The sequence below is a fragment of the Falco peregrinus genome, chromosome 7 (assembly GCF_023634155.1).
Source record: "Falco peregrinus isolate bFalPer1 chromosome 7, bFalPer1.pri, whole genome shotgun sequence".
Taxonomy (NCBI): domain Eukaryota; kingdom Metazoa; phylum Chordata; class Aves; order Falconiformes; family Falconidae; genus Falco; species Falco peregrinus.
The window spans coordinates 11,874,937-11,998,594 of record NC_073727.1 but is presented as its reverse complement, the minus strand read 5'-3'; the positions used below and the strand labels follow the sequence as shown (position 1 = coordinate 11,998,594).

The 123,658-nt window shown below is 40.3% G+C and overlaps 1 protein-coding gene across 1 annotated transcript; it reads right to left on the bottom strand.

Annotated features, from left to right (window-relative positions):
* Positions 1 to 7,191: 7,191 nt before the first annotated feature.
* On the bottom strand, positions 7,192 to 105,971 carry GALNT2 (polypeptide N-acetylgalactosaminyltransferase 2). Its single transcript, XM_055810479.1, has 16 exons — positions 105,773 to 105,971; positions 53,228 to 53,318; positions 47,292 to 47,445; positions 42,062 to 42,160; positions 41,429 to 41,496; positions 40,457 to 40,522; positions 37,907 to 38,028; positions 31,041 to 31,128; positions 27,192 to 27,279; positions 26,528 to 26,631; positions 21,527 to 21,653; positions 17,443 to 17,535; positions 17,165 to 17,248; positions 15,271 to 15,397; positions 11,385 to 11,504; positions 7,192 to 10,103 (listed from the first exon to the last, which is right to left on the bottom strand). Exons 1-16 carry the CDS (start codon positions 105,884 to 105,886, stop codon positions 9,948 to 9,950), a joined length of 1,701 nt encoding a protein of 566 aa, XP_055666454.1. The 5' UTR covers positions 105,887 to 105,971; the 3' UTR covers positions 7,192 to 9,947.
* Between the last annotated feature and the right edge of the window lie 17,687 nt (positions 105,972 to 123,658).

Genomic DNA, 123,658 nt, shown 5'->3' with positions numbered 1-123,658 from the left:
TCACTCCCAGATCCTTGCTTCAAGAGCATCGCTCACTCCTGCCAGGTTCCATTCTGCTCCACACGGGCTGGACGTGTCTTCAGCCTCATTGCCAGAAGTTGTTTTCATCCATATGAAATGGATCTCAAAAGTATCGTACTGGTGCTAAGAAAAACAGGGGGGCTGGTTCCCACCAATGGATCCCACAGCACGGGAGTTCCCAGCTGCAAAAGCCACTTGGCCTTTTTGTCATCATTTCTCAAGCAACTATGCCCAGGGTGCCCCGTCTTGGACCAGGACCCCCATCGTGCCAACTGAGGATATTCAGAAGCTCACACAAGCCCTTCTCCAAGCACTGCTAATAAAGGTCCAAATTCAGATGCAGCACCAAGGACCTTGCATCCAGGCTAACTGAAAATCCTATGGCGCGTTTTCAGGAGTCTGTAAAAACTTCTTTTCTTCAGAAGCTTTCAAAGGCTGTCCTTGGGGACTGCGATAGAGAGAATATCAGAGATGCCATCTTCTACCTAAGAGGCTATTGATAATGCTGATTCTTATGGGTTTATATCTGTAGCAGATTTGGATTTAAAGGAAATTCTTAAAAATGGCACGTAGACTTTGATCCCTGAAGGTGCTAGACTTCTGCTATTCACAATAAAGTAAAAAAAATAATTTCCCGATCTCTTCTCATTTTTTCATAAGTGAAAGTCTGAAATTTAAAACTTTGTGCAGCCGTTTGCCATTGTAATATCAAAATCAACCAAAAACCTTTTTGCATGTTATGCAAGAGGTTAAGGAGGCCACTTTGTAAGTAAGCTGTAGCAAAAAGAACAGGTAATTTGAAATGACAGCTGGAGATGGGATTCTCCACCTAGCATATTAAATATCAGCTGCCTGGTCATTGCTCCTGGGTGTGCTCAGTCGGCAGCGCCGCCTCGCGCACTCCTGGCGATGCCGGGGTGCTCACCCAGCCTGCTGCTCTCCGAGATGCTCTGTGCATCGCACGCTTGTCCGGCCTCAGGTATCAGCTACCAGGGGCACTTCAGCTGGAAACTGTTAGCCAACATGGACCAAGGGACAAGATAACCCGGTAGCCAAGTGCCTAAGAGACGATCAAAGGAATGAGATTAACACCGAGTAATATTTCCTCCACCTGCCCTCCAAGCTCCCCTCAATCTCTGACTTAGAGACTTCCTACATTTCACATGTTTTCACGTTTTACAGCCCTTTTTTTCACTAAAAGGGATTTCACATCCATGGAGTATTTTTTAACAGTGTTAAGTACTTTTGTCTTAAACTTGGTACCTGAAAACCTCCTTTTTTGCCTTCTCACTCGTTGTTTGTGAAGAACAACCAAGAGTTAACTCCCTATCCATATTCTCCTTACTGTTCATGATTTAACCTCTTCTTGTACCGTCACTGTGCCTTTCCAGCTCAAAGCAGATGGAGCAAGACAATTCCTACTCCTTGCTGATAAAGGACTTCAAATTACAGGGGAAGAAAGTGGGCCACAGCATCTGCTCCATGCTGCTCAGCTTGTAGTTGAGTTATGTCTGCTTCCCTTACTCCACTTTCCCTGTGTGTCTCAAGACTTTCCAGCATGCTGCGTGAACACTCTGATCTATTCCAGCATATAACCCTGTCCTGAGAAATCAGAACCACAGCAGGTCAGGGATCCCATGTGGACAACCAATTTTTGGGGTGTTCCCTGAGCAAATCAACAGACCGTCAAGCGTATCAGTTCAGATCAGCAGCCTGCACCGCCCGTGGACGTGTGGCAACGTTTTGTTTATTGTTTTCATAAAAAAAAACCAAATCCTGTCTTATAACCTGCAAGTGACATATCAAATAATCAAACCCATTGATTTATCTCGGTATGCTGGGTTTGCTGGGTGCCAGGGAGGATGCACCGCCCCTCGGAGCACTGCCTAAGAGCTGGCTGGCTGTATTACTGTCCTGGTTTAACCCCGGCCGGGGGCCCAGCCCCACGCAGCCACTCGCTCACTCCCCCTCACCCAGAGGGATGGGGAGAAGAATCAGAAAAGAATGTGAAACTCAAGGGGGAGATCAGAACAATTTAATAGGTAAAGCAAAAGCCGTGCATGCAAGCAAAGCAAAGCAAGGGATTCATTCACTACTTCCCATGGGCAGGCAGGTGCTCGGCCATCCCCGGGGAAGCCGGGCTCCATCACGCATAACGCTTACTCATAAAGACGAACACCATAATGCCAAATGTCCCCCCTTTGTTCTTCTTCCCCCAGCTTATATACTCAGCATGACGTCCCATGGTATGGAATACCTCTTTGGCTAGCTTGGGTCACCTGTCCTGGCTGTGTCCCTTCCCCATTTCAAGTGCCCCTCCAGCCCTCTCCCTGGCAGGGCCCAGGAAACCCAGAAGTCCTTGATTTAGCATCAACATCACCCAGCAACAGCTAAAAACATCAGCATCCTGTCAACATTGTTCTCACATCAGAGCCAAAACACAGCACTGCACCAACTGCTAAGAAGAAAATTAACTCCATCCCAGCTGAAACCAGGACAAATACAAAGCCCAAAGTACGACGTGAACGGTAAGCGCCGGTGGGAATCTTACACCAGGAACAGCCCTAAGGGCCCCATCCATTGTTTCACTGGAGTTGGGAAGAGGACCTTCACCCCTCACCATCCCTCTGCCTGGAGAGCTGCTCACAGAGCGGCTGGAGCAAAGGGTGGTCTGAGAAAAAATCCTGCTTCTCAGCCAGGTTAAGAGGCACAGTCCGTAAGGGCAAAAGTTGAGACGGCAGAATCTCTGTATCGGCAGCTCTGATATGAAGAAGCATGTTTTGAGGAACGAAACTTAACAGAGCCAACGGCTGGGAGTCGGAGCTGGACGTTCAGCCTGGAACCACTTAATAAAACAAAAGCTTACATTGGAATAGCTGACACGAAGAGGATTAGATCAGCTGAAGATTTCCAAATTCTCAAACTCATACGTTTCCCGAGATGTTTAACTGCCTAAATTTTACTTTTAAAAACACTGTCCTAAACGCTTCTGCACATTGTATCCAGTCTGAACGCTCTCATCAGAGGTCACATCCAGACAGAAGCTGAGGGCTTGGCCCAGGCAGCGCTGGTGAAGATGTTGCAGCTTGTGCTGTGAGCACAGGACAGCCAGATCCTGTTTTACCTGAAACTATGAATTTACTGACTTCAACGCACATTCTAAGCTGCAGCTCTGCAGCTGCTTCTCCACTGTCCTCTCACTCGGTGCCTCTTTCTCTTCGATTTCACTTTTTTTCCCCCCCCCTTCCATCTTTTCTACCTAGACATCAAGATATGAGTAAGTGTACCATCTTCTTTTGTAGCTCCTACCATGACAGAAGCCCTGACCCTCACCAGCGACCTGAAGATGCCACCCTCTCTCAAATAACTTGTTCAACAAGGAAAGTAAAAGCAAAGGCTTCGTATGTGCCTGGAACCAGCCGGCAGAGCCCAACATCAGCACCGTCTGCACCGCACCAAGCACAGCCTGCGCGCGAGCTGGAGCGCTTTCCTTCCCAAGGTTGTCTAAACCGAAGCGTTACGTCCCTTCCAAGTAGGAAGGTCCCCATCAAACATTAGCTTGATATTGAAACCAAGATCTTGATGCAGCTTCAAAATTTTTTCTGTCTCACTCCTCCTTCCTCCTCTTTTGCTACTACAGGTGTTGCTGGCTTGAGACTCAGATAGCAGGAAGGCTGTTTTGGTATAAGTATTTATAATAATAATTACTTTTATTTTTACTACAGGAAACTGGAAAAGCAGAACAGAACACCCCTCAGCTCAGGCTCTCTCATGAAAACAAGGTTTGATTTTACAGTCTAGTTAAGCCAAGCTTGAACGGCTTTTGGCTACCGAAAACAACTTTTTCCATATTTTTTTTTTTTTTTCTCCCAGCCTTCCTTACGCCCCACACTGGCTCACCCCCAGGCATTCCTAATGCTCCTTTCAACGGCTGCTAGCTCACAGATCAGCCCAAGGCAGTGACAACACTACCCAAAGTCTCACGCCGAGGAGCAGAACACAGCAATACCTTACGCAGGTGCTGGGTCCCACCGCTCCCCAGGCGGGGCAAGCTGCTTTTGTGTTTCGCTGATGCTGGAAGGGTGGGGAAGTTCCACATCTTCCCCCCTCCCTTGCCCCTGGTTATGACCCCTTCGTGCCAACTCCAGCTCTCTAGAGCCTTCTGGAGGCCAACTCAACTCTCCCAAGATAGACAGAAAAAACTAAGAAAAACCAAGTTAACCTTGTTTTATTCACTTACTTGTCCCATGGAAGGGCACCACGGCTAGCACACAGGAGGGGAGGCAGGACCAGCATCCCTCTCCCCCTCAGCAGCAACCGGCTGGCTCAGCTGAGCATGGAGCTGCCACCTGGGAATCCACCTCACGCTCACTTCAAAACCAACTTGCTGGACAGGAGGAAAGGTGGCACCAAAGCCAAGAGAAAAGTGTTCTGCAGAAGCGGCGCTCACCACGCAACCAGCAGACAACTAACTTGGTGGTAATTTTCTAACCCTCTTTTTACCACGATGGCCAGGTCACCAGAAGGCGAGGGTTATTTGACACAAGTATGGCAGAAAACGTATCTATTTGCTACTTCCAGACCCTTTTTAATTAAAAAAAAAAAACAACACACCAAAAAAACCCCACAAAAAAAATCTTCGATTAAAAACATCTGCTGCGTAGAAATAGAGACTTGAAATCCAACAGGTCATTCTTCCTGCACACAGAGCAACAACACGCTGCTGTGCTGCAAGAAATCAAGTCAAATCAAAAGGGTATTTTGCACCCATTCAGACAGCCTCTTGGAGGGCTGTACAGAGAGAACATCTGTGGACCAACGTTATTCCCAGTTTTTAAGCCTGATTACTAGCAAATCTTAATATAGCTACTGGATGTGAAGTTGTAAATAAAGTGTGTGGTCTAACAAAAGATGGAACCCTGACATTTGTGCTCATTCTGCAATCACAGCTTATTATACTAGACTTTTTTCAGCGGTTTCTGTTAATTTGAAATCATTCTGTACAGGAACAAGCCTCTTGCTAGAGTGTTCTATAACAAGTTACTGCTATGAAATCATTCATTGTATGTCAGGTGGAAGGAGGACCCAGGTGCTGGATGCATGCCTGCAACTGAGGACCACACAAATTTTATAGACCATCTATGTTTAATATGCATCTAAGTAAGGCAAAGTAGACACTGGTATTTGTATACAAAAATATAACATTTTGAAATAATTAAGGTTGTGCAGTAACACCCCAGACAGAAACTGGACAATGCTCCATAGGACCCATGTTAAACAAGACCCCAGCCCTTACCTCAAGCGGATCACAGCCTTTTAATCTCTCCTAATATTCACCCTCCTTTCCAAACGCACGCAGGCATCTTCTTGAAAATTCAAGATTTAAAATATGTTTTTGTTAGTCCACAAAGAGGAAAGACTAACTATTCCCTTACAAAGAGGTTAAAATATATCTGGTTTTATGCAGTGACAGGCAAGCAGAGTAAAACCAGGCACAGAAACTGGCTAAAAAGCATGGCCTGAAAATTAATGACTCTGAATAAGAACATTTTTTTCCATATATATACACTTGGGTATAAGGCAATGGAAACAATGGAGTTCTGGTCAGAAGTAGCGCAAAATTTGCTGGATGGTTCATTCCAGCAGAACACACTTAGACTAAGGAGTTTACTGAGAACAGTTACGCGCAGAAGACGTAAGAGACTAGACATAGGAGAGAATTCTACATTTAGCATTAGATTACATTAAAGGCCACTGCCAGAAGCCTGTTGCAATTGTCTTTTAGTATCTCCGAGCAGCTCACAGGTGTCAAAGGGCATTTAAGGCAGAGAATCCTCACCTGAGTTCTCAGACATAATCTGCAAATGCAAGGCTGTTTCTTTTGCTCATTGCAGTTTGACAGGGCCTTTTGATTTTCAGCAACCATAAATATTAAATTTAGATCTATTTCCTTCATTCAACTTAAGACTTTTTTGAAAGGTGCCAACTAGTCGCTGATTTCTGGCACGGAGGGCAAGTAAGTCTGTACCCAAAAACTCTCCTTTCCTGCAGCCTGACAGGTAAAAACCTTCCTGTCAGTACAATTAAAAGAGTGGAATTGTTTAAACCTTTCCTATAAATGCTTCTGCAGGCTGTGCCAGCTGATCGAGTCCTTGGGGCTAACTAGCACAGCTGAGTTTCTCAGACCAGGACCAGAGATCCTAGTCCTGGATGCAACAAAGTTAAGAAAGAACGATGTGCCCAGAGAACTGACTTGAAGCTGGACAAAGCATCACAGATGAGATTTTTTTTTTTATTTATTTCATTCTCCAGCTTCCCATTTACCCTCCCAGAGCAAATCATACAGTCCCCTAACCCACGTGGCTTGCAGCCCAGCTCTGCCAAGGTGATGCTGTGATGGAGCACCATGCCCTGACTGCAGCCCCACGTTAACTCTGACAGCAGTAGGAGAACCTCACACTTCCACAGCTGTCCATCACCTACCAGAGGGTTTGTTCCCTCCCCAGCTGTGCTAGTGCAAGTTCATTTGCGAGCTCTGTAAACTACACTTGTGACACGTTTGTGTCCCCCCGCTAAAAAGCCTTTCATTTAAAAAGTGTCCTTTTTTGTTTTAAACATGAAGTATCCAATCATTGATGAATCTGATCTACCTTCAGGTGCACCACAAATATCTGAGTTACTACCCTACACAACAGAGAGCAAGCAGAAAGACCACAGGAGCAGATGAGGACAGGTACCCCAACCCGCTGTGAGAGCTGCTGCTGCGGCCACCCTGCAGGCTGCAGGAGGTCCTGCCATGCCTGGCACGGAGACGTCCCTGGCAGCAAAGAGAGGGACCAGTGGAAGTCTTGAGAAGATAAGGCCAAAGGGGGCAGGACGGCCAGTGCCTTAACAATATATTTTCAGGCGACTACAGTCACTCCTCAGTGTGAAGCACCCTGAACTCCCCGCTCAATGTAAAGCGGCTTCTGTGATAAGACAATTTCCTCAACGCTATCATATTGGTTTAAATACAAACACATTCTCTTTTCATAAATGCAAATATAAACCCACATATACACACTTTAAGAACAGGAATGACCAAGTGAACCAAAGCATTTGGAAACTACTTCAATCTACAAGCTCCAGGCAGACTTCCTGGGTTTACTCAGTTATATTAACCATCACACATTTATCTATAAAGCATTCTTCTTTATTTAAGTTAAACAATTTTTCAAGGATGGTTTCCATCTATAAAATGAACAAAGTACAAGCTCTGTACAGCAGACTTTTCAAACCAACTGAAAAAACAGTTTCCAAACTATGTTTTGAAAATCTGCAAAACAAACATTATCACCATTCTTGCTCTGAAGACAGTAAGAAGAGTTCTCAGGAGACTCCATCGCAATTTGCTTCAAGGGCTCTTAACTTACCTTTCAAATGGGCAAATTTCTTCAACATTAAAAACCCCTAAAATCACAGTAAGTAACTTTGGCACACTGTCATGTAAACATAACGAAAGGATACCACTTCTTGTCCGTTCTCTCAAAGAAAAGTGACATACAGCTCCTATATTAAAACCCCTATGCACAGCATCCATGGGGAATTAGTGAAAATATTCCTATTTTATGATAGCAGTTGAGATTAGATTTAAGAGGTGGAATACAGATTTTTTTACTAGCAATTCTGATTTAGATATAAGTGGCAGGTCAATATTCAGAGTTGCAACTGCTGATTTCAGTTAGTACTACCCTTGCTATGATTGAAGTTGCAAATGGAAACACCTCCACGGTAGAAGCTAAGTGGTTGGGGTTGCTGTTTTTTTTTCTTTTCAAGTCTGTTTTTCAAAACCTCAAACAATTTATTTGCTACTGAGCCCATGTTTCAGCATTTATTTTTCCAGAACATGAAGAAAACTACTGCTATGTTTATGAATCATGTTCTTCAAGTTCTCAGCTAGGTTAAAAGGCTACAGATAGGGAGAAACTAAAAGCTGAAAAACAGTTTATCCACCGTATAGCCTCTAAAACAGGCAAGTTCTGGAGAAAGTGGATTGTGAAGAAGCAAGAAGTATTATTCATTAAACAAAAAGATGATGGATGGAAGAAGCTGGATTTAACGTCCCCATCCAAAAAGGTACACAGGTACTTGCAAGTCAACTTCAGACACACAAGGTATTTATGGGCACAGACTAGCACAGTTAAAGCCACCTTGCCCAGGAAAGTACCACCCCTGCACCTCCTGTATAGGTGCAGCCAAAGAAAATGGGGGGTGGGGTCGGGAATAAGTTGGGAACTACTCTACTTCCAGGAACAAAGAAAGAGGGGAACTGTACCAGCATACTACAGTACAGCAGATGTTTTTTATCTCCTTATATCAACCATTATATTTCTCTGAGATCCATCACCTTACTAAAACCACTTCCTGGCACCACGTCTTCATGAATTTTTGTCAGTGCTGACTTGCTTACTAGTACTTATTTACCTTTGCTTCTCAGTTTAAAAGCTCATTGAAGCATTTGCTTTTAATAAAAAAAAGGATATAGTCTATGCAAACATAAGAAAGGACAGGTCAAAGTTGGGGTTAACTTTGACATTATTTTAATATAAAAATGACATCAGCTGGACTGAAGCTGCAAAAAACGCACAGGTTCTATGGTTAAAAACACATAGGATCTGCTGGTATCCAGGCTGATTCCCAGAGCCAAGCCTGAATCCATTCAAAAGCTCCATTTACAGAAACAAAACAGAAGAAAATTCCCCAGTAGTAGGTCTATAAATTAAGCAAGTGCAATTCAGAGATATTACATAGCTGCTCATCATTGCAAATTAAAATTCAGATCTTGTGCTGTCAACAGTGACGTTACTATTCTATCTTATTTCTACAACTCAAAAGGGGAGCTTGAGAGAAAGAAATTTCTCGTTAGGGCCCAGAATAAAACTGTGCTGAACCCACATGGCTGCATGATAGATCTGCACTGTTTATATATTTTTTTTTTAACAAAGGAAGAAGTATTGTAAAGACAAAGTACTACAGAAATGATCAACACAAATATCAAGTACAAGTTTAACGTTATCCAGAGCACATGTAATGAATTTCCAAGTAGGAATAAACAATCCGAGCAATCATCTGTGCCGATGCATTGGCTTATTTTGCTATTTTCTTTCTCCTCCTGAGTTTCGTGATCTCCAGTGAGGGCGAAGTGTTAAGAAGTAGATCCAGTTTGCAAAGCAAAAGCATCCAGTGTTAGCACGGACATCACACTCAGCAGCACAAAATCTGCACCTTCATAAAGTTTCACTCTCATAGCATTCCAATCTGATTTCTGGTTATACGTATGTCAATCACTTTGTTGATAATTATAGGATGATGAAAACTGATATAAATCATTGGGAACTGACAATATATATACTTTTTTATATTTATATTTAGAGTCCATCATAGAAAAGTTCATATTCAAATTACCAAGTACACACAGGAGAAAAAAAAACCCTTCAAAATGACACTTCTGTTTCTGGAAACGACAAACCATGATTTCTATGCAAATGGAGTTTTAAAATGACCTTTTCCTAGTAATTTTCCCCACCCTCCCTCCCACACCCTGTTCCCCACAGGTGTTTCTTCAGATCCTTTTTTAAAATCATACATCAGTTGTTCCTAGAGTTAATTATCTGCTGTGCACGTACATAACTGAAGACAGAAAGGAATCATTGAAGTCTTCACACCAAGAAGGAATTCTGCTGCAGTCATATCCAGTGACATCTTTGCAGTGCTCCAAGTCCCCTGGATCCCTGGTGTCTGCTTCAGCACTCTCCTACTTTCAGATAAAGGTGGAATACTGAGGTATATAAGTTCCGTGGAAAGTTTTAAGAAATACATCAGTAATTCAATCAAAACTTTGCCCAACGTCTATGAATCAAAACAGCGTTTTGCTCGTAAGTCCTTCTCTACTGCTGCAGATTAAGTGTGAATTTCCACTGTTGTGACAAAGAAGGACTGCAGATCTCAACGGTGAGACCACCATTTTTGGCATTTCGGCTGTCTAGACAGAGGTTGCTGCCAACGTGCCTCAGTTTAGAATTGCTTTCAATTTGTTCCCATTTCTGGAAGAGAAAATACAGTTATTGAGTTATTGAGTGGAAAAAGCAGGAAAAAGATGAGTCCTACATCCTGTCCTTTGAAGTCTTCATAAGCTTCCCTGGCTCGTGCTCGGGAAAGCTGTGAAAACTGCAACAACAGTATGTAGTTTAGATGAACCTTGGAAAAGGGTAAGTTATGGCAAGCCTTGCCAAAACAACTGTTCACTCAGCTAATACACTGCAATAGATGCAGAAAACACCAAATCATTTTCCTGTACTTTCACATGTCTCAAATATAGTCAACACCACATTCCCTGTGTGAAACCTTTGGCCTGAAGGGAAAAATAAAAATCAGAGCCACATAACACTGCGGCTCTGAACATAGAGAAGTAAGAAGCACAATCACCAAAGACAACTTTACAGAAATCTGTTAAGACACCCTTCAGTTTTACAGAAGAAAACCAATCTGTGCTGCCAAAAGTTCTTTGCCCAAGGGGATGCCAAGGATAGAGTAAACCCCAAATACAGGCTGTTAAAAAAAAAAAGTTTTCTGTTGCATTTCTAACGTACTGTGCTTTTAAACCTTATTAAGAAAATCTTGCTTCCTTAGTTTTCTTTTCTGAAAAGTGGCAAGAATATTCTTCCTTTATCAAGTAATAGCATTTCAGTTTTCTGACTGCAAAAACTGAGATACAGAAGCAAAGCAGGCAGACAATCAGAACTGATGACTTAGCAGAAAGAGATGAATTGTTACACAACCAGATCAAAAAGATGGTATGACTCTGCAAATGTGATTTTCCTCAGGCATGGGAAATAGATGAAGTTACAATGCCGCATTAATAAAAATAAAGGAGTCTAGTGCTGTTATAAACAGCTCATAGCTGAAAAGAAGAAAGGAAAGCCAAACCACACAGACACAGACTACATACCCTTCAAACTTCACTGAACGATAGCTTTCAAAAATACACTGTAGAATATATATTCTATTTCAGAAAATGGACATGGCAGTTTGAAGACTGTTACCCATCAGTGCTGTTGGGTGAAACCTTTATATAAGGCCACCGTTGGGATAAAACCTCTACGTGTCCATAAAAAGATTGTCACTGGCCTACGAAAAGCACAGTACACAAGCTTATTCTGGCTGCTCTGCCAAGGTGTCAACTCATCCCAACTTCACACACACAGCAGTGAGACAGAGAGGAGTAGAATGGACAGAAGATATGATTACCAGTGCGTGTTCTTGCATTCTCATTCACAACCCTTGTTTTCTCCACTGTCTGCAGAGTGCCTTCACGACATACTAACCTGTCTGCTGTCATTTTCCCTACAGCCCTGAAGTTTTATTAGTGAACCAGGTGCTCTGTCCACAACAGTAAGGCACAAATCCATATGTTTCACTGACTTGTCCTTTGTTAAGGCCCATTCCTAGAAAAAGAAAGAAAGAAAAAAAAAAGTGTACCAAATTGTCTATACTAACATTTACACATAAGGTGCTTGTGCTATCTCTGCATATATAGCACAGGTTAAAATCCTGTAAATAGCATGAGCGTTAAATAGTATGAGCATTAGAACGATGTATTGCTTCCCATAGAGCAGGAGAGGGAAAAAAGGTGGGTTTCAAGCACAGTAATTCCAGTTGCTTCACTGTCCCCAGGTCTGCTCAGGGCTGGCCTGGTGGTTTGCTCCCTCTCCTGGGTTTACAGCAGTACAACAGCCAAGCACACACCACGGATTTAAAATACTTGCCCAAATATTTGTCCAGCTATATTTGTATCCATATCTCTCTCTGCATAACACCACCACCCCCCCCCCCCCCCATCATCTTTGTAGGGGAGATTTGTATATACATAATTATATATATATATATATGAAACCCCTACCAGCTTGGTCTGCAGCATCACCGGCCATCCTACCCACACACCAGAAGCATGTGTACCACACTGAGCAAACAGTTCTTAATCGGATAGAGACCACCAGAAGGCAATACACAAGAGGGCCACACCAAAGGGCAGAGGGAGAACGTCACTTCCTATCCAAGGCACGACGTACAACAGAATTTCTCTCAAATGCATTTAAATACGCAACTCGGAGCAAAGAAAAGCTATTCTGTATGTACTGTTGCCCAGCTTGGTTGATCACAGCATCCTCCTGTGCAGGGCCTGCTGATCAGACTCTCTCCATGCCTTTCTCCCCAGTGTTTGGTCTCGGGGTTCCAGACTGGTCTTCACATGTCGAATTATCCTTTGAGGAAAGAAGCTGATCTATCAACAGAAGACATGCTAATTACCCAAATCATGCTCACTGCTACTTAAAAGTGGCACGATTAGCTTTTCTCCAGCAACTAAAGAGGATTCAGTGTTGTATAATACAAAACCCTAGATACACAGGGCCAAGCCTGGCTACATTTAAATGTTATTTTGCAAGCAATCAGCATTTCAGCAAAGAATTAAATGACTAGTCCCATTCCATATTTTTTACTAATTTTCTGATACCATAACTGATTTTTTGGCTTGCGTAATCACTTTTAAACTCAGCAGATTTAACAACGATTAAATTCCTTTGAGAACAGATGCTCAGGAAACAATCAGAACCTCTAACCAATGTCACAAGTAACTGCCACTGTACAGGTAGCAAGCAGTTAGAAGGGTACCCCATTATGCAAGCACCAAAATAATGACAACTATGCAAAATAAAGCAAAGCTAGCAGAACTCTGTGTGTCCCTTTTTCTTCCAAACCCGGAAGCTAAAAACTTTTCCTTTTGTTCTCAACATGTTAATCTCGGATGACGGCAAAATTACTTGTCTTCTCAGTTCTGTTAAATTCATAAGATATCAACAAGAATCATTAACAGCCACTTTTAACTTAAGGAATTAAGCAAATTATTTTTCAGAGCTTATCAGGAATCACAAATGCCCCTGAAATAGATGGCTCCCTTATAAGATGTATACTGATTAATGACAGTTGAAAATACTATCAGGAAGTGGTAGAACTTATGTTTGAGAACCCTGCAAGAAAAGAAAATCAGAGCCTCAAAAATACTGTTTTATACATCTTCACTCTTCCATCAAAAGGCTGAAAGTGCCCCAGACACGACAGAAATCATGCAAGAAACTAAAACATTTAAAAGCCAAAGATACTGCTCTGCAAAAGCTCCAAGCTCTGCTCCTGGAGACATCTACGTGATGGTCCTTCATGGTACAAAACACAGCGTAGAGAAGCCTTCCTCCAGCAATCAGGAGCTATGATTAGCTATAATGGAGATTAGATTCAGCAAATTCCACTACATCAGAAAAGAAAAATTGCAAGAAGCGTATGTGCTCAGGGCACAGGCTGGAAACAGGATAGCTCTAGGTAACAATTTGAAAGTCAGGACATTTGGAAAAACCTGTGTCATAAATCACAAATATAAAATTAGTAGACCACCACTAACCTGAGAACTTCCCCTTGTGCCTAAGCGCATTCAGCTTTACATTTAGTTCTTTACCATAACCCTACATATTTGTACATAATGGTCAAACATCACAGTTTCTTCAGCCCTTTAGGAGGCATGCATCTACCTTTTTAATCACCAAATTCTACCAACCTGTTGGGGGAGGGCAATTCCCATTTTCACTTACATCTTGCATTTTAAGTTGTGTTGAGCATAAGCCAGAGCAGCCTCTTCAAATTACAGGAGGAGGTCTCCACAGTCTTTAATATCTGAGTGCTCTTAATCCCAGCCCTGCTCCCCAAACGCTCTCGACAAGAACAGGTACAACACCGCATAGTACAGATCTAAAGGCTGGTTTATTCCCTATCCTCTTCTCCCATGCTGTTCATTCCCTCCAATCCAGTACGAATTCTCTTTTAACATACAACCTGGTTTTGACCCATTCTGTCCCTTAACCTGTCTGAACGTCCTCTCACAGGGACGTGTTCAGAGCAAGTGTATATTGGTTTGTCAAGGTCAACTTCAGAGAAGAAACTGTACATAAAGGGGGGTCAGGTTCAGGGGAGGGGAGTCTGAAAGAAGAAAACAACTGTGTTTCTACAGAGAACACACAACATCACCAGAAACTCGAAGAGTTCTGCACCAGTTCTGATACATTCATCCTTTCTCCTAAAAAAACCCCAAACCACTGTGGTGTTCTGAAAAGATGAGTGTACTTTCATAAAGGTAAAAGAAAAAGCTTCCCCAGATATATCCTCTTTAATGATGGGGAAGAGGCATATCTCAGATATATGATGGCAATGCGTTCAAATCAACACAACGTATCTTCCAGGAAATAACTTCTTTCAGGATTCATCTGATTTTAGGGGTTTCCCCTTTAATTTAAATCATTTAATTTAAATACTGATATTCACTCCATAGTAAATTACAAAAAAATTGTAATTGGTCAGCCTTCTATTTTAACAGATGTACTTGAAGTATTAATCTTACCTTTTACTTATGATCAGCTTGATTACAAAAAGAATTAACGACAAAAGCAGCACACAAAACAGTGAGCACAAATGTATTTCATGAACGGTAACCAAGTCACAACTGCATAAATAGTCTTTGAAATAATTAGTACTCTCATTTACAAATTTGACACATTTGCAATTAGTTTAAGAGTAGGATTAGAAAGGATTTGTTGAAACACTCCCTTTTACTGTGGGTGAACGAGATATGACATTTAGGCACCTCTGTTTTCTAGAAGAGCCAAATGGGGATCTAAGACAGATTTCTTTTTTATGCCCTGCTACAGCAAATTGGAAATGACTAATAGGGCACCACAGTAAAGCATTCTTCTATTTTGCTGACCTTAGGCCATATGCTTAACACAACCCAAATCTTCTCTTAAGCAAAAATCCCCCCTAAAAAAAGCAAACACCAATACGCTGAAAAAAGCTTTATATAAAGCATAAAACTCCTGGGAAAGAAATTATTGGCCTCTAGTGTAAAAGCAAGTATTTATAAAGGCAAAGGAAAGGGATAATCTGATGCACACTTAATGAATCTCTGGGCTCAGGTTCTAATCCTGAAAATGCAAAATTATATTTTAAGAAGAAGTTATTTAGCTAATCTGTTATAACAAGTGATCTGCTGATTTGGGTTCATCTTCCTATCACCAGCACATAGTACCTGCTTGAGTTGAAAAGTTTCATTTTCTTTTTTTTTTTTTTAAAGATCGCATATTGTGAGGGAAAAAAAATGAATGGCATACAGACCTGGTTTCCCCCGGCGTTATGACATTCATAAACTCCAACAACACCATCTGCAAAATGGCCCAAAGTGTCAAGGCAATTGGTACCCTGCTGCAAAGCCCCAAAAGCTATATCTTGATGATCAGGTACCCTAAAATAAAACCAGAAATATCTGCTTAATTCAGTTTCTTTAATTATTTTTTCAACTCCTTGTCTTCACTCAGAATATTTTTAAGATGACAGGTTAAAGATGAGTGATTATTACTATCTGGAAATCTCAATCATCTTCTGAGGAGGGAAGGCAACTACCTGATCATGAACTGATCAAACATGAATAAAGTTGCAAGCTTAGGACAGAATACAAAGAGACTTATACCAGAGAATGAGGATGAACATAGAAACTCAGCACAAAAAGCAAGCTGAAGATGACTTAACATCATCATGTAAGGTCACTCAAGCTATCAGTTAAGGTCATCAAGCCCTCTTTTTTTTTTTTTTCCCCCCAGCCAAGCTAGTTTGTGGCAAAAATATGACATTCTATATTCTTCCCAGACTATTTTTACTGAAGTGTTAGAAAAGGGGTTAAGAATTAAAGAAGCAACCAAACCAATCAATGTTTTGCTAATATCTGTTTTCTAATGGTTGCACATGAAGTGCACTCATTTAGGATGGAAATATCTAGGCAAAGCCATTCAACAAAGTTCAGTTGTGGAGTAGAGTCTGTGAGTTCATGTCAAGCAGTAAAGCAAGGGCGTATTTGCTCCTTTTAAGATTTCAGATGTACTATACTATGTAGTTTATATACTATATACATATATATGTGTGTGTGTGTATATACACTATATACAAATATACTATACTATGAGTATAGCTATTCAGGCCAGCAGAATGAGCACAAGAGATGACACAGAGTAAGACAACGTTACACTTAAGGAATGCTTATGGCAGCACATTTTCCAGGACAGCTCGCAAGACACTTTTCCTAACAAATTAAACAAAAGTAACTTACTTCCTCAGCATCATCCTGGTTTATGAGACACTTCAGTAAGCGTGGCTGTGTACATGGTTCACTAGGGCTGTAATGGCTGGTGCTTTTGCATTCCAAGCCTGTATGCCACTAGCAGTTACCTGACTCCACTGACATGAAGTGCCCCCAGGAAAAAACAACAAGTATTCTTATAAACCACACACAGCATCTTGCCGTTACACTACCAGCGTTAGGCTGACAGCAGACAAAATAGTTTATAGACTCAGATCTGACTGATGCACTTACTAATGGGTTACTGAACATGAAACATTTTATTCTTTCAAAAGTGCTCCTCCTCAAGGATTTTTCATGAGTTAGGATTAATTCATGTTACAGAAATTGTTAGCAGCGTGACCCCTCATTCCCCTCTTCTCATCTCCCCCCTGCTCTGCTGAGTTAATGGTTATGCAGTGACAGAGAACACGCGGCAGGAAGAGCAGAAAACAGCTAGAGTCTGCCAAGCATCCCCGGCCCTCTTGCCTGCTGACTCCCATTACTGAGAACGTCTCCTCGCTCAGCTGGGTCTGCGCTTAGGCAAAGGCAAAAGCTTTAAAGGGATGACAACAGGATACAGAACAGTGCACTCCTGAGCAAACGGCTCCTGTAGGAGACTAACTTCAGGCACTGCTCTCTAACACACCTGTTAGTGCAACCGTAGTTGCAGTAAGTAGAAAAAGCACCTTACTAGGGAAAAACGGCTCTTTAGGAATGGAACTAAGAAAAATCAAAAGCAAAAAAGCCCACGTGAGGCATTACTTTCACAAATAAATTAAAAACCAACCACCCTCGACAACCAAGGAAGGAGAAACTGATGATTTCTGGGGAAAGGGGCGGGGGGAGCAGGGGGAAGAGAGAGCATTCCATACTATCTCTGATTCAGCCAAAACTCACCGTAACTCAGGATAAACATTTTCAAGATACCACTTGAAGGGTTTGCAGCTAAGTCTCTTTCTGAGTTCCGTTCGGCTTTGAATACTAGAGGGGGAAAAAAGGAGCAGTTTTCAAAGTCAGGCTGCTGTCTTTATGTACATTAAAGAATAGAGAACACTCAAGAACAGTAGAACTGTATCTTAAAGAGATAATACATGACAGCTAGCACTGCTTTCACCTCAGAAGGTGCTGTCTCCTGAAGAGTAAATGAACAGGGCACAGAAGTACTTGTGACTTACTTGCCATAAGGTACATTCCTGGCTGAAGGCACTGCTGCATAATAGAAATTTTTATACTCATCCATCCAGACTTCTGCTGCCCTGCGTGTATTTCTAGGGACAATCATATGAAACACATAGGTTATATTTTCTTCAGCTGTAATTAAATCATGTCATTTATCTTTGGGTTCATTTTAATTCTTCCTAGTACTACATATTCAGCTGCCTCAAGCCAGGCAGAAGATTCCCTATTAAAAGACCCAAGTAATAGAAAAACCATTAGAGTGTAACATAACTGAAATCAATGCATTCAGAATTAAATTTATGTCTTTTCCACACTCATCACTGCTTCAGGTTTTCATGCAGAATATACATCTTGGAGTTCTTTCTGCAAACTTAATGGAAGAAGTTGGTAAGTGGTGGTTTGGTTTTTGGTTTTTTCCTTTTTATAAGAATAACTTGACAGAAAGCAAATTCAGTGAGTGTTCACCTGGATAAGCAAGCTAATTGAAAACTTAAACTCAACAACTGGCAATATTTAGTAATTTCTAAAACCAGATGTGCTAACACGGGCAAGACATTTTCAGTCTTCATCCTATTCCTACCACCAGAGCACTCAAAGTTCCAAAAAGATATAATCTGTCATGACCAAGCAAGTCTGCTGTAGCCGAGGTAACAGAGGAGAACCAGTAATTAGAAAATATTTTTAATGCTTTAAAATTCAAGAGAGATTAATTACTGCAATAAATGTGAAAAACAGTAATCCAAGTTCTTTACTTCTAATCAAACACATCTCTAACTAAAATTCCTGTATTTATGTAACTAGTGTCTTTAAATCTCCTTTTGGGTTGCAAAGGGTAATGCCTTTTTCCATTCCCTGGCTTCCATATAAAACTCATTTACTTCCATTGTTCATAATTTTATGCTTAGAAAATTAAGCATTATTTCACTTGCAACTGCCATGCTCTGAAGCTTATTTTACATTTGGCAGTAAGTTCATCTAAAGCAACTGGAGTAAACTCAGTCAGCCAATAACTTCTTTAATATGATTTTCCAATCCAAAAGACAAAAAATAGTCAGTGAGCTCTTCTTGCGGGTTGCTAAGAAGGAAGGACGTGGGGAAGAAAAGAAAGGTCACACAAAAGACTTCAATCAATTTTTTGAGGACTGTTTTTTTCCTTGCAAAGCTTCCTTTAATTTTTTTGTGAGCAAAATCCTATTCAATCCAGATTAGAGAGCTATTTCAGTTTACCTTCACTCGCAGTCTCTCAGGCCTGTGTGAGCATCACCCAGTCACTCAGCACCTGCCCCTGTTGCTTGCTCAGCAATCGGCTTGGCTGCCCACAGGCCAAACGGATTTTGGTGGTGGGAGAGGAATTGTTCAGTTTGCCAGGGTTTAACAACTCCAAAGACACATTCAAAGCCAGAACACATGCCTGTGTCACACGTCCCCATACCTGGGGACAAACAGCTCAGGCTTAGTGTGCCACGAATACAGGAACTGCGTAGATCCTGAGAAGTGCCTAAACTACTAAGAGCCCAAAGGCGGCAGGGTACCAAGGAACACAGCACAGGGAGCACCCAGCACTGCTGGGTTAGGTTAATAAGTGGTAGGTTAATACAACCTAGCACCGAGCAATCAGAGGTAGCTTTGTATGGAGCAGACTGGGGTCTGCAAGGTTTATGAGCTCATCTGAAGTGGTGCAGAAGTGTCCACTGGCCTAAATCCTGCCAGACGCAAGCTGTATCTGCCCACACCACAAAGCCAGGATGTGGGCTTCCTCCTTGTGAAACAGGACTCCCAGCCTCTCGTCCAGAATCACCAGTTTTGGCCACCAAAAGGCAGCGCATACTGACTAGTCCACTAAAAACAGGATGCTTACTAAACGCATCCAGAATAAACTGACCACAGTCAAGGGACAGATGATGGTTTAAGCTAACAAGTCCTAACTGCAGGACCAACACAGACTCCATGCGCCGAGTTCCTTGGCACCATGGTCCTACACATACCTGATAATACCTGTATTACAAGGGTATCCCATTACCTTAGGTTTCTCATTCTCTCATCACTAAAATTGATTTTAAGGCATTCTGTTGCATTGGTTTGACACCCAAGAAAGCTGAAAGGAAACCTTCAAATATGGAGCAAACTGTCAACCCTGCTTTTAAGTGATATACAACTTTTCTACGTCAATTCAAAAATAATCCCACTAAAACAAGGAATTTTAACAGCATTTCAGAATTTGAAACAGCTGGACAGCTAAGGACACAGGTAATAAAACACCTGCAGAGAAATACAGATCTGAAAAGGGGTGTAAGCTTCCAAGACACTGATTTGCAAGCTTCAGCTGTCCTCACCATTCAGGTACATGTGGGAGCTCTTTTCAAACTCATTTGGAACACAACAACTGGAAAACACAATGAGACTTCAGAAAACCCCGTCATAGTAATTGTCAGGACATTCAAGTGATCAAATCACAATGATTTGACTCCATAACAAAATCTAAAAGCTTTAATCCCAGTATGAATGCAGAGTCTTCAACCCTTGCTAACATGATGCATTTCTGCCGTCTGCTGTATCCTTGCACGCATACAGCCACACCTTCTTCCTACTTTTCATGAGGTATCTTTAAATACCTCCTCATATCACAAGGAAAGCAGCATCTTGGCAACAGCCCAAAGATGGAAAAGCTACAGAGGAGCAGGAATACTGCACAATTTATGTGCTACTAACTATGCTCCTTGTTACGACACTGTCATTTTAAAACCTACTGTGAAACTTGAACATTTACATCCTAAGCCTATGTAACACAGTTTAATTGGTAGATATTTCTACCCTCTGGATGCACACTATAAATCCTGGAATAGAGATGTGATGTATTAAGCGAGGATAATTCATTGCTAGATTTTGTTTTCCCCTAGGTATATTATTCATTTTTCACTGCGGCATAAAATACAGATCTCAAAGAACAGGGGGCCAGAAAAATCCCTGCTATAACTACTGGAAGAAATAGGACAGTGACTTTATTGTAGCAGACTTTTAAATTCATTAGAATCATCTTGGTGGCATAACCAGCATGGAAGTGAAGAATTACACCCTAAGGAGGTTCCTCAGTTTAGGTGAAAAATGAGTCCAAATACACCAGCAGCTTAGAACGTTCTTATGAATTTAAATGTGTCCATGATTACTGTGTTTCTTCACATTAAACAGTTTGGGCTCCGTACCCCTTCAAGGATAAACAAAATTTTAATTTCTAGCTTTTAACCGACAGAATCTTCAGCTGAGACTTGTACTTCCTCAGTCCTCTGTGCATCAGTCCAATTCTCTAAACCAGAACCTACAGTGATTTTTCAGCTACAACTGAGCGCGCCTTGGTCAAAACAGCCAACATATGCTCACACAATACGTTTCATCCACATTAAACACTGTGAACCTGAATCAGAATTGCTATTCTCATTCTATAGAGGAGAAACTGAGGAAATAGCTCGGTATTTCAGCTACTACTGTACACTATCAATTACAATCAAAGCAAAATTAACAGGCATATTAATCTAAACCCTTAATACTGAATTTTCTTGGCTCTGTAGAAAAATAATTTTTAAACACTAGAAAGGAAAATATGGCATAGAATGAAGCTGCCAACAGACTGGCACCAATGCCAGGATCAGTCTACATGATCATTTGCATATCACATACTGATCATTTATTGACAAAAAGCAAGGAAAACATACCCGTAACAGTGTATTCTGGCTTTTAGTGAATGATGAAACTGTTTCTATAAAATGAAGATTTACGAGACAGTTCTGAATCTTCTTTAAAGCCAAATAAACAAAGTTCTCATAACTGATAGAATACCAAGCTAAGCATTTCCTTCTTTTCCAGCTCAGGCTGTGCCTAATAGAAGTTTTCCCTTTTTTAACTCTCAGGCTCTTCTCTCGTTTGTGTAGTTGCCTTAAAGTCTTTAACTTCCTTTTAATTAGTATTTTCCCAAGCTAGGTAATATTGCAAGTATTTCTAAAGATCCTTAAAATGAAATTGCTGCCATCTGCTGATCATCTGAAGAAATTCAAAACATTGCTATTTAGCCGAAGACTGAACAGCTACCTTGCAAACACAGTACCACTCCCACCGGGAAACGTGTAAGGATGCTGTTTGCGGAATACGTGACCCACTCTGCTGCAAGGGATGATTTCTAGGCTCCCACCACATTGCCAAACTCTGAATGAGATCTCTGAAAAACATGAAAGACCAACATCACAAAGTACTGTAATTTCGTAGTATACTATTTACAGAGAAGGCTTTCAGTGATTAATGCCGAGGAGATCAATAAGATAGTTTTCTGAGAAATTCTAAGATAAACAAAGGCATATCTGAGCATTTCTTATTCTCCAAGCTCAGGAGAAATAATCATATTAACCCGGAAGCAAACCTGTATGTCTTCTCTTACCTGAGGTTACCAGCATTCCCCAAATTCATAAACCACGCTGTGATTTGTCAAAGTTAGGTCTATATGTGCTATTACTGTGCTTTATCTAAAGGGTAAGCAACAGCAGATACACTTAACAGATAAATTAATGATCTAGGTTATAATACATTTTTTTTCAGCTAAAGATGGAATAACACTGTGGACAAAAATCAAGGCATGATAAAACAATAGATGCAAGCTGCTGATTTATTATAGCAGACAACAAAACACTCCCAAATACTGGCCATGGAAGAAGCCGTATCAAGTCAATCTTGATTTGAAGACAGACTGAATAAAGATGCAACTTCTGTAAACTGAAGTTTGTGGACAGTACACTTTAAGCCAATCTAGTGAGCTAACCCAACTAGGGGGGACAAGAAGGTCTAGAAATATTTACACACCTTTCTCAGCTTAGACCTTTCATAGCAGAAGTCACCTAGTGCTGACTGAGAATTTTCCCTCATTCATTTCAAATAAGCACAGTAAGACAGGTGCTGCCAGGAGTGCTCTTCCCGTTTTGATGATGACCCCTTTAGTCCAGCACCTGCAATGAGTTACTGAGCGCCACCCTTACTTTCAAGCCTCCTCATAATCATTCAGTATCTTTCCACAGATTAAAAAGAAAATAAATAAGCTGCTCCAAGGTTAGCATCTACCTTTTATGACGTGCAGTAAGTGCCACTCCTTCCCCCAGAAGGCTTCTTCCCACACACAAAAATAAGTCATAAAAATAGCATTACTTAAAAAATTAAATTGGGGTGGGGTGAGGGGGTGTGTGTGATGGACCCCAACCAAAACCAAACTAAACAACCCCAAATAAACAAGAAACCATACCAAAAGAACACCAAACAAAAAACCCCAAAGGTTAGAGAGCATGTCATTTTGATGGTCTATCCAGGAGGAAGAGAAAAGAAATGCTGTGATTTCAGCTTTGACAGTGCAAGTTAACCGTGTTTCTGCTGAGTGCTCTTTGCTTTTACAAGGTTATTTTCCTATTTGTTCTCCTTCAGTGATAAATTCCATTGCATCAGGGCCAATTAGGCATATTCATGAATCCTAGACAGTCAACAGCCCAATCTATAGGCAGATCATCCTCCAAAAATATTAATGGCAATATTGTCTTTGCCAGTAACTTAGGTCTTGACTTTCCAGTCGACTTAACATGGGACAACAAACAAAAGTGATTTAAGTCAACTGAACATGACATTCTCCCTGTACATTTTTCATGGCACTGACTTCAGTCTTACACCTCTTATTTTGAGCTTATAATGAAAAAAAAATTGAGAATCACAGTAAATGACTGGTCACTGCTATTAAACAGGTTAGTAACAAAAGCACTTCTGTGTTTCTACCACAGTAAATTACACACAGATGACTTCAGGCTTTCCCATATATAGCTCAAATCTGGTCCCATACTGCTCAAATTGTTGAAGCACAAGAGCAATAATCTTCTTGTACCACTCTGAAACATTATTTATGTAGCTTTACTATGAAGATCATACAGATACTAGCCCAGCATGAGGGGATGCTGCACTCAGTACGGACAGCCTGGTGAAAGACAACTGGGAGATCTGATCGAAGATAAAGGCTCTTGCATTAGGCAGGCAAATGCAAACCAAATGCTTGAAAACTCGTATTAGATTTATTTAAGTGTTAGGATATACATGCCTCATGAGGTAAAGTGAGATTCTGGTTAAAAATAAAGGCCAATGTAGTATGGCTAAAGCTCTTTTTTTAAAAAAAATAATTCATTTGAAGGTTTAATCCATCTATTGAATGTATGTAGGCATTGAAAAAGTATTTTTGTTTTAGAAGTAATTTAGAAATATTGTGTCAACTTTTTTCATTATTCACAGCTGCCTTAGTGTGTACATCAACTTAATTCTCCCTCCATAAATTCCCAGAAATGTAAAACTACATGTATACTTCCCAGCACCTTAGATTCTGAAGAATCTAAAAAAAAAAAAAAAAAGTGGAAATGATGAAAAATAGCTCTATGGGAAAGAACATAGGACTACTGAATAGGAAGAAGCAAACTAATACTTATTTGCACCAACATGGCTTCTAAAGCCTGCACGGAATTTTAAAGAAAAAGGAATGTACAGCAACAAAAACAAACAAAAAACCTCCCTCCAAGAACATCCTTAAGGCATCTTTTTTGTTATACCTGAACAGTGTGAGACATAATGTTACTATTTTTTTACAATTTCAATGGACACAGTTCTTCATTAAAAAGGCATGAACAGCATGTTGAACTTTCTTGCATGAGATTATTTTACACCTCTCGATAACAGATTTGCCCTTTTTATCGTAGTGTGCCATCAATATAGAAGACGGGGAATGTCTTACTCCCTGATTTTAGCAAAATTAAGACAAATCTAGGTTTTCAAATTTGACCCAAACCTTCCAACGGCCTATCCAGTTCTTCAGCACACTCCAATCCTCCCATGCTTATCAAAAAGCATGGTAAAGATTCTAAGAATTAGAGTTTATGAATTCAAGACAAGACTGAGCAAACCTTGTTCCATGTTTTGTACAGCAAGCTCATGTTATCCGTGACATTTAGCCACAATCTGAAAATGCACTGCATCTTCACGGTAAGAGCTGCCTCTTTGCATATGTAGGCAAAACACTGCAGGCCCATCTTGAAATTTGTAAAGTTGAGTCTATACTAATATGTGAACAAAATCTCACGTAACAGCTGCTCTGTACATGCTTGAAGCAAAAATGCTAGGTTTCATAAAGGATAAATATAATGCATACAACTATTTTGCAAGTCCATCTAACAGGTTATCTGCATGTAACATCATCCACTGATCCAGAGAAATGCTCGAGAGCAAAGAGGCCTGACGAGCGTGCATGTTGAATTTTAAACTGCACATCACAGATTTCTGATATCTGGTGCACGTGCCATTTACTGCCCATTAAATCATATGCCATATGACTTCTACTTGTCTGCAGGTAGTCTGGCAGCTATGAACAAATCATGAACTGTTGGATGTACTGACAGACCTTGCCTGTTCAGGGAGCAGAGAAAAGGCACCCCAAAGTCTCCACCTCCTCCTTCCCATGGAGGAGGGGGAACAGAATGCAGCAGGAGCAACATAAACAGCTTTTCGTCTGCAGTCTTCTCACCTTGAGTGAGGAGCTGTTTCTTGTGCCCTTTCTTGCTATCAAGACCTCAATTATCAAAGCATAAAAGCAGCTGCTAAGTTTTCAGAAAAAAATTGGTCGCTCAAGTACATGCTTGCAGCTAATCAAATACTTAAGTGCTCTAGTGGCAAAAGAGGTTTTCAGAGCAAATGCAAGTATTGCTATAGTAAATCTATACAACGAATTTCCAGGACATTAAAAAATGAAAAATTACGATATTTATATGAATACAATTCAGCAATTTACAGCCAAAATAGTGAGAAAGCAGAAACACAGAAAGGAATTGTTCAAAATACCAAAGAGGTTTCTTTGAGTATTGCATGGGAAGGTCAGAGACTGGACTGTAAGAATGCCTCTTCAAGCCTTCAAGTTTCTTACAGGACTGGTAAATACTTGGTTACCATGTCTCCATCCTTAGTGCGCTGTATACAGCAGACATTTCCTTGTAGGCCAAGCATATGCTCAAATGCATATTTCAATAACTCAAAATACTTATGGGTTTTCACAAGTCCAAGGTATTTTAGGATTTTCAGCTAGCATGTGCAGTAGTAGAGAAGTTTCTATCCCTAGAGCTGGTCCCAAAACACACTACTTAGGGTAGAGATGCATCTCAGATATTCTAAAAAACTAAATAAATGACAGACTGCAAGTCTTCAGAAGTTGTAGAGTTCTGCTCCTCCCAAATCTTTCTTTGTTTTAATACAAGTACACCAGTCTTAACTGGAAAAAAAACTTTGTACAATATGGTAATGCCAAAGAGAGCCAAAAAATACCTACCAAAGCCAGATCTAACCACCAGGTCAAAAGAGAAATGGCTAAAGCACAAGTTCTCTCAGCCCCTCCTCCTTCTTCCCTAAATCCCACTCAAACACTTGAAAATGAGTAATTACAGCAAAAATGCCTTCTCACCAATAATTATCTCATAGGGCTAAAGTAGGGGTATAAAGTTCAAAAACTCACTAAGTATAGATGCCGTATTATTGATGTTAAGAAACAGATTACTCTTCAGTCAGCTAAGATAACTGATTTCTTAAGGTATATGTAAGAGTATTAAGCTCATGAACTCCCGTGCTCTACTTTTCATGATTACATTTTAGCAACATCTTAACACATGTCTTTTATTGCCAGCATTTAAACAATTTAATCAGTAACTTTAGATGAGGATGTGACTTTCAATCAAGACAGCATTTCTGAAAGTAATTGCCTATCTATATCCTGTCATTTTTTTATCAGCCAACTTCCATTACAAAAAAATATCACTGCTTAATGAAATACTTTTATTCTCTCCTAACTAGCATATAATTCCTACCTTGTTTTAATTCCTTCATTGTAATAAACCTTTTGGATTTTGCCAACAATGCATATGAAATTTTAATGCTGGTTTTAACCCTCTTTGCAGAAAATCAGGAAGACCATGACTGACAGCAAAGGCAATGATGAAACCTGCTTTCTTTCAAGACTGATCCGAAGGTAAGTAATATACATACCTAAGTTTTCTCCACCCCAAACATCCATCATCATGTCATACTTCCCTAGTTCTTCAAAATAGGATTTGTCCATCACAAATAACCCACCAGCTATCATGGGTGTCCTAAACAGAGGAGAAAAATGAAATTAAATACAGAACCATGAAGTGGGAGGTAAGTATTATTTGCACCTCAAGGTTAATACCTCCTTGAAAAAATCTGCAATGCTTTCGAATGCAACTTATTTTGCAGCTATCACTTCAAATGCTGTCTCCATACATTTCTATGACATATATAGTGCTGTGACCACCCTCTAAAGCAGTTGCCAAATCTCCAGCTGGCCTACATGTTCCTTAAAGGGTGGCAATCTGTGCCAGCAAGAAAACATTAAAACCGATTTATTTTTATCCCTCAAAACATACCAACTTTAAACAAAGTGACATCTACATTTTGTTAAGGGTAAAGCATCTACTGGTGTGCTTTAAAGTATTCTTTTAAATACTATTTATTTCTGAGAGTCTCATAATGTGTCCTGATCACTATATGCTACATAAACACAAATGAAATCTCAATTCTAATGAAAGCTATAGCAAAGATGCCCTTTCAGACTCAGAAAAGATGATTTCTAAGTTGTTTAGTTGCAAATTACAATCTATTAAAGGGAGAAGTGGTGGTACAGACATACTTTATGGGAGCAACTGGATTTCCTTGCCGTGCTCTTCTTTGCTCTGGTGTCATGTAATCCCACTTGAACACCAGGTTCCAATCAAAGCCTTCAAGAAGAAGATATTAGAGTAGGATGTTAAAAAAAGGCTGTGATCATCATTCAACTTGTAGTAACTGAAATCACTGGGAACTAATTTAAATTAAAAATGTAAACTTGTTCAAACTTCTGGGTAAAAAACAAAGTAGGAGTCCAGATGACAGGTAAAGAAGTTGACAAGATGGTAAAAAAAACCCCTGAAATACAAAATAACTTTTATTTCTTTTGTTGTCATCTATTACTCCAGGAAACCCAGTCAAGAACTGACAAAGCAAAAGCCTTCTATATGAATCCAGCATCTTGTATCCTTACATTAAATAAAACATTATATGAAGATCTTCCAGCCATTACAAATGCTCCCAACGGTCCTTTCAGTACAATTGCATTTCAGTTCTTATCAAAAAATCACATATTTATGTTTACACAGGCTTTATGCAGTACACTCACTACTCTGTCAACAGGAGCTATCATAAAGGTCACAACAGGTTAGCTGTAATAAAATAGGCTGCCACTTACTTTATTAACATTCATTTAGCTTCCTGCTTTCCCACTGCATGCTTCTAAGTGCATCACTTTTTAAACTTAAGGCAAGCACTAGAGCACCAACATCTTACTTCCCATATACGTAATGTACATAAATGTGCATACACACAGCAACAGCTGGTCTGGTCCTTTCTTGAATTAAAGACAGAAGAACATAAAGATCACTAGAATAGACAAGACCAGTAGGTCACCTACAGCAGTTTTCTACCTGACAATCATTTGAATTACCGCCTTTAGGCAATGATACACAGCTGCTAAGACAAACTTCCTACAGGAAACACTTTCATTACAGTTTTTGAGCATGAACATCTATTAAAAAAACTACACAAGGTCCATAACCCTCTCCCAGTACACCTAAGCAAATCCTCCTTGTACAGCCTGCCTGCTGCCAAACACATTTAGATCCTATGAGGTCATGTAATGAATGATTTCCAGACTTCTGGTCCACAGATGTCAATAGTTTTCTTCCTCCAGCATAAAGATAAAGCAACTGCTTTGTGGGGAAATGGGGAAAAAGCTAAGGTAAACGGACATCCGTAAATGTGCGTAGTAATGATTGATGCAGAAAGTTAAAAACGAAACAGTTTTCGTTTTAACTCACAAGTTATTTATCTCACACACCCACTACAGAAATTATCCTGAACAGTCTTTACAGCATGCATGCCAACTCTTTCTCTCCATGCTTGAGTATTTCATGAAGTGTTGCACTGTAAAAATGAAAGACTGTCTAACTACTCCCAAACTCCAAGTAGCAACACAGTGAAATGGCTACAATCTATAGTACTGCAAAGCCTCCAGCATGAAAAATAAAATGAGCTCCAATATTTCCATGCAGTTAAAAAGTCGCATTTCATCACACATAGCCAGCAAAATTACTAGCATCTGGGAGAACTTGAAAAGCCCTACTGTTCCCCGGCAGAAGTGATAGAGTTACATACACTGCAGTGAACACAAGGGGTCTCTTTTGGAACGCAACACTGCTACAAAAGACGAACAAGTGCATAAATTGTTTACCCATAAAAACTGGTTTTCCATCTCCATTTTCACTGACTCTGGGAAAAATCTGCACTCAGTGAGATAATATCAGTAACTCTGTAAAAGGAGTATTTTTAAATACAAATGCATATCCAATATGAAATTCTATGCAGTGTAAACTGCATCATAGGCATACTCTAAATTATTAGATCTCAGTTAACTACAGTTTATTCCAGTAATTAAAGTGTTTGTCAGGGCCCCTTAAGCACTTCTGCAACACACCCCACACACACCCCCCCCCGCAAAAAAAAAAACAACCAAAACCCACCATTTGTAACCTGAAGTGCTTGGATTTAGTATTGGCCAAACTTGGGAATTGTTTCAGCCCTGTCCACTTTAAAAAGTTTGTAGCCCTTGCTAAATTGCTTGTCTTGGGTTACTAAATCCTTTCAAAACACACCAAGCACAAATGCTGTCCCAGCTGTCTCAGCCACACAGATATTGTATCTAACATTGAAAGCATAGTTTTGGTTTCCATGTTTAGACTTGGCCCCAGTGAAAATGTCCCGTGATGCCAAATGCTGTAGTGCCTCTAACATGGTAATCTGTCCTCTGGGAACTGAGAAGAAATATATTATTCATGTTTCAACAGATCTCCAAATAGCTTTAAACATTGGTATGTGCAAAATTCCTATTATTATTAAAAAAAGACAGCTTCTCACTCAATCCAGAAGTACAGAGGCTTCATGCACTTCAAAGATAGTAATAAAGAAATACCTATTTCTATTGTGCACAGGGGGAGAAAATTAGCATTAAAAAGTAAAAAAAAAAAATAAAATAAAAAATTGGGAAACGTAATTCCAAAGATGAAGCATGAAAAGCAGTAATAAGCGAAAAGATCTCTCAATCTTTTCCCACTTCACTTGGGAAGAATTAAAGAGCATGAACCCTGCAGGAACCAATCAAGGGTTTCAATGAAAGAATTTCTCCTCCTACTGCAGACAACAATAAAAGCCACATAATGGTATGGGGATTTTCATACTTGAGATATAATGAACAGATTGGGTAAAAGCCTTAAGGTTTTAATAAAGCTGGCACACAGATAATAGCACAGAACCATACATTAGCATACTGTGAATATACGCCCTGTAGGTGTTATTTCGAAACATTAATTGAAAGGATATAGAACCTCTCACCTCCAGATCACTGACAAACTTGAAGCAAATAAAAGCAATATTTGCATAATGTTGTATTTTAGTTTACCCGAACAATGCTTGGTGGCCAGTTAAAGACTAGTAACTGAAAAGACAGACTTGAAATTGTTTTTTCCTTCCTCACTCAAGAAAGTCCATTCAGAAAAAGCTGGAACACTGTGGGAACAGCACTGAGTAATTTCTATATCATGGCTCATATGTTTGTGCAGACATTTCAGTTTCCAGGGTTATAGGAACAACTATTAAAAAAGGGGGGGGAGGGGGCACAGAGAACAGCTCTTTTAAATGTTAGATTCTTGCTAACAGCGAAAGTTTTAAAAATTCGTAATGAGTAAGAATTCTAGTGTGTGGTTGCCCTCCCCCTCTGGTAAAGGAGAAGGGAGGATTTTTATTTTTATTGAGGGCTTCACAAGTCTTTTTGCTGTTTGCTGCCAACAGTTTACACCAGCTAGATATAGTGAGACTGTAGTACTTCTAAACTCAATTTAACAGCAAATTTTGTAACAGAAAAGGTATAAACACAACAACTTTTCATGGTCACGTTACTCGTCACAATTACAGATCATGGCTAACAAAAACATTTATTTTTTAAAGACATCCAAAGCTTTCTGCTTATTAAGTAGTGTAATTTTTTAAGCAAACCAGCATCTTGAAAAAAACTCATAGGCACTGCATTGCTGATGGGCTTCTAAGCTAGCAATTAAAGTCTGTCTTATCTATAAAGAGAATCATAAGCTCTGGCCATAAGCCGCTTCTGACATTTACACAATCCTACAAACATTGGAGTGAGTCTTGCATATTGGTGAAAGGCAGCATAAACTTAAAAGAATTAGTATAATAAAGATTAACTGTTTTAAAGCAGAGGACGATAAGGCCAATTCAAATCCAAGCCTAAGAAACAAGTGACCTACAGAACTTAAAACCAGAATGAAAGAAGAACAGTATGTTAACTGCCCAATTCCACAATTGCAGTGATTATGAGCTTTGATTCTTGATACTTTTGGTTTTTTAAAATCTGTATTCCAGTACAGGTACATACCGCCTTTTAAATCAGCTGACGCCCCAACGTACTGGAAGTTGTCCATATTAATTACATCAATAATAGGAGACACAACTCTGGTCTTGTCCTAGAATAAATATTAGAAAGTAATATTGAAATAATGAGATCAATATATAAAGATTCAGGCAGGATGAGATGTTGAACAGTTCAGAGGGATTTCATTAGCACATCTCCCCCAGCTCTCCCCCTACTCCAACGTGTGGCTCTGAACAGCCAGTGCTGTGAACAGCATTGCTCAGCACTGCTTCAGAAAGCAAACAACCACATGATACAGCTGGGAATCCTCTTTCTATTCTAGGCTACTTATATTCAAGCAATCCCCCTCTTCTGACTGGCTCTTGAAGGCGGCAGCAAACTTGCAGTTCTAAAGACAGTTGAGCAAACAACGCTTCCATCCTTACTTTTAAAACCAGCTCAAAGAAAAGAAGCATCCAGGTAATTCCTATTTTCCACGGCAAATCTCTAGCCACACAAGGGTACTAGCGTCTTATTTCAACCTTTAAGGAACACTTAGGCCTTTCTGCAATCAGAAAAGTCTTAGGTTAATGCTAACCCATTTCACACTAGAAGAATCACGCTTCACAATCAGATAGAAAAGAGATTCTAACACCACTTCAAACTAATGAATGCTATTAATCTCTAGCAGCCAGGATTCCAGTGGTACAGATACCACATTCCTCTGTCCAGCCACAGTCTCGTATACTGCTCTGAGCAATCTTAATTACTTTAGCTGATGTTTTTATCAAAATAGTTTATGAAAAAAACCATAAATCTTTCCAACAACCCCATACACATCAGCCAGTAGGATCACAAGATATCAGTAACAAAAAAAAAAAAAAAGACTAATCTAATATTAGAAATGCAGTATCGCTGTTAAGCCAGTTTATGTCCATGGCTTGGGGGGGGGCAGGGCGCGCGGGGAGTTACGTTTACACAGTGAAGTGTAACTTCTATGGTAGCTTGATGGAACATTTTGCTTGAGTTCAAAATAATAGTTTGAGTTCCACAATTTACCACCATGCAGAGAGCACAGATAACTTCAGAAGATTTTATCACCAAATCTGTGAATATAAGAAAAATGTATTTTGAAAGAACAGGAGGTAGCTTGGTAACTGTTACAGACAAACTGTTCTCATCGTTTAGAAAGAATTTATCAACCTAAATCCTTAAAATGGAGATGTTTATTTCATAAGTATGCCTTCAAACAACAATACATATATTCTATATAGTGATTCAGCAATACACCCCCCTTGATAATTAGTATTATACAGAACAAATTGGAACCAAACTAGTACAAGAATAGCTTGAGCTCATAACAAGAGACTTAAAAGCAACTCTTAGTCAAATGCTTTGCTTGGTCCAATAAAGGCATTAAACACCCATTTTCATTTACTGAATTGTAACTATTCAATCTGTGCTGATTTTAATAAGCCTGATTTTAATAAGCCCTAATTACACAGTTGGCATTTACTAGGGTCATTTTGCCTGAGTGAGCAAAAGGCCACTAACTTCTGTCTCAGCCAAAAGGAGAATCCAAGCGAACCCAAGGGAATCCAAGCTGAAGACTAAGCTAAAAACTGAAGACTCACTGACTTCTACGTTCCTTTTAAGTATCACTGCAGCTATACCACCCAGGCCAAATACCTGCTTTTATGAGGGATGTAATATAACATCTAATCAGGTCTGCTACTATGTAGTAAGTAGCTTGGTGTAAAGCAAAACAAGAAAAGACCAACCACACATCAGTCACATCTTTAGCTGCCGTTTCTGGTAGCTGTCGTGCCAAGTCCATGCTTACAGCAGCAAGCATACAGTCTTGCTAACTGTGTTGTACTTGGAATTATGATTTACTGCACCTTCATAGCAAACATTAAAGCACTTCAGGTGCACCCATGACCTTATTTTAGGCATTCTATAAATAGTGATAGAATTAGGAAACTCCTTTATTTAAAGGCTGATGGGACAGAAGACATCCAGCTTATCTGCTTATTCACAATACACCCAGAAGCATGAAATAGAAAAATGAAACCACCTTTCCTTAGCTGAAACTGAGACAGTTTATACATCTATGTCCACTTCTCAACAACTTTTCTGACAACAATTTGCATTCTCTTAATGTTTCTACACAGCACAGTTAACCTGGTGGTAAAAGTTGCTCAAGCTATCAGGTATTGCATTAGTCAGAGCTTCAATCAGGCTTCAACTTTTCTCCACTGTGCTGAGTAAGCAGGTACCACACCATCTCTACGCATTTGGTTTTCCCCAGGCTAAATTTTACTGCTGGCCTGATTAGTTTTATCAGTATCAGTGCAACACCACGCTAAAACCACTTGCTACACTTAACTTGTTATTTAAACAACTTACAGCTGTTTCTCCAACAAACAAATACCCAGATTGTGAGCATCCAGTTTGATGTACAACCCCCACTTTGTTGGCTTGGAAAGATGCTGTTCCTTCCAGGATTTGAAATTATAGATTTGCTCAGCAGCAAAGCAGACAAGAGATTCATGTTCTTAAAGTGATGCTTTGCAGGGCACTACAAAGTTGTTGATGCAGAGGCTGCAAAAAGAACTTGCGGGTCTCCAAAGTCCAGGGAGTTCATCCACTTAAAAACACTACGAAGCAGCTGCTCCCTTTAAATTACCCTAAAGCACGATAGATACTTTATCCATAGCGTGATTTAAGCAGAAATCTTTCTGAAGGGTTGACACCATAACTTATAATGGAACACACAATTGGAAAACCATGTGCTTTTTGGTGAGGATAATGGAAAGAAATAGCTTGTGAATACTGCAAATCTCTAGTGCCTGGAAATCTGAAGCAGACTATTTCATCTTAATATTTCATAAGGAAGTTATGTATGCTCTAGAGAATTAGACTATTATATATTATTCTCTTAAACCATCAGAAATTACCCTCAAGATTCTACATACATTGCCTCCCCCCCTCCAAAAAAACAAATCTCAAGACACTTCAAAGATTAAGCTTCACGACACACTGAAGAGAAAATACAAATATTTTCCTTTTAGCACTGTGCCACTCAAAAGTTGACTCGTTCAAGGTCACAAAAATCTGAGACAGATATGAAAAAGGAATCCGTATCTCATTTCTTAATCTTAGTTCTTTCTTCCTTTTAGAGATCTTCCTTGTTTAAAAATACCTTCCTAAAAGCGATGTAAGATTTACAGCTATGCTAAGAAAACAGGTTAGCTCAGTTCTGCACCAGAAACTTTCAATTTTTATTTTTCTCTGCTAACTGATGTATTATAAGAATAGAATGTCAAAGTGATTAGAAATTTGAAATGGAAAAAGCCAAGTAGACAAGTATTCATGAAATAGCTAGTAGTTATCAGTCTTTAAGACCGTGTATACTTATTACTATGTTCACATTTTGGGGAAATCAAAAGGTTAATCTCCACTGTCTCCTCCTTCAATCTCCCCGAAAGGCACGCAGAAAAAAAATCTAGAGGGCATAAAAGGGAGCCTTAGGTAGCCAGGAGGGAGCAAAGGGGAAGACGACACACTAGCTCCAGGTTACACTAGTGTCTGTACGCGTTCTGTACTCCAAAATATTCATCTTTTATGTACATTGCTTCTGCTTTAAGCCTTTGCTCAAATTGCTGAAGAAAAATCCCTAGCAGCGTCAGACCCCTCTAAGAATGCTAAAGCAGCACAGTAATAGACAAAGATACTCTAATCCAGAAACCATCTCAAAGAAGAAAACTGTGGGATGGATCATCCTTCAATTGAAGAGGAGAGCTTGATGTCTCAGCTGCTCCTAACACAAGCAAGACGTCAGAGACAGCTTTCTAAACTGGTTACAGCACATGGGATAGAGTATTGTAGAACTGATCCAATTCAGAATGTTTCTTGGAAGCTATAAATTTTTAAATTCTAACACACACAACTAATCCTCCAAAACTGACAGAATGAAATGCTGGTGGGCAATTCTGGAACAAAAAGGGGGAAAAAAAATCCGACCCCCTGCTTTGCAGCAGATACAGAATAGATGTAACAGTACATCAGAAAATACTGTATTAATGCATAATAGCCCTGACCTGAAAAAGTTACCTTTGAGGCCAGAGCAGAAATGAGTTCACGTCTATTCAGCTTCTTGTCACAGAGACTATCAAGAAAATGCTGCCAATTAACATCAAGTAACATACTGTGTGCACTGTGAGCAAACTCAATCGATTTAAAATAACAAAGAACTATCATACACTATATGTAAACACTATCCATACCTTAATTATTTGAACAAGCAGAAAGCTTAGAAGCTACTTTATGAATACACATGCCTGTTGGTTGGGAATCTTCCCACATGAAAATAAACTGGAAATACACATCAATTATTTAACAGTACATCAAGTTTTTAAGAATGGAAAACTGTATTCATACAGCTGCAAACTATTCAATGGCACACACGATTAGTGCGCATCACGGTGACAATTGTGGGGAGCACATTTCGAATTCATGAGCTGCTAAATAGTAGCTGCTGCACAAAGCAAAATATGCACCAGTTTCTCCCACCAAATACACTGCATGTGATGCTGGATCGTCACAAAATTGTCAGCAATTTAGTAAGAGGTTTACATTCCATTATGATTAAAAAGTAACGTTCATATTCCGTATCAGTTTCAGAAAATTTAAATGAGTATGCCCTGAAAAAAGTCATAGACAAGAAAAACTGTAAATGGCAAAATACCTGCCTTACTAAAAGCAGAGTTTTGTTGACCAAAGCTACCATTTCTCTTCTAATTTCATGAATAGGTAGATGTTTCAAACCATTTACACTAAAAGGTCTGAAAGCAGTTCCCACGTCCCAGAATCTATTCATGCTTTAGCCACAAGCATTCTCCACTTCCTTTTGAGATATACTTAACGTCTTCAAGGTTATTCTCCTAGTTAATCATTGTAGAAAAATTCTGCCAATCCTTCTAAGCCTGCAACACTTTAAACGGGCATAAAAAAAAACCAGAAGGAAGTGCTATGTCAGTCATGCTCAAAGGCTCTGTAGGCTCTAGGTACATTAATAGTGTCCAGGTTTAGGCTGATTACAATTATTTCTACTCCAGGACGGGATTTTAATGGCCGATACGCTTAGGCAATTTACAGCATTTCTGGACTACACAGTAAATACAATGGGCCGAGGCCAACTGTATGAGAGGTTCAACAAGGCTCAGTGCCAGGTCCTGCACTTGGGCCACAGCAACCCCAGGCAGCGCTACAGGCTGGGGCAGAGCGGCTGGGAAGCTGCCTGGTGGGAAAGGGCCTGGGGGTGCTGGTTGATGGACATCTGAACAGGAGCCAGCAGTGTGCCCAGGTGGCCAAGGCGGCCAGCAGCATCCTGGCTTGTAGCAGACACAGCGTGGCCAGCAGGACCAGGGCAGTGCCCGTCCCCCTGCGCTGGGCACCGGTGAGGCCGCCCCTGGACCCCTGTTGTGTTCAGCTTTGGGCCCCTCACTGCAGGGGGACGTGGAGGGGCTGGAGCGTGTCCAGAGCCGGGCAGGGGGCTGGGGCAGGGGCTGGGGCACCAGCCTTGTGAGGGGCGGCTGAGGGACCTGGGGGGTTGGCCTGGAGAGGAGGGGGCTCAGGGGGGACCTGATCGCTCTCCGCAGCCACCTGACAGGGGCCGTAGGCAGCGGGGGTCGGTCTCTTCTCCCAGATAACAAGCGACAGGACAAGAGGGAACGGCCTCACGTTGCGCCGGGGGAGGTTTAGACTGGATATTAGGCAAAATTTCTTCACCAAAAGCTTTGTCAAGCATTGGAGCAGGCTGCCCAGGGAAGTGGTTGAGTCCCCATCCCTGAGGGTATTTAAAGTATGTGTAGACATGGTGCTGAGGGACATGGTTTAGTGATGGACTTGGAAGTACTGGGTTAACAGTTGGACCTGATGATCTTAAAGGTCCTTTCCAGCCAAAATGATTCTACGATTCTAAAAGGTATCACAGAACTAAACAGAATAATGAAAAAAAATCAGTCATGAGTTGATAGCTTCTCCACTGGCATTTTGAATATATGGGGTTTACTCCCACCGCTGCCCCCCTCCCCCTTTTGGGAGGAGATGCAAAGAAAAGCATAGGGAGGATAAGCAAAGAACCTTGCATTAACAAGACAGAGCAGCTTAACAAAACCATTTTGACCAGAAGCATTTTAAAAGAAAGCCTTTCCAGAAAAGGGAGTTTAACCGAAAGGGAATGCAATTAAGAAAGATGAAAAACCCTGCTGTCTTGAGTGTTTCCCAGTGCTTTTTGGGATCACACTTGATTCACATTCCAATTCCACCGAGTTCCTCCAGAGCAAGTTAACAAGTATAACAAACCCCTGGAGAAAATATTATACTTTCACTCTCAATCCTCTCAATTGCTTTTCCAGGACACAGACTAAACATCATTTTCATCGAAGCTGAGAGCCCATAGTCCCTGCTAATTTCTGCAGGAATTTTGTTTCACAGCTTAACCTCTCTCCTATTATCACACTGAATCTTAATGGGGCATAAATACTCAGGTAAACTGAATTACATTGATATGATACTGGTTGAGGAGAACGATAGTTTGCCCTAAAGATTTTCAACACTTACTGAGGATGTCTCTAAAGAACCAAAGAAGCATATATTTGAATTGCTTGTAAAAATAATAATAAATATTCAGATTTTATGTAGTTGTGTTCAGATTAAATGAACAAAAAGCATGTTTTAATCACAGAACACTCCGATCATCTCCATCTCATTTCAGAGAAAAAGCTTCCTTAGAAAAATGCATAAAATTAATGTAGTATAAAACAGATGGCTTTAAAATTTAAAGGCTACTCCTTTGGGAAATTACTTTAGAACTCTCTACTAACCTCAGCTACTCTTTCCAAAAGTGGTTCCAGCCAGTGCTCATTGCATTCACAGTGACTATCCAGAAAGGTCAGCACTTTTGCTTGTGCTGCATCTGCCCCTCTGACACGGGAGCGCATCAAGCCTGAAAAAGTAAAGATAAAAAGTTTTAAGTACTTACCAAGGAAGACAATCAACAGTAGTGAGAAACTGTTGCATTCCAAGTTAGCCATGAATTAAATTACTCTACAGGACAAACACACAAGTTCCATTAGCAAAATGAGATGCTAGTTAACAAGTCAGTGAAACGACCTTATATCAAACAGCCTGCAAGCTTCCAACCTACTGCACTCTGGTCTACAGGTTTCAATCTGATTTAAGTTGAAGAATTAAAACATCTTTTTTTTTAAAAAGTGATATGCAAGTACAGCTGGATCTGCATTACAGCAAGTGTTATATATACTGATAAAGTTACTCGAGATCAGTCCTGAAAACACACTTTTCCTATAGTTTCACAATGGGCTTGATGAAAGCACCATCATTAACTTATCCTTCCCACCTTTTTGCCAACTCCTGATCTCATGACAGTCTATCCATTCTTCTATCAGCTTCTTCCAGAAATAACCATGCTTCATTAATTCACATCTGAGAGCCTTCCCCCAACCCCCTTCAATTGTCTTTCCCCTGTGTTTCTTGCAATTCTTTTATTTTGTAGGTTTTTCTTTTAATCTTATCTTAATTTTTTTCTTTAGGAAGAAACTTCTGGTAAAGCCAAAAGATTCTTCTCTACACCTCAATTACACAGATCCTCTCACTGTGTTCCTCTCCTTCCTTTTTAATATTTGTTCATTGAACGACCTCACCATTCCTTAAAGTCCCAAAGTCCCTTGCTATATATACATACATACCCCAGAACATCCCATAACATACTTCAATACAGAAAAATAGCAAGCTTCCACCCATTCCTTTGCAAATTTCCTCCCTACTTTTCTTTACTACTATTGAAAATTCATTGATTTCATTGTCACTCAAGACCAAAGCCAAGTAATTACCTTTTTCATTTTTCTTTCTATATTGTTTCCCACCAAATCTGGTGTTTTTGTTTTAATTTATATGTGTCTGAGAACAGCATCAGCCTACACTTGAAAATTAAAAGCAAAGTGAGTATCAAACTCAAGCATAGCAAGCCAGCAATCAAATTTTACAGTATTTTAATTTAAAAAATTATCACCTGATTGCACATATGGATGCCTAGGCAAAATTTCATGAAGAGTACAGTAGATCCCATGGGTAATAAACTTAGTCTCACAAAAATACCAAGTAAACTAGTACTGTGCCTTCCATCTGCAAATAGTTGTTCTTTTCTGACATAGCAAAAGATTTGTCAAATCGTATTTCATTTTCAGATATATATACACTGATGCATATTTTTAAGTACAAATCTGTAAGTGTAGTACAAAGTTTATTTTTATTTTTTAGTAATTATAAATATTAAGTGTTAATTCATTCTTTTTTCCGTTATTATTATTATCTCCATCTTTAAGTGCTGTACTGATGAGAAAAATGATATTAACTTATTCAGAACCCTGCAACCACAGCAAGTTATAAAAGGCCTGTTTTCCTAACAAGCCTTTGTTCACAAGTATATTCCAAACAAAAATATTTAAATACTAAGGACCCGTCAGTTTGCAGTAACTTTAATTACAGGACAACACAGGTTTTGTGCATGTCATTTCCAGTTTCTGGCAATCTAATGATTCTAGCTGCTCCTCAGGCCAGACTAGCAGCCTCGAAGATACAGTGCTTATAAAAACAAACAAGTACATATCTGCTAATTCAGTCAACTATTTCAACTGTCAACTCTCAGTTACCATTTCAAAGAGCTGGAGAATAACAGTTGCCTATATCTAATACTTTAAGATCCATAGCCAGGAAACAGCTGACTGAAGGTCTCAGTGATATGAGACCGTAATTTACAAAGCAACAAAGAAGAACACAAAAGCGTAAGACAAGTCTGTTACATGGCACACTGGCTTCAGCAAAACTGGCATAACCAGCCCGCCTGGCTGCTCAAACCTTCTCAAGCCTGCCAAAACAAACTGTTTGCTGGCTGTCCATCAACTAGATCCTTAACATGATCCCTAGTAAGCGAAGGAGGGGGGGGGGGGGAAGAAAGGGGGGGCACTATTTTTTAAAAGCTGGATCATTTCAAACATTCATACAGTTTACAGTGAGACCTTACGCACAATGGCAGCAGCTTAACTAACAATTCAGTACAGTAAGAGAAAGAGAGGCTGAGGGTAAAATGCAATTTCTCAAGTCAGCTTTCACTGTGAAAGCCAGCAATGGGCAATTGTGCACACAGCAATACAGAATTAATCACAGTTACTGTTTTCACTTGCACAAGTGCATTTGGTTTTATTCCTTCCACTAATAAATTGATTTATAAAGCGAAAATCCCCCCTCCAATACAGAACGTATAGCAGAATGTTCCTTCAAATGGCTTGATGAATGTTAACAGATAAAAATTCCACTGTTGCTGCCTTATCTTCCTTCCCCCAGATTACGCCTACCTTCTCGGCGATCATTTCGAAGAACCCGCACTTTTTCAATTTTTCCCAAGAGAGCACCATCCTCAGCTTTAAAAAGAATTAAAAAATAAGTTAATAAATAAATCAAGTGATGAGAACCAGTTTGACATGCAACACTGTATACCTTAAGAGAGGCTGCCTTCAAACAAATACTTTATTTCTGGTGAGATAAGTAATCAATTTTTTTAAGAATATCTCTTATATTTAACTATTTATGACCATAAACATTTTCTACTATGAAGCTAAGTTACCAGCTAAGAAATTACTACCCTCATGTTATTTAAAGCCATTTTAATTTTACGCCCTTGAAATATTTTTATTTAATGATATTCACTTCGCTTACTTCAGACAGATTCTACACCGCATAAGAAAAAAAAAAAGGGATTAAATAAACTCTTTTCTTTGCATATAAGAAACCTCACATTTTAACCAACATGAAGGCTTAAACCTTTCTTAAACTAGCTGTAAACTAGCAATGCAAGTATGGACATTAGCATCCTTTAAGAAATGTTACTCAGAGGTCCATTTCAGTTGTTCAAGTTTGTGTCATAATACCCTTGCACTTATAAAACCTTGACGTATTTTAGATTCAGTAAGAATTTTTTTGAAGAGAATGATTGAGACCAGCATTCATTTAAAGCAGTACTACAAAAATTTGATGCAAGCACCATGGGCTTTATTTTTACATCAGACAACATCCTATGCAAAGGTTGTTTTCAACTATACGCTCTGCTCCTTCAGCTAACAGGAATTAATAAAATATACCTGAAGTAGTTATCAGAACCCTTCACACTTCCACAGTGACAGATATGGAAGAATTAAGCCCTGGTTTTGGATCAGTCTCTGCAAACTCCTAATCACGTGACACATCCTCAAACAAGTCACCTGCTAGCATCTACAGAAAGTCTTACCAGAATAAACAAAATAAAGCTAGGACCCTGTAAAAGTACTTACAATCATTACTATAATCATCCACCAGTATGATTTCCTTAATAAGATGCGATGGGCTTTTTTTAAGGACACTGAAACAGATAGTAAAAAATGTTCAATACTAAGCAGTCTTAATTTTCCATAATAATGTCATAAAAGCAGTTACTTTGTTAAGCCACAGTAGAATCTAGCACAGGATGCTATCTTCAACAACAGCTATTGGCTTATTCTTCCAGAAAGCATCTTCTGGAAAAGGCACATGTAGAATTCTGCCCCCCGTCCAAAATTCCAGCCTCCCAAAATCAGTCCCTCAGACAACTTGCAACACAGAAGTTTTGCAGATGTCTTTAGGTCAAATATCCCCTGACAACCCATCTTCCCTGACTTTTTCTTGAAACCAGTTTTACAGCCAACCTTCAAACATCATCTGGTAATCAGTTCCATACTTTCACGCATTTGTAGTTAAAGGGAGCAATTTTGTTTAACATCACTATTTCAGAATGTAAGAACTGGAGGCATCAATGAGATTAAGACTCATCTTTCCCTCTGCAAATTCTTCCAAAAATCATAACAGATTGTTACTTTTCTTCCTTATCATAAGCCATTATCTGACACAAATAAATGGTCTTTAGGGAAAAATCAAGGTCTCGGGTATACCTGACGACAGTTCGTAGCAAAGCAGATCTTGCCTCATTATGAAAGGTGATCACCACGCTAGTGGCTGGCAAATCTATCCGCCATTGTTTCCGCTGACACCTGAAAGACACAATGCCCCGTATTTGAACATAGCATTTACATCCCAGGTTTAGCCGATGGTCTCCATCGTGAAGCGGTTATCTATAAAACTCACGTACACACTACATCTACCTAGAAAGAATGAAATACTTCATTTTCAGGTGAGATTTCAATCAATTCCTCTTTTGCCACTCTTGGTAGTTGTCTTAGTATGCAACAGACTAAGAAAGAACTCAGTGTCAGATATAAGCAGGCTCAGAAAAGTCACCGGACTATCACCACTGTAGTACGCCATACATACCTCTCATGCAACCCGGTATGAAACCAGAGTGCTTATTTTACATTAAAAGCGTTCAATAAATCTTGGGTAAATGAGAATATTTTCCAAAGAAAGTGCACAGGTTCACAGGCTGCCATATGCCTCTTCTTTAGAGTGGCATGTGTCCACTTCTCCCTTTATTTTTAAAGCTCCTGCAACACCCTGGTCTTGCTCACAGATAAAAACCAGATTTCTGTTCTAATGTGGAAAGTTGTAAGGATTGTAACATTAAGAATTCGAAAAACAAAGCTAGCTGTGACTATGCTGTACCAACTAGACACAGAACCACATACTTCCAAACCATAAAAATAATCAAATATTCTATCTATGTCAAATCATTTTTCATCACATCTAGTAGCCTGAAATTAATACAATAAGCAAAAAAGCAAATCCCAAAATGCTTCCTGCAGGACTACATCAAGTTAAGCTGTTGAAATCCACCGACAATAAACCTAAAAAGACACTGCTCTCATTGGACTGAAACTAGCAGTGCTAGAAAACACTGAAGGCATTACAGTATGACAGGTCACATTCATGCTGGAACATACACACATCATGTATGTCTTCACATATCCTTTATTTAATATTAGGGGTAGAGTTTTAAACAAGCCTTGTTGTCTTCAGAGGGGATAAAGCTAGCTAGCGTACACCTGTAGCAAATTCAGCAAGCAATCCTCTGCTCGGTATTAACCAAACAAGCTTTTAAGGGAAGGGAGGCAATTTACATTGCTACCTAAACTTTTAAAACTAGGCTGCTGACTACATAAAAGGCCTCTCCACAGCCGATTAGACACCTGCAACATGCACCATAAGCCACAGAACCTTCAGCTTCTTGGAATCAGAGAAGAGGCACCGCACTTCTTGCCCTTGTCCGCCAAAACCCCAGGGACCTGCAACGCTTTGAACGCAACACACCCACAGCGTCACACATCAGTTGGAGCCCTCACTTGCTCCGATGCTAAACAAAGCCCATGCCAACCCTAGGATCGCTGTGTCAGATCAGCAAGGCCTTGCCCAACTTCGTTTCTTACACTGTGAGCGTACGAGATGGCTTCATCGCTAGTGCCCAGCGCTGAAGCAATAAATCAGACCTGTATGTGTCCTGGAAAGTAAAGAATTAAGACCTTCTCTATTGTGAACTTCTGGCTATTCATCCAGACAGCTACAAAACATTCAGGTATTATATGCCAAAGCCTATGGTGCCTAAAAAAAATAAAAAATATTCTTTTTGCTGTTAACTTTCAAATTGCCCACAGAGAACAAGCCTGCTGTGCATGCAATTATCACACGAAGCACTCGCATTAGAGTAATTAAAGTCACCTTAAACTTATACTGATCTCTGCAGAAGGAGAGCACTTGAGCCAGAGTACATCTTAGGGTGGAATTACTCAAGGCAATGAAGCCTCTCAATTTTAAGAAAACTCAAGAGAAGAGCACTAACCTGTATTTCTGTAGGAGAAATTAAGATTTTCAGACTTCCACATAAAATTGGAGGAATGTTTCACTGAGTGTTTCTGCTCTCAGCTTTTCAAAAATCCCTGCTTTAACTTGACTTGGTAGCGGTCCTCCTCCTATTCTGCTGTGTCAGTAGTGCCACAGTTAAAACTCAAACCAAAGAAACAATGTCATTGCTTTTAGCATGGAGATTAGACTTTCTTTACTCAAGTTACAGCACTTATTTTACATACAGAACGAGGAATTACATTTGCATAAAATAGAACTTGAAATAAGAGCTTCTAGACCTTCCATGCTTATTGTAGGTCATTAAAATCAGTTAAAACATGAGAAGTACATTCTTTCCCCCAGAAATCTGAGTCATTGGACTAGTTCATGTCATTAACAAGTTTTCTGAAACTTCTGTGGTTTGTTGGAACTGTTTTTTGACAGAAATATTCACTTCAACCAGTGCAGGGAGAACATTCCCCTCGACAGATATCTGGGTACCAAAGAGACAGGAAAGTTTGTTTCTTCTCTACTTAAGAAAAAACCTTGTGTGAGGTCAGAAACTTCTAATAGTTGCTGAATGAGAAAGTAAACACAGCTCAGTCCAGCTAAAGTACTTAACAGTAATTCTCAAGAATCAAGCCAACACATCAGGCAAGAGGCGTGATCAGAAAACACTGGTCCAAACTAAGCATGGTGGACACTGGCTCACAAAAACCATCAAGTATTTCACCCTTCATCCCACTTGGGAGACTGTTTTACACTGACAGGGGGACCACTCTAAGTTTCCTATTACAGCTCTGACACTTGCCTTCTGGATCTCCAAAATCAACCACGACAGGAATAGCACTCAGTCACACGTTGTAAACAGACTGCAACAGAAGGAAACCCAGAGGTTTCTCAAAGCTGCTGGAAGTGGCAGTCGTGAGCATCAGCTGCAGTAAGAATCTTCATTCCCACTCAGACCTCCTCTCTGCTTCCTTTCTTATGTTGTATCTGCCTGTTTCTCACTTCTCCCTTTTGCTTAAAATAAAGGCAAGCAACTTAAACAGGAGAATCAAAGTGTTTCTTACTACTGCTGGCAGGCTTTCACAAAAAGCAAATAGAAAACTTTTGTCTTAACCTGACACTTGTAAAAGTTTTAGTCTTTTCTGCATCAGAAAATGTAGTATTGAAAGAGATGCATAACTACAAACACATTTACATATCTAATGTAGAATTCTGATAAATTGCTTCTAAACAGACTAGACAATTTCAGCAATTAAACGTATTATTATGTAAAGTCAAACAGCCTCTTAGACACATCAGCACAATTATTAAAAAGTTGCTTAAGCAGAAACAAGTATTTCCTCATCCAGGTTTCTTTCCCTAAAAAAAAAAAAAAAAAAAAAAAAAAAAGATAAGATTGTACTAGCTCCATAAGAGATCTTAACCTAAACCCAGTTGCCTCTGGTTTTATTGAAAATAACATGCTTTCAAGTGTCACGTGCTCAAATCTGTAACATATTCTTCTTCCTATGACTACTGCTCTTGCTCTTTCCATTGGACAATTGCCAAACATATTTTACACCACTTTTTCAGCTTCTGCAGTGAACGCCCTTGCCAAAAAGGAAGGAAAATTAATGGTAGCATGGCAAGGGAAGCATCGTGGACAATTTGCAGGAATGGTTGCTTTGGTTTGGGAAAGGTCAGGTTGGCTGGGTTTTTTTCCTTTAAAGAGATGGCCACTTACAGACTGAATGAACTTAGATCTGCTCCATCTAAGAGAGATGAGAAAGATGGAAAGGCAAAGTCTAAGTAATAATCAAAACAGATACAGCCTTTCCTCAGAAGCATGTCTCTCTCTTCACTGCAGGGTTCTTTTCCAGCTCCATTTAGTTAAAAAAAACCAAGCAGGTCAGCATATAATCACAACACTGACAGTTGAAACAAACACAGCCACTGTAATATAGTTTGTCTCCTGTCATCTCTCTCAGTTAAGTTCTTCCCAAAAGACAGCATTTGCCTGTTAGACCCCCCTCAGAAGTTATTTAATATCTAGAAAAAAAAAAATCCAGATTCAGCATATCTGAATCACAGAAGCTTCTAGAAGTTGGTGGCTGAGCTTTTATCTTGTGGGAAAAGAACATCTGGTCTGAAAAGTTAGAATGTATTTCTTGTGAAAAAGAAGTTACATGATGAAGAAAATTCAAAAGCCATTTTACTCCTCATTATACCATGGGCACTGAGCTTTTCACCGCTTTCACGGCAACAAGTGAAACACCAGATTCTTCCTACTTTTCTGTTCAATTAATAGCAAATTATACAAGACTTGCTTTAGTCTATATACAGATCATCTGCTTAAAGGCACCTAAAACCATGCTATTATACGAGGGATTTAAAAATGACAGTAAGTGTCTGAGTTTTTATACAGATCTCCTTCGCTATGTCATTCTTGATTAAAGAGCTTTATGGACTAAAAACAGGCACTTTTCTCTCTCCCTCTGGTGTCTCCTCAGGCTTGTTCCACCTATAAAGCTGTGAATTCATCCTTACTGCAGAATTAGGCAAATTAGCTATACACAGTTAGCTAATTTTATGCTTTGAGGCTATCTTGCCTAGTTTTTCAGTTGAACCTGCTTTTGTTATTTTTAAGTTATGGAAGTCATAATGAGCAATTGTTGGGGTTTTTTTTTTTCATATTAATCACTTCTGCTTAAACAAGATTAGTGCAAGTCATTCAAAGCCTTTAAGTGAAAGTCTTTCTTACCCACAAGAAAATAGTATTTTTCCTTACTTTGAAGTGTACTATTTCCTGAATCTGTACAAGCAGCTGACATAGCAGAAGTTCTTAAGTGTCTGAAGTGTAACTCTGTCTTATGTTCACCAGGGTGTGCATAAATGGATTCCTTACATCTGGAGTTGACAATCATCACATACTTAGAATCTCAGAGCAACTGAGATCAAAAGGGGCCCCTGAAAAACTTTTAGTCCGAACTCGCTGCTCAAAGCAGGGCCAGCTACAGCAGGCTATGCATCAGGCTTTGACTATCCCTAAGCCTGGGGACTTCACACCCTCTCTGGGCAACCTGCTCTACTGATCATTCTCCCAGTGAGAGACTTTCAAACGTAAAAACCAAGAAAAGCCATCAGATAAACAGGAACAAAAAGAGACTGAAATGCAGCACCAGTTTGGATATAGAATACACACCGATGGAAGTCACGGAAACAGAAAAACTTGAATAAGATGCACTGTTCTTTAACTCGCTGCTCAAGGATCACACCAGAGTTTACTGTTCCTGCCATTTCAAAAGCTGGAGAGCTCCTGCTTTAGAAAAACCACCTGCTGCTCAAAAGCCATAAATACAGAAAGGTGAATCCAAGTCAAATATGGCTCAGTTTGGCACTTACTGATCATGCCTCGTGTCAGGAATGCTTCGGTCCATTCGCAGTTTGTCACTCTCTACCTGATTGAACTTATTGCGGGCATATGGGTCCTGACCAGATCGCACCATGGTAGCGCCAACATAAGCATCTTGATCAAAGTCTTGCCACCGAACTTTTCCTACAATAGAAAAACAGGAAAATGCCCAGTTTAGCCTTTGCAATTTAACAAACAGCATTCTGCAATCCAGACACAACTGATTAAATAGCTTGGTTTTCAATTTTGCAACAAATTAAACCTCCACAGTATTGTTAACAGTGTAATATCAGTAACTTTCGCATATTAAATTCCTCTAGAACATCTTGTGAATTAATATGAAATTGAACAAGTCTCACTTCATGCGACTAACCACCATCTTGTCCTTTTTCTCTGTTGGTTTCTTAACCCCAACTACCAAAATTTCCATTTTTAAAAAAACATCTCCACATATTAACAGGCAGTAATACGGCAGATGATCTGGCTATAAAGTTACCCAGGAAACATTTGCCTTTTATGATCCAGTCCAGACTCCAAAGACATCGTAATTTAATTTACTGTCTCATTACGTAATTAAAATCACAGTCAGTTGTAATCAAGCCATTTGAGGAAAAGGCCTTTTAGAAGTACAAGACAACATTATTCTCAAAACCCAGCATTTCACCGGGAATGAAATTTCAGGACTTTCACTATCTTCAGGCATAAACCAACGGTATGATACTTATACTAAAGGTCTTAAAACTATCAGTTCTTACCTCTGGTTCAACATTTGCTCTTTCGCCTATTGGCAATCAAACCTATGCTACCTACAGCAAATTTATACCACCTTTAATTCAAAATCAGAGCTCACATTCTAATGCAATACAGACATTCTTGTTTTAACATGGATGTGTATGAGAAATCTGCAACCATATTGTGGTGAACACAGCTTGCCTTTGGCATATAGAAGAGACTTACAAAGCAAAAGATGTCTTTTGGGGTCACTTTCCATTAAGTTCAGTAAGTAGCAGGTTGCAAGGACATCACTCAAGCTCAGCTTTTAAATAAATAATATACCTCAGGCATATCCTAAACTAAGCTGATACACATGCATAGAGGGAATACTACTCCAATAGCCTTTGACAGGAGTTAGAGGTTGCTCAGATGTTTCAGGGTTTGCCTTTGCTCCACCTCTTGACCTGCACAGCATGGAAACTAAGGCAGGTGTCCTTCACAGCTTTCTACCTGTAAGCCATGCCCCAGCTATGGTGCGTTAACTCCTGTTAGAAGACTCTGATATTGAAAGAACAATTTCCATAATTAAACAAAGTAATTGTTAAGCAACGACAAAAAAAAGTTGTTTAACCAGACAAATACCACCTACTATTACAAAGTCTCTATGATCTCAGGATCATCTGAGAAGCACATCTACAAAAGCAACTTGGACCCAAGGTATGACTTGGTTATCAGATGGTAGTGGAGGTTTTAAGGCAAAAATGTCAGAGTTGGAGGGAAGGTGGTTTTGGGTTGATTGGTTTATTTTTAAGGAACTGCCAACATCCAAGTGAAGTCACGGAGTAAATGTGCTCATACTTTTAGATTACTCTGTCATGAGCTAGCCAGTTACATACTAAGCAACTATTTTTACATCTGAATTATCATCCTCAGGAAGTTAACATGCACAGACACACGCGCAGAAGAAAATGAAGAGTTAAACAAAACCAGACTGCAAAGCATTTATTAAAAGCTTGGTGAAGCAGCCCAGAGGGGAAACTATAGGAAAACAACCGGAGGGAGAACTACAGATTTTCAAATTCCAATTACTGAAAGAACTGTAGAAAGGAAACTTTCCAGCTGTTTTTGGTAGCCCACAGACTGCCAAGAGTTTTTCTTAGCCTTTCAAATTCTTTCTTCAAAATATTTCCAAAATCTTACTTTGAAAACAGGTTCACACATCAGCCAGCTACTACACTACAAACAACCTAATACAGAATTACCAAAAATTACACCAAACCTCACTGTCAACACAACTACATACAATGCAAGAGTGGCATGATTCAAGGAAGTGGAAGAAACAACTAAGATCACAAGACCATCTCCCCATACAACTCTCTCCCTTTGCACTTCCCAAAGCTTTTGCAACCTCCTTGGCAACTAAACTATACTATCTGCCTTGCTTTTAATTTATGACGTAACTTCAGTCTGGAACATATGTTAAGTATTTCCTGAAATACAGGACATGTCATGTCATGTCACTGCTTTTCCGGTCTAAAAATAAAGATTTTAGTGCATTTTACAAAATATAACCTACACCTAAAATGTACTTATACAGAACTTTCAACTTTCAGACACTCCAGCTTCCAACAGTTTTTAATGCTATGCCTGCTTCAGGACTGCCTCCCCCATCCACTCTTCCAGTGGTCTTTGACCCAGTGGAACGAGTAGCTAAAGCACAAGAGGTCATGAGGGAATGACACCAGTGATAAGGGTGACACCATCACAAGCCGCCTTCTTAAACAGGCTGTGTTTTTCAGGAACAACACGCTATGCAGGCTGCCCACATGGTTAGAAGGGCTAACCGCTCAAGTTAACTGCTGGAAAATGAAAGGTTGATCCAAAGCAAAGTATACTGTCCAACCTTACTTTTGCTGAAAGGTTTGCTTTTCTGACAATTCATCAACTACATTTTGAAGTTAGAAGTGGTTTAACAAACTTTTCCTGTTAATAGGTACTGTTTCGTTGTATGCTTCCCGGGGCACCCAAATAGAAGCATGTTTGGTTTTGTTTCTCCTGGGCAGTTCAGCTGGCTCTGTAGTTTCCTGAGTTTCAATGACTTTGACAGGTGGCACAAGTACCAGAAAATGCAGCTACATAATTTAAAACTTAAACACGTTTGTAACTTCAAATTCAAGCAAATCTGTGTTTACCCATACCAAGACCTAACATGACAATGAATCTTTCAAACTCAACAGTAAGTGAACTGCAGTTTGCTACCAGATTCAAATATAGAAGAGAGAATAAAAATACATAAATACATCGCCAAACCTGCTAAGAACCTGGAACCAGGGTATGCTGCAGCATTAAACTTGGTTTTGCTACGACATGCTTATTTTACAGACTGTTTTAAGTCTGAGAAGCTGAGTAGAAACAAGAAAAAGGTGACATGCAGTGACGTTGCTTCTTTCTGACCCTGGCATTTCCCAACTCTGAAGTCTTCGAGAAGACAATCAACAAGAATAGTGCAATTCACTGCAATTACTTTTAATAAGCTCATTGATTTTAAGTAAGAAGCACATTTTGATTTTTTTGCTCTGTAATAAGTAGCTGTATTTAAAAAATAGTGCTAGACGGTACATTTTATTCCATTTCAGTTTCAATCCAAGTCAAGTTTGATATAAATCATTTAAAATGTATCATTTACCATTTTCCAAGACTTTAAAACCAGGGAATGCAACACTAGTCCAGAAAACAGAGTAAATTTGAGAAGAAAGGTGACCACTTCATAGAGCTTAATTTACCGAAAAGAAGTGACAGCCCACAGAATATAAGAACAAGTTAATTTGGCTTCAGGAGCCAAAGAAAAGGCAAAGCATGGCTCTGCCTCCAGCAGAAAGCCCTGTCAACCATGTGCAGTATGAATCAGATCTACTAGGGAAAGTCAGGTAACAGTAAGAGCAGCTCCAAATAAGATAGAAGAGAAAAATCATAGCAGAAAAAACTGCATGCAACCAAGCGGCAGGCAACAAAGAGTAGGAATAGATGGATACAAAATCCCATGAATAGCTTACGCTCCCCCTCTTACTGACTCAATAGAGCTTAAAAGCAATAGGCTACTTCATAGAAATATGATTATTTTGATTGACAGGCATAAAGAGATTCCAGATCTTCATTAACAAAAAATAAAAAAAAAAAGCTCTTTGAGTAACTGCTGAAACTCCTACCATTCAAGAGAACTGGTTATCCGGTTTTGCTTTAGTTATCCATGCAGACAATTCAGGGTTGGTCTTTCTAACTACAAGAGCTATCATCAGTATTTTCACAAAACAAGAAATAGATTTTTGCAGCATATGAAGAGTCACCAAATTACAAAGGATAGATACACCCTGATGTACAGAGGTAAAAAAGCCCAACAGTTTAATCATTACATAAAACTGTTTTAAAGTTAACAAACAATTCCTTAATTCCGAGAAATTCTGAAAGACACTATGCTGCGTAATGCTGAAACCTAAACTACAGGTCTCTTAACCTCAGTGGAAAAGCAAGCATGTTTTAAACAAAAGTCCTCCTAAAATTTTATCGCTTTGCTTTAAAACAGCTCAAAGAATCTGTAGAAACATGAATTCCAAGCTTCATTGCCATAAGGATTCAAAAGTTTGCCTACACGAATTGAAAATAATCAAAGTAGTGATTTAAGAGAACATAATTCTGTCTGATCAAAATTGACATTTGATTCGAGACTCTCGTACTACTTTGCAGTAATGATTCTCCTGCCTGTTAAATCAAGCCATAAGAGATTACTAATCAACAGATGAAATGAAAAAAGCCCTGACCTGTTCTACTTTATTCTTAATTTTACTTCTAGCTTCAACCCTTCCAGCTTCTGATACCTCTCCCTTTCAACCTGTGACACTTCCCACTTCTTTTAGTAGTCGAATGGCTACTTAAGGTCACTGGGAAAGGAAGGTCTTAGAGGAAATCTATAAGGTTTGGCCCAGAATATATAAAAATTCAAAGCAGGGAAATAAGAATAGTAGCTGGAAGGTACAAAGTTGGCCAACGTATAACCCCACCAACAATATTTGCAGAAAGTTCTGTTCAGGGAAAAAAAAAATACTTGAAAAGATCTGCCAGCAACCCAGTTAAATAAGCCAGACTCTTCAACTTTTTATGATTTATTTCCCAATTCATACACAAAGATATGTCTTGTTCCCCTCTCCAGAAAGCAGCCAAGACAAAGTAGGCCAACGGCTACAGGAAAAAAAAGCCATGAATGTCAAACAGCTTATATTGTACCAGGAGCCTAAGATTGTAAACCAAAAAAATCATACCTCACATATTATTGGGGGTAGAAGTTTCCAGGTGCTTAAAGGAAAGTTTACCTTGGTTAGATCTTTCTTCAAGACCCCATAGTATTTCAAACGTCTAGCTAAGAAATTTGTAAGGCAAACATTAGGATTAATAGAAGAGTAAAATGTGTTGTGAACCTATCTGATCAGAAGTTGTCCTCCTATGGCAAACTTTTTCAATACAGTGTAAAATATTCAAATCCATTTTACTATTTCTGTATTGCTTAGTACATCAATTCAGCTATATATTTAAAATCATTGATGTGAAACAGTTAAGCAGCAAAAGAAGTTTAAGGAAGCAGTCACACAAAATGAAAATTCCTGAACACTTAATTTTCCTAGCTCATCCTCAAGGCATAAGACCATTTCACTCAATAAAACAAAAATCACATTGCTCTATTACTTGCCAGCATGTGACAAATACAGAGCAAGTATGAGAAAAATAGAAGTACACCATCAGCACTGTCAGGAAAATCTGCCACATCAAAAGCTAGACAGACTAAAAAAGTATGAACCTTGGCTGAATCTCCAGTCGGAAGCACAGTCCCAAGGTGACTTGTCTGTTGCCTGCCAGCATTATCCATTGAAAGAAATTAACTACTGCACCAGAGGCTTTTACAGCACCTCAAACCTATTGCAGGACAACAGACACACCAGCAGAGTCACGTTCTCTTTGGTTTTAAACCCAAAGGAGTAGTGAAGCAGGTAAGATTTAAGTAAGCTGAAGCTTTAAGAATAGAGAAGTACATATTGCTAAAGTAATCCTAGCACTTCCAAACTACAAAGAATTATTAGAATCAGAACGACTGCTGTGTTTTACAGTTTTCAAGGATAAATGTCTTATGGCTATGGATCTTTCATAACAAATGTTACTGCAATACCTGGAGGTAGAGTCTCCACACTTTGTGCTTTGTCCTCCCCATCACTGCCACGCACGTCTTTCCTTTTGGGGTCGATATCATTTGGGTCCTCCTGAAAAAAGTACATAATCTTTAAAATAATCTCCTTAATTGATTTGTGTTTTCAGAGCAAACACCAATAACTAAGTTTCACAGATTTTAAACTCATGAAGTGGTGCAAGAGAGCTAACTTCAGATTTTTAAGAGACAGGATCATAATTTCCTCCATTACTTAAAAAAAACAGACCAAAAGTTTAAGACAGGCTTTTACATTTAATTTATGCAGCAATTTTTATTTGGGGAAAAGAGAAACGTTTAAGAAGGAAATGTATTAGAAAAGATGGAATAGTTTTGTTTTGGTTTTATTTGGTAATATTCAAGTTCGCAATGAAGGCAAAAAAAAAATTAAACTAAACCTGAAGAAATCCCTACTCTAGCAAGAAACAGCCCAAACAGGAGAGTTATCTGAAAAAGAGAAGTCAGGTTATCTAGCAGTTATATCTGGAGTGGCAGCCTTACTATTGGAAAAAAAATTCCAAAATATGTTCAAGTTGCTATTTTCATGTGTTCATTTCAGAGGAGCTTATTCTGGGCTTCACAGGCTACTACTGTGCTGGATTTGTGATTCCAGTAACATTGACAATGCCAATGCTTTTTTATTATTGTTAATCATTTTCAGAGAAAATGAGTTTTCTAAACACTAAACCATTTAAAATGAAATGCTACAAATGTATGTTTTTCATAGTATCATGTATTGAGCATACCAGAAAGAAGGAATTTCTCCTCGTTCTTCTACTACATTTCACCATGTTGGCCCAGTTGCCCAAAGCGTTTACCTTGTAGATGTCATTAACTTTGCTTAAAGAAAGATTCAACAAAAAACCCACCCCAAAAACACCCACCCACAAAAAAAACCACACACAGCAAACCCACACTCCCAAAAATATGCAACACATTTGAAGAAAATTATTAGCGCTCAGGCTGGTGAGGGAAATTACCCCTCACTGTGTGCTGAATCCCACCAACACATTGAAACAGAAGCTTGCATGTTTCTAGAAAGTTACATTTTACCAGTTACTTGGCTTTGTGCACCATTTTAAAGATAGCAACTATGGAAACATTTAGTAAGTGCAAGTATCAACTGTAGCTGGAAGAAAAACCTTCCCAATAAGAATGTCGTTTCACAAAAATCCATGAAGCTCTTCGCTATCCCAAATTGATGTAACAACTCTAAAAAATACTGAAGTTGAAAAATAAATGCAAAACATCTAGTAAGCAATCAAATTGCAGAGATTTTTCCTGAAATTAAACAATAATTACCAAGTGCTTCCTTATTCTCTTCCTCCTCTCCCCTTCGAGTCTTTAGAGAAAAACTCTGCCTTCCCATCAGTCCTTCTACCTGAGCACGTTCCACTAAGCATATTTACCAAGTTTTGCTGTTGTGTTTTGTGGTTTATTTATTTTTAATTAACTACCAAAGACAAAGTTGGATTTAGAGATCTTATAGCTAAATGCCATTTTGAATAATCAATTTGTCTTCCAGGGAACTGCTTGGGTACAGCCTTCAGACACTGAGAGGTGAGCCAAGGTACCAGGATGACAGTTCCCACTGCAGACTGCTGGATCTTCAGCTTGCCTCCTAGGACTCGCTATAAATAATATAGGGATGGGAGAGTACAGGATATTAACCTTGAACCTTTGTGCCCTAGATTAGAGCTTTGTAGTATTTTTCTTCTCCAGAAGATGTCCACTTTAATTATTTTTGAAATAGACTACTCTGCTAAAGGTGATGTTCTGTTGTAAGCATTCATTTTCACCCAATAAAGCATTGGGAAAGTACATGTGGGAAACCCGTGGCTTTTAGGGCCAGACAGCATGTTATGTCCTTTACAAAGAGCTCAAGTGCAAAAAGGAGAAGAAAGCAGACATTAAAGCCATAGACAGAAATACAACCAGTTTCTTTACATCTCTGACTAGATTGCTTCAACATGTTAATATGCTGCAATACACAAATGAATCATATGGTCAAATGACATTCCTATGTTGTCATCATCACAGGACAGAGTTGGTTTTTCAGCTTGCTTGGAATGAAACAAAATCCCAACTTTTAATGCGATCTTAAAAAGTCACTTGCGTACGATGAGTAATCTTCTTGGTAGAAGATAACAATTCTTGCACTGATAAAAGGCGTTCATACAAAAAGCTAAGCCTAAGGCAAGATTGAAAGCAACTGAGACAGTTTAAGAAGCACAGCTCTTTAATCATGAGAGCACAAGAGGGAGATTTAATGAACAGAAATTAAAAGAAAAAGCTAATGCCTTTTTCTATATTAAAATACTATCAACGCTATTAGTATTTAATACTTTTAAATATGATTTTCCTGACATACTAAAAAAGCTGGCTATATCTAGTTACAACCTAAATACGGAAATGCTATAAATACATCTGGAAAAGTATTTTGAGCTTATTAAAAAACTAAGAAGGTAGCTAGCCAGCTAGCAGAGACACTAACTAAACATTAGATGCATGTGGAACACCACTAGAGTAATATATTTGTGGTCATTATTCATGCAGTTATTTTCTCAGGCCAAGACACATATGGCAACGTCAAAGTAAGTACATGCCAGCTATAATGCACATGTTGCTGGGATTTGGCACGCATTAATTTTATACACCATGTCACTGCTTCCCATTAATTCCTGATTCAGTACCAGATGACACAAAGACACAGAGCCACAACCTTTCGACTCCATTCAGTGGGAAATCTTACAAAAGTATTTGTAGTCATATTTTAGATACCAAATAAACCTAAATTTAGTGTAATTTTAATATTAAATCATTTAAATATCTATTTAAAAGCTCAGAAGTTAAGGCGAGGTGTATTTATTTACCAATTTGTTAAAATATTCCTTGCAAACCATAACCACAATTCATTAAGGCTAAATTGAATATATTTGGGGTTGGCTTTTTTAAGGATTTTTTGATTAATCACTGAAGTGAAATTGCTTTTCCCTTCATGATACAGTAAACTCTCTATGCCTCAGAAAGCCTACATCAGTTTCCAAACCTTGCTATTACCACTTTTCTTTTCCTGCTCAACTTGCCCACTCATTAGGACTACCCTGTAGATTGAATTTGAGATATGACAAAGATACAATAAGAAACTCCAGGTTAGAGAACCAGACTCAAAAGAATTGTTTCATGATGTGATTAGTTACACATTTGTAGCTGCTCTGACTGGTGTGAGGAAAGGGAGGATGAAGTAGTACAAATGTAAAGCAAGATTCAAACACATTTTTACAGCGTTTCTACACATCTACAAGACACCATCATATTCAACAAGAAATTCAAGACTAGTGTCATTTGAGTTTAGAAAGCTGTAATTATACACAGATATGCGTTACTGGATAATTTCATTGCTATCACTTAGATCTTCCAGACCACTTACCCTTCTGGTTTGGGTATATTTATATGCATTGAACACTACAGTCCCTACAATCATTGCAAAGCAACCAGCGTTTTGTGAATTTTTTTTTTTTTTTTGTGCAAGGTAGAATAACCTTGCACAAAAAAACCCCCACACAAACCACACAAAACCAAAAAAAAAAAAAAAAAAAAAAGTGTTATGTAGGAGAAATACCCAGGGACTTGGATCAGTTAAGTATCTCTTAAAACCACTACCGTTTTTCCTATTTCTACCTTCCAATATTTTTTTTATTTTAAGGTTCAAATATCACAGATTTGACACTAACTGCTATTTATTCAATCTCATTATAGCAGAGATTTCCATCCTACCCTGGCTTCCTATCACAAAAGAACAACCTCTCAATGTGTAACATCACTAGGTATGTTAAGATATCACACACCTTACAAGTGACAAGTCGACGTGGACTTCAGCAAAGCTCTTATGGTTGAAAACAACTTAAGTGGGAGGTAAGTGTGCCTCTAATGCCAGCCATCCCTCTCACAGACAACCCAGATACTGAACAACATGTGACATTCAGGTACAGGAGATTGTTGGGAGCTATGACTGCACCACAGGCTACCTGGAAAGCTCTTTAGTGGCTCTTCCACAGAAAGGGCAGCAAGGCAGATGAAAACATCTCGCAGGCTAATACACAGCACTACCCAAGGGCTTAAGCCATCCAGCTATCCTAGACACACATCAAACCAGCTGCTTTGCTCATCACCACATACCAGCACAACTTTTCAAAAGAAGTTCATGCAGAATACACAGGAGGAAGTCACACAGAAGAAAACAAAGTTCTACTTGCACTGGTAGCATACACTCAGATAAAATAATTGAGAAAAGTGGCTTCACGGGCCAATACATGTTAAGGCTTAATATCTGTTTTGATACTTGCTTTGCAGTTGGCCCTTGCCCAACATCTTAAGACAGATTTTCTTCTGCTGATGATTTTCTAACAGGAAACTGAATACTGGCAGCATCTTCAGAGAGCATCATTTGATCCAGCTGGCCTAATGCAAGGCTTCACTGCATCATGCGGTACAGATCAGTCAAATCAATTGATGATTTTGGAAGGGGTGCTCTCGCTGCAGACTACACTCCTCTTGGCACTTCATATACTTCTGTTCTGATCACGTACTTGGGGCCAGACACACAGAAGCGCTTTGATACCATGTAAAGCAGCACTTGGCGTTGCAACAGTTTAACGCCTGCTTTAATTCAGATCCCCAAACCAAGCCTGAAGGCTCCTTACAGAGCTTAGCTACCTAAGAAAAGGACTCAAAGCCAAGCAGTCAGACAGCTGCCTAAGCCACAGACACAGTCAAAGCCCAATCATCTTTGCTACTGCTAGCACTTAGTATCTGCCTCTTTCCCCACCCCCAGTTCAGTTTACAGTCTTTTAATTAGACATCACATTAGATGCCTATAAGAACAGACAAGCAGCTGAAACACTAGCTCCTCCTAACCCAGGAGGACCTTCAGCAGAGGACAGAGTTCAGTGTGTTGGATTGCTTTCTGACCCACCTCACCTGCTGTCTTCCAAGAGGTCTTCAGAAACACGACTTCAAGTCTCTCTTGCTGTAGTAAATGAATCCAGCTTTCGCGCATGCCGGGGAAGCGCTTTGGCAATTTAATGTAATTACATTACGGGGCACCCATGTCTACCCTTGTCAACAAAAGTGTTTTGTACAAAACAGATAAAGCTGCTCTGCAAACGCCTGGAATGCTGCTTCTTACAGGCAGGAAATATCCCATAAGCAAATGCTGACTTCCTTTGATTGCCAACTTGCTTAGCATTAGTAACAGACATTTCCAAGTATACCAAGAAGCAAAGCATAAATATACAGAAAAAACACTGAATATATATTTATACTTTACAATGTTTGATTCCCACTGTTACACATGATGTCAGAAATTAGTACAGCAGCAATCATTTAATTTTCATTCTTACTCCTTTACTCAGTGGAAGTAAATTGCTGCCAAAATACTCAGAGCAAAAATAGAAGCTTCCAGCGGGGAGAAACAAACATACACACCCCTCATGCATACAAGGCGGCAATTTTAAAAACTCTCAAAAAAAAAAAAGGGAGAAGTGATGAAGATTATACTTTGATGACTCCACATACAGGAAATATGTTTAGATTCACACTCAGTGAATAAACCCAAAACACTTTGAAAATGCCAATTACTATAAGCTGTAGTCTCCAGACAAGATCAAATGCCTTAGTGTCCTACCTTCTCTGTACATTTTAACTTTTACTTAGGGCAAAGTACATGTTTTAGAGTTTACAAATGCTATTTCAAGTACCAAAACAACTATAAAACCTGACATTTTATAAACTCGCGATGGATTAGACAAAAATAACGTTTTCTCTGAAGTTCCTGGTATACATGTATACATATTCTCTGAGGAAGGTCTGATCCAGTTTTGCAGCAGAAGACTTATTTGTACACCAAATGGGATCAACTGGTTCTGGTTCAACTTCATTAAGATTTCTGGGCAAAATGAACTTATTCAACTGACAAGAGCCATCGAGCAACAGAAACACCCAGGCAGGGCTATTCAGGCAGAAATAAGCATAAGGTAGTAAGAAGATTTGCATTTCAGTATATTTTAGGGAACTAATTGAAATTTGAAAATAACATAGGAGTAACAGCATGACTTATCCCCCAAAAGCCTACACTGGCTTAACATATGCTGGGTTAACTGATTAGCCTACAAATGCTATGCAGTTTTAGATTGTATTTTACAACAAATTATAAAATCTTCTGTAAGCATCTAACATCACATAACATGATCCTAAAGGTATAAAAACCCCACAACTCACAGCTCTGTGAGAATTCAGGTATCCAGCTCCAGGTGACCTCGAACAAACCACGTTCCCTGCTGCCTAGATTTCATCCACTTTAGTAAGAAGTGCGTAAACTAGGGGGTCAATTTTATCACCTACCAAGCAAGCAGAAAACTGAACATTACTTACCTTACAAAATTGGCAAGCTAGTATACCAACAGAAAGGGGAAACAAAAACCCCACAAACCCAAGATAACAACACACCCTTCATTTTCTTCAGCTGTACAGTGAAAAAAAGCAGTTGGAGCTGAAGTGGTCGTCAAACTGAGAGGACAGTCAAGACAGTGCAGTAACACACACCCACACTCAGATAAAGTGTACATGGGTAAAAATGCATTTTCTTGCCAGAGACTACTTCTAACATCAGCTATCTCAAGTCTCCCATACCTAAAGAAGTCCTACCAACCAAGCAAAAGTCTCTGTAGAGGCTGCCATAGACAGGAGGAGCACCAGCACCCACTGTGAAGTGCCCAAGGACCAGAAAGCAAAACAGAATCTTGCCCCAACACACGGGACACTGTCACCTCTCCACAGAAATGGCAGAAGCAAAAGGAAAGTCTCATACACCAGGAAGAACACAAATGCAACAGAAACACTGCAAAGGAGCCCTTTTTGCTGTTTTTTTTTTTTCCTAAGACTACTCAATCCTCATGGCTCATGAAGCTGCCTAAATGTATAAGGGTAGATCACAGGTGACGGGGAAGATTAAAAACGTTTAAGGGTACAGGGACTGATGGAAGGGTACGCTCTCAAGTGCACCAGTAACTTTGAAAGCTAGGAATAACCATCTCCAAGGATGGCAGCAGGGAGTCAGAAACAGTATCCAGAACTTCCTGTTAAATTTATCATGTCTTAAACAAAACAAAAAAAATGTCACTTGTCTGCACTACCCGCCAAAGAGTACGGAAATAAAACTATCACAAAACATTTGCAATGATTATTTAAATTCAAGATAATGCCTAAGTCTACTAACGCTCAGTTTTAGTTCCCAAAAGGAAAGATTAATGGAGACCAAATAATATATTTATTTCAATAGTTAATTCATGGGTTTATTTAAATAACATTTAAAGCAGCTTTCTATTCTGAAATTGTCAGTGCAGACACAGTTCCATGATTTACACAGTAAATGCACACTCAGCAGTGGTGATGTTTACATTGCTCTTTTAGTCGTGCCAGATTAGCAAACAAAAAATCCAAGAATAAATCAATCATAAAGGAGCTGAGTGATCTGATCTGTTATACATATGCCAGGAAAAAACTTCAGCAGCAAGAGTCAGGAAGACATCACATAACTTTACCATTTGCAACTTGTTAGAAGCATCTTGTTGGTATGTCCACCTCCAGGGAGCATTTTGTCATCATATTTCACGGGTTAAAAAGTGTTTTAAGTTACATAGGCAGCAGCATTAGTTCTAGCATGCCTATCTCATACCTATTGCTTTTCCCACACTTAATAGTATTTGCAAAGAATATTTTAAATTTGTTTGATTGTTTTCATTCATCAGTTTCTGGAATGGAACAAGGCCGAAAAAGTGATGACAGGTCCCAGAGAAGTAATGCATGTCTTGATGCACAAACAGTATCTGCCCACTGTGCTTCTTTCAGAGTCTGTACTTCTTGTTTGAGAAGTACTGTACATAATTCATTTTCTCGCTGCGTGCTCTTCAAGGTGTGAAGTCTGAAGATTCAGGTAGCTTAACACAAGCACATAGGCCCTAATTCAGATCCAAGAGAGACAGTGGGCATGTTAGTCATTCAAAAAAATTAACAAGATTAGACTAAACCCCTGTTCAACAATCCTGGTTGATTTTACTCACAGCAGATGAAAGGTCCCACAGAACACCTAGATCAGCAAGGGGAGGAAACCAGAAGGACCATGTAGTTTTTAACTGCTGCGACAGTTTGCAAAGCAAGCGTGCAGCTGGTACTGCTTACCCTGACAAGTCAGCTGCTTGAAAGGCCAGCTGCTGGCTCAGAGGGGCTGTTCCCTCCTCACCACATCTCCATCTCAAGCTGCTGGACTGTCCCCACTTCTCCCCTTACAGACACTGGTGTGGGGATCTGATTCATTCAGCTGACCTGACAGTGAGGTGCAGGGGGTAGGGATGTATGAATTTATTATTTCACTGGTTGGGCTTTTTTTAAACCACAAGATCAACCACTAAAATATCAGTTCTCTCAGGTATTTGATGCAAGGGAAGCAGCGGCCAGGGTAGCAGGGAAAAAGAGTGCTGAAAGGGGTGTTCCTATTACAAGTAGAGGATTACAAGTTTAGTTACAACATTAAACCAACCATCACTCAAAACCACTACATATTTTTCTGCTTGAAAGAAGGCAATTACTCCCAACAAATGCTCAGGCATGATTTAATGCCATCTCTTGTTAATTCTACAATATCAGAAGTGTCTGATGAATCAGCCTGCATTTCAAAGCCCTGTCCCTAATCCTCTTTGAATTCAACTCATCACTGCTTGCTTTTAGCTCTAAGACTGACTCTCTAAAGAAAAAAAAAAAAAAAAAAAGCTTTTCCACAGCAGAAGGCAGGGGGGAAAGGCACAGAAAGCAAAGGGTGTGGGACTTCGTTTTAATATTTACACACATGAAAAAGTCTTATAAATTCTGCAAGTCCAGGGAACTGTAGTTAAACAATTGAAAGAAAAGCAAAGGATTGAATAAATAAGTAGAACACAAAATGTATGCATCTAATAACTTAAGTATAGTGAAGTATTCCAATAACCCAGATATTTCCACATCTTGCGTCTATGTATTTCTGAAGGAAGCAGTAGGCAATCCTTCAGCTGCAATACAAGAACTAGCTGGGGCAGAAGGGAAGAACGGAAAAAACAAAACCAAAAAACAATCTCCCATGCCTTCACACATATCTTGAAGCACTGTGAACAGAAAGGGAAAACAATTAGCACTAAACCATTTTCAGCTTGATTTCATTTTATAAATACTTAAACCTGCAAATGTAACTGAGCTCAAAAGGATATACATTTATCAGAAATGCAAGTGTATGTAAAAGCAAAACTGCTGTGGCAGTCACATCCACAGTTTAAGTAAAGGGAACAAGGTGACTATTATAATAAAAACAATACAGAAATAAGATCCAAGAGAGCTATCTTGAATGAAGAAGAGAAAGAAAAACAAGATGCAATTAACAGGTTGAGTGTTTTGCTGGACCAGATCTGCAGGGTTAGGACACAATGAAGGAACACAACACCACACCATTTTCTCAGCCCTAACAGAAGGTTATTGCAGGCACATAAGGAAACTGAAGATAGGTTGAGACAAGGGAATGAAAGTTGCTGTGTCTTGGATCTTTTCTGCAGCATGCAAAAGCATCACTTTGTTCTCTAAGAAAACAATAGGAAAACAAAAAGCAAGACTGATTTAACATCTTAACCTTTTCATAAAGGGGAAAATGTTAATCTTCAGATTCAGAAGATGAGCCACTGCAAAAAAAGGGAACTATTTCCTTCTACCTCTTTCAAGGAGGACATCTTTGAACACAGATGGAACAAGTCCCAGAAGTCTGAAAAATTACTTGGTAACTCATTTAATTAAATAACCTTATGACAAGCTTGCATTTGACAGATGACTTCTGCCTTCAATAACTCTGCATATTTTCCCTTTCGTTCCAACATGAGGATTTATGGACAAGTCTCTGCAGCTCTGGGCACATGACAGTACACATAGCATCAAAATTTAGCAGCAGTGTTCAACCGCAGATACTTATTTTTAAAAAATCAAAATGGAAAACACTGTCCAAAGCAAGTGTAAAGTTTTATTACAGTCCAAAAATTCTGACAGTAAGTGATATCTACTAATGCATTCAAACATTAAAGGTTTCACAGTACGAAATTCACACAGGTAATTGCCAATAACATCTTTCAGTTTTGCCAGACCTAGACAGCATCATTCATTCAAAATACTCTGGACTACTAAATGAAGCTCAATCCCATAATGAAATGAATGCCTATCACAAACTAGAGAAGTATGAAAGGCAGACCCCTGCATCAGGAAGAAGAAATGCTCATCACTGCAGAGATAAGGGGCATCTGTACTTAGTTCTAAAGTTTGGCAGAAAGAATTTAAAGCAAGATTTGTATCTGAAATAGGCAATGCAGACCTTTGTCTCTCTGCTCCACACAGTACAAAACCATACAACATTACACCTTTGAAAGACACCGTTCTGCAACAAGGTACTAACTGGGGGTGGGAAAAAAAAAGCTTGCTTGCCTCTTTTTTTTTTTTTTTTTTTTTTGGGGTGTGTGTGTCTACTGAAGTTAACACCCAAACTAAAACTACCACAGGAAACCAGTGTCAGAGCACTCTACTAGTACAATTTCAACCCCACGCAGACCCACAGCTTCAAGGCAGGAAATCAGGCGTTTCACCTTGCTGCTAATGCATTCTGCTCCCAGCACACAGCACCGCTCTTCCTCCGAACCGCGCTTCGTTAGCTTGTCTGTGCTTTCTGAGAACGTACAGTCCTTCAAGTTGGAATCCCAGTCGTTCAGTCCAAAGCAAAAGGAGACAGTGAGGCACAGAAAGGAGCAGCAGCTTTATGCAGCTAGATTTCATACCAAGTGTCTAAAAAGAGCCCTTCAGATACAATTTTTGTCCTTCAAGGTTTCCATTGTGCATATCCATGAGACCTTGGAGAGCATGCAAGACAAGGCTGACAATATACAAACCTGCATATAGGAAAACAAGTTTTTCAGGACTGAGGGGAAGATATTTAAAAAGGACTGGGCAATTTACTGAAGCATCCCAGGAATTCTGCACACTTGGGAGCAGCAAGCTGGAAGGCAATTTCACACTATACAGACACACTAGAGTTAATCTCATTCTAAAAAGAGGTGGGAAACCTCCTCCTGGATGTCAAGGCCTAGAAAGAAGAGGACAGGGGCTAAAATCTGCTCAAGTTATGATCTATTCATCGGCAATCCCTCAGAGGAGAGGTCGCCAACTGTGCGCCCTTCAAGGAGATCTCACATAACCTCCACAAAGAGCCCTTATCATAGAAACTGAGCTAAGAGGGGGAAAGCCAGAACTAAAGGCTGATCCAAGCATGACGGCTAAGCCAGGTGCAGCGCAGCAAGCTTTTGTGCTTCTTTCAAATCCACCAATAAGGAAAACTAGTGGAATTAACAACTCTAGAGACTCCGACAGGAAAGATGACTCCCAACTCCGATTCCACTTTAAAGCTGCCTAACTCAAACTGTTAGAAACTTCTCAAAATCAGAATTTAAACTGTTCTGCAGGTTTTTATGAGCTACCGTTTTCTAGAATTCATTAGCTCAAAGAAGGTTTTTTACTACCAGCTTGGAAACTGAATATTAGCCTTAATGTTGGAAAATGCCAAAAGATGAGGTAAATGCCATCATCTATTTTGGAAGTCATGAATGGTATATAAAAGATAAGAGCAAAACGTCACTCCTATCATCTACTGTTTCCACAATCCGTATCACCCCGCTATTTTCAACAGTGAGCACTCTGCCTCCTCTCACTAGATACACCCACATACTGGCATTTAAGTCAGAAGTCGTTGCAAAATAAGCAAGAAAAAAAAATGTTTTTGAGGAGAAAGACTCCTTAAATCCTTGTGCATGCATACATATATATGCACACACGTAAATATATACATACATGCAAACACACACAGAGAGGTACTCTTCCACTTTAGCAGCCAGAAGTGAACTCAAATTGCAGATCGAGTTTGTGGTAGAAAAATGGGGACAGGCACAGGGTGGGAGACCAAGTGTACTTTACTTTCAGAAGTGGAACAGAAATCCTAATAAGCAATTTGAGCTACCACTAGAAGATGGGGAAGAGAACGTAGTTGCTTTCTGGCAGTGAAAACAGTTGATATCCTGATCACAGCACAACAGTAAATAACAAAATTATGAGATACATTACCCAAAAGAAGAAAAAAACGAAAGAAAAAGTAAAAACATTTCAGAAAAACTAAGGAAAAAAAATAAAAGGTAGTAATATCACTATCTCGAACCCAAGCCACAGCAGCATTCTCAAATTTAGCTTCTAGAAGGGTGTGTTCAGCTTCCTGAAAAATACATTGTTACAAGGATTAGAGAAGTCCTTAAAGATGAGAAAGTAAGGACTACCCTATACTCAGGAAAGACAGTGTTTGTCTATGCAATAGAAGGCAGCTCCAAATAAAAAAAAAAAAAAAAAAATCAGCTCCAGTAAGAATATGGTTATCAGATTGATGCTCATACTGACCAGCAGGCTTCATAGATCAAGATAGATCACTGCAGTGCTACAAATATTTTAATTACTTTATGTGAACATACTAACTCATTCATATGTTGGTGGTCAATCAAGCAAGACAGTCAGGTAGCGCAGTAAGCATCTAACACTAAAGTATTTTTTTTTAAATAGCACTACTTGTGATCATAAAGAATTTGATAAGATAATACTTCTCACTTCTCATTTTTCATTTCATTTTCTGTTAACAGTCAAAACAGTAGCAGAACTGACAGAATGAAATAGCTGATGTGGTAGGAAAGGAATGAGGATTATTTTAGTATTGGCTAGTCCACAAAATAGAATTTGAGACAGCGACATTTTCTTTCCTTGCACCGTCTTTGTATTGGGTCTGGCTGAGCCCTGTGGAAGCCCTCGTAGTGCTGTGCTTGTACTGGTAGCTAGAAAGGTGGTGATAACACAGCAGTGCTCTGGCTGCTGCTGAGCAGTGATCGCTCAGGACGGAGGCTCTCTCCAACCTTCACCTGCCCCACCACCCAGTAGCCTGGGGGTGGGCAAGATCTTGGGAGAGGACAGAGCCAGGGCAGCTGACCCAAAGTGACCAAAGGGATATTCCAGACCATATGACATCTGCTCAGACAGAAAAGCTAAGAGAAAGCAGGAGGAAAGGCTGGGGGGGGGGGGGGGGGGGGGGGGCGCACTTATTATTTACGTTTGTCTTCCAGAGCAACCTCTATGTGTCCTGAAGCCCTGTTTCCTGGGAAGTAGCTAAACATCACCTGCTGATGGGAAGCAGAGAATAACACCTTTTGTTTTCTTTTGCTTCTGCATGTGTGACTTGCTATTGCTTCATTAAACTGCCTTTATCTTTCGACCCACAAGGGTTTTCTTCCATCTTACTTTCTCCCCCATCTGTTCTGCTGAGGAGAGGAGTGATAGAGCGGCTTGGTGGGCACCTGGTGTCCAGCCAAGGCCAACCCACCACAGCCTGAAAACACAGGTTTCATTCATGCCCTCGCATACACTGCAGATGCAATCCTCTGTTTTGCACAGCAGTAACATCACTTCACACCTGAAATCTGACTTTACTCTCTTCCAGTTGTTACCCAACTAGATCATCATCTCTACAGGACAGCAACTTTCTTCCTAGCTAAAAAGGTGATACCTGTCTTTAAATCGGTCTCACATGCCATTATGAGGTGCCACTGTGGTGACTAAATTTATCAGAGACGTCTCATCACACACAAATTTTCAACACTGGACTGTGCAATCAGATTGCTACAGCACTATTTTCCACTTTTACTGATTGTAAAGACTGTTTAATCTCTCTTTTTATACAGAGTCCCATTTTACGCAGAGCTTTAAAGCGGGCTCATCCTTTACAAACACGTAAAACAGCTGTCCAGCCACAACAGTTAAAACAACAGCGGGATGAAGGGAACAAGTAGTAATGTGAGATACCACATGCAGATATCAAGACAGTGGCATCACTGGCTTTTTAAACTACCTTTTCCATTGTTGTTCTTCCAAATCATCCGTAAGTCCTCACCACAATGAGGCATTAGAAGTGTCAAGTTCCATCAGCCAGCCCTTTCACTTCAAGGCTGAATGGTATTTCTGAGAGCAACAGTTTATAGCTGTAGACATCCAGTATGCCAGACAGCCTGAAAGCTAGATGCTCTAAGGCAAAGCAAAAGAATTACACCCAAACCAAAACAACTTTTCTGGATATTTCTTAAGTCCTAGAAGTCTTTGTTTCACCTAAAAGATTTAGAAGAGAGCATAAGAAACAAGTTGTTCAAACTTGGAGGAATTCAAACTACACGAGTCAGAAGTTTTTGGATACTGTCTTATCTTCCTAATGACTTGTTTTGAATAAGTGGATAAATAAATCATGTATAGCCAACTAGTCACACTGTCCAAAAGTTAGAGCCAGCAGATTTTTACAAACTCAGACACTGCTCTGATTTCTTACCCTATTTTGTTTGTATTTTGGAAAAAAAGCACCAGAATATTGAGCCACGGCATACAAGTGAAACTGAGCTTTAGAGAGGTAGTACTTAGCACAGCCAGACCCCTTTGTTACACAGACTAATAATTCAAAAGCTGTTTCTGGACTAATAAGTAAATATGATCCGTCAAAATTCCTTAAATTCTGACTCACATAGCCAGATTAATAGATAAGTTGCAGCCCAAAGGCAGCTTTGCCATAATTTCTAAGACTTCAGTAAGACTAGATAACAGAACTATGCAAGCAGCAGCATTTATAAGCCAAGACCATGAGAAATGAGGCTTTGTAATCTTAACCCACAAGAAGTTATAAATATTTCAATTCACATTACACCTGCTCTTTCCGGGAAGTCACAATCTGATCTGTCCTCAACTACTACGTTGTCTAGTTTCAAAGAACTCAAAGATGAAAAATTAAAGTTTATTTTGAATTGAACAACAGATCCAAAAGCTGGAGGAGGAAGAAGAATAAAGAAGGAAGGAAGGGAGACAGTCCATCAAAACAGTTTTGTGGGTTGGGAGGAAAGCAAAAAAACAAAAAAAAAAAACCCCACACACCACTGACACACACAGATAGAAAAGAAACCACCCGCTACTAGAGAAAATGAAGAAAAACTTCAAAACCACCAAGCAACAATTCAAAGCAAGTATTTCTTTGACATTTAATTCTCAGTACTGGGATACATATGTTTCAGATAACAGCAACTTTAAAAGGTTTATTATTAAAAACACAGAACACTTAAAAACTCATTTATTTTGCACTCTCAGGAAAACACAGATAAAGCCAGAGACATAGATTAGGTCACCTGCTCTTAAAGTGTGTGCTGTTCTGTTGATGGATATTACTCACATGTGGAGATTACTGTTGGAAAAAACAAAATGCTAAAGAAAATTCTGAAAGATAAAACCCCCCAGATTTACACAAGCACTAAAAGCTACACTCACAAATAATCTAAAAGAGGAAAGGAGGGTGAGACACACGTTAACTTCTCCAGCTACTGAATACTACTTTCCAGAAGCCAAATACATGGCACTTTTTGCCAGCCCCAAGCACTATTTCTTGGTGACTCCAGCCTTCTTCCTTTCTTTCCTTTTCACTCGTGCACTCACACTTCTTTCCTCTAAGAGGATGAATCAGTCCTTAAAACCAGAGTTGAATTCTTTGATGCTCAAACTGATCAGGCACCACTGAATCAAGCTGCAACACAAGCAGGAGCAAGTTACAGCTGTGGTTTCTTACACTGCTCTTGAAAGCCACCAGATCTACTTCCTCAACCCAACAATCAAAACCTGTTCTGATCCTGTATTTCACAAGGCTGTCCCTTTCCCTTTCTCTAAAGGTTTTTGACTGCCAGCATTGTAAAATGGCCTTGCTTACTGCCAGCATTAGCTGCACCTTAAAAACCTATATATTATAACACGGGATGGTCATACTTTGTTCTAAAGCAGTGCTACACACCTTTTCCATATTTTCTGCTACTGCTTCAAAGCCCTATGCCCAGTGACCACCAATTTTACAATTTCTCACACTTGTGACTCCTTCACCATCAGCACTTATGGCAGAACACTCAAAAAACAATTATCAGCTACATATCCAGTGCTAGCCATTTGTTGCAATGGCACTTATAAATAATGGCATTTATAAATAATGCCGAGATTATATAAAGGTAGTTTCCAAACATTCTTACACAAGGAGAAAAGACCACGATAAAAGCAACTGAGCAAGAGTTTCCCTTCATAAGCACAAGAAAGTAAAAAGGTGGTTTGGAATACTTGTTGCATATAATTATTACTGGGTTTATTCCTGTATCAGCTGCTTTCATTACTACCAAGGGAATTCTCTTTTTTTGGCCAGAGTTATGAGAACAATACCTGGTCCATTGCTAAAGATCATAGGTGATTTGTCAGACATAAGCAGGAACTTAGATTTTTAAAATCATATTTCGGTAGGTGAAAAACAATACAATATTGAATATTTGTTCAAATTCATGACCTACAATGGGAGCAATAGGTTTTCTGTTAAGGAACACCTTTATAAGTAAACTGGTTTTTAATTAGGCTATTAGTTTAAATGCTTTTCAGATACAATAGTAAAAACATCTTATTAAATGCATGACTACGAACAACAGCTTTGAGAATAATCTTTGTTCACTGCTTGGTTACAGTAAGCCTGAAGCAGTGCACAGTGACAAGTTTATTGATTAGTTTTGGACACAGGAAGATCTTGCATTTATGATATCAACATACTCGAGGCAAAGAGACTTGCACAGAAAATCCTACACTGTAGTTTACACTTGACTTTAATGGAAGATATTGATTCTCTCAAGCATCAGTTTATTCCACTGACTACAAACCACTGCTGCTAGCATCACACACAAGAGAAACAATGCAATTCAATTTTTAGATTTTTCAAATATCCTCTTGTGTTGTTTTCCAGAAGTGTTTTAATTAATGGTAAAATTGTATTTACAGAATAATGAGATACCCTTGACACCACTGCAAGTCAAAAGGCTTAAAAAATCTGCTCTGCTAAGATACAAAGTTTTATAACAATTATTCAAGACTCGCTACTGGATAGAGTATTTCAAAATAGTTTGCTGGCAACCACACTTTAAACCTTGTGAAAAGCAAGCAGCACCTTGCATTTCTTAGTGTCACTTTACACAGAGCTGAACTATGCCTGTATCTTCTCACTTTCAAGTTGAAGTAGTACAGTTTTTTCTCTCCTGTTTAGATTTCTTAGCCCAATTTTCCTACATGTTAATGATTTTCACTACCATCTTGCACTCCGCTAGGTTTCTGGATTAAAAAGGTTATTATTTTTTTATCCACTTTCTATATAGAGAGTGATTTAAAATAAAAGAGATTGCTCCCATAACAGTTTTTATTTTGTATGCTTATTCTTCCTTACCCCAAAGGAAAATACACAGTACCTCTCAAACAGTTTACATACTCGATGGCACTTCTCAAGGATAATTTGGGGAAAATCCTACCACCACCGCTGAAAACAACAACCTCACTGAAGATATCAAGGATATCAAGGAGGGTGAGCATATGGGGCAGGTGATCTGGAGAACATGAATCTATCAGCCCTCAAATGTGACACCACAAGAGGGCTCTGCTCAGAACAAAAGATAATGCTTCTCACTTTTAACCAGGTTAATCCTTTGTACCTACTTGGATCAGTCCAGGTTAGATTCCAGGAAACTCTGTAATAAGAGCAGAGATAAAAGAATTTGAAGAAAAATGCAGAACCTGCAGAACTCACAGAAGCAGATTCAAGAGATTTTTCAGAAGAAAGAGGCCCATCTGGAAATCTCTAGAGGGGGGAGAAGGGGGGCGGGGGGAAGATAATATAACATAATATACTATTTACTTGTAAAACCTGAACACGCATCTAAGGACCAAAAAAAGAAAAAAAAAGCTGCATACTCAGGTTTGATTACAGAAAAGAAAAGCATCTTGGGATTATTTCTACCACAAACTCTTCCAAGGAAGACACAGAGACCCTAAGGAATAGTTCTCCAAAATGAAAAGAAACCTAGAGCTCCGCACCCAACTAAATCAAGAACACACAAAGCTGCTTTGAAGTCCAAAATTAATCTTAATCATTAATATCTACAAACTATATAACAGCATGAATAATACATATTCCAAATCAGAAAAAGTATTTGTTCTCTTAATAAAATAATTCTTTTGAAGAGGAAATGAAATAAAATACTGATTATTTTTACTTAACTTTGAGTTGTCACATTTTCATCCCCTTAAAAGAGGAAAGGATGACAATAGATTTTCTTGGAGATCTTTAAGAGCTGCAGGGCTCTGAACTCTCTAGAAATTATACTGAAATCTTGTAACTTTGATGAAAATAACATCTTTATTGCCAGTCAAACACTAAAAGCATGAATTTCTGTAGCTAGGGTAAAAAAAAAAAAACAGTGTAGGAAGCAGAAAATACACCAAGTATCAGGGAACCCAAATGATCGCGCTGCTGGAAGAACAATACCACCTTCCTCCTCCACACTACTGAGAAACTGGAAATGCCTGGCTTTCAATAAAGGACTAGATTAAAATTATTTTTTTCCTGCTTTTGCACCAGATTTTTGCAGTTTGCATTCTTAATCCACTTCTACATCGGTTCAGCACGCAGAAGGATGTTACACACGCACACTGGCAATGTTTAGTTACAGCTGAAAAGCAGTTCTAAAACCCTTATTTCTAATGAGCTTTGGATATCTAGTTCTGAATATAGATAATAGCAAACCTGGTTTTGTCATACACACAATGCCACCAAAAGATTAGCCTGGTCAAATAGTGATTGACTCAACTTTTAAGAGCTAAGGACAGACATGAGATAAAGGAGCAGAGCTAGCAGACACAGACGAGCACACTTGTCCAGGAGCTCTTCATCAGGGCTCTGCAGAATAGAGAATGAATGCGAGTTCTGCTTTGATGGATAGAGCTCTTCTAGTAGCAACTCAAAACTATTAAATAATACTTTCAACCGGAGTTACTCATGCCTCACATCTAGATACTTATTAATCTCTTAATAAATGACAACAGAGCACAGCACCACTTTTCAGCTTTCAGTTTCATCTTCCACTGAAGGTGTGCTCAGTCATCTCCAAGCAACCATTACGTTACACTTTGGAATCCAACCTGCACAGCTACATTAGCTATGACCCAGGTAAAAGCTGCGAAGCCCGAGAGCGTGCAAGAAGTGACACATGTGCGAACCCAGACACTCAGAAAGTCTGTTCTGCTAGACCACTTACACCAGTCAGTCCTCTTCATGTGGCAGGGCTAGCACACACTACAGCAAAAACGTTAAACTGTATATGGATAACATATTGAGAGGACATGGTCCAGACAAAGTAGCAGGCTTGAATCATCAAAAGGAGAATCTGGTCATAAGGACAGCCCTCTTGATGGCTCAGAGAGCTTAGAAGTAAAGGAATTTGTGCCCCGTGAAGTTTTGCTCTTTCTCCCTAGCCATTGGAAGAACTACTAAATCTCATCTATTAAGCCGATCCAGAAGATGAATGTGCAAGACATTTTTAAAAGAACATAAGTAAATGCAATGCAATTCGCTTCTAGTATATTCATTTGCATTTTAGTGATTCCTAGTAACCCAAAGGAGGGATGTATTTTCTCAACAGAATGTTATCTTCTGGGCAAAAATTGCCCCGAATTTAATTTAAAACATAAAAAGCTTTCATGCACACAAGAACAATGGAAACTGAACAGGTGGGCAAAAGCCAAACCACAGTATGTGTTTAACACTTACAAAAAGTATTAACCTTTGAAATACGTCAGTTGTCCCATTTATTTTCCAGGTGCTTACCTGCTTACAGGTAAAGTTTCAAACAGGTCGTTCTTCCTTTTAAGAGCAGTAAATAGTGAACTTTTGTAACAAAACAAGAATCTGCTGGAAACCAACAAGGCGTCCATCATAAAATTTCTACTTAAAAGTAAAAACAGCCTCTACATCAGAAGCCTACCCTTCCAGAAGCTCACACAGGCTATGAGAAATCATTCTTCATTGTCCTACAGCACCTTACACAGCAACATTGACTAATATGACAAAAAAGATATTCTGCTTTTTTCCACTGGCCCCTCACAGTATTTTGATAAAGCCAAATACCACAGCAGATGCATAAAAAGTCCCCAGCCAACAAAAAAAATTAGATGAACAGATTTTTTTGTTGCACAACCAGCAAACTATGGAAACCTATTCCTGTCTTCGGAAATAGAGTTAGAAGGGAGAGAACAGAAAATGAAATAGCTGTTCTGGCAATCAATACTTCTCTTATCCTAGAAAAACATACTGCATGTCATCCACCATAAGAAATGTATTAATAAAAGAAATGAAAAGTCTAGAATCCTCAGGCTGCCAAGTTTCACTGCAGCACAAGAAAACCAAGCTTGGCTTCCTCTTACTCCTACTCATGATCTTATAAAGTTCTTGTATTAGTCTTCCAATGACTCTCATCCAAACAAAATATTCATCTTTTAAATGATTTTTAACGAAGTTACTACTGGTAACATTTATATAGATGTAAACAAAAAGGAGTGCTTTATCAAAATAAGACAGGGAAAATGCAAGAAAAGCTAACTCTGCAGTTTCTGTGTGAATGCTTATCTGTGGGTTGAGAACACTCCCCTTCTGAATAATACTCTGTTTATTAGAAGTACGCTAGATATACTTCTTGGTCTACCAATTAAGGCATTGCTTGCTAAGACAATTCTGCTATACAGATGATTGAAGAATAACTTGGCAAATCTGTCAGAGTTATCTTGTTTACTACATAAAAATATAACCTAGTAACAGGCCTTTATTTGGAGGAAGGTGACTGTAAATAAAAAGATTTTCACTATATTTTTTTTAAACCCTTGGAGAAGTGCATACTGTAGACATTGCTCCAACTACCTGAAAGATAAAGCTAATAGAATATTACAGAATTGTCAGATATGCAGCAGTTAGCTTCTCCATGAAGTTTATACATTTTAGTCTATCTACTTTCTCAGCACTGCATCAAGGATTTAAGTATTTCTTCATAAAATGTTCTCAACATTGAAGTCTGCAGACACACACTTCAATATTACATTCAGAATTTTCCCTTTCTTGGAGAGAAAAAAAAAAAAAAGAAGAAGAAGAAGAAGAAGAACTGATACTCCTGACAATTCTCCGCAAGAGAATTTTAAGACTTCAGAACAAAGGCACGACAGCCACATACTACAACGTGATTCATGCACTTCCTATGTATTAACTGAAGGGCGAGAGCTGAATTAAACTGTTAGGCCAATCTGCCAGCACAAACAAGAACTTGAGTAAACCGTAGTTTTCCTCTTCATTCAAAAGGCTGTGTTTTAGGCAGAATTCACTTCAGTGCCTCCACAACGACCTGCAGAAGCACTATCCCCGGAGTTCACTGCTCGCTGCCTGGCCGCAGGCCATCCCCTGCCGAAGCTGGCAGTGCCTGCCTGCTCAGAGCTGCCAGCTCAGCCCCACGCTCTGCCAGGAAGCCTTGACTCTAGATTTATACAAGCCCATGGGAGCGAGCAACTGATAACCAATTATTCCTTAAAAACAACTTTAAAAGCAACAAGCAGTGGGCTACATTGCTCTTCTGCAGCCATATTTTCTACCGTTAATTTACTGCAGTCACGAGGAGCCTCAGTTTTAGCTCCACTGCTACCCTTACCCTGCTCAAATCATTTATGTGCAGCTCTGATGACATTTAACGGTTTCAAAAACTAAGTGCCTGGACATGCCTGCCCCACTTGTGTTTGCTGTCCACCTAGTCCCCCTCTTGTGAGGCTATTCATGACTAATACAACTTTAGCCTGATCTCTGATCAGCGCATCAGTCGTATCAGCAATAGATAATTTGTTAGAAGATACACTCCTTCATTGCAATTAATGCAACTGGATAAACATGCCTCAAAACCAAGCAACCCTTCACTTCCCTAGTAATGGCCTACATTGCATGGCCTACAGGCTTGCTTGTTGGGATGCAGGACATTAAAAATATCTAACTAAATAGCATAAAAAGCAGAAGACAGACTAACAGCCAACCTTGCCATCCATCTCACACAGTACAGCATGGGTTCTTCCACAGGGTTGTGGCTCTACCGCAAATAAGCAGTGAAATACCACAGCAAAAGATGTAGTACTAGATTTTTCTGAACTCTTAACAGATTCTAGGACTTCTAAGGACATAAATGGGCTCTCACTCCTCTGAAGACTTAAATACATAGCTGCTTCGCTAGTTTTCTTTTTAGATTCACAGGCAGCCTTATTTTCATTTTTAACAGGGAAACCCTTCCAGAATGAGTGTGTGATAACAAAGGCAAGCCCATGTGTCAAGCATGAAAAACTATTATTTTGGAAACAGACAGACATGTGCAATTTAATTTGATTTCACTTAGCAAGTGCTAAAAGCCAAACAATGTGACACTAATTAGTTCATGCTGACAAAATTAATCTCCCAATTATTCCAAGGGTGACTTTTGTGAAGCTAACCTTTCCTAATAAAGGCAAAACTTTTATGTTTATACAAAAATACTTGATCAAAACTCTACAGAATTAAGATTCTGCAAATCTAGAGAAAGGTACTGAAAGATAAAATTTGCATTACAGTATTTTATTTACTACTTTAATAGCTGTACAGCACTTTTAGAAGACAAGTTACTGCTTCACGCGCCTATTAGTTCTCTGCAATAACTAATGATTTGGGGAGGCAGGAAGGAAGCTTAGTTTTCAGATACCTTGATTACAAGAAAGGCTACAGCTTTAAAAGACAGAGCACTATGCTACAAATATATATATATGCAATACTTTCAAGGAAAGAACTCAAGATAACCAGTCAAGATAACAGGCAGGTTCCCAGAGAAGAGAAAGACAAAATTAAAAAGTCAGTTAATTTCTTCAACACTACACACATGGAGACAAAAATGAGTTAAACAGAAGTCAATTAAGACAGCTCCTCTTTCATCTTAAACAAGCAATCTCTCCCAAACCCCTACCTTCCTTCCCTCCCCACCAACAGTTTATCTGTACAAATCTAAGAGTCCTAATCAAACTTTTTTTGACTGTGATTCAGTGGTAAGTTTGGAGCCTGAAAAGATTAACTATTTGGCTTACTGTATCATAGAAAAAAACCATATCAAATTAGATGAAATTTAATAAAGAAGCCTAAGGAATAAAGCTTTACAGATTTGCTGCAGCTGGGCTCTTGGGGACAAATCATCATTCAGGAAGGAAGTATAAGTAAAGGTAGAACTGTAACAATTATTCCACTTTAAAACGCAATACTGAAAACAACTGGGGCAGTGGAGGAGAGGGGAGAAATCAAAGCAACGTTTATAGTTATACAAACACACATAAGTCAGTGAATGATGCTCATCAGTGCCAAAAACAGTAAAATACATAAACCTTGATAGATGGGGGGGGGAAGAGGTGGATGGACACCTCTCTTGTACCCTGAATATTAGGCCTATTTAGTCTAAGTTTGAGACAAAAGTTTTATACAAGGGCACTCCAAACCGTACTCTGCAAGCAGACTGGAAGTAATTTATCATGTCAAAGCAGATCCTTTGCATAAAACTCCTTTCAGAGATGCATGTTGTTAAAACTCTGTCATCATTAATTGGGACAGAGATTTTGACCACTTAAGATCCACCCAATTGCTGAATCAATATTAAAGATTAGTACTATGACATTTCTAATAACTTTCAGTTCTGCAGAGTTGCTTTAGGGAAAATCTGATCTCTCTGTGGGGTGCCTTCAGAGTAATTCAAAATCATCATGACTGAGGAACACAAGAAAATCAGACAATGCCATGGATTCTTAGAAGGCACAATCTCAGTATAAATACTTTGTAGGTTAACCATGGATACTTACAAGCACACATGTAAGTCAGATATAAGTCTCCACTCCAGAAGTGCTGAGCAGCAGTTTCAGAAACTGTTTTAACTCCAGAAAGATGTTTAAAGCATCCAGCATCTAAAAAGGTACAAATATCTCTCAAATGAATAATAATCGTGCTTCTACAAAGGAACTCTAGAGAGCCGTTGGAATATTACAGTCCTTGCCATAGGTTTCAGTGCAAATCAAAAATACACTCCCAAAGCATAACTTCTTTGCTCCTGCAGGCACAAGCGAAGAAAGTGGCAAGTGAAAGGGTATTTCCTTCTCTACATCCATTTCAAGAAACATCCTTGCAAGAAGCTAACTAGAATTCCCAGAGAGACACCAGCTATACCTAGCCCTCCTGAGTCTTCAAAAGTAACCATGCTTCTTTCCCATTTCAGCTAAGGAAGGAAGCTTTGTCTTGATTTATCAGTCTTGCTCTGAACAAATGTTTTCATAACCAGGAATCCAAAGTACTGCAGATTTCACAGCTTCAAAAGATACAAACTTCAAAGATATCTTTAACCTAACAACTTTCAATAAAAAAAAAAAAATCAGCAAGAAGTGAGATACAATATTTTTCCAAGCAAAGTCTTGCTCAACTGAAAATTTTTTTGTTGAACCAAAAAAGGATTGGTTGCAAGATGCCTCTCTGCCCTCAGTTTTCCTTAAGTTTTTAAAATGAAAGAACAAAGTAAAACATCAAGTTCTGTTGGTCTCAGATTTGTCAATGGCAGAAAGCATAGGTGAAATAAAGAACAAAACTCTTAAAAATAGTGCCTTCATATTAAGGAACAGAAAACATTTTTCTTTACTGAACTGTAAAGGAAGAAGTCATTTCTCCCCTCACTGAACTGATGAGCTGTTTGCATCTTTTCCCCTAATTATCTGATAACCTGAACTGTTAAGCTTTGTGTTAAACATCCAGGGTCTGCTTAGCCTGGAACACTATTTATAGTTACATAGATACATTAGGAAAAGGCTCATATTTCTCACACATTTAATTTGTGAAGATTTTTTTTCCATCCAGATAATGTGATGCTCTTTAGAAGTCACATCTTTCATTATTCAGCTTGCCTAAGTTTACTTCAGAAACATCATTTTGCACTGACAGCCTTAAAAAAACCCGTAACTTATTTAGAGCATCGTGGAAGTGGCATCCACACTAGTACAAAGACAAGCATATTCATACAAAGTTGTGATCAGAAAGACCTGCATATAATTTGTGGGAAATAAAGTATGAAAGTGTAACAACATAAATATTAAGCACTACAGGCATTTGCATTTTTATCTTTAATAATCTTCAACAGGTACATCATTTCTGTGGCAGTTTTCAAGTACTCAGACAAATTAAGGACAGACAAAAGATGATGTAATAACTGAATTATAGCCAAAGGGTCACATATAAAGAAAAAGATTTCAATTTCTGCTGATTTTTCATATTCATTTGCACTGTCGACCATTTTCCTCTGCCTATTATTATTCTCAAAAAACTTCAAATAACTCCAGAAATTTATTTCTTACAGACCTTATTCTTCAAAGAAATTTAGAAGGTACAGAACAAGCCTTTAGCAACAAGCCTTTAAATAGGTGAGCATATCTCTGCCTATTTTAGAGTAATTTTCAGCCAGGGCTACTGCCTAGATAATATAGTATTTCCTCTAAACTTCTTTCTAAAATAGCAGCAGAGCGCCAGGAACAGAAGTATCACCTCAAGCGAAGGCAGAGAGTCTCAGGGCATCTCTCAAATTTCTTTATGAGCATCAGACATTATATTTGTCCTTTCCTAAGGATAAAACTTTGAGAAGTTAATAAGAAAGCAAATTTACAGTGAAGCATCCCTGTTCAAGTCCCAATATTCTTGCTCAAAACTTTCCCAAACACTACAGAAATATGAACTTCAGTATTCAGAAGGTGTTATTAGTCACCTGGGAAACTACAATCTACAGAAGTCTGTAGCTGCAAAACAGTTGTAAAAACAAGTGACAGTGTTAGATTAGACACCTTTTTCCAGTACCCCTGAAAAAAATACTCACCTCTACTGTTCAGATGCAGTAAAAGCTCAGATGGACGCTACACCTGCTACCAGAGCCTAGAGAAACTGGGGTGACTGGGCAGCCTTCTGGAGGCCCAGCAGGCAGAAGGTGACAGTAAAACCCATTTTCTTCCCAGAACAACTGTCCAGGATCAGAACCACTAAGCCTTCGTTTAGGACTGTGACTACTAACAGACTCTTCAAAAACATTAAGAACTGTGAAAGATCCACTGGAGCTGGGGAGGCAGTTATCAGGGAACTGACTGAACACTGACACTTTTACACCCAATATGCTAAGCAACAGCGTAACCCATCAGTCAGGGGGAGAGAGGTCTATATACATCTATAAGGCTTCTTTCCTGCAGTAAAAGAACAGAGATTAAGTGACTGAGGAGATGAGTTAAGGTGCCACAGCAGACAAAGTAGAATAAGGCGGTTGGAATATCAACTGAAAGGCAAATTGCAGTACACGGCACCAACTGTAACCTCCCAGTTAAAAATCACCAAATTCAGAGGTCCCAAACAAAACCAGCCAAAAAGGCTCAGCTACATTTCCACTCCTGACTATCAGGTCCTAACTCTTCACTGACAATCAAGTTTCAAAAGCTCATCACTCAAGGGAGATTAGTGCAGAGGGGAAAAAGCAGCATTTTACTTCAGCAACAAATCAAATTGTAATCATCAAAACCATTTTGAGAAAGTGGCAGATCTGTGCCTGACTGGCTCTACTGTTTGTTAGCTGGAGACAAAGAAGGGCAGTTCTGAAACTGCAGAAACAAGATATAACTTCGCATGCATAACTAATCTGCCTAGTACAACCTTAGATCAAGAAAGTGTTATTGATACAGTTTTACAAGCAAGCCATTAAGGAATATGGAAGCATTCATACTTGCAGCAAGATACTTTCTATGTCTAATGCAGGCTCTTTAAAAGCTGCTTTGAAAATTACCACTGACAAGTTCTGGGGAGTTATAGCAAAGCTTCAGAGGGCACAGTAGCACTGCTCATCTCCTCGGCAATGTGCACACAATAATGCTGATAGCAGGGGTTGGGAGGCTATTTATAATACAAATACTAAAAAAAAAAGTTTTAGAACAGACCTACAGATTTTTATATAGTCATCAGAGAGGCATGCAGCAAGCTGCATCTCTAAATCAATTTTGAGAATAATCAATACTTCTCTTTACTTATCTAGCCTGCCTGGTGTGTTAAGTTTTATTTTCACAATTGCTTGTGAATGAGCCTTAGAGCAAAACAATAAAAAAGCAAAAGCCAAGATCTGTTTCAGTACCAAGAATAATTTTTCTGTGGTCACTCTGCCATGAAATCACTGCAATCTCTCCATTTTCCGAGTCAACTAAATAAGTATTGTCGCAAGAAGTGCCAAGAATATTTTGCTTTATCTAAAATTATAACCCTGTAAGTGAAGAAGCATTTCAAGTCTGTAAGACTATACAGGATACTTTTTTATAAACTGTTTAAGAAATACTATGGGATACTGAATTTGTACTTCTTAAAAAAAATATTAGTATGGTAATTCATCACATTGCACATACAAAATGATGACTGCATTTTGATAAAACCTTTTAGTTTAGGAGAATGAAAAGGTGCATCTTAAGCAGTTTATATCTTCACTCTAGAAAACGTGTGCCAGCTTAGCAAAGAGAAAATCATAGGAGTGCACTAACAAAAGCAGTATCAACTTTTATCCTCTACTCCTCCAGAGACTCACTTCAGATATGCAAGTTAGTTATGCCAACTGGCATACCAAAAAGCAAGTCCTATACTGTAAATGCTGAAAAACATCAATATAACTTCCTCCTCTTCTAGATCTCTGGAAGATAGCATTTTATTGTGGGAAGCAGCTACCAATGGAAATTGCAGGAAACTGATTTAGCATTTGAGGCTATGTTACTTATCTAACTCACAACTAGGTATCTCCTACCTAGCTGCTCCATATTCCAGCTTTGCACAGCACAAATTCATAGCCTGCTTTGTGAAATGTAACTGAACTTCCCATACTTGAATTCAGTTAGTTAAGTACTCTACAGAAAATATCGATCTGTAGCAAAAAAAAAAAAAGTAAATCTATAGTTTCAAGAGCGGTGGTAGGAAAGGTAGGAAAGGTTTGCCCACTATTCTAGGATGGCAGGGAACACACAATAGCACTCTCAAACAAATGGAAGGAAACACTATTACGTAGCCACATAATTCTCAAAGAGTGTGCTCTAGATCCCACTGCTGGAAATTAAGATCCACTTGCCCTGGCACAACCCTTGCTTCTATGGACTTCAGCAGAAGTGCAGAAGTGACCAATAGGTATAAAAAGAACTGCTGTAAGGAAAGATGTGCCCAATAAGTACCATCATTTCAAGGCAGCTAATTGTACTGTAGTTCAGGGCAGCCAATGACACTGCAGTTCAGACTGCTTTCATTTTTGCTTAGACCGCCTCCAAGTGATATTTTTATGCATTAAAAATATAGGTTGGAAGAAGACAACTATAACTAGAACAGGAATTTGCACTTTCAAAAGCAGGTTTTTGTCAGCAAAAATCTAAAGCACTGTAATTAGTCAACATCTAATTACCCCTGACATGCAAGAAACGAAGATGTAATCAAGAATGATTAGAAAAATTGCAACTTCAAGTTGTGTAGCTTAATGCTAGCAGTACCTTATAGAAATCTTAGAGTTCTAATTTCATAGAAATTAGCACAACAACTAAGTGCTAGGAGTTTCTGAAGACTCAAACATCAAATAATAAAACCAATACTTCTCTCTTCATGTAAATTTGTAATGCTTATGTATACTCTGACGGCTGACAGAAAACCAGACGCACACAGAAAAACCATCACTGACAACCTGCAGGGCCTACACTCAGGGAACGTGTTAATCACTGAGTTTCCATTTTAATTTCTTTCTGATTTGACCCCAGAAGCATTTTTGTTTTCAACAAATGGAGCAGTTTAGAGTTACTGAACACACATGAGTTCAGACTGGACTCACATTCTCAACTATGCCCTTTAATCCTTGTCAGGGACCAAATAAAAACACATTTCCTGGGACCTGAATAAACTTATGTCATACCATTTCCTTTCTAACACAATATGAAGTAACACTATTTTGGGAGATGCAGTGACATTATAAATTAAGACAGATTTCCAGCATGGTCAACATTAAACACTGGACTTGAATGCCTATATTGTCATAGCACAGAAGCAACTGAGCCCAACCAGCAACACTGTTATGGCACCAGTTTTTTTGCTGACAAAGAACATTGGCAGTTTCCTGGCTACCTGCACCCCATTTGAACTTCAAAAGGAGATATGCCAAACCTGACCCTGTCAAGTACAAATCAGCATCACAACAGTTTCTAAACTTCTAAAGTGCTCCCTGTCCTCCTGCTTCACTTACCTGAGACATACATGGCTGTTGTCTACCTGGACTTTAGTAAAGCTTTTGACACTGTTTGCTACAGCATTCCGCTGGAGAAACTGGCTGCTCATGACTTGGGCAGGCGTACACTGGAAAGGCTGGATAAAAAAACCAGCTGGATGGCTGAGCCCAAAGAGTGGTAGCAAATGGAGTTACATCCAGCTGGCAGCCAGTCACAAGTGGTACTCCCCAGGGCTCAGCACTGGGGCCAGTTCAGCTGATAAAGACATTAAATAATCTGGACAAGGAGATCAAGTGCACCCTCAGTAAGTTTGCAGACAACACCAAGCTGGGGGGGAAGTGATGGTCTCCTTGAGGGCGGGAGAGCCCTACAGAGGGATCCGGGCAGGCTGGGCTGAGGCCAATTGTATGAGGTTCAACAAGAAGTGCCAGGTCCTGCACCTGGGTCACAACAGCCCCACAGAACCCTACAGGCTTGGGGAAAGGTGTCTGGGAAGCTGCCCGGTGGGAAAAGACCTGGGGGTGCTGGTCAACGGATGGCTGAACAGGAGCCAGCAGTGTGCCCAGGTGGCCAAGGCGGCCAACAGCATCCTGGCTTGTAGCAGACACAGCGTGGCCAGCAGGACCAGGGCAGCCCGTCCCCCTGCGCTGGGCACCGGTGAGGCCGCCCCTGGACCCCTGTGTTCAGCTTTGGGCCCCTCACTGCAGGGGGACGTGGAGGGGCTGGAGCGTGTCCAGAGCCGGGCAGGGGGCTGGGGCAGGGGCTGGGGCACCAGCCTTGTGAGGGGCGGCTGAGGGACCTGGGGGGGTTGGCCTGGAGAGGAGGGGGCTCAGGGGGGACCTGATCGCTCTCCGCAGCCACCTGACAGGGGCCGTAGGCAGCGGGGGTCGGTCTCTTCTCCCGGATAACGAGCGACAGGACGAGAGGAAACGGCCTCACGTTGCGCCAGGGGAGGTTTAGACTGGATATTAGGCAAAATTTCTTCACCAAAAGCTTTGTCAAGCATTGGAGCAGGCTGCCCAGGGAAGTGGTTGAGTCCCCATCCCTGAGGGTATTTAAAATGCGTAGATGTGGCGCCTAGAGATATGGTTTATATACGGACTTGGCAGTGCTAGGCTAACAGTTGGACTTTGTGATCTTAAAGGTCTTTTCAAACCTAAAGGATTCTGTGATTCTATAAATTAACCATTCAGTAAGCAGACTGCAGGTAGCTGAAAACATTAACAGTGAAGCACCAGATGTGGCTCACACCAGCTGCACTTACAACAGTAATATAGCATGCCAAAGAGGTACTCCTTGGTGCAAGTTCTCATTGTGTCTATATCTGGAGTTCTGCAGCATTTAAGGCACAACCCAAGCATGCTCAAAGCACCCCCCCTCCTGATGAAACCAAAGCTGAAGTCCTACCCCTGGACTCTACCCATATTTCCCTACTCTTAACAAAGATGCAAGATCCTCCGACAGTTTGTTCTCCCAGGCAAGTACAGTGCACTCCAAGGACTGACAGCTAATGCAGATTTCCTGACAGGATAAATGCAAAGTGAATATGAAGTCCTAGAACCACAATGGAATGTAGCAGGCAGTCTCTCTCCACCACACAGATCAGCTACAGCGATGCACCCAGCCAGTTTCTTGTATCAGTACTACATACATACCAATACCAAAATACCCCATCTGTGTATGGAGCAAACACCACAGCAAATATTTTGGAAGCAAGCTGAGGTAACATTAGGTGAAGTTTTAGAAGTGAATTAACATTTAGGCTTATTTACATTTCCTAAAAAGTGATGATAAAGAACAGGTGTTTTGTCTACCCACTGTCACTTTAAAGGCACAAGATCAAAAATAACATGCTTAAATTCATTCTACGATCTACCTTCTTTTCACCAAGACCCATCTGTTCCTTCAGCTCTGTAGTGCCCACTCCCTGTCCTCTGCCAACTCTTTTCTCCTAAAGCAGAACAACTATTCCTACTGTGCTGTGTTGATGATACCCCTTTGGTATATGTCCTTTCATATTTCCTTCTTCTGCCCTTCAACCCAAACTGTGTTTTTTGAGCTTCTTTCCCGCTCCCATCCCCATCTCTGCTTTCCTCACCATTTGCTTCACAGGTTGCAGAATAGCTGGGTCTAGCAAAGACTCTTTTACTAGCCCAGTAATACTGCCCACTAAATTATCTGTTCTTGCTAAGTACTGATACACAGTAATTGAGATCACAAACCTGTTAATGTTAATCGGCTGATTAAAAGAAGGTTCCTGCAAAAGCTCAGAGCAGTCAGCTCACACAGAGCTAGACTGCTTTTAGTTAGACTGAAGTCACAAGGTAAACAGAAAATTGTTTCCTCGTCACTATTGCTTTGCTTCCAAATGATGCCTTGTCTTATCAGACTTTATGGACAAAAATAAAGGGCAGTGGCTCAAAACCCTTAGAAAACCACATAAGTGCTAGTGACATGCTGTAAGGCAACGAAATTTTAACAGCATGGCAAGGCAGACATGGTCACCTACCACATTCTCTTGCTGTTGTCTAACACCACAGTTAATTAGATGACAAGCCTCACACACATGCTTACTGAGCCTCTAGCAAGACTTACAACGATTTTATATCAACAGTGCTATCCTGTGCACTTTTATTTCCTCAAAATCTAAGGGTGAACATATCTGTTTAGGTTTTTCACACTTTTTTCCCCCCAGACACACACACTTACTGCTCTGATTACCAATGCTGTTTCACTCGGGAACCCACATCTTTTAATGCATGTGCCAATACCATCTGTGATAAAAATGTACAAAGTTGTCAGAAATTCAAGGTCATGCTATTAATGATACAGAAGCCCCCTATCCCCAGTCATAGTTCCCATGTTTAAGACAAGCTCGCACACTTTACTGCACCGTAAATGTGCATATAAACTGCACCGGAACTGTTGACTACTCTCTTGCTTTACTACCTTTCACATTTTTAAGTTACATCATGAGTTTCTAGTCACTTAACAGCTGGACAAGCAGAACACTGAAAAACAACTGAGTTTTACAGTACTCTTATATGACAGAAGAAAGGGAGGAGGTAGAAAAGTCAGGAGTGAAGTTGAGTCTAGGGAGGGAGGGGTGAGGGAAAGTGGGTTTAGTTTTTGTTCTAACTTCTCACCACCCTACTCTATTAATGGCAATAAATGCATTTCCTCGAGTCTCTTTTGCCAATGGCAGTAATTGCTGAGTGATCTTCCTGTCATTATCTCAACCCATAAGCTTTTGATTGTATTTTCTCCCCCTGCCCTGTTGAGGATGGGGTGACAGAGCAGCTCAGTCAGCACCTCGTGGCCAGCCAAGGTTAACCCACCACACTGAGCACAGCTGGAGGAGCAGCTACAGTCATTCGCTTGACTTGAAAATAAATAGCGCTCAAATATCCTAGTTGCTTCCAAAATCTCCTTTCTACCCTCTTCTGCTATGTATCTTTTCTACAATACTCTCACACAAGTGAAGTCTCTTATCACCGACTAGAGTCAAATCTTCCTGCCAGTGTATGCCACATACCAAAAACCTTGTAATCCACCCTAATACGGTGGAGAACAGCAAAATACATCCAACTCGCCTCAGAGAGCCAAGGCTGACAGTACTCAGTCATTCATAAGCACAGGAAGAGCTGGTCTAACCTCCACTGCAATATGGGCATGCTGTTGTGTTACCAAGGTGCTAGCTAAGTCTGCTGCAGCAGTGCTGTGGGCTTGCACTCTACTATAGTTGTGGATTCACCCCACGGTCCTTTCGGCAATAAAATCTCACAGAAAGCACAGCCAAACTTGCAAGCAACCACAATTATTTTGACTTATTTCCATCTAGAACAGCCTTTCTCAATGGCACTCACTAAGACATTTGCAGCTATGAGGAAGAGGGAGTTCATATCCCAGCATAGATATGAGAATGGAAAATTGTCACCTTACTAGAAAAAGGATCTTCACAGCCAGCAGGAGCTAAGAAAACAACAAAATGCTTTTTATAGGCTGTGCATATTACTGTACAATACAGCAAAACCAAAGAAGAAAGGGTATTTGTATGCCTAGCTGTGAAGCATTCTTCACTACTTGCCTTTTTAGATTCAAGGCAAAAGAGCTTCCAACATAATACAAAAATCACAGTATTTGTGCAGTTGTTCATAGGTTTGCTCTTTGGAGACTAACCAGACAAACTGAAACATGAGGTACAATACGCTACCCATCACACCGCCTACCCCCAAAGCAGGGAGGAAATGGAAATACAGATGGCCCAGAAGGAAAGTCATTGTTCTTGTAGAGGTACAGAAATTCAGTATAAGTTGCATAGATTCAGCCCTTGAATTTCGAAATTCATTACTTGGATTTAGTAAAATAATAATACTATTGTGCTAGTAAGAATATCTGCAACCACGCAGCCTCTCCCACCCTGCAAAGAAGGGAACTTCATAGATGCTTGTAAAGACATACTCTGTCATGCACAGCCATCTGAGCAAGACACACTAGGAAAATTATATAGTCCCATCCCAGACTTCCCTTTGAATTCAGTAACACCATTCTCCTGACTCTCTCTTCTCCTTATGTTCTCCCTCCTCCACAGGAAAAAGCCACAAGCTTTAGAGCTAAAAATCTGATAAAAAGAAATCAATCTACCTCAATTAAGAGAGGAAGGAGGTGTGGGGGAATAACAATACCAGGGGCTAGACATGGGCACTCAAACATTCAGAGAAATGCTTATACTGGCTTCACTGAAGTACAACAAATGTATACCTTACAGTCAACAAATAAGATTTTAAAATCCAGAAGCCACTCTCAACTACTCATAATAACCAAGTAATGTTTCAACTTCTGAATCTAGCCATTGACATATAGCTTCAGCATCAGAGGCTAAATTTGAGGGGGTTTCTGCATTGAGGTAACTTCTACCCATACATCTGTGTTGATAATCTGCACCAACAGAGCATATTTCACTGCAGCTCACATATTGTACTCTCATCACCAGTACCTGCTATGGACAAATCTCAGATGTGAAAAGCAGAAATGTTAAGTTTTCTATCCCTCCCAGTAAATACAAACTCCTGTGTCTGAAAACCAGTTCTTCAACTCAAGCAACTGAAAATGTCACAAAGGCAAGGGAAGCTTCAAGGGAAAATATTGAGGGTTATATCTGTTTTATGGAATGAATATATTAGAATAAGCAGAACAAAGATGGTTGATTTTGTATGCAATGAGAATAAAGAAATAGCTGCATCACCACTCTTCAAAAACAAATTCCCAAGCCTTTGGAGATCTGCCATACCACACAAACACAGACTCCAAGACTGCTACCAGAGCAGATTTCTTTGGAAAAAGAAAACCTACAATGACAACAAATTGAGGTCTGGCAGAAAGTGTTTTTCAAGATGTCCTTGTGAAGCCATCTTTAAGTTAACCTTCATTCAAAATGTTTGATAGAATTTCATATCCAAGTTCATTTTGAATCATCAAATTGCCTGACGTGGTAAACTGAAGTTTTGCCATCCACCCTCCCACCACCCAACACACATACTCCCACTCTGAAGAACTGCTTTTGTTCTAAGATGATTATATTCCTTAGGCTCCGGTTACCATCAGCGCAGCAGCGTGTCACACATTCCCTCCAGCAGGAAAACCACCATGTTATATTTCTTTGTTTCTGAACTTACCCCTTTTACACTAATTTGAGGATTCTCTAAGGCAGAGGGTAAAAATATTATTCTTGTTTTATGACAGTGTTTTACATAATTTCCTCCCCAAAAGGGTGCTGGTCTGTACTGGTGGCCAAAAAACCTCAACAGGTAAGGACTCTATTTTCTTTTAATTCAGTGCCTACATGTACGACTTGCATCAGAGAAGCACTACTGTAAAATACATAACCCAGTATAATCCTACTGGCAGCCAAATTCTTTAAAACCTGGAACAACAAAATAGCATATTTTGTAGAAAGATACTCAGAAAAAACTATTTGCCAGGACCAGAACTACATGGCTACTTATTTGCAGCTATCAAGTATTGGCCGGAAAGGAGAAAAACAGAAAAATCAGAGGGACAATACAGTTACCAGATGCAAAGAAAGCCAGTCAGCACAGTAGAAGAACCTACTCAGTGATCTTTATAAATGAAATCAAAGATTCCTTCCTGGGGCAGAGCTGACTACACTCTTTGGCAGAGCAGTGAAACTAATCTCCTGAATATAGAGCTCATTTTTTTCAGTATCATCTTGCAAATGAACATCAATTTTAACTTGTAAGTTTGGTAGCCTCTGTACTACTTCTGTATAAAGATTCAAAGAAAGTCTACTAAACCTTACTTGAATTTCAAGCATTGGTCACACACCAAGTTTGGTGTTTTTTATTATTACAACTATTGTATGCGGAAGATGCTCTTCAGACTCTGCAGAAGAAAAATTTTGTTATAAAGGACAACATATTTCTTCAAGGACTGCCGGGAGCTATTTGGTCTCCCAAAGCTTATCACTTTCTGTAACTCTCTAGGAGGAAAGTAATTGCATGTATTAAAGATTGCATTCCTATCAGTTAACAATATACAAGGGGGGGGGGGGAGGCGCAGGGGGCAACAGACAGCTATCGAATTGTTATTTAAGCATTCTTATGCATTACTCATGACTATATGGCCATATTACCAAACGATGACATAGTTCAGTAACAGTGCATCTCTTCCTACAGACAAAAATGAAGTACAAATGACCTGTCCACGTGGATTTTCCTGTACTTCATCAGTCCTTTATAAAGGAAATTATTACAATGTCCTTATCGCTGTGACATTTCAAGTCAACATTTCTGTGGTTTGGAAAACATGTTCAACTACAATTGTCTAGTAACCCGAGATCTAGAAAATAAAGTGTTGGTCTGCAGCCTTATGTAGAAAACTGAAGGCTCCAACATCCCTGTTGCTTCAAACTGTAGCACAGAGAAAATGGTCATGTGAAAGAGGGAATCGGAGGCATTTTGCCATTGTCAAAAAGAAAAAAGATCCAACACAGTTAAGAAGTCTTAAAGATTGTAAACAGTACAATGGCAAAAATATCACAAGCAGATTAAATTAGCTTTTATTTATAAGACACAATACTTTCCACTTGCACTCAATGCAGACAGTTTATAAAGTAAAATATCAAGCTTACATTAAATGGTAAAAATATTTTGGAAAAAACAGTGCTTGTTATTTCTCACTGCAATAGTAGAAATCTCCATTCCAACTTCTTTTACAGCAACATGACAAGACAGGTTTTGTTTTAAGTAACAAAGGTGGATGGACAGGGATGCTGAACATGCAACACATTCAGAATTAGTGCGTATCTAAGGTGGCAGCTACAAAACAGAGCCTTGGCATACAAATGTTATGAAATATACAGCTTCTCTCTATGAACAGCCCAAGCCTACCACTGCAGCAGATTTTGAAAACCACATCGTAAAATAGCAAATTAGTTAAAATTTGTAGATACCCAACCACAGGAAAAAAGTTGGCAATTTCACCTCCCTTTCACAATCGCAGATCTCCTCTCAAAACACCTTCTGACCAATTCTGAAATAAGCTGAAGTCGTGCAACATTAAGATAGGCATTGACATTTCTAGTGCCAGTGCCACTTACCAACAGGAGCAATCGCCCAAGAAGAAAGGAAGACTGAAAAACAAGTTCAGCGCCAACTGTTTGTACCATGGAGAGGCACTGAATGCAGTGGGAGCCAGCATCCCATGCTTGCCAGAACCTAACTCACTACCTACCAAAAGTTACTGTGAATTCCCAAACACCAATAAAGGAGGGGGGGGGAAAAGCAGCTTCATTTTAGCTTTCAGACATGTATTCTAGCTTTAAAGATAACCTAAACCTATTTCAATGGTTAGTCACACTGATTGTTACTGAGTAAACTGACGGTTTCTTAGAAGATTTTCAGTACCCTAGTTTTGCCACAGCTGTGGGTTCTCCTACCCAGCTCAATCATTCCAGCTATTTTTGAAGCGTGGTTTGCGGCAACACAAAACTCTTGATTTTTATAGATTGCTGTGACTTAAAAGTTTTTGAAACGTACGCACCAAAAGTGGGCAAACTCCAAATCACCTGTCATCCTAGGATGAAGCACCATGACTGTTTCATATCCTTTTTCTTAGTTTTGTATGCCCCTATACCACGTATTTAGTTTCTCTATATATACACCATACTTTATAGCTGCCAAAAAAAAGACACTGTAGTATCACAACTGATGTGGTTTCCATTTCTAGAAGTCTCCTTCTCTGCTAATGCAAACTGGAAGGCAGCTGACAGTCTATGAAAAAAACCAATTTTCATCATTGAAATCCAAACGTGACTGAAAAATAAATAAATCAGTAGAGTTGTCAAGAAGCAACCAAATGAAGTAGAGGGATACAGTAGCCCAAACAACAAAACATACATGAAGAGAACAGCTTTCCACTCATATTTGCTCCTAATGGGAAATAATTGGTTTTGTCTACAAGTAAATTTGGTGAACAGGTATACTGAACAGCTCAATCTAAAAATGCATCATTAATGCTCAGCACAGAGATTATTTATTGTTTTCTAAACCTCAAAGCTAAGTGAATTTAATAGGATAACTAAAATTATACATTGTTGCCATTAGTATAAAATGCTGCCTCTGCTACCTGGTCTCTGCCTGAAAGTCAAATCCAGCTGAACTGAAGGAAATCTGGGGAGAATGCCACGCTCCAGATATGTTCTTTGGTTGATGCTCATTTGTACTGACGCTAAGATTAGTAAAACCCACACTTGTTCTTAGGGCTTGTGATGATTTTCTGAGATAAGGCTATGCTTCCTTAGTGTGCCTTTCTTAATTTTTTGACCTACAGCTTACCTCTGCTGTGTTTCTTCCTTTTCTTATACAGGATGCTTTGTTGGTGACTGATGAAAAATACGTACAGCAGACACTATACCTTTTAAAACAAAGTAGCAGCCTATATAATTACCTCTCCTTTTTCTGCTGCAGAACACAAGTAAAATGTGCGTTGGTGCATGCCAGCTACTATGAAAATTATTAGATTATTGCAGCTCTTCTTCCTCCACAAAAACACTGGCTTTGGGCATCAGAAATGGAAAGAGTCAGTTCCTAGTTTAAGGTACTAAAACAGAAATATTGAGCTCTTTTTTTATTATTTTACCAGTATGCAGTTATTTAATGCTTAAATCCAGGATCACAGAAGTTTTAGTTAATGGAAAATAACCAAGTAACCATCTAAGCTCCTGGTTAGACAGCAGATTTCCCAGGAAGTATTTACCATACATTCTTTATTCCACGGCAGGAATACCATCATGTCAATACCAGTAGCTTTTCATACTTGCAGGGAAAAGAGAACATGCAATTTATTTACACAGTTGTTTTTTTTCAACTAAGATGAAGAGTGCAGCCACTAGAGATTCAAATACAAACCCAAGGGTGCAGCACAGAACTAATACAACTTCTGCTGTACATCTTCAACCCTCAAGGGACTAAAAGGGCAGTGTATGTTACAAGTTGCCTGTATTACTGGAATGGGTGTAAGAGGTAGAACTGCGCCTCCAGAAAAAACAGGCAGAATCAAGTTAACAGTTGAAAAACTACATGGTGCCACACGTAAGATAGATTATACTGTGATAAGTAAACATAAAAACTGAATATTAATATCGTGGTAGAGACTAATTACTCCCACTATAAAACACTAAAAGGCATCTGCATCTTTACTAGACATGAGCCAGTAATTACCGTTTTCTTCAACGCCAAACAAGGCTACTCTTAGCTAGAGTATTTAGGGAATTAATCTTAAAGTTAACATGGACAAATTAATACCACATGCTTCAGCACGCTAGCACTCAAAGGAACAGTAATAACACAGCCCATACCATGTTATCCACCTATTCAAGCAGTACAATTGGAGTAATTCCCATCTCAACAGTAGTTCTATCAATACTAACATCATTGCAATAACTGGCAAGCACTGCTGTTTACTGGCAAAACTGGGATAAGCTTTGTTTTTCTGGCAAAACCCAGAATTCAGGAGAAGAGGAAAGAAGAGATCGACTACTTGATCATTGAACTATGGGCAAAAAATAGCATTCAGGCATGCAATAACCACTGTAACTTCCGAAACCAGAAGAGAAGCCAGTACTAGCACTTCCTATCATTTCACTGACATTTTCTTCACTATTTGTATAATGGCAAAAGGCCATTCAAATACAAGGGGGAAAAAATTACTACAAAATTACTGTCTTAAACTAATAAGCCTGAAAGAGAAGACTAAACCATGTCACAAGAAAGCAAACATGCTGACATCCCAGCTGCTACAGCCCACTGCCAGTAAGAGCATGAGAACAGTCTAAATGAAAACACTGCGCAGTTGCCAGAAGAACAGTTATACTGACATACTTCCAAAAAAACTCTCCCATTGGAGACTCTTCTTCCTTCAGCTGACAAAAGAGCCAGCTAAACAAATTCAGACCAGAAAACAGCTATCTGCAAGCACTAGCTGTTCCCAAAAAGCTAGAAAAAAATATCTTTTTAATTATTCTGATAAGACACTTATATGAAAGTACATTTTCTGGGATCATTTAATGCTCCCTCTCTATCGCCTCCATCCAGGAAAAGGAACACGTTATTTTAACCTACAGAAGACAAAAGCAAATGTCTTCAAGTCATTTGAAACTGCAGATAGCAATCTGCGTCACTGCAAAGTTCACACTTCTTGGCAAAAAGCAGAAAGTCAGATTTGTTCAAATATCGTACAAGAAACAGCAGCAAACAAAGTATCAGTATCTACAAAAAGGTCACAAAAAAAAAAAACCCAAAACAAAAAAACTGCCAAGACCAGTTTTACATTTACCCTCACTTGTATAATAAAGCAGAATCTCCACTTAAAAGCCTGTCTTACCCAAGAAATTTATGTTTTAAAAAAATCCACCATGTGCCATGATGTTCTGACAAAGTATTATGACAGTACAAGAGGAAACTGACACAAACATATAGCTAAGGGGAATTACGATTAAACTCAAACTAAGATGGTATATAACACTCAAACAGAAAAGCATAAATAATCCAAGAAAAGTGCAGACACTTACTGGTTGCTCTGCACACATAAACAAGTGCTTAGGGTCTTTTTTGCCATAATTTCAGTGCTCCTATGGGTTATTTTAATAGAAATTGCCATCTTAAGTACAGGGTTCCTCCTTAAGTTCCACTAGTCACATCTTTTAAAAAAGGAAGATAACATCTTGAAAGACAAGTACATACACCCACTAACATCCAACACATTGCTTATTCATCATTATGAACTGGCTTTCATCACAAACTGGGTACACGAAAACCGATGTTTCTTAACGTAGTTTTAGAAGTCTTCACAAGACTTTACCACATCACTTGCACAGCAGTCCCATCCCGTCCCCCCCCCAAAAAAAAAAAAATCTTCAAAGCAATTTACAACTGAAAACCAGTAAGTTCACTTATCGTACGGTATTCAAAGGAAGTAACATCCAAAGTACTCCTATACCCCAAGACTCAGTGAACAACATCCCTAAACTGTTTTAATACACTTCTTGGAACACCAAGGACATTTCTGTAATTTTAAAAAAAAGTGGTAGAAGGCGACCTTACATCAATTTTCTTGCATGCTTCTCCAGATCCATCACTGGAAACTTCTCAGTAACTGGGGAAAACGACATAATGAGATAACAGCCACAATCACAGTTAATCTGAACAAATGCCATTATATTTCCAAACCATTGCCTGCATGTGAGCTGCAGCCACTCTTGGAAATAAACATTAGAATACCACAATTCTAAACAAAACTGTACATGTGTGAACTGGAGATTTCAGAAGCGGTCAACATCAGCTGCACTAAGATTACACACTAGATGTGGTTCAAATAGCTTAACTGCTGTGTCAAATTCAGACCCACATTCTAGTAAGTTTAGCACCATGAGGTCCACCACACTTCAATGCTGAAGGCTGAAAAGCTTGAGCTATCCTTTCCATATGATGTATAACTTGAGACATTATCATTTCTTAAAGTCCATTCAGTTACTGACTTTTAATCCATAAAAGCCAGTTGTCTAATAGAGCTTGCCGAGATTTATGTAGACAAAAAGGTTTGTTTATCAGCAAAAGGCCACACTAAGAGATGACCACATGAGAATTTCTACCGTAAGACCACAGCTAACATTTACACGGAGATACCTAAATCCTTCTAGGAAGAAGCCCTTTTCTAAGTTCGTGGTGTAAAAATAACCTGTTAAGACCATTCAGTCTTTTGCACAATAGAACTGGGACTCTAGACAGTGCTACAATGCAAATAGTCAAAAGCATCCTTAACAGAATCTTTTCACCAGACCTTCCAATACTGTCAGACAGTGTTTACAATGGCCAAGTTTATCAAGAAAAGGATTATTTATACACAAACAACCTAGCAAGTATAGTACTTGAAATGGTAAAAAAAAATACATATGCTTAAGAAAAAAAACACACAAACCACAGCACTACTTTGGCATATCACTAAAATAAGACACAATCATGGCCAAATTTGAAACATTTGCAACCTTAAGGAATAATGGCAATTTAAAAAAAAAATATTCTGAAAAGTCACACTCCAAGACCACCTATGTGTATAAAGCCAGTTTTTACCCAAGTTTCTGGCTCTTGGGTTTGCAAGCACACAAGAGAGAACATTAAATGACTACAGGCTGATCTTACCATCTTGATGTTCTAACTATTGTTCCCAGGATATAAGAAGTATTATTCCTAGACCACTATGATCTGTATTAGTTATTTCAGTAGGTAACTGAAATAGATTTTTTAGCAAATAGCTTTTGCTGTGTATAAAGCCAGGTACTTTAGGTCTAGGCTGAAGTGAACATCAAGAATAATTTCTTGCTTATTTTTGCTAGAGAATATTAGGAAAGTATTGTGCATAACTGAACAACTGCACCTTAATGAGGCATACTGCATCCTCATCAAGTGTGTCACGAACCTGACAATCACTGCAGACAAGTTCTTCAAGAATTCTTTCTCCTCTGATCAGTGTAAGTTTTGTCCTAACATACTTCTAATTCTTGTGATACCTCAGTGGTGGTACCAACAATCTTCTGCTGAGTTCAATCTTCCCACTAAGAATCTACCAGGCTAAACAACATTGGCACTTAGATTTCTATAATATTTTTTTTTTTTAAAAAAAAAAAAAAAAGGACTTTTCCTCCAAAAGTGTTCAGCCACACTTTCAGCAAAGTCTCTCCTCCTTTGCTTTTTTGCACATTAAATATGAAACCTAAGGATGCAAAGAAGTGCTGCTGTTTGCTAGGCCACTGCCCACTACGTGTAGTTTAAGTATTTCTTTCAGGCTCCAAATGCCTTTTTATTTAACTATCAAGATCTGCAAGTTCTTAAGAAGTGCTTATTAAAAGAAAGCACACTTCGCAAATGGGGTGGGGGCATTGTCATTGATAGACATTATTAGTTTAAGAGGTATTAAGAATGGTCCTTAAAAGCGCACAAGTGACAGAGTAAAGCTCCAGTTCTCTCACTGAGTCCTTATGGCACTTGCTACAATTACTGTTCACCATCAGCACCTACAGAGAACACCAAAAGAAAGCTAGATGCTGTGCCAGTGGAATGAAAAGGAACATTTCCCTAATTACAGCTTCAAAAAGTATTCACTAACTGAGTGTCTATGGGTAATAACTATTCCACATGGTAGAACAGTCGGTTCACCATTTGCTGAGGCTAAATGACACGGTACATCTTCATGTCAGTAGCTGTTGGCAACGCAACACGTGTTGTGAGAGCACAAGTCAGAGGTCTAACAAACACGCACTATTTGCTCCAAATAGATAACACAAGAGAAAATGAGCAAGGTTGCTGTTGATGGATGGTCTGCTGTGGTAACTAGTGTGTTCCACTGCAGCAGAAGACACGCCACCACCCTTCACAAGAACTGATTATGCTGTCTGGACAACATACACTAACCCAATTTTGTGAAACACTCCAGCAGATATATACTGTAATCCAACTGCCCCCACATTTTTGGCAGGTCCACCTACCACAGTAGTGGTTTTGTGAAAGGAACACACTTCCCAATGGTAGAACAACCACCTGTAAGTATGTAGGCTGGCCCACCATTAGTCAGTAGCAGTTTTCTACCAAATGAAGTAATTTATGAGAAGGAAAAGGAACTCTTCCTTACCAAGACCTTGGTAACCAAAGAAAACCTACAAGTTTTTTTCTTCTTGCTTCTCTTAAGTGACATGGAAAAGCCAAGCTATGTAAAGACCTTAACCTTTCATCTCACTAAAGCATATATCCATATAGACATTCATATATTTATTGACCATCCTTAAACAGACAAGCCAGCTAGAACAAATTTATTTTAGTAACCAAAAATAATTTCAGCTGTGCTGATTATTTCCAGGGTGGCTAAACATTTGGAACTTCATACAAGGAGAAAACATTTTCTCCTCATCAAGTCATAGCTCTTTGAGAATTTGTACACAATAGCCTTAACTCTGTGCCAGTTCTTTGTATAATCTTTCCTTGGGTAGAGCCTTTTTGTTTCAAGCAGATCCGTTACTCAGTAGACAAGTCTATTGCACTTTGCTAATGCCTAATAAACTCAGCATAATCTCTCATTATTCTTTGCTTTCCTTAAAAAAAGCAGCCAGGTTTTAATGATAAATAATTTTACAACTTCAGAAAAGTTAACAACTGAACCTGCAGCCTTTCCAATAGGCTTTTTTTTTTTTTTTTTTTCCATAAGAGACCACAGTTATAAAGACAAAAAATCTAAATTATTGCCTTTGATGTGCACTAAATAGCAGATTTGGGGGATATATGGAATGCTCTAAAATATAGACTTTCTGTTCTTTTACTATCTCATTCCTTTCCCATTTGAATTTCATAAGCTGAGCTCAAAACCAACATCTGCCTGGATAGTCCCTTTACACAGATGTGCTTTGTCAGATGGCGGAGCTATTTGAACTAGCATATTTTAACTTGTTTAAATGACAATAAAGATACCCTGGGCAATTAACAAAACCAGCATATAAAAAAGGGATAGTGGGAAAATAAACAGTTTAGACAGAGGAGAAGGCAACTGGGGGGGGGGGGAAAAAAAGTGTTGATAGTAATTTGCACAGGCTACACTGGAAGGCTATCATATGAACAAGTTCCTTTGTTTCTCAGAAGAAAAACAACTTTAACATGTAAGTTGATATACACCAAGGGAAAAAAAAAAGCCTACCTTAAAGCCATACTGGAAGTTTAAAACATGCTATATTTGAACAGGGGACGTAGGGATGTATCAGTCACAGTTTTTAGAAAAAAAACAGATGCTGATTTTTTCCACTTTCTCAATCATTAATGCCTGCCACATGACACAATAAATAGTCCAGGACAGCTTGATTCATGCTAACATTACTTGGCAAATGAACACTCAGAGAACAACAGGCAAGCACGTATGTGGTACGCATCAGTAACACACAGGTTTTATAAAATAATTCATTCTGCACATAATGGAGAAAAACCACACCACACATTTAAATACCTTCACTTTCACTTCCGCTTCACAGGAGCGGTCTACCATATGAAGCTTTCTATGAAAGAGCCTTACGGAACCAGAGAGACCATGAAATGGTTCAACTTCTATTGTATCTAGAACATCTTATGCTATGTCTTTAAATTCAAACACGCATAAACCAAACATTTTGATGTGGACATTTCACTTCCCCCCGCCCCCCAATCTTCCCTCCTCAATCCATCCTTTACCCTTTTGAAAGCTTACATGAAAGGGAAAAGCAGGAGAAAAGATGAGCATCTACTAATTTAAAAGTAAACAGCATTAAAGGATGCAGCCAGGTTTTAAAATTTATATGGCTTAAGACACCACTACTTTGCATTACACAATGGCAATAAAACAACCTGCTTAGTGTTTCCTTCTGTAACACCCACTCTGATACTCCGTTTCCACACTATCCCAATATATTCGGGCAATGACATTCAGCCCCACATTCTTGCAAAAAAAAAAAAACCCAAAAAAAAACGTAAGTGTCTCACTGCTTCCTGCAGATTCATTATTAAAATTCAGCTGTATTGCCAACATATAAGCAATACACAGCTTCTTCACCAAGTCCTAATAAAAATCACATTTATTAACAAGTCATCAATAGCCAGGGAGTTGAAAAACTGTACAACACCTGGCTGTACACTGCTACAGCTAAACTACTGCTGAGAGTAGGTTATTTAAGAACAGATTCAAGTGGACCAAGTCAACTTAAACAGAAGCACAAGTTAATATTTACCAACTGCATTTACTTCATCTGGGCAGTTCACATTCATCACCCGAGTTTCACAGGATCAACCCTGTCCCAATGTTTTCTTTTCAAACAGACCTGACTTAACCAGAAGTACTGTATTTTAAATTTATATGCAGCTACCAAAAAGTCAACGAAAAACATTTTCTAGACTATCTGCTGGAACTAATATTTTTAAACAGTTTCTAGGCATGCAACAGAGTGACACCCAGTACCAATATAAAGGTGTCTTTTCTATTCTGTAGCAGAGTACTGTTGTGAGCCGCTTTCTAGCCGACAATACCACATTTCTCATTCGATCTACCACCATCTTAACAAAACAGTATCAGTTATACACAAGCACTTGGATACCACACAACACTGGAAATGGAAAAGGACCAAAATAACAGACAAGAGAAAGAGGAAATCTAAGGAAAGTGTGGAATTATCACGTCATTTTGAAGACCAAGATTGAGGTTCTCTAATATACGTTTAAATGGTTTGTATTTTTTTCCCTAGATTGGTCTAAAGACCAAGTGATGACAATTTCATTATGGTAATCGCCACTGAGAAGGATCTTTAATATTATTTTACTTTATATGAAGTACTATTGTGTCTTTTCTAAATTAGAAAAAAAGTGCTATTATATCACTCTTCATGTTGTACTTTTGGAAGGATCTAGAACACATGGAAAGAATGACTGACACTTATTTGTAATACACCTTGAAACACCAAGATGGACAAGACAAGAACAAGTAAGGTACGTGGCACACTTCGTTAGTGCACTAAATTTTTAAACTACATCTATCAAAGGACATCACTACGATTTATAAACTTTGTACACAGAGATCACAGTAAGCAGCAAACCACAGCAGCAATGGAATAACAGGGAGAAGCACAGCAAACTACTACAATACCCACATGAAAGGGAAAAACTAAGAGAAAAGCTGGTTAACCAACCTGTTTTGTATGAAACTACTAAAAGTCACTCTTGTTTCCCCAACTCCTTCTGCCACCACTACAGCCCTGCTCTACTTCTCCATTTATGAAGCAAAACAGCTATCAGTAATCCAAGAGCAATAGCATCTGTACCAGAGCCAGAGTCATCAGCTTCTAACCTGGCAGGTTGCAGGGGACAACACAACAATCTTGCAGCTAAGAATTAATTTCTCACTGACACTCCATCAACTGGAGAAAAACCCCACTGAAGCATTTCAAATATCAGGGGAGAAAAAGGGAAGAGCCCAACGCAACCACAGACTGCACAAAATTTGCATCTGTCTTTTCATTACACTCAATGTTAAATTTTATGAAGTAATCCACAAAAATAAGTGACTGAATTGCCAAGACAGTCATTTTGTCCAGTGACATGTTAAATTAAGAAAACATACATGTACAACAAACTTCAGAGACTCATTTTTACGTTCTAGTCAGAGAAGGATAGCTTCACTGAAGTGCCTGGGCATTTCACTTCTTCCCCATTTATTACAGACTAGTATAGATGAAAAATATCCATTAGCAGAAACTTAACCTGTTTTACAGAAGAACATCTTTTTCTATCTCCTTGTACCCTGTAGAAAGTGAATGCCACAGAAAGGACACAATTTGACTTTTGTAACCTTTGATATCTTCACTTGTCTAAAGATCAAAAATATCAGAAATCATGTCCAATGTCATATTATATAAGGGACTGAAGTTACATTTGAAAATTATGCAGCAAACTAAAATTAGCATTTAGCAATTAAAACTGGCAATGCCTTCCTCAAACGAAAGAAAACAGAATTGGAAAGGTTACTTTTAACCCCCTTCCGAAAAAAAAAAAAAGCTCTGCTGCCTTCAAGAACCTTGAGAGAGACAGTCAAAAAGTTAATACTCCGCAGTTTCATTCTCTGACAAAATCAGGTTAATGCATCTAAAGTTTAAACACATTTCCTTTTTCCTCCACTTAAATCTTAAGAAAAAACCTCAGGTACACTAAATCTGTAGTATATCTAGCGCTCTTGCTCTACTATGTACATTGTTCTCTATAATGGCAATAAAAGCCTCATTTTAACAGTAACTGAAATAGTTCAGGGGTTCCAAAAATGAGAAAATAAAGAGGAAAGGAAAAGTTTGCATATGCTGAAAGGAGTTAAAGTTTTATCCTTGTAGAACAAGAACTTAAAGCTTCTTTTTCCTCCTGCTTTCCCCAAAGGATCAAGTCACTTTCAACTAGTGACGTACTCAAGGCAAAGCATCACCTTTTTACCTTTGCATTTATTTCATATCAGCTAGTTCCATGGTACAGCCACCCATCAAAAGTCTGCTCCAAAATAAAATTTAAAAATAAAAACCACCACCCAGCACAAAAACCAAAATATAGAAAGGAAAAATAAACTAGGTACAGGGTAATAACCAGTTCTACAGGAGAAGCCTGCCTCCCTGTGGCTGAACTAACCATAAATTCCATTTCTCCAATTCGTTCCATTACACCCAGTAAACCTGACGAGCCAACAGTTACAAGCTTCTAGTTCAAGGCAGGCTGGGGTTTGGGTTTGTTTGGGTTTTGGAGTTTGGGGTTTTTTGGCTGGCTGGAATTAATGAAAAAGTAAAGATATTTTCTAATTTTAAGAAACACTGGCAAAAGTTAGCCATCTCTCCTTACTGAAAGATTGCTTTTAGCCTCCTCCTCTAGATAGCAAAGGTGGGGTGGGATGGGAGAGAGGTCCAACTTAAAAAACAACCGACACTCTTTACACGGCAACAAAAGCAAAAGCTTGTCAGCACTCTTGTCACCTAAATCCAGAAGGCTCCAAACCTTGGCTCAGCTGCAGCTTAACCTAGCAGGCCTCTCTTAGTGCCTTAGCTTTCAGGCAGTAAATCCCCTTTCTGCCTACAGGTCTCCTTCAGGGTATGCCTAGGAGGATTTCACTCTTGGCAGCAGCCAGGAAGCTTTTGGTGCTTTCAACAAGATGCAGACATTCCCCTGTCCTGTCTGAAGGGCTCAATTACATGGGGCTACTTTCTTAATGCCTAGCACAGTAAGTTCTTTAGAAAACAGCTGGGGGTTTTGGCTGTTTTGTTTGTTTGGGGGGGGGGGGGGGGGGGGGGGGGGGGCGTGGGGTCCCCTCAATCCAGTCACTCTATTGTGCAAGAGCTTAGTGGTTAAAGAAATCAAAACCTGTGTGACAAATACTCAAATTCACAGCAGCCTTAGGAGGGGATCACATCATCAAGATGACTTTGGCTTCAGAGAGTATGAGCAGCTTTCTAACCATCTTACAGAAGCTGCTCCATTTTGTGCAAGTCTAAGGCACAGAGCATAAGCCACTTCTGCTACGGGTTAGGAAATTCATCCACAATAGGAAGGGAAGTTCCAGTCTCTGCTCCAAAGGCTTTTTAATATAAAACATATTAAGTGAACACAAAAGTAGCCCACATTTTTCTCAATCTCACAACTGTTGGGCTTGCAGCTTGCTTTCTTCTGTGTCACAGCCTCTGTTTGGGGAACTGTTTCTCTAACCTTTAAACAAGTGAATCAGACTCACTCTTTCCAATCTACAATCCAGTGATCTGGCTGGAAAAGGAGTGAACTGAAGCCATGGCATTCTCATGCTTACTATCATTTTAATTGGAGATTCACTGGAGGGGAGAAGAAAAAAAAAACCAAACAAAAAACAACAAACCACATTTCTGCCCCCTCCAAGAACATGTTGAGTGAAAGGCTTCGACTCTACCCTTTTCTTCCTTTCAAGAAAAAAGGAAAAGGTTGTCACACCCTAAATTCCAGACATAAAAGACATTATTTCTTTCTACTCTAGTTTTTATGTCTAGGTCCAGAATGAGAAGCATTGCACCTTCCCTTTTTTATTATTATTTACATATTTAACCAATGAAACAGCTTCTACTTTGCGTGCTTTAGACCCTTCCATGCTTGCTTCCCTCCCACCAAGCCACAGCACAGGGGCCAAAAACTTAGGCAAGGCTGTACCGCACACTGCAACAGCCAAACAGCTTTGCAGATCTTACTAGAAAGGTTGTAAATGGAGAACCAAAATAATTAGAAGCTGACATTAATCCTGACACTATCCTAATAAGAAAAAAAAAGAAAATCACTCTTTTCTCACACTCAAGTGCAATCCTGGCAAAGGGCAAACAACTTCAAACTCTCCTGAAGAGAAAAGAAATTGGTGATGTTCATCGCATCACAGGACTGGTGACTGTGCCAGACAAGTCCAGTATGTCTGGGTAACACACTATATCTGCGTACGGAAAAAAAAAACCTCATCATCCTTGTGGAAAAAAACATCCTGTTTTGTATAACCAGATCTGTAATTAACATGCAAATTGCTTACACAAATGAAGTACTATCCCCTCCCGGCTTTTGTAATTTTATAGACTGAACACGGCAGAGACTTCAATTTATTAAAAGTGATGTTCTTCTGCAAGCAACTGTTTCCATTATATTGAAATAGTGGGCAAGTAATAGGACTACATGAAGTCATACACACCAAGAAATTTACTACAGCAGGGTTTCTGTTTGTAAGTTTAAGACAGTTTGTGTTTTTGTTTTATGCCAGGGTCTGACACTAAGTTAATAAGCCTTTTATTGAGATTCAAAAGCTATTACATTACACACATCTTCCCCTACTTACATTTGCTAACCTACACTGAGGCCCAGGATTAAATTTTACGCTTCACTGACAGAAAATAGAATCCTAAATCACCAATCCACACATAATTGTTAATTTCCCCACTTGTTTCTTGTGGTCACAGTACCTACTTTCTTCCTTACCACAACCTACTTTAAACTTTCACATTTGTAAACCTAGCACTGAGCTTCAGCTCAGGCCTATGAAATGTCTCTTTTTCTTCAGATTATCTTCACTAAACTGTCCCAATTACCCAGACCAGTAAAGTTTACTAGATTTTGGGCAGAGTGATAATGAATTACACTACCAAAGCAAGTATTAGTATCACAGATCTCTTAAAACCATAATAAAACCTCCTACTAATATCAATAATAAACAGCAGCAGGTTCTAGCGATAAAGTACCAGACTCTTACTTGGAAAAACTGGTTTCTTTTCTATTTCATTCTCACCTAGTCTTCTGGGTGACCTTGGGCAAATCACTATCCCCACACTGCAGGTTCCCCAGCAGTAAAAATGAATTGAACAGACTTGCAAATCCGTCTGGTAACATCAAATGAAACACAACGCAAGAGTTAAAAATATACTTCCCTATCTGCAGATATATTTTCCTTGATAGCTCCTCTTTATCCCATTATACAGCAGCAGCCTAAGATTGCTTTTACTTTCCAAATACACTCCGGCGGTTCTTCAAGAAAGGCTTTAGGCTATTGCCTTACTTTTTATCACATGCTTGATCTATTTCTCCTATTGTATCTACTTTGAAGGACTCAGAACTTGTATTTAGCAATACACACTTAACACTTACTTTATTATATCAAAAGTTGCTGTTGAACGCATTCCTAAGCTATGGGGAGAAAATAAAACAGGACACATCAGAAGAGAGAGCCAATTATCAGCGAGCAGCGACTCATTCTCTAGACACTTTCTCACACAAGTAATCACGCAAGTATTTGCTTCCACGACCTGCCACAGGAACCAATCGGCAGATTTTTACCAGGAATACATGCACCGATGAACTGAACCGCAGCCGAGCAACATAAAGACCCCTCTTATACAGTGCTAGACTTTAAAAATGCTACTTTTCATTTAACAGGAGACTGCCATTTATTAGCAAATAACGCTGCTGAACTGCAGTGCACCGCTCACTTGCCCTCTTCGCATTTCTGGGTTTGTGTGAGATTTTTTTGAAAAACTGATGCAGTGATGAGATGCTTTTTCACTTTTCCTGTTCCAAAATATAAGGCTTAAACCATTTCCAAAAGCTCTTGGCTTTACTAGTCTTTGGGAGTAAAAAAGGCCATACACAAAAAAAACCTTAATTTTTTCTAGAGTTAGTGGATAAAGTTGCTGCCTCCCACATCATGCCACAAAAGCCTGTTTTGCTTGATACAAACTATGACATGCTTCCAGCTATTCTCACGATCAAGGAATTACCACAACACATGGGAAAATTTCCTTAACAAGTTGACAGAGGGAATAATGAAAAAAAAAAAAAAAATCACTCCAGCACTGTCAACAGACAACTTCTTGAACATTAGTAACCGAGCCATTTAAAAAAAAAAAAAAAAAAAAGAAGAGCCAGACCTTCCACACCACAGGCACGAAATGTGACAAATCCGGCTATTCCCTGAAATACTGCAAAACCGATCGGAAAACGGCAGCTTTTCGGTGCAGCGCTAAGGAAAGAAGAAATCGCTGTACATGGGGAGAAAAGGCATTTGCGGCTGGGATCCTCGGTTCTCTCCAGGGGGAACCGGAGCCCAGGGGACCCCGGTGCCGGCGGGGAAGGAAGGGGCCGACGTTACCTGCCCGGAGCGGAGAGGGGCCGAGGCGGGGCCCCCCCGGCCCGTAGCGCGGCCCCGGCCCCCCCGGCCGCCCGCCCCGCTCTCCCCTCCCACACCGACTTCCCCCGGCCCGGGACGTGGCCAGCCGCAGTTGGACGGGGAGCGACGTGACGGGGTTGAAACCGGTCTGAAGTCCACAAAGAAGCCATCTGCCTCCGGGAAACGGGCTGGGGAGCGGCGGGGGCGGAAAGCCCAGGGGAACTTGCGCCCCGCCTGAAAGCGAGCGGCCCCCCCCGCCCCGCGGGGGCTGAGCGGATCCCCCCGCCCCGAGCCGCGCCGCCTCCAGCCCGGCCCCGGCCGCCCCGCTCCCCCCGCCGGGGCTCCGGGATGGGCTCTCACCTTCCTCCCGCCGCCGCCGGCCAGCGCGGCGCTGCCGCCCGAGTACATGTAGTAGGCGATGCCCAGCACCCAGAGGAAGGCGAAGCAGAGCAGCAGCCGAGACCTGCGCCGCATCCTCCCTCCCGCGCCGCCACCAGGAAACGGCCAGCAGCAGCCGCCGCCTCCGCTCCTGCCGCCGCCGCCGCCGCGCAGGGTCAGGGGGCAGAGGGCGAACGCCCGCCCCCCGACCAATCCCGCGCCGCACGGCCCCGCGGGGGGCGGGGCGGGACGGGGCGGGGCTACCGGCGTCGCCATGGTTGCAGCACGCCGGGCCGCCGCGCCGCCGCCTCCTCGCTCAGGGGCCGGGGCCGCGCGTACCCCGCGGCGGCAGCACCGGAACGGCCCCGCTCGTCCCCCCCGCCCCCAGCCGGCCGGGCCTGGCCCGGCCCCTCCCCGCCGGCGGCCGCGGGTCTGAGGGGCGCACGCTGCCAACAGCCGGGCGGCGGGGGGAACCGTCCCCCCCTCCCTGCGGCGGCGGGACCGCCCCGGCTGCGCCTTCCTCGGGTGGCCGGGCGGGGAGAGCGGCCGGCGGGTGCCGGAACGCGGCTTCGGAGCCGCCGCGGGGGCCTGACCCCCGCCCTCCCCAGGCCGAGCGCGGCGGAGTGCCCGTGCCCGCGCCCCGTGGCTCGGCCGGCGGGGCTGGGGCCTGAGGGGGGCGACCCGGCCGGCCGGGTTTGCCGGCGGCGGCACCCGCGGCCGGGGCGGCTCGGGGCGGCGGAGCGCAGCGCTGCCGTGCTGGTCGCTCCGCTCTGGGATGTCGCTCCCACCCGCGCTGGACGATTGGAGACTCCCAGGTCCACGGAAGGCCCAGGCTGGCCACCTCATGCCGTGTCTCTGCCGCTCTCCCCGCTGTTCCCACCGAACGGCGGGGAACGACGAGCGTGCTGTATGAAGGTGGTGTCCTGGAAGTCACTTGAGGCTGGTGGTGACACGGGTCTTCATTAAACCTCAAAGGTGAGAAAGCAAAGTCACGCTGGGTGATGTCCAGTGTCCTCTGTGTGACAGGTGCCTGCATCTCATTTGGTAAGTCTCTGCCTTACGTTATTTGAGAGATCTTTCCATGGCCTTATGGGAGACACCAAGGTCCTGACAAGCCCACCGTCCCACCAAGGCCACACACCTGCTCCCCCTGCGCTTCTGGGGTCACCGCATTACAGCAGTGCCCGAGCTGGAAGCGTGGTCTCCCCTATGCTGGCCTAAAGGGAGCTCTGGGGGACTGCCTGGATCATCCCGGGAGGCTAACCCACACGGGGCCTCACTCTTAGAGGCTGGTCTGTTGGTGTGGGGTCATCGCCTGGTAAAATTACCTTTCTTTCTGCTCACCCATTTCCACCCTTAAACACCTCAGGACAGACACTACACTGCTGCTGGCTCTCACTGTGGTTCACTGACTTGTGTGTGTGCAGCTCATGCTGCTGTTTTTCCACACCACTGAGTTTTCTGTTGTTCGGCATTTGCTGCTCTCTTATCCCACTGTGAAACATGAAGAAATGAGAACACAAAACTAAGAAAGGAAGAGACACATTCCCTAACAATTAAAAAGCACCTCTATTTCAGAGCCATGGTACCCACACAAAACAGAACATTCCTGGTTTTTAAAGGTTTTCTCTGTCCTTTCACCATGTTTTATCAATACACTTACTGCCACCCATTCCGCCTGTACCCCGCATCTCTGTCATCCTATCTATACTGACGTCAGACTTCTGCCAGTCCAGCCACGCCAGTGGCTATGCAGCCTCTGTGGAATAGTCCTCACCAAGCCATGCCAGGATGTGGCAGGGCTCTGGCAGCAATTCTGTTGCATGAGCAGGCAAAGATCCAGCAGCCAAAAGAAATGGCATCAAAAACTCACCTGCTCACCAGCACAGTCACTCTGCTGACACTCTTGTCAAGAAGATGATTTATGTCAATGCTGGCACTGTCTGGGCAGAAGTTGACTGGCATGCAAAGATTTCAGTGGATGACTGCGTATCTGCCCACCTGCCAGAGCCCTGATGGAGCAACAGGATGGGTGAAAAGACAAAGGAAGAAATCCCAAGTAACTGTTCATTCAGGGAGTGTAAAATAAAGAGAGATCTCTCTTCAGAGCAAATGACTTTCAATACACTCAGCGACTCTTGGTTTTGGAAGGAGTTGGAGAGAGACACCCAATTTGTGCAAAATACAAGTTTTGGAATCAAATAACTGGCATCCATTGAAGTGAGGTACTCTGGAGAGTACGGGCTGCCAGGAGACACGCAGATGTTCTGGATGAGAGTTTTTGATTTATCCCGAGTGTGTTTGATGCAAGTGAGAACAGTTCCTGCAAAAGCACTGATTGTGCTTGCATGTAAAAAGAAACACACACACCACCCCAAAGGCTAGATTTTAATGAGTAAGATTTTCTATATAGTTCAGAGCACTGTCAGTAGCCCAAGATTGTGAACATTCTGACAAACTCCTGCCGCTTAAGCTCTACGATCAGCTGGACATGAGGTGAAGAAACAGCTCCCTTGCTGCTGGGGGATTCCCTCAGCGGGCAGATCTGCTGAGGGAGAGGGTGCTGTGCATGACATCCTTCCCCGCAGAAAATATCATATATTTATATATGTGAAGTGCCCAATTCTGGAGCCATAATCCCATCTCACCTTACAAAATCTTCAGTCCACTTACTCTTTAAACACCTTGCAAAGCCTACAGAATCTTTTCTTGCCCTTTTCACAATCTAAAAGATCTTGGGACAGTCTTCAAAGGTCTCCATGCAGCCCCAGGTATGTTCACTGATTTTAGCAATGTGCTTACATAGATTTTTCCCTTTCCAGCAAAATTAGCCAGCCATGCATGTACAGAAAATCTTTCTGTAGCTGCACACTTCATAAGCTTACTGAAATAACCCACTGCACATGCTCAATCACAGTTTTCAAAGGTTTATAACTCAGTCAAATCAAAACAATTTCTTCTCGAACAAGTAAATACATGTCTATTTCAAGGAAGGCTACTTCCACGTCAGAGTTCATTTTTCAGCCTTCTGCTGATAAATTTACAGAAATGCTCAAAAAAATAGGCTGTAAGAACCTATTTAGCTTGAGAAATGTGCTTTTTTTTTTTTCTTTTTTTCCATTCTGCTGATATTCTGAACTGGCTGAACCAGTTTTGTTCAAATCTTTCTAAAATACTCGCACTTGGACAAAGTCCCAATCTGGCAGATTTCATCCTGAATCATTTATATTTCACAGACCACAGAAAACACAGAGGTTTAGAATGGAAAATGTTACATGGCTTTAACTCTAGGAAAAGCTGCCTGTTCCATTACAATTCATTCACATGCACATACCTCTCTGCCTCAAAAGTCCTAACGTGTTTAGTCAGCAAAGCAAAACTGAAAAAAAAAAAGGCACTTCAATCAAAGCAAAGAATTCAAGAAAAATTTAAGATATTTTTTAATGATTTTTCCAGTGCATTTCAAAAGAAAATATTAGCATATTTTAAGAGCAGCATTGCTGGAATGATTCACAGAATATAACTGCTTCTTTATCAACCACAGCCCTTAAAACAAAAGAGAGAAGTTAAGCATGCGAGAGTACAAATAGGAAATTTGCAGAAGGAATCATCAAAACTGTGCCTTTGATCTGTCATGCAGACACCTAGATTCAATGGGCCAAATTCTGATCTAATTACCTAGGGTGTAAACCAGAGGGAATTTCACTGAATTTATTTGAGAGCAGGTATAAAACCAGATACAACCACAACCAGAGTCTAATTCAGAGTGTTAGTGTTCATATGATCTTCTTGTATCTAAAGACCACAAAAGTTGCTCATCATTTTCTGGACTTAAATGACGTAGTCAGAGGTGAGCGAATCCTCCGACAGTGCAAATGGAAAACAGTTCTCACCTTGAGGAATAAGTGAGTCAATCCCTTACTCATGCAAGCAATCTTGTCCTTGCAAAGAGAGGAAGGAGGATTTTCACATCAGGTCTAAAACACAGAAAGTAAGTTTTAAAAGCTATGAAAGGCCAAAAATCCCATCATGATGTCTGAACCTCTTTGACACACAGAAGCTAATGTGTTGCTGATCCAGTTCAGATTACGTTCTTTTAAACCTATGCAGTTATGTCAGAAAGTGTGTCATTCTTCCTCTCTCATGAGAAAGGTTACTCATTAGCCTAATGTAAGATGTTTCATAACACAGAAATCACACATTAACCTGAAATTTAAAATATATCTGTGGAGGATATAGGTCTATTAATGCCTTGAGAACTTGAGCTGAGTACTCAGGCCAAGCCGAGTTTGTGTTTGTAGTGCAAGAATTGTGTTTGTAGTGAAAGATCCTGATCCTGCAAACGTTTATGCAAATGTTTAACTTCATTCAGTGTGTATTCCCACTGGAGTCAGTCAGACTACTCAGACGTTTAAAATTATATGCTCATGGCTGAGTACTTGCAGGATTAAAGGTTAAGTGCAGCTAGCAGGTCTGAAAATCTATGTGGGTGTTTTGCAATTCCTCACTGCACAGTGGTAACAATGAGAAACAAACTACCTCCTCAGCTAAAGACTTGGGAGTCAACATGTCCTTTCCCATCTGTTTAGATGCCAAGAACTATGTTTGTTTAATTTTTCAGCACAGTTTCTGATGCTACCCAGAGTAGGCAGACGTGCTGGCAATAGCATTGAGAAGTGGCTCACTTCCAGAAAATCTTGTTACCCTCCAAGAATGTTTTTTGAGCTGTTAAAACCCCACATAGCAAATATTGTATCACGTACATTTTACCTTGAAAACAGCATGTCACCCTGCCTGACCACAGGGTTTACCATGCAAGGTCCAATTACATTCAGGCTTTTTAGAACTAAACCTCTCTTATCCTAAACTTCGATATCGAGAAGGTAGCATCTTCTCTTTTAAAGCATAAAGCAATGGTTATTTCCTCTGATAGCAGGTTTTTAATGCTGTTTCTCCATTAGAGATTGATCAACACATTACCTCATGCAATGCAGATACTGTAAATGCTGCATTTTCTCACAGAGTTTTGAGTATCAGCTTAAGCCCTCATGCTTCCAAGGCAAATGATCCAAATCTGGAAGCCCTTCCTCTCTATTAAATAAAGTTTAAGGTTCAACATTCCTTGGAGCTGTTCAGTTCTACAAAGAGAGGAAACAGATTCTTTTCCTTTGGGTGGTGAAGACAGGGAAAGAATAACTCAGCCTCTGGTAGGCCTCCCACTAAAGATGGCAGAAGCCAGTACAAACTGCAGTCCCATTGCCAACTATTCTTCCTGAGCTGAGTCACTTAACATGTTGGGCTGAACTTCAGCAGCACAAAACAAACCTCTTGCGGCATTCTGTAGGCTGATGATCGGATATCAAAATGTGATACAGCTCCAAAGCATCTCCCATAGGAGAGTGATGACAGATGAAAAAGAGAGTCGGCCGTGGAGGGAGACTTGCTGAAACAGTGACCTCACCTTTGGTGGAGGTAATTTGATCGCCCTTCATTGCATTTATCTGAATTCTGGGGTCATGCTGGATTCTTCATGGCTGCCCAAAGTGTAAAGACCGATGATCTATGGTCTGAGACAGGGCAGGAAATTCCATCCTTTCCTCTTGAGCAGGACTACACTGCAGTGGTGTGCAGCTGTAGTACTGTAAGTCATTTGAGGCTAGGGGTAAACACTGTGTGCTAATGCATAATACAAAAGTCTATTTTTGAGCAACAAAGAAAAATGTGAACACATCACACAATGGTGCTGTAATCTCAACCGATACTTTGTCTATTCAAACTCATAATCCAGATCAGTAAGGCTACAGCCAAGTAATTTGAGGCTATCTATCTATGATACAGCTTTGCTGCAATGAAGCATAGAAAATGCAGCTAAATTACCCTACAATAAGATTCCTGGGGATGAAGAAAAATGTTTCCCCCAGTCAGTGTTCTACCTGAAGCAGGTTTTCCTTATCTCTTTAAATAAAGTCTTTCCTAGGTAATTGCACCATCATCAGCTCACCACGGGGAATGTGAGAGAATAAGGGGAAAAGAAAGAAAAAAATGTGAAGAGGACTGAAGGAGGTGTGGTAGGAGGGGAGGGCAGAGTACAAGGAAGCAACATAGGCCTTTCCCTTCCAAAGTTACTGCACCCTGTTCAGACTCTCCCTGCAGCGTCTGAATTGAAACGACTGAAGTGATTGAGATCACCAGCTCCCCAGGATGTCAGACCTTGGCTTCTTACACAGACAGCAGGGAGAATCTGACACTTAGTGAGTGCTCAACCTAGTCTGTGTATCATTCAGAGCGACAGAGAGAGAAAACTGCTTGCTATACAATATTTTAGCTTCAGCTGGATAGTGGAAAGCATCTCCTTACTTCTTCCCCACTTCGCTTATGGTAGGAGCTAAAGTGCTTTCAGTCTGAGGCATGGAAAGCAGGTCTCCAGTTTTCTGGAGAAGCATCCTAATCACTGACAATGACAAGTTACTTCCAGAGGTGCCATTGTGGACAGGCTGAACACAGCTCAGATGTCTTTGATTAATCTTTTTATGTTTAAATATCTTTCTCCATGTTGGCTCCCACTCAGATGCACAGAGTGGAGCCCATGCCTCCGAAGCAGTATGCTGCCCATAGCAACCTACTCCCATAGTTCCTGCTGGATACAGTTTGGTCTGACAAAGTGAGCAGTGCTGTACATCCCCAGAGACTCCTCTGCACCAGGTGAAGGACACCACTCCCCACACACCTGCCCTAGCACCGTGTCTGCTTTGTGCATTACAACTGTGGCTGAACAAACAAACCCCAGTGATAGATTCTTATCAACGCGATAGATGGTCCTCCCAGATATTTTACGAATATTTTGCGCTGTGCAATTAAAAGTAGTCTTTTCACACAGATCATGTCATCAGTAAATATGCTGCTTTATCGTGTTCATTTGCGCATTTGCCAGTTTGCAAAGTTTGGTGTTTGGATCCCACAATCATTGTAACAAATTGCACAGCGCTTTTGTATCATTTTCAAGAGCATATTTCATCTAAGAGGGAAAAAAGATCCTCACAGCTATTTCAGTTCACATACCCTCTAGAAGTCATATATTGATTTCTCCCAAATTTAGTTTTTCAGTACTTTGGAGCAGACAGTGAATAGGCTCACTTACCACAGGGGTTGGAAATTGACCTTGTTTGTAGCCTTCACGACCCTTTTGGCCTCAAACCTTTATCATCATCAGTGGAAATCATGAAAGATGTTCTTTCTGGAAACAGGGCCAAAACCAGCAAACCTGGAGAAATTAGTTTTACACTGTTCCTCTTCCAACAGAGGTAACCAGATCCACCCTCTGTGTAACACAACTGAACCACAATGAACCTGGCCCTGGTGCCTATCATACAAACAAAATAAACTGAAAGAGAAACTGGAACTGCCCTGCAGAGACCACGTATCTTCCATCCCCTTTGTTCTTTCAAGAGTTTCAGGTAGAGGAACAAGTGGTTTCTTCCAAGAAGTCAAACAGCAAATAAAAGAACTTTCTGCCCTAGTTCAGTAAGCTGAAGATCTGTGGGTTTGTTAACTGAGGTTAAGATCCTTTTTCCTTTCTCATCCTACCAGAGTATCTCTCAGTCTTTTCTCTAGCTTTCAAAACTGTTTCTGAACGGAGAGAGACATGCACCTTGTGGAGATACACTCAAATAATGATTTTCCTTTTATTGGTAAATTAGATTATTCCAGCACATACAGGTGTAAACAAAGCCTTCCCTACTGAAATAACATTTTTGGCCTCAGGAATTCCCCAGCAAGATCATTCCTTCCCTAAGTCCCACAGAGAGATAGTTTGGCTGTCATCTCACATGCACTGGTTTAAATTGGAAGTAAATCTGTAGAAGGCCACGTCACTACAACAGGCTAAAACTGATGTAAGTCGAGAAAAAGTCAAATTTCCCATATAGTTCCTTCTCTTGCTGAAAAGTAGTAACATAACTGGAGAAAAAGAGGTATTTGCACAGAGTACTGCACTTCTGCGTATACTTTGCACAGAACAGTCCTAAAAACTGGCACTGCTTAGTGCATGGAAGTGCTCACAGGGCCCCTGTCAGCTCCAAAGGCTTGTGTGCAGGGACAGGGGTGGCAAGGGAGGAAAGGGTAAGGAAGGCATGGGAAGAGGAAGAGGAAGAGGAAAAAGAGGGCAGAATCAGAAAAGAGAGAAGAACCTCTGCTTGGTCACATACAGGCATATACTGGTTGTGCCAGGAAGCCCAGCATGAAGGACCGGCCTTTGCACTTTAGCCTCTCACATATCACTTGTTAAGGAGGGAAAAACCCCACATTTTAGGAAATGTTCCCTGCTGTGATGCTGTGAATAGAAAACTCTTGTGTTGCTGAACAAGAAAAACACTGTTTCTGGTATCACATCTTTGTAAGAGGCACTTCTGTGTCCTTACTTTTCTTTTGTAGTCTGAGTAACCCCCTCTAGATGGATGTCCCAGGACAATCTTACAGGAACAAACATCCTTGGCAGTACCGCACAGTATAAAACATTTACGAGATATTCTCTGTGTGTTCTTGTTACAGAAGAGCTCACTAAATACTTGCCTAGGGACACAGATGTACCCGCAGAGGTACAGCGTGACAATGGCGAGACAAATGTGCATACGCTATATTGACCTTGGCGGTTGTACACCATGTGGAGTACCAGAGAAATCCTAGCAGTCCGTGAGCAGAAATCCTGCTTTTAGCCAGTACAGCCTGGCAGTGCCTCACCTAAACCATTATTTATCTGAGTCATCTGCCCTTTCAGGATCCTGCATGCTACGTGCCCTGGAGCAGCTGAGCCCTAGAGCCCTTGCTGGCAGAGCACAAGGCGAGTGGCAGCTGGAAGCTATAGTCACCGCTGTTAGCCAGGCACACACCTACACACTGTACAGAAACCTTGTACTTAAGAAATATCTCCTTGTGCTCCCGCACTTACCCAGGGCTCTGTCAAGCCACTGGTACAGGATTTCAACCAGAACAGCCACCCTGTGCTTGGGTGTCATGGCTTTCCCTGCTTTCTGATGGGACCCTGCTAGAGGCTGGCTGCAGTGGGAAGCCTCGACTGCTGCAGGTTCATTGTTAGCTTTTAGATTTATCTTTCCTGCTTTTATTTCAGTTTATCAGCTTCACAGACTTTGTCTTTCTTCCTGGCAGGCAGACTTCCTTTAAATTCGACAAAGGGGCGTGCATTTTCTTGCTGCAATTAATCACATGTTTTCTGGCACGTGATTAAATAACAATAATTAACCCCCCAGCTGGAGTTTCCTTGGGTTAGATCATGATGCTCTGTGCTGGCTTTCCATAGTGTCTGCTTGCTTTCTACACTGCTTTCTTGGCTAGGTTACCTTCAGGCATACCATGTGCTTGAGTAACAGTAATAAACAGAAAAAATGAGGTGGTTCATAAGACTATTATTTTAGTTAGATTTTCTTTTCTAAAAGCCAAAAAAACATCAGCAGGCCCAATACACCCAGGAGAGCTGTTTTTTCCCTCTGCTCACTAAAACATTGAGTTGCATAGCTGTATCAAAGAATTTGATGGGACACCAAATTAGTTCAGGATCCCACAGGTACTTTAGCTGCTGAATTTGATCAGCCATGAGTTCATATCATCACTTATGAAGAGAGAGAGAGGAAAGACAGGGAGTTCGTGTTTGAAGGACCTGAACAGAATCAGATCTCGAGTGCTTTGTCAGGGTCAGTCTGCACATGTCATTTTTTAGTTCTTGAAAAATTGTACTGTGCTGCCCCACAGGAAAAAAGACTTGAAATAAAGGGCCTCCAAGAGTCAGAAGAGGCCTTGACAGGATTCCCACACCCCACCCCTCCAGGCAAAGAAGCAGTGTCCTGGTGGGAACTTGGAGCAGTGGCTGATACATGTCTGAGAGGAGACAATGCCCTTCTGACATCCCGAGAAATACACAACCAAAGGGCTCGCACCTACAAACACAACAGAGGTCTGCATTTGTGAATTACCAGGTGGAGAAGTGTCTCCTCCCAGGAAGAATAAAGCCTTCAGAGGGGAACCTTTTCAATGTGGGAAACCCTGCCCGAGCTGTGCTTTTATTCTGCACGCCCCATGGTGGGTGACGTTACCTAGAGCTGAGAAAAGTGTGAATAAATAAATCAGCTGAGCCAAGGCCTCTTTATGGTGTGTAACCAGTTACCCCCTTCCATGTAAATCTCCCTGCCACGATTTCCCTCTGCTTCCCTGAGAAAAGCCCAGAAGCATTCAGACTGATCCTGCCACGAGCAGGCTTTCCATGCATCTGCTGGGGGAGCTGACAGCCTCAGGCAGGTGGTAACAGCACGCAGAGCTCCCAGTCTCCACCAGAGAGAACTGGCCAAGCTGTTCAGTCCCCTGAAGCCACTAATAGCTGTCTGTGAAATGACCTGGTCTCAGGCCACTCATAGGGGATCAGAGCCCACAGCACAGGTTATGATCAACGTTTGCACTTGCAATAGGTACCTGTGTTGGGGGTTGTTGCGGGGACCACAACCAAGCAACTACACTGCTCTCAGTCCTACTGGGCTGAGATACAGCCCAGCAAGGAAGCCTCAGTGCAGCCAACACTGATTCTGTACCTGCTGTATGGAAAATAAAGGGAACATCAGTACAGAGGTTGTTGATCCAGAGCCATTCAGAACCATTACATTTGCTAAAACAAGCCAAACAGAAAGAACAGATACAATTGGAATTCACTGTGTTTTCAGCTCATTGTTCCCATTGGATCTGCAGGCAGGAAAACAACCCCACATAGAAAAAAAACGGCTTCAAGTGAAGGCAGGATGAATGCCTTCTGGAAGAAAAAAGATGTATTTTGTCAATTGATTACACAGATGGGAAAATCATACAAGCAGTGGCAAGGTTGACAGCAATTTGGGAGAACTGGCAACATCCTAAAGGCTAAGAAAAGTATCCTCTTCATCCAATGCTTCTTGACATTTCCTCAGAGAGCAAGTTCACAAATTGTGCATTTCTGAGTTCAGACAAAACTTCTCAGGCTTGTCAAGAGTATAGATGCTCAAGTGCCAACCAACCCAGGGCTGTAAGACTTCTGTAGGTGTTGCCATTTCTTTTCTTTTTTTTTTTTTTTTTGTTAGAGATGGCTCTTGTAACATCTTGACTCCTGAGCAAGACGAATTCTGTCACTGTGCCAATTCTTAGCACTAGGCAATGCAGGGCAAAGATAAGGCTTCAGATGTGTCCCACTTATATGTCAAAATACTGCAACATTGACAAGTATTTTAGTGCTGTACCTTCCCTGAATACTAAACTGCTTTGTGGTACTATCTCGTGCTATACACTTCAGTTTACCAGCATCCTCTTTCATTTGCAGTTAGGCTGGTAGAGGAAGAAAACTCCTTGCAAAAATTAGGATTGTGTTTTTCCAATCTTTACTCAAGTATGTAGCACATGTGAACTATTCACACAAACTGGGATTAGAAATCCTACTGCTAAGATATATTCACACCTTTTTCATTCTAAAGTGTTCTTTATCAGAGTTTAACTCACTATTTATCTTCGCAAGGTTTAAAAAGAATGTTTTATTACCTAGCTCAGTATCTTCTTGCCATCCTCAGAGATGATGGAGTGGAGAGTGCACTTATAAAATTTGCGGATGACACCAAGGTGGGAGTGGAGGGAAACACTTCAGAGGATGGGATCAGAATTCAAAATCATTTCAATACATTGGAAAAATAGTCTAAAACTATCAAGACAGAATTTAGTAACAACACATCCAAAGCACTACATGAAGAAATTAAAGATCAAATGCACAAATACAAAATGAGGAATCACAGAAGAGGTGGAAGGATTGAAAAAAAAAGATGTGAGAGCTACAGTATGACTCAAAGCAAATATGAGCAAAGCAGGTAAATCTCCTGAAAGGCAAATCTCATACTGAGATGTATTATTACAGGAGTGTGATATGCAACAGGAAATTATCAGGTCTACAAGGTACCAGTGAAAACCCAGCTGGCGTACTGGGTCTACTTCTGGGTGGCTTTTTAAAAGACCAAGGAGTCATTTAGAGAATGTGGCCTATCAGAAACAGCTCAGATAATTCAGCTGGTCACTCTAGAAATTCCAGAGGTAGATTTGATATTAGTTTTCCAGTATGTGAAAGACTGTCCAAGAAAGGACAACAGTCATTTATTCCCTTTGTCCTGTTTTCAGGAAAGAATCCATTAGATCCTGCAGAATGGCACTTAGATATTGAAGGAAAATCCAAGGCTGGCTAATAATCCTTAGCTAAGCTTGGGACTCTATGATAGCAGAGGATTTTAGGAATAGATCTGGCAGTGCTACAGGTATATTTGATCCCACTTTGAGCAGGGAAATTATCTCAGTGGTTTCATATAACTTCTCTACATTCTCAATCCTATTTCATCAACAGCTCCATCCAGTTCCTTTTTGTTTGCAACAGCACCAAGTTGAAGCTGAGCTGCAGGTGCTTTTCAGTTGCTTCAGCACTTTGGCAGTTACAAATTCAGGATCAGACACCTTTCCTTTCTGATATTTTTGTTGGACAAGCAGGAACCATTCTGTTCAAACTCTGCTCCCTGCTCGCACAGGTTTTCCAGTAGTGAGAGTCCCGAGGGGGTTGCATTTCCCCTTCTCTCCCCAGCTCACTGTGTATGTTCCCAGCTATGTGACATGGGTAGACTCGAGTGGTCACACATACCCACTTTCCAGTGCCTCCTAGATGTTGTTCTGATGTGGGAATCTACTCATAATATTTTCTAGGTCACCCTGAATTTTTTGTCCTCACTGCAGCTGAAAGCAAAGAAGGTTTATTCGGGGTTCAGATGTCCATGAAGACACTCGGGCTCCAATCTCTACCCCAGGATCAACCCCGCTGAAGGCAAAGCCTGAGCTCTGGGATGCTGCAGCCCCCCAGCTTGATCCATAGGCTGCTGTGCAGGTGCTGTGTGAGCCCTGAACTGCTGTCAGTCCTGCATCCCTGCCCACTGGGGCCCAGAAAATGAGACATCCACAGCATTGTCCCATTTACCCCCTGCATACTGCTTCACAAGGAGCCCCATAAAACAAAGGTCTCTGCCAAAGCCTGAAAGCCCAGTATCCCTCGCAAATCCTCCCTCTCCCACTGCACTGCAGACCTGCAACAGCTTTATGATCCAGGGACCTGCAAGAAAGAATCAGACTCTCTTCTCCATGCAGGTTTGTGTCAGAGCACAAGGGAATGCCTGTGCAGCAAGAAAACGAAGTTACCACCACCACCACCTCACCTGATCCCTGTCGTAGTGGCAGGCAATACCATGGGCAATGTGTTGTCTGGGTCTGTGCTCTGTTGTGTGCTGCAGACTGTGGTGCAGTATCAACGTGTGTGTGAGATAACTCCAAATTAAAAGAAACGATTTAACTGCAGGAGGATGGAGCACCACGCAGGCTGATTTGCCCTGCTTCACGGTGGCTCTTACAAATGATTTTGTTCACAGCCTGAAAACCTCAGCAATGCAATTAGCGCAGAGAGTAAAGCTGAACGGCAACCTCAGGATTAAGACCTGTGCAGGTAAACAGACTTGAGATCTCCCTTGAATCACCCTTCAGTGCTTTCATTATGGTTGCAGAATATCCTCCTCCAGCTCCAACAGACAACCAAACCTGTGTGAAGAGGTACTAAAGCAAAATGTAGAAGCTTTCATGCAAGTAGTTCTTTTCTTGGAAAGTATAAAAAAGATACAATTGCTTGTATTTTCAGAAGACTTTTTTGATTCAAAAAATATTTTAAGTCAGAGTAAAGGAAGGCTGCTGGTGGAACTTTAACTTGCTCATAACAAGCTGTTGGACTTCTGTTACATCAGTGTGCACCAAGAAATATCACTGCATGGCTGCACTCAGGTGAGTCCTAGCCACCACAGAAAAGCTCAGGAAAACTTCTGAAGAAGGAGATTCACACGTGCACCCAAAATACAGGGGCTCACATGCACGCCATTGAGCCACCACCAGACCTGCCCAGTTCTTCTCCTGCCTCTCACCAGTCCTGCATTGCAGAAAGTGAAAAATCAAAATTTGTCTCCCCAACATTCTGGCATCAGCCTTTTCACAGTAACATTGATTTTTTTCTTTTTTCTCTTGCACTTTCTCAGCCATCCAATTCTACATCTACCTCACCCTCCTGCCAGATTCTGATCCCTTCTGTCACTCAGACAGGCCCTTTGGTCTGCAGAGCATCCCCCTGGGTTCACTGGCTTACTCACACTGAACAGCAGGATGTTGTACATAAATACAGTGAAGTCTGGCTCTACTTGCTTTTTACTTCCCTTCACAGCCTATGTTTTCCCATCCCATGACCTCAACATGTTATTTTAAACATTTTTTACATACTTCAGTGTCTTCCTTTTTCTCTTTCCTTTCACAGCTCTTAATTTTTCTATTTTTTTTCTTCTCATTCCCCAATTCCTTCTCCCAAATCCCTCTAAGAAAAATGAACACCCAGTAACATTCTCTTCTTTTTTTCCATCTCTCCTACTTTCCTTCTCTTCCGGTCCTTTTCTCTAATTCTATCCTTTCTTCCACTTATTTTCCTTACTACATCCAGGGATATGTTTCCTCAGCCATTTACTAATGTATTTACTTATATATTTATTGCGCTGGCTATTTTCCTCACAGAAGCCCTCATATTTTTCACATTTCCCATCAGCTCCCAGTTTTGGCTCCTATCCCCTGCAGCTGGGTAAGTTTCTGTACTCCACCCCTCCAGCTATGGGTACACTACAAGCCAAAGTACCAGTTGCAGCTTGATAGAGCACCTAGTTTTATATTACCTCAGTATTAAAAACGGTAGGACTACAGCTATGCAGGGTTTAGTGTGGATTGCAAAGTCTGTCCAAGATCTTAATAAATACATGGGGACTTTGCTGTGGCTCCACTCCATGCTGCAACAGCTACACGAGGCCCAAGCGAGCTGTAAGCACATCTTGCACAGTCAAGTAGCTGTACAAGGCAGAGCAGGGAGCTCACAATCTCCACGATCAGGGCATGGCAGCCTTTAGCCACCTGTAGGTTACCCCATCCCATGTTGCTTCAGAACACTGAGTAATGCAGAAACTCTGCTGGAGTCCAAAGGAGGGTGTTCCCAGGTCTTTCCCAGGAGAAATGGTCCTGTCTAGAAATGGCATAGGAGAGAGCTTGCCCCCTTTTTTTACACACCCCTTTCCCACAACTCATGACACCCCGGCACATCTCTGCCCAGAGTTTGCCAAATGCCCAGGAATATAGCCTTTTGGCTGCTCCCAGCAGAGCTCACAAGGAAATGGTGTTCGCCTGGAAGAGTGAGACCTGTGTAGCCCCTCGGTGAGCAACATTTAGGGGTCCAAGCAGGGAAGAAGGTACTGCAGGTTAACTTTTTGGTTGCGTAACACCTCATACCGCCAAGTGCTCTGATTGTGTGCTATTCACGTCCAGGAGAATTTTGCTTTTGTGTTCAAAGGAATAAAAGAAGCCTTGTGGCATTGGCTTCTGATAAGATATAGCACTTTTTCAGCATGCAAGAAGAGGGATAAAAGAAATAAGAGAGAGAAAATAAAAGAAAAAGCAGACCGGTGTGATTTAGGAATGAGGTACTGGAATTCCCACTGCAGCTGATTTAAGTCTCCGTTTCTCAACAAGACCAGGTCCCCAAAGGTGTTTGAATGTACAGCTAGCAACCAAGACAAAGGGCTTGGTGCCGAAAGCACCCGTGAGAAACCCTTTGATGGTAAGCCCTGAAGATAAGGGAGTGGAAGCCAGACTCACCAGAGCACAACACGCCGGTTTAACCTGGCTGAGAGTCAGGCTCTGTGTGCTTTTCCTACACAGTGTACAAAACTAAGCTCATTGTCAATGCTCAATAAATAAATAGCAATAACAAAATCTGAAGAATAACCAAAAGGATACACAGAAATTACTCCTGTGTGGAATTCCCTTAGATATGGCATGTTCTCTTGAGTACAGGGAAATACACTTCCACTGGAAGCTTATGGTAAAGTAACTGTTACTTTTCACCAGCTATTCCAGGGTGATAAAAACAATAATCTGAGACTGCGGTAGGTCAAATAGTGTATAAATTATCAGGTAGATTATATCACAGGTCCATAAACCAAAAGGATGGTGTTCTGGGAATAATGACTGAAGTTTAATTTAGATATCTGAATTCTTCTCTTAATGTACGGTCCAACCTTCGCATCTTGATGACCTGCCAGACTTGTCTATGGTGCATCATTTGTTATTTGTGAGAGAGGACTGGGGAAAATAAAAAGCCTGGATGAGTGCAGAAGGCACAAAAGTGTGTGCTGATGGAACAATATCTGTCTCAGAAATTGTCCTTTCTTCTCATGTTGTTCAAAACTGCTGCAGTGAAACCAGGGATTTCTAGTCACAGGATACTGATGTGGGAGATTTTTCTGCGGATCTGTACTATTCTTTTGAGAATGAGTGCAAGGCAAAAAAGAGTAAGATGCAGCAATAAAATGCTGTGCAGTGGGTAGCAGATAAATAATTCAGGGCTATGGACAAGCAGATGAACACCAGCTGGTTCCAGCTAGTGTAAACTGCATCTCATATTGCAAATCAGTGTCTAGGATTGGAAGCTCCTTGCTGTCAATAGGCATCTCAGCTATTCGCGTTCGGGCACTTCAGGCAAACATTTAAGAGCCACTGCCTGACCTAGTGCAATCAGAAGCATCGCCACACTGGAGCAAGCAACCAGCCATCCCTCTAGCTCAGCTTCTGGTGTCCAGCTGTGACTAAAGCAGCACAAATCACAAGACATCGCGGAAAATTCATCCAGGCAGCTGAGCTCTGCCCTGAGCTAGCAGGACCTCGAGCCCCTTGGTATCTACCTTGAAGGGTGGTACTGATGACTTGCAAATGTAATGGACTCAGGCTTGCTCCTGCCGTAGATAAGGGTGATTTCCCACAGAATTCATTTGGGAGCAGGATAAAACCAAAGGATCATATTATCCCTGCTGTGATGATAAGAAAATATTATGTAATTATTATTAATACTATAGCTAGACAAGAATCATGCTGTCATACAAGTACATGGGGAAAAAGTCTCTGAATCAAACACATTTAAATCAGATTTAAGGCATATCATCAAGTGCCAGAAGAAAACCCATAAGGAAGGAATGGAGAAATGAAGACAAGGATTAGAAATTATAAGATACTTGTGTTCTCGGCACAAGTAGCACAGTTTTGTTCTTTAGAAGATACAATTTGGAAATACTGATCCATATTATTAGCATCTAATAAATATTTACTCAGAACAGTTGACTCTGCAGTTCACAACTGAAGTGAGATTTGCAGAGGATGAGGTTGTATTTTAATGAATGAGTTAGAGAAGTTTATTCTGTGTATAGGAGAGAGCAAAAAGAAACTGCAAAAGCCATCTGCTGAGATGGAAAATCACTTATTACCCAGCCTTGTTTTCCATCACTCTATAGGGAGGAATGTTTACCCCCTACATCTTACAATGCAGATCTCCTTTAAGTGATTTCTGACCTGTTCAACTTGCTCGCATAAAAGCCACTGGCTACAACATATTGCTTGGTCTGGACCAGATGACATGAATCTCAAAAAGTGAGTTCCACATCACCAGGTGTCAACAGCCTCTTGGCCAACATCTGGCAGAGGGAGTCAACCTGGGATCTTCTGTATGAAAACCACTAGCTTTTTCCAAAAAACCCAGGCACCAGTGGAGAGGGTCTCTTACAAAACCCACTCATCAGAGGTGCGTCCTTCCACTTGTGGGGTTTGCCATGACTGGAAAGCAGGGCATACCCAACTTGTGGCATGGATTCATCCTTCCAGGCCAAGAGGACTGTGTAGGAGAAACACAGAGCTGAAAGAAAGTTG

Excerpts from the sequence above, each read along its gene's own strand:
- GALNT2 (XM_055810479.1), bottom strand. The coding sequence starts at position 105,886 with ATGCGGCGCAGGTCTCGGCTGCTGCTCTGCTTCGCCTTCCTCTGGGTG. Across the intron at positions 42,161-47,291 it reads CCTGACACGAGGCATGATCA|GTGTCAGCGGAAACAATGGC; the intron begins GTAAGTGCCAAA and ends TGTGTCTTTCAG. Across the intron at positions 17,536-21,526 it reads AGTGGTACTGTGTTTGCAAG|AAATACACGCAGGGCAGCAG; the intron begins GTAGCTGTTCAG and ends GATTGTCCCTAG.